Source organism: Embiotoca jacksoni, unplaced genomic scaffold (assembly GCF_022577435.1).
Source record: "Embiotoca jacksoni isolate LCO1_2020_lvr unplaced genomic scaffold, fEmbJac1.0.p SCAF_5, whole genome shotgun sequence".
Lineage (NCBI taxonomy): Eukaryota > Metazoa > Chordata > Actinopteri > Embiotocidae > Embiotoca > Embiotoca jacksoni.
Genome location: NW_027185403.1, coordinates 21,439,551 through 21,583,729, shown reverse-complemented (window position 1 = coordinate 21,583,729; position 144,179 = coordinate 21,439,551). Strand labels below are relative to the sequence as shown.

Here is a 144,179-nt window from a genome sequence, read left to right as displayed (position 1 = left end):
TTTATCATTCAGTGTGTCTTGGTGTGACAGAGGGCTCATCTTCCAGCCACCGGTGTGCCCACAGCTTGTGTTAGAAACACTGATGGAACAGTGTACCAGTAGGTAGAGGAGATCCAATATGTGGTTGAAATTGAATGAATGGTCCTTAAAAGTAATCATGTTGTCATGAGGTGGAGTGTCCAACAGGACCCAAATGCAGGCGCACAGACTCGGGTATCAGTTCAAAATAAAGTCTTTATTCCAACAAACAAGCAAACAAAAGGTGGCACCTACAGTGACTATTTCCTTCCAAGTCGGGAGGGCAACTCAACCGACTGATAGCTCTGCTGCAGGAACAGGAAGGAGCAGGAGGAACGGGAACAGACGGGTATGTGTTCTGATATGTTGTTCTTTTTCATCTCATGTCTTCTGTTGCTGATAAGTGTCTCATCTGGATGTTAATAATAACGTGTGTTGCTTTCTAACAACATTATTTCAAACCCCTTGACAGATGATTTTTTTTTTTATACATTACATTACATTTCATTTAGCTTACACTTTTATCCAAAGCGACTTACAATAAGTTAATTTCAACCATGAGGGTACAAAACCAGAACAACAGGAATCAAGAAAATACAATTTTCTTTAGAGAAAGCCAAACTACAAAGTTCTATCAGTAAGTTCCATTTTAAGTTGCTAAAGTTCTACTATTCAAGGTAAAGTCTGAAGAGGTGTGTTTTTAGTTTGCGGCGGAAGATGTTCAGAGTTTCTGCTGTCCTGATGTCGTTGGGGAGCTCATTCTACCATTTAGGAGCCAGGACAGCAAACAGTCGTGATTTTGTAGAGTGTTTAGTTCAGTGAGGAGCAACAAGCCGATTGGTGGAAGCAGAGCGGAGGGAGCGGATGTAAGGTTGGACCATGTCCTGGATGTAGACCGGACCCGATCTGTTCACAGCAATGTTCAATGTTTTGAAACGGATGCGGGCAGCTACTGGTAACCAGTGAAGGGAGCGGAGGAGGAGGAGGAGGAGGAGGAGGAGGAGGAGGAGTGTAAGTGAATTTAGGAGGTTAAAGACCAATCGAGCTGCAGCATTCTGGATGAGCTGCAGAGGTCGGATGGCATTAACAGGTAGACCTGCCAGGAGGGAGTTACAGTAGTCTAGACGTGAGATGACCAGAACCTGGACCAGAACCTGGACCAGAGCCTGGACCAGAACCTGCACCAGAACCTGGACCAGAACCTGCACCTCCTTCTGAATGAGAAGAGGACGTATTCTCCTGATGTTGTGCAGCATGTATCTACAGGAACGTGTTGTTGCAGTGATGTTGGCAGTAAGAGAGAGTTGACTGTGGAGGTTCTTAGCAGTCAGGGTCGGGATAACAGAGTTGCTGAGGGTCGTAGTCAGGTCGAGGGTGGGAGAGTCTTTCCCCGGAAGGAAGAGCAGTTCGGTCTTGTGGAGGTTGATTTTTAGGTGGTGTGAGGACATCCACTGAGAGACGTCAGTCAGACAGGCAGAGATTCATGCTGCTACCTGTGTTTCAGATCAGGGAAAAGAGAGGATCAGTTGGGTGTCATCAGCAAAACTGTGGTAGGAAAAGACATGCGAGTGAACGACAGATGATTTCAGTCATGTTATATGTGTGTTTGGGTTTTCACACCACAGGGCATGTATTGCATACATTTGTGCTATGCATCAATATGCTTCAATAATGCGTACTTAGATATCGTGTTTTAGTTTCATCAAATACATACATTATTAATCTGTGGACAACTGACCTCCGAGACTCGCAATTCCACACTGTCATGTAACACAGTTGTATATCTAGTAAACAACAACAAGCGGTTGATATCATTTGATTACTTAAATTAGCGACTGTTTACCTTGATGACAGCTTTGCACACTGTTGGCAGTGTCTTACACAGCTTCATGAGGTCTCCATCTGGAAGGGTTTTCAGGTAACAGACGAGCTTCATCACCGGTTAGCACCAACATTACAATGACAACAATTACAGTTAGTCTTTTTCCTTTTTGTACATGTGGCACATACTTTGTCTCCAATGTGACTAAAAAAAGTAGGTGCAGTCAGGCTACATCTGATGAAGGAGAACTCGTTATAACAAACTGTCAATACTCTGTTCCATGTTTCGCATGACACAAGTGGAAGAAGGATTGAGAGTCAGAGATGTCACAGGTTTATCTAGAGTGTCCAAATCCACTTTGTTATAACAATGATCTTGTGCATTGTAAGCAACATGGTTCCCAGAGATGGGACTTTGTGGCCTGATTATTCAAAGGTGGGTTTTGGACATAACATGAAACAAATCAGAGTATCATCCATTCCCTTTAAAAGCCAAATCAGCTTGCTCCTCAGCAGATTGCTATATCAGCAGATTAGCAAAGTAGTAAAACAGCATGTTTCTCAACCTTGACATTTAAGGGATTTTTTTATAATTGTATAATGCTAATATTCTTTAAATAAAAATCACAGTAAAATATCCTGAACTGATTCAAACTCCTCCTACGTTCAAAGTTTGTTTTACACATATGAAGAGAATAATCTGGTGTAAACACGTGTGTATGGCTTTGGAAATCAATTTGATTATATTCAGGATTTTGTCATGTTTGAAAATACTTGTCTAGATATTATGAGTTTCTTTGAAAGGAAGAATTATGACTACATGGATGTACAGTTGCCTGTGTTTTGTAAACTGCAATGTATTATATGGGGGGAATTCTGTCAGCATCAATGTCACCTTCTTGCCATTTGTGGCTGGAAATAAAGGGAGGAAGAGGAGAAGACGATAAAGAAGAAGAAACAGGGATTGGGAGTCCCAGGGTGACTGGGTCTAATTGAAATGAATTCTGACTAAAGCAATGACTTTAATGACATTTTGAATCCAGGACTGGAGTAATGACATGGAGGGACCCCCGAGGGAGAGCGGCACTTTAAAAAGCCAGAGTGAGACGAAAGAGGAGGAGGAGGAGGGGAGGAGGGGGGGAGGGGGGGTTGGAGAGGTTAAGTTTGGAGATAGGGTATCTATTCAGAGAGCGAGGGGAGACAGAGAAAGCCAGAGAGACTCGTTGGAAAAGAAGAGACAGATAGAGACAGAAGAGTTTAATGTTGGCGAGAGAAGCAGACTTTAAAAAGACATCCGGGGAGAGAAGAGTTTTTGCTTCGTCTTCTTTTCATCAGGCTGTCAAGCAGCTTCTCTTTTTCTGCTCATTTCCCAGACTGCCAGATACTGTCGATAGGTCAACCTTATGAAGTCGCTAACTGAAACTCAGTGAAACCAACTGAGGCCTCGTCACCACCAAATATGGTAAAACTCTCTCCTGTGATTAAACATTAACCACCATAATGACATATTTATATGGATAAAATTGAATATTAATTTTCTTTGAAAGGCAGTACATCACATTGTTTCAGGTTGGGTTGTATTTCAAAGAAAAAAGCACTTTAAAATAATTTGAAAAACAGAAATTATGAATATAAAGACGCAAAATGCACCACATGAATAATATGAGGAGGCATATTTCTGTCTCTTTTAGTTTGTTGCCAAGCATGGAGGCTTGAATTGGACCTTAAAAGAGCAAGACAGGACAAAATGGGCAAAACTTAATATACAAAAACAGCTCAAAGTAAGCAACTGACCAATAGATTCAGCACGCAAGTTTATGGATAGATTTTCAAATACTATTAGGCGTATATACCTCGGGGTGCTATCACATGAGGTAGATCAAGTCATTTAAAGTCATATGACAACAACAAATGCACAACAGATCACCACGTGTTGTTTTTAAAATGACTTGTAGATGTCAGAAGAAATTCTTGTATATTTCTTATCGTTGACGAATACATTTCCTGCTTCTACTATCTTCTGCTTCTACTAAATTCTCATAATGACACCTGGAAAACCCAAACCAGTTATTGCAGTGATCACTAACCACTCACCACTGTTGCAACAGGTTGACAGAGACTTGACCCAAATCCAACACGGTTTCACAAAGTTCATGACAGAGCAGTAGTAGCACACATGGGTGAGGAACAGGCCGTTTCCAGAAGACCAGCTATGATAAAAAAAAAAATTAAAAAAAAATCAGTCGAAAATGAACTGGACAAGAGGCTCGGCGGTAAAGGGACAGACTTGGATCAAACACCAGGAGGACATAAGAAGAATAACACCTGGATGAAGAGCACGATGGACAGCAGATGGCAGACTGACAGAAACAAGCAGACTGTATAAAGAGGAGGGTGGGAAGACAGTTCGACACAGGTGGAAACTATCAGGGCAGGAGGTCACTAATCACACACGAGGGCAGGAAGTCAAGACACCTGAAACAAGAGAAGATTGAAAATACAAAATAAAACAGGAAATAAAGTCAAAGAAAACAGGAAATAGGAGTCGGGTGCAGGTTGTGAAAATCACAGTCACGTGCTCGTGGTTCTCGTCTGGTTATCGCACCAGCCGAGAACAGATCCACTGTTTCGAGCACAGAGACAGACTCTGTTGTTTTTGTGGTATTTCAGCTGATTCTTGACAAGCTGACTAAGGAGGTTTCTCAACTTTCAAAATGTTCTGATGAATGCTCCAACAGGATCAAATGCTCGAATTTGACGAGAAAATCAACTCGTGTGTCTTTAATAAGTGCAAAGAGTGCTCCGACGATTATATCATATAAAACCAAACTGGGTAAGATCTCCTGTAAAATGTACGCAGCATATATTTTTGCCTGTTATGAGACCAAACTGTTAGTACCCTATCAGTACCGATGTGAGTTACTGAAATACCGACGTGTTAAAATATTAATGAAAAAAAAACAACAACTTTAAATTAATGACAATTACATATTTATGTCCATATCCTGGTATATTATCATAAATATAAATTATGTTTTAGTTACAATTCACCAGCACGTGAGAAAATAGTTCCCTTGCATGATGAATGGTGGAGATCAATAGAGACTTAATAGGATGCATCCTATTAAGATAGCGGCTCCTAAAACTAACGGATGATTTAAAGTGCTTCAATAATTTGGAAGATCGCCTCAATAGTGAGGAAACACCGTAATAAATGCATTTTACCCTCATCATGATCATGCCATTTCATATTAAAGGTAACATGAGTGTGAAGCCAAAGCGTAAAACCCAGTGTTGTTGTCCAGAATTTATAGCAAATGTATTTAAATTAGGATGGTGTCTGTGTACAATTTAGTGTATTAAACGAGAGTGTTGTATACATGAATCATAATGTGGTCACACATGTAGCTGCAAAATCTCATCTGCACTGAAAGAACAACAAAACTGTTCAGATACTCACAGATACATCATTTCTATGTGCATGATTGCTGAATGTGGTTATGAAATTCAAATGACATCCTTGATCTTGGCCACTTGCCCACACGTTACCAGAGGGGGATTTTAAACAGCATGAAGCATTTTAAAATGGATGTTCCTTTAATTCCTGGTCATCTGAAAGCAGGATGTGAAGCTTCAATTAGTGTTTTGGATTTGGGATGGTGGCATTCATTAAAGTTGTTTTTAATGATTCTGGGTCTCAAGGCAAAAGTCTAAAGTCATCATTGGCGCGTCAACCCACAAAGCATTTCAAACCAAGGCTGAGTTTCCATCATCAGAGAAAACACTTGAGTTTCATTGTTCGTACTGGATGTTAGTGTTAAATGTCACAGATTTTAGAAACTGAACTAGAACATGGATGCCAAAGCCCAAAGTCCACGTTTCAATCTTTTACATTTTCTAAATTGAGTTCAGAAGAAAAATGTCTCCAGTGGAAAGAAAAAACAGACAAACATTTGCAAAATAATCCAACCACAAGCTTTTCAGCTGTGGTGATTTAATTAAATGTTCTATGTTTATTTACTGCCTTGTTATTGATTTATTTTAAATATAATTTTAATGCCTTCTTTTATTTTGTATCTATTCCTAGGCCTGTATAAAGAATGTTTTTTTGTTTTTGTGTGTCTGAATGGTGCTATATAATAAAGGTGCCTTGCATTTATGTTGGTGTTATCTATCCAGGCATGAAAACAGGGCAACAATAAACAAAAAAACTGAAAACAGGGCAACAATGAACAGAGCAACAGAAAACAGGGCAACAATAAACAAAAAAACTGAAAACAGGGCAACAATGAACAGAGCAACAGAAAACAGGGCAACAATAAACAATAAAACTGAAGACAGGGCAACAATGAACAGAGCAACAGAAAACAGGGCAACAATAAACAATAAAACTGAAGACAGGGCAACAATAAACAGAGCAACAGAAAACAGGGCAACAATAAACAGAGCAACAGAAAACAGGGCAACAATAAACAGAGCAACAGAAAACAGGTCAATGCAGAAGTTGGCCCACACAATGTGGTTGCATGTCCTGTTATTGAATCAGTGAGTTTCTCTTTGATAACGAACATCAGTGTTGAAGTGTTGAGTTGTTACCAAAATGCAGTCACGTTATTTTTGTTTCCTTCATTCAGAGCGACACACACACACACACACACACACACAGACACACACACACACACACACACACACACACACACACACACACACACACACACACACACACACTGCCCTTCACCTAGTCAAGTGTCACCATGACATTATTCTAGCCTTCTTCTTAGTTTTGCTGTGATTATACAGGCCGTGACCACAGATTGTTTCTGGATGTGTTAGTGGGGAACCTGAAGGGTTATAATAGGTTGTAACAGGCGACGGGTCCATTTCATAGTTGAGGCAGCGCACAAGCATCCAGTGTGTCCCAGCCTTGCTTATGATGCTCCCTGCTCCACTCACATTACAGTGCAGCACTCGGTTCAAGTGCAACAGGAACTTGTTATTTGCACTAAACATAAATAAAACTATTGTACCTGAATGCCTCAGTAGAGAAAGACATCACAATAAACGGTCTTATTTTATTCTTTGCAAGTTTTTCATACAAATTTTGTTTTGTTAAATTTAAAAAATTTTACACCAAAAGATTTAACTTTATTTAGTTTTCAGTGTTTTATGTCGAACAGCTTTCATTTAACGTGTGCTATCGTGCACAGTGGAAGTGATCATGATCATTTTGACAGCGACGAGAACAGTAATTTACTTCAAATCATCCTCTTTGCCTTTGAAAGAGACGAGATCCAGAGAAAAATCCTCACACAAGATGATGACAAATGCGAGTGGTAAAGTGCGCTGCTGCTGCATTTATCAGTCAGAGCTGCCACTTGTGAATGGTGCTGTTTGATGAGCTGTGTTTCGCTAGACGACCAATCCCTCCCTTCGCTCTTCAGTTGTCTATAACATAAAAAGACTTGTGCATTTTCTCAGATGTGTTTCTGTGTGTTTATTTTACAACTAAATGTGCTCTAACTCTTACAGATGGTTAAAATGACTGGTGTTTCCGGAATAGAGAAATCCACTGAAAGTGACAGGTCACACAAAGGCGACGGCGTGTTTCGATATTAATAGCTCGTCTGCCTTTTATGGGGCAAAGAGAGAAGACAAGGAAGGGCTCCTATTCAAATAGTAATTGCTCACAGTTAATCATTAGTGCCTGCGTGTCATGAGACTGGGCAGATTTTGCTTTGGGGGGAAATTAGAGTGTGATTGTACAACAGCGGTCGCCACAAAAGTCGGGCGTCAAATTAAAGATAAGAAAAAGTAGTGTGGGGATTATATTGCACAGGATTCATTAGATTCTATAGTTTGACACAGAAAACAATACACCAGGGAAGTCCATTTCAAGAGCTTTGGTTAAAGGGGAATATCACTTAATTTCTGAAGTCCCACATCGTTGGCAGCTCCCATTTGTTCCCCCTCACTCTTTAATTGATATCAAATCATTAGCTCCTAACTGGAAATGTCTCATAGCTGTAGATGTTATGTTTCCTTGTTAAGGGGTGTAATAGGGTTGTGCAGAAGTCAGGTGTCAAAGTGAAGATGGAGAACAAGCTGGAGTGCTCTGTGGGGAATGAAACGTATTCAATTACACAGTTTAGCAGAAAATGAAGGAACAGCAGAGGAATGGTTATGTGTGAGTTGGGCGTAATTCTGACTCTGAATTTCTCCATCTTTGTACATTATGTCCATGAACGAGAAAATGGACACTGCAGAAATCAAGTATGTCTTTTATTTGGTTGATAAGCTTTCATCCAGAATATGTCCTTTCAAATTGAAGGTTATAATTTAGTATTGCTAATTTTGATCTAACTTTACAAAAATGTGTCATTTACAGTGACATAACAGGTATGTTATATACGACCCTCCACATTAAAGAAGTGTGGTTTAAATATTAAGATCATGGATAACTTGCAGACAGAATAATGAATATGTCAATGTAATGCCTTTATTGTTGGAGAAGAAGACATCCATCCATGATCTATACCTGCTTTATCCTGAACAGGGTCACGGGGGGCGGGTGGGGGGGGGGGGGGGGATTCAAACCCGGAACCTTTTTGCTGTGAGGCGACCACGCTAACCACTGAACCACCTGAGAAGGAGACAACTAACTGAAATTGAAACCATACACTGCAAAAATGCAAGAAAAATTAAACCAGCACAATTTAACATCTCCCAACCTTTAGTCCAGAGCTGATCCTGTATTTTATAAAATCAACTATATTTATCACCCAACTCTTATAGTGCGGCTTTCTGTTATTTCCTCAAGGCTCAAACAGAGATAACTCTTACAGCATCACTATGATGTCACCATGGTGGTTTTCCCAGTCTTAAGAAAGCTCCTTCAGAGCCTATGACAATTACATAACTGGTCTTCAGTCTGAAAAAGACTCTCTGATAAGTACATTGAACTTTGTGTAAAATCAGCAGAGTGCCCCTTTAAATCTGTGTAAAATGTCACAGTAACTAGACAATAGTATTATTGCTGTCAATTTGTCTCACAGCTAGCCTACTTAAACCTTTTAGGAACAGCCAGCGGATGGCTGATTGGACATCTTGCCCATTAATCAACACCAATCATAGAAAATGACCTGTGGGAAATGTGCTACTTCTTCATTTGGCACACTTAAAGCTTTTGGCAAAGTGCATTTCTTGTTTTGCTGATTGAGCTGCTTAATTGCTCAACAAAATTAATGTATATTAAATGAAAAAAGGACGTGCACATTTCTATAAATCTGGTAAAACATCCATGAAAACTGCCTAAATCAGTCCTGTAGGAAACTCCACTTGACAGCTGTTTATCTGTATGCAGAATATACGCACAGTTTAAATAATATTTTTTTTTTTAACCAGAAGCCCAGAGGAGAAGTATTTTTTTCCATCTAGTTAGGTTGAGTCAGATGTCATCAGTTTCCATGATTCACATTTAAAAGTAAATTTTACGAGAAACCAAATTTTAAAATGGGAGACCTGAGTTGATACAATGCACCATCATTTTGCAAGAAAATACCCGAGGAAGAAAATGATACAAGATGTGAGTTCTTTCTGTCATCCTTTCTCTTTGTAACAAGCTGTGTCATCAGCACAGAGGGCAACGGTATGCATTGAAAAGGGTGAGTATCAGTGTCATTTTATTTCAAGACCTGTAGTCATTTCACCAGACGGCAGGATGATAAGACCTTTGTTCAAAGCTCTTTTTGTGTCTCATCTGATCTGGTCTTTTAGGTACATAGATGTTGACGAGAATGTCACAATAACCTTTGAAAAGCATGAGGGCCATTGTGTTCTAAACATGAACCGACCAGTCAATAAATGTTTATTCTGCCCTCTGACAGTTTGTGTAAATCAGTGTCTGTCATTTCTCTTCTTGCTGATGAGGATACCGTTTGGGACAGGAAAGGAGATGACAGTTTAAAAAAAAACTGTTGAAAGACACTGCCTGAACAGTCTGAAGCAGGACAGACAGGAAGTGATCAAGATGCAGAGCGGCTGGATGAAGCAGTATCAGATTATCAGTGATCAAAAACCTCAGAAGCTGTTCCTGTTGTGCACAAGTGCAGCACAGTGATGCACGTAAAGCAGCATGCATGTATTCCAAGTTACATTTGATCTCCTGGATATATGTTAGTGACCAGTAGTCACTGCAGACTTCATAAAACAGTACACTTCAAATGTTGTGTCAAACTCAGGAAGTCAGCAACAGAGAATCTTGAAATTCTTTTGAAAACTGAAAGGCTAAAAAAAACAAAAAAACATAGAAGTTGAACCGGAGGTCACAACGCACAGAACTAATGAGCTCCAGTAATGTGGCATCTCCTGTGTACTGACTCTGCTATTAGCCTCTTCATGCAGGAGTCACTGTTCTGCTGCAGGTCGATGCTGTTGACTGTACAAGATTAACAGTAATGGCCACAAGTGTTCATTCACAATTTACACAATCATTTCGTAGGAATGTTAAAGTTTGGGATTATTTTTCTATCATCTGAGTTTTAAATGATGTTAATGTATTGTATTCAATGTAAATATTTGTTTAAATTATCCTATATATTAATCTACTTAATCTATTAGATGCTTAGTGTTATATGTTGCTATCATTGTTTTTTATGTTTGTCTCTCGGGCCCTTCCATCAACTTCATTGGCCAAATAGGCAATGATCTTACTAAAGACTGAACTGGGCCGAGCGCCGGCACTTCGATAATTGTAGGCTGCAGGGTTTATCAAAGTATGTCCTGCTGCCTGCTAAACGTGTTGAATGACAGCAGATGAGAAGTGATTGTTAATGAGAAAAGTCAAAGGCCTGCCTGCCTGGCGTGTGCGTTATGTTTTACGTGCTGCGGCCCGGTTGCATGTGTGTGTCAACACCGGCTGTTTGTCACCAGCGTATCAGCTGCGGTGCTGCAGCTGCAGGTCCTCCATCATGTCCATCAGTCTTGAGTTTTTGAGGTCCGAGAAGTGATGAGTTGTGATCAAAAAGCAGTGAGAGAGAGATTGTGTGGGAAAAACATCGCCGCTCACCTACTAAAGTGTCGTCATATAATTACAGCGTACGCTGAGTGTTTCCTGTGATTTTACAGTACAAATGTGATCACAGATCGTTTCCCGGTATATTTTAGCAGGGAACGGCGCAGGCACACTTGAAAAATAGACGTCGAGGCCTATTTTATAAAAGAAGTGTGGCTGCACTAAAAACTGCTGAAATGAAATGATAACATCCATCAACAGGTAACGCACACAGCGTGCAGGCAGTGTGTCCATCAACGGAGCCAGCCGTGTGACACTGTCTTTTACACTCTAGCGGTTCAGGCAATTTAAGCGCGACAGCTTAGACCAGTAATAATTAAAAAGTAAATTACTCACACTTAAAACTCCCAATGCAATGTATTTATTAACATCATCAGTGATGTTTGGAGCATATTGGTGTCGTAAATAAATACATTCCATCTGTAATTCCAGTATGTTGGATACGTGTACTTTGTTCACTTTGACATGAAATGAATACCAGTGTTTGTTTGCCTTTTTTCTTCTATCATTGAAACCACTTCCTTCATTGGGCAGTAAATGTCACAATACCAGGCCAAGACTTTATGTATAACATCCGATACTTTTCCCCAAACCAATTAAACATTATCAGCCTGTGGAGGCCGACTCGTAATCCCATAAATTCTGGGATTACAAGCCAGAAACTAGCGGACAGGTATGTCAGTTTCCTCCTGCGTGAAGTTTGGTTTGGAAACTGACAATACACGGTGCCACAGAGGTTTTAAAGGGGATTCGTGGAGATGATTGGACTGGCCGTGATTAAAGTCTGCTGTGACACACCTTCTAATTATCTATCCCTCTTACTTTACAAATGTGAAAACCTGCATTTGTGCTGCGGCTTGATTCACAAAAATGGTACATACAACCATAACAATATATTCTTTTGGATGTCACTGGAGATTGTGAAATATGGGACCTTTAAGAACCTAAAATGGTTTTATAGACACTGATGCTTCATACAACTGGCGACTGAGCTGGCTGCTGGTTTGTGTCTGTGGAAATACATTTTCAGATCCATGCCCACGGTTCATGAATCTCAGATTGGACATTGATTGTATGTGTATTTACTATATTGTTTCTCAATGTGAATAGTGCTCACCCTTCAAGCACCTGGAAAGTCCCGGTGTCCTTGTTTCAAACAAATGACTGTTGCTGCTGATGGAAACACTTAACCAGCTCTCAGCCCAGCAGGAGGACACAAATTACTGCCTGCTGAATGGAAACAAGTAGATGGCTCTTTGTGTAAGTACAGCTGCTAGCATGTACCATATGCAGGGTACACAATGTACACTCTGCCATACACTGTATGTCTCTCACTATTTCATATAATATCACACATAAGTCCATTTATTTCTCTGTCACACGTCCATACCGTGTGCACATGTTTCGACATACTGGTGTTTTTAGGTAACTGAAGCTCTGAGTGTGTGTGTGTGTTGCAGCACGTTGCATCATTTGTCTTCCTGTCAGTTTGTACAAGGGGCCTGATCTCGATCTCTGCATATTCATGACCGTCACGTCATAAAAAAAGCTCTGTGTGGTGTGTGAGAGAGAGAGAGAGAGAGAGAGAGAGAGAGAGACACAGAGAGAGAGAGAGAGAGAGAGAGAGAGAGAGAGAGAGCTAATGTGTTTGAGAGACTGATGGAGGATACAAAAAAACCACTGTGCTCATGAGAGTGAAAGGGGGTTAGAAGGGCAAGACAAATAATGCAAGAAAGAAAAGTCAAATGTTTTCAGATCTGTAAAATCCTCACTTGAAAATGTAATAGATGCAAATTATTCAGCACTTCAACACATCCTTACACATGCTGATCAATACAGACCTACTGTAAACATAAGCAAAGCATTTTTATTTGTTTACCAAATGCAAAGAAGAGCTACCCTGATGTTACCAGACCCAAATTCTCTACTTAATTAAATGGGTCGGGCCGCGTGCTCGAGGCATGTTTTTCCCAGTTGTTGCCTGCTACATGAGGTAGACAAATTCTGAAAAAAAAAGCCTTTAATCACTCAGCATTGACCACCATGTGTTGGTGCACTGCACCAGGGTGAAACTCCATCACTGCTGCGACTACATAAAAACAAAAACGATTGATTTTAACGTCATCGAGCTAGCCACGGAAACTGGTCGCTGATTGGTTTACCCCTCAGAGTGTCTGTGCAAACAGGGTTTCCAGAATATGATCAGAGTGAGGAAACAAAAGCTGTGAGCAATAGTCTATGAGTCAGACCAGCGATGAGCAGGGTACAACTAAATATCTCCACGAGGACGTAAACAAGTAATCTCAAGTGAATGATCAATGTATTTACTGTCGCAGGCTTTCTGCCTCCTCTGCTTCATTTACTGCACTGTGCCACTAATGAGGTTGATGATAGATCTCAGGTTAATGAGCCATAATGATTGTAAATGAACATAAATTGATACGGGGTCCTCCTCCAGTAACCTCTTCAACTTGTAGGTGTGGTGAGACCAGAAGAAATACAAAGGCTGTGGTACAGATTTGGTACATGGACTTTATGATGATGTCATATATGCCAAATTCGGTTTAATTCAGATTATATGATTTCTTTCATCGAAGATAATGCAAGGTGACGTGGGCTACATGTATTTTCTGGTTAATTTCTGGGTCTTTAATAGTCCTCACAAAGCACATTCAGAACAAAATGCAATATTGAGATGACAGAGTGTGTAGATGGTACAGGAATTAATGACCTTCACCACGGTATAAATGTTAATGACCAAATTAGATAGAAGGCCAATTTATAGTTTTCATGTCCAGTGTTTTAACTTAAAAAAAACATTAAGTACCAGTACTCCCTTTACTCACATGTTGTATTTTGGTGGTGTTTTTGTCTTTCTGTGTTCAGCTGCACTATTTTGTTTTGATATTTCTTTGACATTAATATTTCAATGTGGTTGCTCTTTGTGTTAGTAAAGTGTATTGGGACTGTGTTCCGTTGTGATTTTATAAGGTAAATAACATTTTATTGAAAATGTAATGAATTGATGCCGTGTGTCAGCCAGTATCACCTAATTATTAAGTATTACATTTCCAACGTCTACAGTAAATATGAAATACTGGGAGATATTGCTAATATTCACAACAAAAATGTATGAATCAAAGGAACAAACATTTAAATTATCAGTGACAATAATCGGTCAAAACCTAGTACAGAGCTGGACCTTGTATAAAACCCTACAAAGGTTTTAATTTGAAACAGTAACTTTTAATATCAATTGGATAAAGGAAGTTGCAGCATTCGGCTGAACTATTTGCTCATATGAACACCAGCGTTCACAATACACAGTAAAAATGTAGGATCCATCATTTGACTTATTCAATATGGACAATATGTTTACATACTTACAGAAACGGCACTAGTATGTTCTGGCTAATGTTATCTAAGCAGGCTATTCTGGTGTTAATGTTAGTTTGCGGCTCCTGACCTGTCGGGAAGGTTTGACCCTCAAAGCTCTGTTGTGTCCTTGTCTGACTCTGTTTGTTTTCTAAGCCAGGCAGACATTATTTTAAGGTTAACGTGACAGAGAAAAGCAGGCAGGTGAGAACAGGAACAGGTGAGTGTCACCTAGTGCTTCCTGTAATAGCAGTTCACACAGAGCCATTACGAATCACACACTGATACGGAGAGGGCAGAAACCTGCCAAATTATTGTACACATTGACATGTTTACCACATATTCATGGTAGAAGTAACATCATAGGATCACCAACGTGCTAATACTTTATCATACAGGCACCTTGAATATCCACAGACAATGTCATGGCAACCTGTCCATTAGCAGTTGAGATGTTTCAGTCTGGAACACACCGACTGCCCAATATCACTACTGCCAAACCAAAGATGTCAACTTCACGATGGCACTCGCGGAAAGGATCAAGGACCCATCAGAGTTAAGTATGATTTGGAAATTACTCCAATGGCTGCTGAAATATTTGAGTCTGGACCAAAGTGACAGACTGACTCACATTGAATTAAACAGTCAGAAACGGGCTCCCTAAAATCACAGCATCGTCAACGGTTATGTGAATGCTCAGCGTAAGATACTGTTGTGCAGTGAATAATAAAATAAAGTAATTTCTAATTTTCACCTGTAGCAAGAGTCACTCAGATACAGACTGGCTCCAACAATGCAGTTTCCTGACAAGACTGCAAAATGTGTTAGTCACACGGAGATACAATTATGAGATCTGCTGGAGTTCAGTTGAAGCTTATAGTACACGATTTACCACGATATACAATAACTTATGGGAAATGAAGTCTCACCAGACGGAGCAATGTTATTGCAAGATTCTGCAAAGATCCGTATGATCAGTGAAAAACTTAAAAAATGTGGAGAATCAACCTTCAAAGGATCAACAATCCCACCCACTGCATGCTCTTCCCCCACACCGACTTCTGCATCCGTACTACCACACCGCTGCATAAGGGAGCCTGAATCGTGAGATGTAAAATTGGCCAATAGGAATATGATTTCTGGGGATACTGGACTGTGGGATGTTAATCACAAGGCTGGTGCTTACATGGAAAGTGGGTTTTATATTTAACTGTAATCCTATATTACAGTGTGGAAGCAGGGCTCACAAATCTCTCCCTCCCTCACTCCTTACACTCAAATGTTTCACCTGTTCACTCAGTTTGCTTTGCATATAATTAGCATTGAACTCTACCGGGTCTTTTCTGTGTGATTGAGACCCAGATGGATGCAGGGTTAGCCGGCCTCTCCGCCGAGGGCTTCATTATGAATGAGCACTGATCGTGTGCCTGTCCCTCTTGTGATGATCACTTTTTCTGTTAAGGAGTTAAGAGTTTTGGGGTGATTAGCCAACTGTAAGCTGCCTGCCTGAGATGCTGACCTCACGGCGCTCGGCTCATACTCGCCTTCATACTTCAGTGCAGTAATTGGCCTGTGAATCCTTCAGGATTCAAACAGTGACAGTCAGAGTCTGCCTCGCCCTGAGGGGGACAGCAACATGAAAACAAAAGGCCAACAAGCATGATTTGCAACCCATCAATTTCTGGTGTGTGTGTGCAGGGTTGGGGTGTGCCAGTCAACGCATAAAAACAAAAACAGCAACCCTTAACTGAAAAGCAATTTCTCACTTTTGTGCATTTTTGAATGGAGTAAAAGATCAAGTATCAGGTAATGAAATGAAAACAACAAATCAAAAACAGATTAACATGAGTTCAAATTTCATCTCTGTTGTAAACACTGAAAAGCTGTTGTTTTTATCTATTGTTGTGCCATGACCTTTGTCTTTTTACTCTTATTGTCTCCCATGTGTACTGACCATCAATCAGTTGCTACGGCAACAGTCTTAACGACCTCTCCATCACAGAATTCTCAATGCACATTACGTCCATATTTGACCAATCTCTTAACCCCATGCCTGGAACATTGTGCACCTACATTCACCAGAGTTTATGATGTTATTACACTGAAGTCTGTGTGCACTGAGGGATCAACAAGGGATAATTAGAAGTGTATTTATGGTGGCTGTTACATACCATTAATTTCTGGGGTCGAATAGTGTCCAGATTTAGAGTTGGGGATGACTGGAATAGTGGAATGGAGGTGGTAAATTATGGGGAAAGTTAAGATCAAGCTGTACAATTGTAGACCAGCTGCATGTGATTAACATTTGGCTTCCTGCCACACTTTGTGTGATTTATCTCTGAAGTATACATTCTTTGTTTTACTCTTTTTTTTGATGAGGGGATTTCAATTAGCTAAAGCCCCAACATGTATAATTGTTTTCACATGCTTGTGTTGTGGTTTTAGAAGTGGAATGGTTCATCATTTTGTTCCAGACTGAAATATTTCAGTAAGATTAATCTGGGGATATTGAATGCATCCACAACATTTCAGGACAATCCATCCAGTAGCTTACCTGCTAACTTTATTGTTGCACTGACTTTTCTCTTGCACCATTCTGAGGTTGTATTTTATTTGATTTGGTCTTTTAGAGAGATGTCTTTGTGGTTATTGTGTAATGTCACGACCTTTAATGCTACTCAAAGCACAGTCTCAACAAAAAGAGTCAAATTACATAATGAACATGAGCATGTTACCAAGTACATAACATGACAGAGGCGCTAAAAGCTTTGTGAAATCTCTCTTTCAATAGGATGTGGAAAGATGTAAAAAATAAATTGTCCTCTGAAATAATTTCCTTAACAAAACAGTAGCTTTTTATAAGCTCTTTTCATGCTTCTCTCAGAACGTTAAAGTGTTTCTCAGTGACTGCCAGAAAGAGACACAAAGCCATATTATTCTATGTCAGAGACCGAATATCAGTTACCTCATAATTAGTCAGACATTCAATTCCCGTTCTTTCATTGTAATCATGCTCTTTCAAAATTCCCGTTACTAACCAGAGAGAGTAGGTTCTGACAACAAAGTCTGTGCAGTGTTTCTCTGCTGTGCATTTCAAGTTCACACGGGAGGTAATAACGGTTGTGAATTCCTCATTTTCAAGCGCTTGGCTACACATTTTTCTAAAATGCCTTTCACTGAGAAATGTATTCAAGAAAGAATTACAAAGTCAATACATTTTTCCAGGCGTCATTATGTTGTCATTTGCTAAATTCACTCCTGAGAATAATTACAGAACTAATTCAATATGGGGCCTCAAAGAGAGGTGTGTTTGGGGTTAGGCCAAGTTTGATTGACATGACGATGGCCAAAGAGCCGGAGGCTTCAAAAAAGAAGTTCACAAACCAACGAGTAACTTCCCTTTCAGAAAAACACGAGTTAGCCATGTTTCCCACATGGGACACGTGATCATATGTATGACACATGTGTACCATATGTTGTAACCTATGACGACATGGGGAAATATGTGGAAAACATTCTCACATGGTAATCTACTTGTGGTTTTGGAAGGTTTTTATGCTGTAATGTGTGAAGCCCATTTGTCCCATACAAGAAAATAAAATGTTCACAGTCACAATCACATGTGTCATGTAGTCACAGGTAAAATGAATGCTTTTTTCTGTAAGGGATCCCAGTGGGTTGCCACTTGGTTTGGTGTTAAGTTCTGCCCCCAACTGGCCAATAAATGACAGCAGCTTTAAAGGTAATTTATTTTCAGCAGTCACTTCAAGAATGGTCTTCATTTGCTCTATTTATTATGTACAATACTCTGCACAATATTCCCTTTTGTACGTACCATCAACAAGTATCCCACCAAAGAGACACATCTTTGTTGAAGGTTCTTTCATTCATGCACTGTCCACTAATAGAATCACTCACTAAATGTCAAATATGCAGCTGAAAACGATGCAAATATCTCCTCCTCTAAGTTACGTTTCATTAAAAACTACAGCGCTGTGCTGTTCTGCAGATTTCCTAAGCCCCTTGTAAAGTAAAAATGTATGATTTTTGATTATATTTTTTTCAGTGGCCACCAATGAGCTAATTAATTAGCCCATTAATAGTGTTTTTTTTTTTTTTTTTTTTTTTTTTTTATAGAATGCCTTTCGTTCATAACACAAGCCACATTCGATGGTCAGTCATTTTCAGTGTAAATCCAGAGGACATCTACTTATCACCTCGAGGCTGCTGGTCAGGTTTCAACCCGGTCGACATATTGACACCGGCCCTCAAAAACCTGCATCGATGGAACCTTTGTGTCTTACTTTGTGCAGTGAGTGACAGTGGAGATCATGGCGTTTGCCTGACGGACATTCTGTCTTTCCCGCCGCTGATACTGTGCAGTCGCCATGGGAACTGGCTACATGAATACCATCTGTATAATTAGCTCCCCATATACTGTAGCTTTAAACAGGGAAAGACAGAGATGAATAAGAGAGCAACAGAAAGTCTCTAGAGAGACTAGAAAAAACAGACATGGTGAATCGTCAGTCATTTTTTACCAGCTTTTGCGTTTTGTTCTACATGTAATGAGAACACAAGTTGTGAATGGAGCCAAAAGGTACATATGTACAAGATGAGAGCTGAGAGAGAAGTTCAAACCTCCTTTACACATTTACTTGCATCACTGTAAAATGCAAGTAAATGTTGGATTGTTTGTTTTGGAAAGTTACAGAAATAGTTAAATCCTTTAATCAGCAATTTTCATAAAGTATCTGACACCAGACAAATAAGATTTAATTGAATTGGAAAGTTAACTAGAGAAAAACTCATTTTGTTGTTTGAAACTGACAATAAATCACATGGTTAAAGAAAGGAAGAGTCCTGTGAGGTTCTGTTTATGAATGGACGTCTGCAAGAGCCTGCATGAATAATTTTATTCAGAACAGTCGTCAATCACAATGATACATCACACCCCTGTCATACCATCAAAAACAAATTAAAAGCACCAAACAAACACCGACACGATAAGTACTGAACAAGACAGAAACCATTTTTTTTTTCGGGGGGGGGGGGGGGGGGGGGGGGGTCACTTTAGGTGCACGTTTGAAAACTTGGTTTAAGTTCCATCCACAAACATGAAGGGGACGGGATTTATTTACTGCAACTAACCACCAAAATAGGACAAAAATAGCAGTGAAAAAGTGTCAGCAAAAAAAGCTTCAGAATTTTTCTGCGAATCATCATGTTGTTTTCTCCAGTATCACAATAATCCAACAGAAGTTGTCTGTACATCCATGACTACACTAAAAACACAAATTGCTAACAGTTAATTCAGCGTACTTTGAACGACACCAGTTCGGCTCAGATTGGAGCTTCAGTCAGGCATGCTAGATCGGCACATGTGAGGATAACAGGAACAGGTCTTTAGGTTTTTGGTGAAGTTTCACAACAATCTCATCCAAGAGTTGATATTTAAGCAGAAAAAACCCACAAAGGTCAAACTCGTGGTGGCATGCGATGAAAAGTTGGGGATGTCTTGGCCAACAGTAAGCCAGTTCCTGAGTCTATACCGGCCAACGCTATGCTTGTTTTGAAGTCTGGACCCGAGTCATCTACCACCACTTCTCTTCCAGGGTCGTCCGATGCCAGACCATAACTATCGACCTCTTCCTGGATCTCGACTTGGATGAGGTCCTGCCTTTTCCCGCCGGCCTCCTGCCAAGCCCAGAGTCTTTGCCTTCACCGCTGGCCTTCCGCATGTCATCCTGAGTGTCTACACCTTCGCTGCCTGACTGTCCTGTACAGCCTGTCACCTCCTGAGCTGCCCCTGCCTGTCCATCTTATTCCCAGGCCGTCATCCCCCTCTCACTTCTTTCCACTTTGCTGATCATGCCTCTCAATATTTATACCTCAGCTCACCAGTGGACTGCTACCAGAGTGTCTTTGTTCTTAGTGCCTTAGTTCTCCAGTGTTCAGTGTCAGCGCTCGCTTCCGACATCTTTTCTAACGTGTCTTTACTTTGGATTCGGCATCAGCCTGCTCCCTGGCTTTTGTAACCATGAACTTGCTTTTAGTAAGAAAAGGTCAGTTTTTGCTTTTATATATAACCTGCCTCTTGTCTCGTGCTCCGTACTCGTGATCTGATCTGAACTTTGATAATTCAAGACCAACGATACCAGCCGTTGTGACAGTTGAGGAAGACTCATGAAAACTGGACCATGACCACACAAATCTCTTTTAAATCCAGAATGAGAGAAGACACTGAAGAGATGAGAGAAAACGGACTGGTTTTCCTCCTGTTCTTGGTCCAGAAACTCACCGGGCTTGTGAGATTGTCACGTGGCTTGGGTCTGCAATGACTCTGTTGCTGACATATCTGGCACAGAGAGTGAGGGAGGTGTGACGCTGCAGTGTGAGTTAGTGTGTGTAGGTATTGGCTGTCTGTAATATGAATCCAAATAGAATGAAGAGCCAAATGAAAAGCTTATAAGGGACAATGATGGGCAGAAGGTCGGGGAGTTCAACTTCAACACAAAGAGGGGAGCATTTCTATCAGTATTATGTTGTGGTATTGAAACCATTTCTGAGACCTTGTCATTAGTGTTATCAGCTAGGCTTGCATCCTCCTCTAACCCCCTTCTTCCTGTGGTCTGAGCTGTATCATGTTGTAGGTGAATGCTGCAGTCTGAGTTCTGTCTGCCCTCTACCACGCAGTTCATTCAAACTGTTTATATATTACGGTGTAAAACTAAAGGGACCAAATTGAAAGAGGTTTAAAAAGGACATAGCTAATATCATAAGCTCAGAGCAAACAGGATGAGTAATGTGTACACTTCATCTTACCTCTTGCCTCCAGCTCACTATCCTGTGGTTGTTGAAATTTAGGACACAAACGTCATTCTAATTCAGGAACATCATTTTTGTTGTTTTCTTTAGAAAGCATAATTGAATAACTGTTTAAAAAGTCCAGGCCTATTTTGCATTTGTACTACATTTTATATATATATGTGTGTGTGTGTATAGCAGTCAAGTGTCATTGTGGTCTGTGTTTATTGTTTTTATTGTTACATATTTATACTTTTCTTGTTTTATCTTTATATTTGTTGCACACCATGGGACTGTGAGAAACATTATTTTGTCTCTCTGTATGTCTTGTACATGGTGAAATGACCATAAATGTGCTGCACTGGCAGTCCTGAGGCAGTAAATCTGAATGAGTCCTATCTTCCAGGGTCCTTGTCCATTTCTGCCCCCCAAGTTGTTCAGTCTTTCTGCAAACATTGGGCGCAACTGAGCAGCCAGGTTTCCCATGAAATCATGCCCACATTGGACTATTCCACAGGTCAAAGCTGATTATCATCAGCAACATTCAGTTGCAGAGCAGGAAACAGCATCCCCTTACATGACACAAAGAACAGTACGTCTTTGAAGCTCAGGGTGGTGGATGAGGGATGATGGAGTAGTGAATCAGACGTTCATGCAAAAGATAAGTGAATAAACATAGCTGCCCCACATTTTGGCAAATAACTGAAATTAACATTGATTGTAGTTGCTTCCATTTTGCCGGTGTTTTGCTCATGCTTTCTGCAGATGTTTCATATTAAATGTCTATTATAAAAGGGAGAGATTATGCCCTTTGAGCCAGCTGGAATGTATTCATTTCCTTTTCAAGAGGTGTTCTGTCTCTCACTGACGGCAGCTTTACAATAAACAAGAAACAAAACGAAAAAACGGCAACTGGAACGACCATAACTGATTCAAATGAATTGCTAAATTAGAGTGTCTGTTATGAAGAGAAAGTCAGGCCAAGACAGTGGTGTGTTCACATGATTGATTGAGGGATGACAATATAGATATATGGTATATGCAATGTGTGTTGGAATGGAACAAAAACAGGACTTTTCACCCTGTCAGCGTGCTTAAGTAAGTTAACTTAAGTAAGCTACTAACAAAAACATCATGTATTTAACTAACTTAACCCAAATAATATTTTTTTCCCCCGAACTCTAAATCAGTACACTCAAGAAAAATATAACTGCAATACTTTACATTTTGCTTCCATTTTTCATGAGTTAAAATCAAAGATCAAAAAAATTATTTTATGCACACAAAATTATTATTTGTCAAATTTTGTTCATAAATGTATTAAAATCCGTGTTAGTGAGCATTTCATCTTTGTCAAGATAATTAATCTCCCTAAAAGATGTGGCACATCAAGAAACATACTTTTCATGTCTTGGCAAGGTGTAAACATTTTTTTTTTTTTTTAAATGCTGGTAGCTTAATTGCTAAGCTACCAAGGCAATATGATTTGCATTAAAATTGTATATTTTGACCAACGAGTGCAACGTTTTATTTAGTTTAATAGCCAGAGAATTTGCAGTGGTATTTCTTTTTTTTTTGCTACTCTCCCCCTGAGCTCTAGAATCAACCAATTAGATCATTTCTTCAACCAGACGAGCTGTGCTCGGGGAAATGTTTCCATTAGCAAACTCAATTCTGCCTCCTGCTGCTGCAAAATGCTTCTATGTGCGAGAACTCGTCTCTATCGCCCTTCTTTCCCCTTTGTGATTCACTTTGTACATTTAAAACAGATGAATAGGCGGCTTGTGTGGGGACACACACGGACAGATAGATATACGATAGCTCTCAACAGAGATGACGAGAGGAGGAATAAAGCAGACTGAAGAAATGAGGAAGAGATAAGAAAAGGGGGAAGAGGAATAAGGGACAGTGAGATAGAAAGTGGATGTTTGAGAAGAGGAGAAAAGTAGATGAGAGAAAGACAGAAAGCCTCCAAAGTGTCTCTTAAACTGCATCAAATTGGTCATTAGTGTAATCAGGGGGGAAAGCATTGCAAAAGCTTGCTCCATTAGGGGGAATGGCGACTCTCTCAGCCTCTCTCTCTTTCCCTCCCTCTTTCTGTCACTCCCTCTCATCATTTCTTCTTTGCGCTCTTTCATGTGCTTCTTCTAAGACCCATCCATCTTGTTTGTGCTGTTAGAGCAGAAATAAAGGCCTACACTCCTCTTCTCCCCGTGGAGCTCTCCTCTTCCTCACAGCCATGAGGGTACACGATTTAATAGCTTAGGAACGTAGATGTGTTGCCACGGATACCTTGCAAACATGTTCGCATTGACATGATAGTTCGACCTCTGTAGAAAGAAAGTAGAGACTGATTAGTGTACTGTATTATTGTAATATGTATCCAAATCAATTCAAGATGACAGATATATTGTCTACAATATAAACAATATTTCACCTCATTGGCCAAATGTAAAAAAGAAATGAATAGAAACAAAAAGAAAGAAAGATTGGATATTAAGATGAAAGTACAAATGGTGTTTATCTTAACAATAAACTCCAACAACATGGACGTCCTGTACAAAAAGCACCAGGCTTGTCTCCATCTCTTGGGGAGTCTGAGGTGGTTTGAAGAGTCCCGGCCTCCGGGAGGTGGGAGCACAGACTCAGACAGGAAAATACAAAGAAAGACGAGGTCTGTCCTGAACTGTCCTCTGCAGAGGAGGTGCGTCAGAGGAGGTTCCCAGCACGAGACTCTGGAGGCTTTAAACAGCAACTTACAACATACTGCTGCAACATCTCTCACTAACTCACAACCATTAACTGCTTGCATTATCAGCTTAAACAATCTTGACATTTTGTTTTTTCCATTTGGTGCTAATAGTTTATCATTATTACTACTATAATTACAACCCTGTTTCCACAGAAGTAGGGACACGGTGTAAAATGTAAATACAAACAGAATGCAATAATTTGCGAATCATGTAAAACCATATTTAATTGCAAAAGACAAATATAAAATATTTAAATGGAGAATATTTGTTTTTGTTTTAGGAAAAATATGTGCGTATTTAAATTGTAATGCCAGCAACACATCTCAAAAAAGTTTGAACAGGTGCATGTTTACCACTGTTTTGCATCGCCGCTTCTTTTTACAATATTGTAAACATTTAGAAACTGAGGAGACCAGAGGAACATTATTCTTAGATTGTTGCACTATTTTTTTCCACACAGTCTTTCACAGAGCGATGAACCTCTTCCCACCTTCACTGCTGAGAGTCTCTGCTTCTCTCAAATATTATTTTTATATGCAATCATGTTACTCATCTGGCGCCAACTAACCTAAATAGCTTGAGATGTTTCAACCAGGTGTTTGTTTTATTTTCCAATCTTTTGTCCCAAACTTTTTGAGACATGTTGCAGCATCAAATTGAAAATAAGCATATTTCATTAAACAATACAATCTCTCCCTTTCAACATTTTACATGTATTTGATTTATTTTCAATTAAATGTGGCTTCATGTGATTTGCAAACCATTGCACTCTGTGTTATTGTACATTTTACACAGGGTCCTAACTTTTTGGGAATCAGGGTTGTACTAAAAAAGAAAAACTAAAACAGTCTTAAGAGTAATATCAGAAAAGCAGTTTTGTTGTTGGACTGGAGGGGCGTGTCTGTGTTGAATGGACAGCAGCTGGCGGGCCAAGACCCAGCAGGGCTGGACAGAAATAAGAATGGGATTTAATTAGCTTATTAATTATGGGAAGCCAGTGTGTTGGTGGTGCTACGGAAGAGTAAGAACCACATCAACGTCTAACCGGACCAGTCAATTACAAACGGACATTAGCGGTGTACTTTTTACGAGCTGTCATTAATGTTTGTTTGGTCCCTCGTTCAACAAGCTGAACGCGCAGGACAACATGTGCGTTCATGTTTGTAAATGAGACTTTCATAGGTAGGAAGCTGATCTGTGTTGTTCAGAGTCTGACTGCTATCTGTCTGTATGTGACTGTCCAGACATACATCATTGATCCCACAAGGGGACATTTTTCCATTACAGCAGCATGCAAAGATTCAGGGTAATGCACTTGTGTCGTATTTGGGGAAAACTGTAACAATGAGAAAGAGTCTTATGGTTACAACTTGCAAGAGTTTACGTCTCGTGACAGCTAAAGTTGTTGACTTCCGTTCATCTTGTTCTCACTCATTACTGGAGATTCCCAACTGTCTTCATCAATAAACACCAACACAACTAAATAGAAAGACACAATAACTGGGATGGCTCAATATTCCTTCAAATCACATCAAGCTACTGAGCAAGCATGTTTTTCTTTTTTTAAATTATCTCCAGTGAATAGTTTTTCACACTAAATTAAAGTTGAGTGATGGTTATTTTACTGCACAGCTGGACATGTAAAATACCAGGATTGTTTATAGTGTTATTTATTCATTTCTTTTGGCTGACAAGACGTTTATGTTTTCTTACTTTTGCTTGAACCTCTGTATCTTTTGCGGCAAGTGGGACACATTGGAGCTTTTTGAAAATTAGGATTAGGGTTAGAAAAAAAACATAATAATACAAATATAGCATGTAAAGTTCTCCCTTTTATTTGTTGACGTTTTCTCAAAGGAGAATGGAGTGATTTGCAATTTCATTTTGGTTGCATCCCAAGCTAGCTCCATTGTGAAGTGACAGTTAACATGCTAGTTAGCTCGGTCTGCACTGTATCAATAACTTAAGAGACATATTAGCGCCATTTAATGAGCTGTTAACTCCTGTTTTAAAATCCTTGTCTTTGCAGATTATACTATGACAGATGACAGTTCTATATAAGTGGATTGTGTTACACAGAACTGTCGTTGGTCAATGACACACATTTCCACCTACACACAAAAGAAGCTGCTGCGAAAGATGTGCTATTTTAAATGCTGTGGTCATTGAGCTTGTTCATGAATTCATCTTTAACTTGGAGGTTCATTCCTGACTGAAGATAAATCAAGTTTAAAAGTAACGACTTGGCTACTTTAATTCCACGACTTGGAACTTTCAACTGAATCTCACGGTCTTCACATTCGGCATTGAGACAGGGAAAGGAAGCCTTCGTCATCCCCTGACAACATAACCTCTCCTGTACAAGCCCACCAGTTGTCACATTAACAGAGTAAATAAGAGGCTTAGAAAATATGCAACTCTTCACCTGTGTTGCTCGTTGTGACATTACAGTGAAGAACATTTCTTGCACTCTCAGAAGCTAATGGATGTTCCATAAAAAGTAAAGATTGTAAAACTTGTTTATTAGTGGAGATATTTTGCTCTTAGTTTTGGACTTCTTGCCAAAATCAACTGAAAAAGTAAAACATGTGGAAAACACATCATTTTCATGGGGAGATGTTTAAGTGGGGCATAAAAGGACATTTTCCTCTAAAATGTCATATTTGAAACGGGTCATTATGTCTTTCACGTTTTACTTCTTGTTATGTTCTGACCAAATTGCCAAGATCTCTCTTTTCTATTCAGCCCTGGCCAGTCCTCTTCTTTTCTCCTCCTTATATCTTTCTCCTTACTCCCGTCATTTCCTCTTTTCTTTATTTCGTCTCCTTTAAAGAGCCAAACATCTTTTCAGTGCAGATCAACTTATTAAAAAAGGACTGCACATCTTTTTGCCTCAACTCTTTGCAGAAGTGCCCTTCCTCCTTCTTTCTCTCTGTTCTAAAGCTTGACCATCCCTCTCCTCCTCCTTTCTCGTTCTCCTTTCTCTTTCTCCTTTCTACCCCTGCTCTTCCCTGTAGAGTCAAGCCAAATGGGGCAAATCTTCCCAAAGAGGGTTTTGATGATGAAACAAATAAGGCATCAACCAGCAGAATGCCTTGCAGCTTCAGTGGGGCGTCCTGGGCAAGATTAGCAGCCAAAAGGGCTTTTCTTTGCCTACTTCTCACTCAAAGGCTGTAAAGTGCATCTAACATGGCAACTTGCTAGAGGAGAAGATTTTTTTTTTTTTTTGTCCTTTTGCTTCATGCTCTTAAGACTGAAAGGAGACAGAAGATGGGGATTGGATCAGCCGAGTGTCTTCTAAAGTCCACAGTTCATGAAGTAAGCAGCAAAACAAGCTGATTTTGACTTCCTGAAGACAGAATTTCAGTTCCGTTTGTGAAAAAAATGATAATTCAGTTCTTGTCGAAGCATGTTTTTAAAAGAAAGTTTATATTCATGACAACTTTTGTCACTCTGGGCATTGACGATTATATTTTGGTAGACCTCCATCACAGCTTGCAGCTTTTCTGGATCAACTTTGACATTCCTTGCTTGTCGTAGTCATGCAACGTTGTGGATGTTTTTACTTTCTGCTGTTCCTCCAAATAAAGTGAGAGCTTGTTTGCAGCCTGTCTGAACACCTGACTTTTTATCCCTTAAAATAATGTTCACAGCATTTTCAGATTATTTTTTTTTAAGAATTCATAAAAAAAAAACCTAAATCTCCAAATTCAGTTCATAAGATACATGTTGGAGACTTTTGAAATATATGAAGTCTCTCTGTACCCAACGCCATGTTTGGGTGAGGAGAATAAAAAAAAAAGGGTTAACTGGGGGCAGCAGCAAGAAGTCATAAACACAGTTTTGATATATCATGACATTTCAAGTTCATATGGGGAATTTGTTAGCAAAGGGTTGCTTATTTACACATGCAGTAGATTCTGTACACAGAAAAATACGTATTTGTTTAAAGCTGTGATTTTGGCAATCTTGCAAATGTAAGTCCAAACTTGTGTTTCTCTTCACTTGCTAAATGCTTCATGTTCTGGCTAATTGCTAACTTTGTCAGTACCCATTAATCCAATCTTTCTTTAACCTGAATGACTACGGTATATATATACCATAGTCCTTTTATATATATATATGTGTTGATTTTTTTCACAATGTAAATGACGTTCTAAACTTTGTCACCGAACAAGCTCTCATGTCTTGCAGAATCATCCAATATCAACACCTCTGACTGACCTGTTGAATATAGTTTGGTAATGTTACCGCATTCTTCGATTTACCTGTAGGTATGTATATTGTCATCACATTCTCCACAGCCACAAAACAGAACATACAATGATTTCCATTGGATCTACAACTTAAATAGAACCCCTTAATATTAAATTCACACAACTGGTTCTAGGTATTCCTGTGATACCTATACAATGTGTACTGAATGGGTTTAATAGGCCCTGGAGTCACAACATCAGTTCAGCCAGTAAAAGCCCTTGTAAACATGATGCATTGCGCTGTGGCTGTGTGGGTGACATCAGCAGCTTTCAACAAGAAACTGTGATTTGATTCTAGAAACTGGAGATCAGTACCTCCTGCACACAGAGATGGAATTAGTTTATCCAGAGGCAACTCATACATATTCATGCACAAAAAGTGTATGAAATGTGTAGGATGAAATGTATTTATGTCTGCAGGGACAAAGGGGACTGTTCCAGTAAAAGTTGAATCAGCTTTGTTGGATATAAGTAAAGAAAAAAAGAAAAAAAGAAATTGAGTCATAACTTTGTGTTTTGTCCTTTTTGTCAGGGACATCAGCTTTTGTCTTCTTATCATATGCACACTCTTTAAGATAAATACAAACATTTCAAGCCTACTGAGGGTCAATATTTGATACTCACAATACCTATTTTCAATTGAGTTCTATAAGCCATTTTTTAGTTGCCGCCTCTGCTTTGGATACACACATGATACGTTTTAACATTGTTGGTTTGGAGTTTTTAATGGGCCATATTACATAATACATATGTGTATACACATATATACACATGAAGTTGCAATACTTATCCATTATATATGCAATGCACCATGCAACAGTCTACTTTATGTGGCATGTTGAAAATTTAAAGAGTTGTGGGTTTTCAGTTTGAGAATTACAAACAAGTTGCAGTTTGTTCAAGTTTTAGCTTCAAAACGATTTGCAGCCATGTTTAAAGTGCTGTTGACAAAAGAGTTGTTTCCCAGATGTTTCTGCGGTTTCACTGTTCGAGCTTATCAATCAGAAATAGTGTTGTGTTATCTTCAATGATACTTTTGTAGTTGGCTTCTATTAACCATGAAGGCAAATCTTTTTTATGATAAGTTACAAGTAAAGTTTATTTTTCTTTATCGTCAACAGAAAAATCAACCAGAAAAATAGAAACACATCTGCAATATAATTTGCAGTGCTGTTATAAAAGACAATAATTTTGGAAATCGAGGACATTGTTCAGATCATATGCATTGTCTGTATGCTCATGATGTGAACGTCAACATATATTATGTAGGCCAATGCCTACAACCTGAATTACAGACTTAGGAATGAGCTCAAAACTGTTTTTTTCTCTGAGACAACAAAGGATTTTACGTCACAGGCCGATTAGTGTGCATTACTGCCACTGCAGAGGGTTTTCTGGCATTAGAAAGTCAGAGACTTTAACAGCATGTAACTATACTTGCAATATGTTTTAGAAAACATTAGTTTAGACACAAATGTATATATTTTGATAAAAAAAAATAGACACAGATGTCTATTTTTAGATAAAATAGACATTTACCACATGGAACTTTATGTAAAAGCCAAACCAAATTTTAACTAATGCAGTGTAATACAAAAACTCTGTTACTAATCCTTTCTTTGTTAAAAAAAAATATTTGAGAGTGATGTTGATTCAGCTGTATATTTTGTGAAATTATATATTTTTTCCACTTTCAGATGTTTGGACAATTTTTTTTTATTCAAACCCAAACCAATAATTATTTTTGTTGCACCATTATGGTTTCAACACATTTGCAACAAACCCTGCTTTAATAGTCAAATGTCCATCCAAAGTCAGCGCAAAGATTTCAGACATGAACAGAGTTTCTGGCACATTATCTTGAAGCCAACAGACTTTGGCCTGTCTGAGGCCCATTACCAAGGGGCCTGTAATACATTACCACAGCATCTAATTTCAATGTGGCACATCGTACCACAAGAACATTTCCCAGTCACACAGGACATTTCTGCTGCTAACACAAGCTTGTATGACATAATTGAGCTTCTCTGCATATCAGATGTGTTTAATTTTCTAAAACTAGGTGAGGAACATAAAATGTCTCATGACGATGCATCAGTATGAATTAGAGGCAGTGTCAGTCTAATTCAGAAAATTAAATGAAGTTCTATCATGTAAAGCCATGACAACTGGATATGTCATAAAGCATACAAACACACAATCAGACCACAGTCAACAAATACTGTGATACTGATACGTCACAAGGCTGCAGCCTTTAGCATCTGCTGAGACAGCAAAATTATATTGTTTTGTTGTTGTCTAAAAGTTGTGGCTGCCAGTACGACTAACTTATGTATTAATTTATTGAATAGTTTACTTTTACATTTCAGATATATCATTAAAAACATGAAAATAAATGCATACAAAGGATTAAAAAAAAAAAAAAAAAAAAAAAAAAAAAAAAGCCTTAAGAAAGACTGCGTTTAAAGGTCCTGGGTTTGTACAAGCTGATTTGGGTTGCAACACATTGGCTTTTATTGTGTGTGGCCTGAATGGATCCTTTTCTCAACAGTAGTTAATAATCCTTAACTTATCTCTATTTAGTTTCATATCTGCAGCTTTTCAAAAGCTCCAGTTTGCAGAATAACCCTCCATTCCAATTTCCCTTTGGGGATTAATAAAGTATCTATCTATCTATCTATCTATCTATCTATCTATCTATCTATCTATCTATCTATCTATCTATCTATCTATCTATCTATCTATCTATCTATCTATCTATCTATCTATCTATCTATCTATTCCACACAACAATGTCCCACCTTCACAACTGTTGAAGATGTCAGCATTGATCAGTTTGTTTATATAGTTCAGAACGGGAGCTATGTCAGAAATGTGTTTATCCTTGAGACAGGCTTAATGCAATTTAGGAACCTGCAGTGACTAAAAAAGACATGAAACAAACCTATTTTGGTGCTTAACTGTCATGCTGCGCATGATTTTATAGCTCATTGAATTGCAAATTTAGAGGAAGATTTGTCTACAAATAAACTAAACAATTAAGATTTTATGTCAAACAGAATGAAAAAAAAAAAAAAACGCAATGTAAAATGACAGAGCCTTGCAAACACACTGAACTCACAGGATGACTATTAACATCAGCATGAGCATCAGCAGAGACAAAAAGCCATCAGTAAACTTTGTAGCTCTCTGGAGTCTGAATTAATGTCTTTAAAGCATCAGTAACATTGTGTTAATATATCTCCATTAGACACCACTGCCAGCTCCCAGTGTGTCTGTCTTCTCTGTCTGGGGACAAGAAAGAAAGGACAGAGAAGGTGTCAAAATGGTAGAAAGACAGAAACAAAGAGGGTTAAAATAAGGCAGAGGGAGTGAGACAAACGGAGGACAAGTTAGGTGGGAGGTTGTCTAGACAGATAGATAGAGAGATGGAGGAAGCCACAGGACACCCAGCGGCAGACAGCAGGGAACTAACAGAAAATGGACAAGAAAGGACAAAGAGAGGTAGAAATAGAAAACTGTGGAATGACTGAGGGACAAATAAAGACAAGGACAAGAAGTGGGAGTGACAGAGAAAGAGACAGATAAAGCAACAGCGAGAATTAAAGAGCGACACTGGAGTCAGAGTGAGGCACAATGGAGTGAGGGACTAATTTATTTAACGGGGTTGCTATGGGGAACAGCATCTATGATGAATGTGTGGGTTGATTATGCAACCAACTGACTATAATTCACCCAACTGACACAACATCATGACCAGTGATCCACAGGGAAGACAGACAATACTGGGAAGGAAAGTATACGGTGCCATGTTTACTGTGTTGGCAAAACGGTGACGGCCAAAGAGCAACATATAAAACATACAGTGTGGTTCTGAGGAGGAGCACAGACTGCCGGACTGTAGTGATGTCTGTAGTGATGTCAGTGTTTGGTCACGATGGGATTACTTTCTGTAGAAACAGTTATATGATGTCTTCTGGGGCTGCGGGGGAGCTTTTTCAACTCTGAGAACATAACCCTAATGGTGTCATAACAGGAAGTCTGCATTACATAGTCAACAAAGTTTACCAGGCAGTGATTCACTAATAAAAGACACACTTTCCACAAGCATTACCGGAAGTGTAGGATGCAATTGATGTCAGAACATCAATGGTGATTTACAATCCTATAGTTTGCTTCCTCAGGCCTGAGTCATTATTTGAGTTCGTAAGCTCTGAGACTGCCATGTGTCCTGTGTTCAAAGCTACATTGCTTGATCAATGTGTCACACGTGCTTTTTGTGACCAGTGGTATGTGCACATTTCTGCTTTTCCCAACCAACTTGAGCAGAGAGCACATTTCAAGTCACAATCGGGAAATTGGCAGTGGAGATCATTGAAAGCCTACAGCGATGATGAAATAGCCTGGCCGAGATCTGTTGAGTGCCATTTGCACTTCAAGAGGGATAGAACGTCCCTGTCCAAGACCAAGAGAGGTTTGTTAGGTCCTGAGAAGCCCGGTGGGTTTTCTTTGAAACTCACAGTGTTGTGCTCCGTTAACAAATCTCCTGAAGTCAGACATCACACAGATCTACTGTGACATTGTGAGGTATCTGAAGGAAAACATTCAACCTAAACTGTCGCACTTCGATTCTCTAAGATGACAACACGCCATCTCACCGGGCATTGAAAATGCAGGAGTTTCTTTCCCACAAAACACAATTGTTGCTCTCCATCACCCCTACTTGCTGGATTTGGCGCCCTGTGCTCTCCATTTACGTTAAACTGCAAATGTGCACGTACTAGTGGTGTCAAAACAGTGTGTAACTCATGCTGATGTTGATTAAGCTACGTAAGCTAAACTACTACAGCATGGATCAGGGAGAAGCAATGCCCTCATGGATGTGATAGTGCTGAGCTCTAATCATGCACAACACAACCAGTCTCAGAACTTTTTCAGTGAACCTCGTATTTTAAGGGAGAATAAAATTCAAACAAACTAACGTTTGAGCCTGCCAAAGCCTTACAAGATTTTCACTTTACTTGTTGGTTTGATGTGTCTGGGATGAGAGAAAGTAAACACAGGAGGAAGGTCCTGAAACAGGTCCATTGCTATATAGCGCCAAATCAAAACAAGTTATTTCATCCATCCATCCATATTCTTCTACTTCTCTGGGATCGGGTCGTGGTGGCTGCAGGCTAAACAAGTTGACCCAGACTTCCCTCTCCCCAGCAATGTTTTCCAGCTCATGCTGGGGGATCCCGAGGCGTTCCCAGGCCAGCTAGGAGATATAATCCCTCCAATGTGATCTGAGTCTTCCCTGGGGTTTTCTGCCAGTTGGGCGTGCCCGGAAAACCTCCAGTGGAAGGTGCTGATCAGATGCCCGAACCACCTCAGCTGACTCCTTTCGACACGAAGGAGTAACGGCTCTACTCCAAGTTTCCTCCTGATGTCCGAGCTCCCTATCCCTAAGGCTGAGCCCGGCCACCCTACAGAGGAAACTCATTTCAGCCGCTTGTAGCTGCAAAGTTATTTCAGGGCACTAAATGTATTAAAGTACTTACAACAGAACTTTACAACTTTATACAAAGGAACTCAACAATTCCCACATGAATGACAGCTGGGAGGAAAAAAACAACGGGAGGACAGATCTCCAACAGTGAGAAGAAAAAAAAAAAAATCCCCTTTAACAGGAAGAACAACCTTAGACAGAAGCAGGCTCAAAGGTGGATGGCCAAATGCCTCGACTAGTTGGGATGGAGGAGAGCAGAGAGAAAAAAAGAACAGTATAGTGATCCAACCAATGAAATTACGAATCTACAGCTCTTTTTTGGGGGGTAACCTTACTTGAGTGTGATCTCATCATTTGCCAAAATAAAATGACAGAAATAATTTGCAAGCAACAAATTATTATATTAAGGCAATGAATACCTGTTTGTTATGTGTCAGTATAGCGAATGTTATTTCCATTTTTTTTTTCAGACATAAAGTAGAACAGGGATTTGGCACCCTCTGCTTCCAGGTATGACTCCATCAAGACCTGCATATGTTCCTGAAGCGATGGTCAAGAACAAGAACAGCCTTTGCTGTTGTAGGGTAGTTTTGGTGGTAGACAGCAGATCTCATTGTTACTGGGTGGGTTTGGTGTAAATGAAGAATTGCCGGAATCATTTTTGTTCCATTTATTTCTAAACCTTTCGCTTCAGGTTGATGGAGGTGAAAATACTGTTCCACAGTTTTAAATTGCAGAATCTAATCTGTGATGTAGAGATAAAAAAGTAAGAATAAAGTATTCTGTATCTTGCAGGATATTGAGATAATGAGTGCTATGCACTTTATTATGAATGCTCCAAGCCTGGATTTGTCCCGGATATCACTCCAAAGTAAAATATGTGTATTTGTATTAAACATAACTCATCTATTGACAAAGGGCTATCAAAGCTGATATCCATACGGTAGGTGGCCCTCTCTACAATAGAAGTGTCTCTGGTTTTAACATTGATATTAGCACTTCCTCAACACCTCTGTGCTTGTATAGCTGTTTGGGGTCACTGTTCAAAATGAGGAATAACAATGCAAAGTGATGTAAAGTCACTTCCAGTGATTAAAAAAAAAAAAAAAAAAAAAAAAAAAAAAAGGCCCGATGCCCTGGCAACCAGATGATTCTGGAGGACCAGAATTAATGTTAAAGACTGTGACAGAGACATCTATTAGCAGTTAATGGCATCTCCCTATTCGGGGTAAGGTGTCACGTGCATAAAGCTTTTTTTATGTTGAAATTAACTAATTTATCATTTGAGAAAGGTGACAAATGTTTATTCTGCCTGAATGTTATATAAATTACCACGACTACTATTTACATAGAAAATATCACATCAAAACAAAGCTGTTATCATCAATAACAGCTTTATGGAGCAAAGATACATGAGCATGTTTTTTATATCAACACTCATGCCGTTGTCCTAATATGAGTGTGGTGTCACAGAATGAAACATTTCATATGATAAACATGTTTTGATGTACAGAGAAAAAATAATCCCCAGAATAGTGGTCCCTTTTATCAGAAGCACATAAAGCTTATGTAAAAATGTAATTATGCCGTGGCAGGTTCAGACTCCAGGCAAACAATGCACTCTAAGATGATGAATGCACAGCTCCGTCAGCAATTAATATCTTTTCATTTTGCCAGGTTTTCTTCACCTTTCTGAGCTCCCATTTTTGGGAGCAACAGAAGGTTAGCCTGACACTGTACTAAGCGCAATAGCTAAACACAAGCTATATTTGGGTCACATGTCAGGAAAGTCCATTTTTTTAAAAGCTTTTATCCAAATTTGTAAATAGTCTATGCATCGATTTATTTGCCTGTAGGTAGATTTAACCCTCATGTTGTGAGGAAACAGTGCGAACCACTGTGCTGCTCAATTTTCTTCCACAATGAAATGAGATGCATTGCAGCAAGAGAAAACCAACATTGAAAAATAATTAAAAACATTACAAAAACCAATAGAAGTTTATTCAGCATTACATGTTAATTGGCAATGGCAAATCAACAGCTTGGTTTCAGCCCACACCAGTGCCTCACTGCATTTTGTCAACAGAAGTGAAAATATTCTGTGTTAATTCTGTTCACCTCTTGTGGTGAGGTTCTATGTTTCCAGCAAAGACACTAGAAACTCTGCCACAGTAAACTCCAACAAGTCATCCAACCCATACAACTGTATCGGTTTGTTTTCTCTAACTGCAAATACAACCCACAGGAGTGTTTCCTAAATTAGGTTTAAGCACACAAGCCACTTGGTTATGTTTAGTGAAGGATAATGGTTTGGCTTAAAGTGATGACCTGAAAGTTACTACTATCTTACAGTTCCTTCATGACTGTTCCCTGCCACTGGCAATGTGGATATGTCTCCTCACACTCCGCCTAGGTCGAGTTCACGCTTAAACAAAGTCATGTCATGACGTGTAGGCTACCTACCAGCCGTAAATAGTGGGCTATAGTCTACATCCAGCCTGTTTGATCTTCTCGCTGTTGACTTTCCGTCTTTTGCAGGTTAATTGCTCTGTAGATCTGTGTTTCGGTTCTATATTCCTGCAGGTCTGAGAGGTAGGCACATTCTATGTTGTTTGGCGTTTAATATCCTGCATGCCATTGTATAGTCGAGAGTGCACATTTTTGCCCTCTAAGGCTGTGGTTGTAAAGCTATCCAACCTCTTTTTCTTTCCTATCTGGAGGTTTTTGAGCTTCCTTGTCTTGTGCTGGCTCGCTCAACAGCTACACAACTTTCTTAAACAGTTGATTGTGCTAGTTGATAAATCCAGATGCTTAGAGCAGTGATTAGCCCTACTATCTTCGAGCCGAGATTGGAGAGTTCTGTGTGCAACCCAGAAAAAAAGCTAGCTGTTAATTTATTTACATTTAGAGTAAAACATGAGTAAGACAAACAGCGGGAGGAACCCTAACCCTAACCCTGGGGCCCGCGACCTCACCTCAGCAGCTCTGAGAGCACTGAAGGGAAGTCTCAGAAGCACCCTGCCCATCGCGAGCAACGATACGTGTTGGCAATCCATTCGATGGACGGTCTCCTGTAGCCATCCCTTTTGAGGTTTCATCCTCTCCTGCCTTCTTGGAGGAGCTCTAATGGTGCTGGGCAGATCCAGGGGCATTTCCCCACCATGGCAGGGATGCCAGGACTTTGGCCTTAATGCACAATGCAGGGGAGTTTGACCTGGATCACATGCCTCCTGTTGACCAGTGAATTGCCTCTCACTGGATGAAGCTTTGAAAGGCAACGCACGTTTCCCCAGGCCAAAGTGCAGCATAACTAATCTCATTTCCAGGGCTTATGACACTGCTGCTCAAATGGCACGTATATGATGCGGCACTTCATGGCTTTGGTTTGGTGTCTAGACTTGATGCTAGACCTAGACCCTGGTTGTGACACAACGTCAGAAGTGGCTTGCACAGGTACTTATGTCAGACAATTGTAGGCAGACACTGTGGAAGCTTCCTGTTGTGTCGGGTCAGTTGTTTGGACCAGATGCAGAGAGGGCCCTGACATGCAGGAAGCAGTCCAGCCAGGCTTCAGCAGCCTGGGGTCATGGTGGTAGACGCATTGGACCCCTGGCTCAGCGCTCCAACAACATGTCGCAGAGGACCCACAATACGCACGCCACCTTGGCCCATTGCTGTAACCCTGGCAACACATCCAGGCAGCAGTATGGCGTCAACTCAGAGGGGAACAGCCACCACCTTGCCATCATCTGGGAGTACAGGGGGAATGACCAACAGGGTTTTTTACAGCAGCAGTGGGTAGCCCATTCTCGAGATGCATGATTTTTAAAAACAATGTCCCAAGGTTACGGGGTGCAGTTCCACTGCCAGCCCCTACAACCCTTAGGAGTCAAGGTGACCTCTGTCACTCACCTCCAGAAGGCCCTCTGTTTGTCCCAGCCTCCCTTCTGACCAAAAAAAAAGCCATCACAGTCATAGAAAAATGGGTTTTACTCAATATATTTACTAATAACAAAGAGGGTGGTTCTCTCAGACCTGTTCTGAATCTGATGGGAATGAACAGTTACCTAAAAGTATTTCCATTTCGGATGCTCAGCACAGTCAATGTCCTTCAAACTGTCACTCCATGAGAGTGGTTCACCTACATAGACCTGAAAGACACTCGTTTCAAAATTCAATTCAATTTTATTTATATAGCGCCAAATCACAACACAGGTGGCACTTAACACATTAAAGTCCTTACAGCAAGACTTTACAATATTATACAGAGAAACCCAACAATTCAACAATTCCCACATAAGCTTGGAGGAAAAAAACTCCAACAGAGGGAAGAAAAAAACTCCCTCTTAACAGGAAGAAACCTCCGACAGAACCAGGCTCAGAGGTGGGCGGAGCATCTGTTAACAGAACCAGGATCAGAGGTGGGCGGAGCATCTGTTAACAGAACCAGGAGCAGAGGTGGGTGGAGCATCTGTTAACAGAACCAGGATCAGAGGTGGGCGGAGCATCTGTTAACAGAACCAGGAGCAGAGGTGGGCGGCCATCTGCCTCGACCGGTTGGGGTGAGAGGAGAGCAGAGAGAGAAAAGGACAGCATAGAGATAGAAGAGAAGAACTGTTGGTGGAGACGACGATCGCAGAGCAGAGACATGCAGCTCCATGATGGGACATCTGGAAAAGAAAGAACAGAAACTACGCGAGCGAAGGAACTGAATGGAGACAACAGATAATAAGAAGAAACTATGGGAGAGAAAAAGATGGTGAGGTATGAGTCAGTTAAAGAGTAGGAGGAAAGAAAAGAAGCTCAGCATGTAACGAGGTCCCCCAGCAGCCTCGGCCTATAACAGCATAACTAAGGGTTGGTTCAGGTCTACCTGAGCCAGCCCTAACTATAGGCTTTATCAAGAAGGAACGTTTTGAGTCTAATCTTAAAGCTAGAGAGGGTTTCTGCCCCTCCAACACAAACTGGGAGCTGGTTCCACAGGGGAGGAGCCTGAAAACTGAAGCTCCACCTCCCATTCTACTTCTGGAAACTCTAGGAACCACAAGTAGACCAGCGTACTGAGAGAGAAGTGCTCTGCTAGGATTATATGGTTCTATAAGATCTCTAAGATATGATGGAGCCTGGTCATGTAGGGCTTTGTAAGTCAGCAGGAGAATTTTAAATTATAATATTGATTTAACAGGAAGCCAGTGAAGAGAAGCTAAAACTGGATAAATATTATCTCCTGCAGTATTTTGGATCAGTTGCAGGGTTTTTAATGAATAATTTGGACATCCGAACAGCAAGGAATTACAATAATGTAGCCTAGAAGTAACAAATACATGAATTAGGTTTTTCTGCGTCACGCTGAGGAAGGATTTTCCTGATTTTATTAATATTACGTAGATGAAAGACTTTCTCTACATGAAATGACACAGTTATGAACATCAAAGCATCCATGTTATTGAACATCTTTAACAACCATGTACTAATATCAGTTCTTACCCAAATCAACATGAAGACCCTTAATGCATGTTAACAAGATGCATGTTAACGGTTACTTAATTATTATTACTCTATTAATTAACTGTTATTTAAGAGCATCTTCATACACATGAAATAAAGTATGAATTAAAACCTTAGTTACTGTAACATGAACACCATTAGTAAATGATTACTAAACATTAATTCATTGTTAATTAATACTTATTACTCCCTTAACTAATACTATTTATTGCATCCTTTTTGAAAAGTGTTTGTGGTGCTTTGATTTAACACTTCTTCCACCTGTACTTACTGAGAGCGGTGAAAGTCCTCCGTGATGAACGGGTGAGTGAGGACTTGACTGGGACTGATCCTCTCGGTCACGTCTACTCTCAGCGTGGCCTTCAGGAGCTCGATGCATCGTTCGGCATCTTCAGACACGACGTCTTCTTCCTTCTCCAGACACACCTAGTTTAGGAAGAAATCACCATCGGTCAAGTCACCCTTATGAGTCCTGAGAAAACAGTCATAAATAATAATAATGAAAGTGAGAGGAAGAAACCTGCGTGCTTACCTTTTTCAGATCATCCAGAGTTTGAAAGCGGCTTCTCTCCTCTACATTTGTAAATCCCCAATAATCCACATGGGTCTAAAACAAGATTCAAGTTCCTCTTTATATACATGAATGATCAACTGTTAAATGTTGGGGAGTGGCGTCTCCGTTATTAAAGACACTGGTAAAGATGAAAAGATAGAGGTTTATCGTGCCGTACCTTGAGCCTCCATGTTTTGGACTTAATCCTGTTGAAATAATTCTTTGTGTGCTTCCCTTTGTCCAGAACGTGGTCGGCTGGCTGCCCCAGGAGTTCAATGATCTCTCGTAGCTGCAGATGAAACAAAGCCATGCAACTTTAACCTTTTTGTCTGTCTGATAATGCCAATCAGTCCTGTTGCTGCCAACATACAAAGTTATTTACGCCTCTAAACATCATGTGGAAGACAACAAAGTGGACAAAGAGTCCAACTGGAGTAAATTACTTACTGCAAGATATTCATGGTCATCTTCTTGAAAGAGTAGACAGTCAAGGATCATGGCGGCCATGACACAGCCCAGTGAAAACATATCAATGGCCTCAGAAAAGGGCAGGCCCAGGAGGATTTCTGGAGATCTGATTGTGAAAGAAAACATCACAGAGTGAGGGACATTGCCATATTTTAAGGATTCAAAGTGCATCAGTGTTTCTGTCGACCTTACCTAAAACCAAGTGTTTGCAGAGTCCTGCCCTTGGTAGCTTTAGATGTGGGAATGGCCTCGCCAAAGTTTGTGAGTTTCACTTTGAAGGGCCGTCTTTGATGACGCACCAGCATGATGTTTTCCGTATTTACATTGGTGTGGATCACGTCGATACTCTTCAGCGCCTCTAATGCTGCGGCCATCTGCAAGAACCAGATCGTAAATACAACTCAGAGACTGCAGAGTGGTTTAAAAGTGTTCGTTGCTCGGCTTTCTGTCGGATGGTGCTGTATTCATACCTGCTGGACGATGGTCCTGATGTCACCCAGGAGCAGAGGGCCACCGTTGGGCATCGCCAGGAACTTGTGGAGGACTCCAGCGCCTCGAACACCAGCACTATCCCACAAGTCAAGTTTAAAACACCATAAAACTTGACTATATTATGCTGGTCGAGGTTGTGGCGCTTCAAGACTTTCATCATAGAAATCTGGAGACATGGTAAGTTTGACAGAATTAGGTTTTTACTGATAATTCACATGGTCAGGGTCGGACAGTATTGAAAGAAAGACTGTTACACTGTGCTTAAGACTCACTACAGAAATCTTTACATTTCTAAAGATTTCTAAAGAAATGTAAAGATACATTTCTATATAAACATTATATATATACAAAAATATATGTATATATATATATATACACACATATATATATAATAGTTAAAAAAATATGAATGTTTTATCTAATAGCTAACTAATGAGATTTGCCTTTTTGCACTCGTGTTATTATATATAACTAACTCCATTCTCGCCACTTACTGCCCCTCTGACTAAACAATATCTTTCACACCCTGACATCAAAATGAACAGAGTCCTACCTCTCCTCTGGTGTTGTCGTCCTCCCAGCTGGGGACCTTCAGGTCCTCGTTGCGTTCGGTGATCTTGTTCCAACACTTCATCACCTTTCCAAAGTCTCCTTCATACACAGTCTGCAGCAACTCGTATTCGGGGGGGAGTCCGAGGGGGGTCTCTTCATCGTCGGAGAACGAGAGTGACTTGTATTTGCTGGCGGTCATGTTTGTTTCTGTTTTTGAAAAAGAAAAGAGAAGAACAATGTTAAAATATTGTTCTCTATCCAAATGTGTACACAGCAGTGAGCAGATTCTACACATTAATTAAGTTACACATTTAAAATTGATTAAAAAAATAAAAAAAACTTTTATTATGACAGCAAGCCACCTTTCACCAGCAGTGTCACCCTCAAGGAAGCAACATTCTCACTGAAATGTCAGTTTTAATGAAGCTGTCTTTATCAGAGTCACCAGTATGCTGCACCTCTTTTAAATCTCAAATAGCTGGTGGATACCAACAACCAAAATAGTCCACCTTCCTCAAATCCCCTCAATCAATCCCTTTTTCCCTGCAACTTTGTTTCCCTCAAACCCTCTGGAAAGAAAGAGAATGGAAAAAAAAAAGAAATCAGCATCATGGAAATACAGCTCAAATTCACAAACACACTACTATTGTACGTTATCCTGTCTGGAAACCTTACAGTCCCATTTCTTATTTTCTTTGTACAGAAAATGAAAGGTAACATGCATAAAAAAAATATTCAAGCCAACCCCTCTTGTAAAATACCACCAATGCAGAAATGTCAGAGGGGGAAAATGGTCATTTTTCTCTATTTCTGAGAAGCTGCTATACTGTAGATAAAAGAGGATTTTTTTTTTTTTTTTTTTTCAGAGCACTGGCATTAAACAATGAGTCCCTGTTTTGCTTCCCTCTAGTCAGTTCCTGTGTTGCAGGCTGCCTGTCTGTCTCTATCTACGGACCTATCTATTTCCAACTGCATATCTCACACGAGCAGTACTTTTCTGAAAACTGGCATGAATGCCCAGTCATAGAACCTTTGGCAAACAAAACCGCAGACAACAACAAAACAAAACTTCCATCCAACCCCCTTTTATCAGCTCCCCAGAAAGACTGAAATAAAGACAAGTGAACACTAATAAAAGTACAGTAATACTGTCCTAGACAGCCACCCAACTCAGCAATCCATCCCCCTAAACCTGTACCTGCTAAACACCATAACTAATCCTCCATGCTAGGGACAAAGGTCATGGACAGTAAGAGAATAACCCTGGAGATGGGAAGGAACAGTGTCAATCAAGGACACTTCATTAATATGGGTGCTTTTCTTACGACTACGCTACACTGCTTTCAGTCATGAAACCTATTTTGCAGAGCTAGCTAAATAACTAACTGCAAATTATGATGTCTGCAGTGATACTTCATTTTTGTGATAAGATGGTCACTGTATGAGATTATATGTCTCATAACATGAACAAGATGGATTATTGTCGTGATGCAAGATGCAGCAGTGCAGCGAGGTAGGCACCATGCACAAGCGTAGAATCAGCATTGGTTAATACTTCACAAAATACCAACTTATTTCTCCTGAACACTGGACAGTTTAGCCATGTTTGGATGCCTAGCCCAAATATGTTTTTGTCACATCCAAATTATATCCAGATTGAGTTTTCAAAGTCTGTACAGCAAAAAATCACAGGAAATGGAATTTTTGCAATCTGATTCAAACAACATTTGGAGGTGGTTTGAAATGCAATTCCAATCAGATTTCTACTGATGTGTCTCAGTCCAGACTCTGGTGGCTCAGATCTGACTCATTGGGTCACGCGCAAGACGACACTCAGTGACGTCATTTCAGAGAGACAGAATCTATACTACCACTAGCAGAGCACTATCACAGAAGGGATGCGTATATAGTTACCACAGCAACTCATGCCGATAGGTTGGTGATGTCTGGACACACCAAATCCAATCTGCTCACTCGCAAATAATAGCGCTGACAGCAAATCTGATTGGCCTGCATTCTGAACATGGCCTTTTTTGTGCTTCAATTACCATCATTTATTTGTATTTTCATGACATTGATTTTCAATCTGTTTTTTTTAAGTTCTTAAGTTGCCATAGGCGTGATGAAGTCTATTGTAAAACCCATGAACCCACACCTCATGAGAGTCCAGCACCTTCGACAACTCATACCTGTGAAGTCATATTCATCACTGCTGAAGTCATCACTGCTAAAGTCAGAACTCTTTCAAATCACTGCAACAAAACACAGTTGTACTATGACTTAAAAAGTAAATGCAATGGCAGTGAGAAAGGTGACAATGTAACTATGAAAATGCTATGGTGTGCAGAGTGCTCAGAAGAAAAGACTTTGAATAGTGCATGGTTATGATCAGTCTTCCGGTTTCATGAACTTAGCAGGCTGTTGCTACAGCTCTCCTCTCAGTTACACATTTATAAAGTCTGCACATTACCTGTAAGTTAATGAAAGTGCATTCTAACTAAAGAGGAACACAATCACCATATCCTTTTGTGCTTAAATGGAACCTCTCCAGCCCTGTTCTTGGCATAATTACTACATTATCACCTACTATTGTTGTGCAGATGATGGACAGTTTTATGTGTGTGTCTCCAACCTCAAAAATATTGAAATTAGCCTTAGGTGAGTGTTTCTGGCTGACATCAAGGAGGAATCTTAGCTCGAGTACTTGGCAAAGTGCTAATTCTGACAAAGAGGACTGATTGAATCGAGTTTTAATGATTGGTGACAACTTGCAGAAACAGAGGTATTGGAAATATAACCCAGTTTGTGGAGGTTTAGCAAGCACATGAAGAGAAAAGACAAGTAGACAGAAGGCTGATCAAAAACAAATCATCAGGAAATCCCACAGTGAGATGTTTTCCCCTGCTCTATGAAGACGAGTTGTACCATTTTAACACAAGGTCCTTCCAAAAATACACAACCCCAGACCGATATTATCTGGAGCACCAGTCAGCTTTGCCTTTTAACATCTTAAACCAGAAGATACTTTTGCTTATTTTCGCCCTTTATTTCTTCTCTTATGACATACTAACTCCAGACATACCAGGCCATATGTTGTGATATATTGGCATACACCAGGTCATGGGCCCAGCACTCCCCTTCTGGGACTTGCAACCGACAAGCCTTTATAGATAGGTTGTTGGTTTCATGAAGTATGTAGAAAAACATTAGAACTGACATGGAGCAACAGGACGGAGGACCAGTTTCTCTCTTTCTTGGTCTTGGCATTGAACTTTTTTTTACATTTTTTTTTTATTTCACTTTATTAATCCCCGAGGGGAAATTTCTTCACTACAGCAGGGGGGCTCTCAGGGGGGAGCTGCTGCAACAGGCTGCCACTAGCGCGGCACCAGGTAACCTGACCTGAGGTGCATGTTTTTGGATGATTTCAGGCTGATATGATTCTCACTTTTAGCATTAGAAGTGCATCTAGCAAAACCTTATTTCTCCTGAATAACACTGGACAGTTTGTTGTTAAATAACAATCATTTTTATAATAATGTTTTTTAATTCAGGTTTTTTAGTAAGTTACTATTTGTCGTGTGAAGTCGACTAAAAACAGTTTTCACAACATTTCTCCATGCCAAGAGATTAACAATATTAACTGTGCAGTCAACAAATAATGGAGTAAAATGGCAGTGATGGGATTTTAACCCACGCCTCTTTACAGACTTGAGCCTTAATCCAGTGCCTTAGACCACGAGGCCACACTACCTGTAAAGAAGACACCTGGAATCATTGGGTGATAAAACTAGTTTTACTCTATAACTGAACAAGTAAAAGCATTGAAAGTAAGCAAGGAGACACAGATAAACTGTCAATAAAAGGATGAAAATGTTACATAAGTTATTTGTAACCCAATTATGGCGTGCGTATTGTTGATCCACATTTGTCATATAACTCCAAAGCACGCCATGTGTTATCTTATGGTATTTAACCAAATAAGGTCCTTGCAACATTGTATAGGAACCCAACAATTAAACAACTGTCACATGAGCTAAAGGGGGAAGGACAAATTCCTGTTTAACAGGAAGAAACCTGCGACAGAACCAGGCTCAGACCGGTAGGGGTGAGGGGAGAGAGAAAAGAACAGCATAGACAGACATCAAACAGTGAAGATTGATGTGGCCAGTGACCACAGATCAGAAACATGCAGCTTCGGAGCCACATATATGCAGAAAGTGACAGTGAGAGAGGAGAAAGGTGTATATCTCCAATCTAAAACAAATATTGGATTTAGCCATCCCTTGAATGTTACTGGTTGCTATGAAGGATGTATCTTTGCTATGACAGCTGCTGTTGTGGTCATCGGGTATAAAATATACAGTAAATACAGTAGAGAATAAGAATGTGCACATTAACAGTTATGAAGAGGGGAAAAGGAAAATTAGCATATGTGGCTCGCAAAATCACAGGCACCCAAACAATGAAGGAGTAAGGTTCACTTAAATACAAAAAATTAAATCCAACAGTGTCATGAATCCACACTTAATGGCATAAATGCAAGACCAGAACATTAGTTTAATACTGATTGTGGTCGGAATAAACTTTCCCTTAGATTAAAAAAAAAAAAAAAAAGTGCCAAACACACTCAAAATAAGGGCAGAATTGGCATGAAATATGACAGATTATTGGATTATTTTGCCTGACAGAACAGTTGAAATCAAACTGACAAAATGCCCTCCACACACACAAACATCACAAAACATAAAAAGTGCTAAGAATAAAATAGCATGTGACATATCATTCCTGTGCCCTTTACAAGTTTAATTTTGTACTTCAAATATTTAAAACCATTTTGCTGCAAAGTGTTTGATAGTGGAACAAAAAGTATGCCAGGATATTAATGAAGCAAGCGATGCCAAGCGAATGAGAGCAGCAGTGTCTGATGACATACTGTATGTGTCTGTTTACAGGTCAACAAAGCAAACAGTCGAGGGAGTGATCCCTCAGGATGCACTTTCTGATGAAATAAATATTTGCTTTATGATATGGACAACGAGACGCTTCCATAAAACGCCAAACCGAAATTCAAACCTTATGATAGCTTTAATTAAATTAAATAAGCCGGCCAAACCATCAACACTATTAAATAATGACTGGCCTCTGTGAGTGGGAAAGGTGAAAGCAGCGTGGTGTTGTTGTGCTCATGGAGGTTTACGCTCTCTTTTCTCAGGTCTCTTTTATCCATGAAAACAATGTTCCTCCAAACCACAATACTTTACAATGTGTTTATCTCTCGATAAGATCATGCAATACGTCCTTGTGGCCTAAACATCGACAGCATGTACACTATGTAAAGTCGTGGTTCCAGTGTCAAGAACGGTCCTTGGCAACACACCCGCCATGTCTGTATTCTGCAGGATATGCATTAGGAGACTGGGTTGTAATGAGAAATCTGAAATAAAAATGACCATGATAGCAAATTCTCCATTTCTCCAGCATGGTTAGGAGGTGCAAGACCATTACTCTGATACTGACACAAATGTTGTATCAGCATCAACAATAAAGTCATGTTGGTCCTTTCTCAACAGTGTTTATTTTACAATCACATTTGATTTCAATTTCTCACAACTCACGAGTGCCTATCTCACTTGACATGGCAAGAACTTTCATAACTGGAGCTGAAAGCCTTTACCTCAGTACAACATTTTTTTAATACATAAATTAATACAGTGGACTTTAAATGGTGAATTGTAATTTTGGAGTGTTTCATGTTCAGTTAATTTAATCAATTTTGTTTGCCCCATTTCTAGTGAGAGCTAAGAATGGATATGTCCATTTGGTCCATCCACCCGTCTAACACAAACTACATTATCTTGACATCCATTATCACGAGTCATACTGTTCTCCCTCCATTGTGTTCATAGAATGACCTTCCCGTAATTCAAACTGAAGATTAGCTTTGTAAAAAAGATAAATGATAGCAAATGTATATGGAACTGGTCGTATGTGATTCCTAGAAGGTGATGTGGTGTTTCATCAAGATTTCAGCTTGCACATAAGATAATGCATGATGTAATGCACTGAAAAGTCCCTACAGAAAAGGAAAAACGCTGAGAAAAGTCTTCTAATGTTGTTTCATATATCGTATGTTGTTGCTTCATCTACAGCATATTTACACACCACATCTTGGATCTCAGGATGAAAAGCAGCAACTTTGTTGGGAGCAAATAGGGATCCTAATGTTGTTGTTTTTCTGCTTGTCACAGAGAGAGAGAGGTTTAACACAAATCAGACAAGCACACAGTTGAAATGTTACACTGTGACGTCTTACTATTTGCAGGGCTTGAGGCAAGGCAGTCTTTAACCACTGCAAACAGAAGCAAACATGCTAAGTGACCACCCACGGGTGTTCTCTGGATGCATGTCATGCCTTCCTGTGCATGTGTGCGTTGTCGTGCTTGTGTGTGTGTGTGTGTGTGTGTGTGTGTGTGTGTGTGTGTGTGTGTGTGTGTGTGTGTGTGTGTGAGTGTTTGTGTTTGTGTGGCAGTGAGTGGGTGGGTGGATGGCTGGAGTTGACATAACATGACTTTGCAGTGGAGATTTAATGAGGGAAAAGGCAAAAAGCTGCTGGCGTTCTGTGGTGTGTCACCAATCTGAATGCCTCCCCGGTGTTTCATATAGTGCAGCTGTTGTTCTTTACCCTATAACCAGAGTGAATATATTGACATATATTTATTTTTATACTAAACATATACTCTTTTCTCAGTACTTTTTGACTCACTGAAAGGTGGATTTACATACATTAATATTACGTCATAATAATCCTACTTCCCCGAAATAAACACAACTGCATCCTACAGAGGGAGTCAAGAGCACCAGGTGTATTCATGCTATAGGCAAGCTCAATGTATTTCTACTCAATTCCTTTGTTGTTGGTTATGAGGATTTACCAGATTTGGGGTATTCAGTCCGCACCTGTCCATATTTTGTCACAAAATCTTTTCATAACAACGCCGTTTCAAACCACCGCATGATAGAGCCTCCTAAGTGTAATTTCTGTTACCTCTCTTTCTTATCACTTCAGGTTTCTATTTTTCCTAAAATACACCATGAGGTGCACATTTGTTTGGTGTTGGTTATTTGATTTACACTAAGTAAGAGTACAACCATATAGTCTTCTGAAAACCTCAAAATCACATTGTTGGGTGTCCCAGCTTTTAAACTAATTCATCTGTTTACTCAACTTTATTATCAAATATTGGATGCATATCTATGTAAAGTTTATCGTATTTCCCTACATGTTGAGATTTCCCTGTTGTTTTGCCAGCTAAATCCCTGACTCTCTGTGCATTCCAATACCCATACTACCATCCTGGTACACCAGAAAAAGATTTAGTCTTTCCCAATACATAGTATAATATATAGTATAGTATGTAATACACGGTATTCCAAAAATCCTCCACAATCCTGTGCACAGCCGAAGATACATCACATTGACTTGCACCTTTCTGCTACATAGACAGCCGAGTTTTATAACACAACTGGATTTGCGATGGTGAAATTCCTCCTTCGCACCAATTCTGGCTTGATTGCCCCTTAACAAATTGAAAATATTCATTCTGAACCCTGACATGACAAAACTGAACAGTGACCGAACAGCTGAAATTGAGTCTCCACCTTCAGTGATGAGCGAGGCTTTGGATTAGAGCTGTGTTGCATTCCTAACTTAGTTTAGCAAAGCTTTAGCAGAGCCAGTGGAGAACAACCCAATTAATGGTATGGATAGCATCAATTTACAAGAAACACTATAATACTCATCAATACTGTAAACGAATTGCGTAGGTAGTATTTCCTCTATTGCTTGTCCCAGTTGCTTGCTCCGTACCGTCTCTAGTGCTGACAGCTGTAGTTTTGTTGGTGTGGGTGGGGCTGGACCCTGATGTTGCCTTGTAACTGGTAGAGTGTCTGTGGGTACATCATGGATTTTTCATGTGTATGATGGATGAAATACGACCCCTTTTCTAAAAATGTTGGGACGCTGTGTAAAGTGTAAATAAAAACAGAATGCAATGATTTTGCAAAATAGACCAAAGACAACATGTCATCAAATGTTGAAACGGAGAAATTTTGTAGATTTATGAAAAATATATGGTTATCTTAAATTTGATGCCAGCAACAGGTCTCAAAAAAGTTGGTACAGGGGGAACAAACAACTGGAAAGGTTGTTTAAAGTTAAAGAAAAAAGACCTGGTGGAACATCTCACAACTAAGTAGGCTAACGGGCAACGGGTGAGTAACTTGATCGAGCGGAAAAAAAAAGAAGAGCATTTCAGAGAGGCAGAGTCTCTTTTTTGGAAAACAGGGTTGTAGATTGAATTACCAGATGATCTCTTAAAAAAAATATAAAATTAAAAAAAAAGCTGTATTGAGCTCTGCAGTCTGAAACCCCAAACTGGACTGAGTAGACAAAAATGCATAATTCCCTGGAAAAAAGGGATGGCATATTTGCTGTTTTTAATTTGTTTTTTATTTCCCTTTTAGTTTAACAGCACCTCCCCTACTCTGTAAATGTACCTATACTGCTTGTACTGGCCTATTAGATTTCAGGTCAAAGATCATAGCTACATTAAAGACCTAAGGATTGATCCAGTAATTGCAGGTAATGGGTTGGGTATGATGTAGGGCTTTGTTGCTCTGGGATTAGGACAGGAATTCAGAACTGCACTTGTGAAAGAAAATTGTCAGGATATAAAAAGGTCCTCATCTTTGACATTTTTTTTTGAAAATGCTTTAGGAATATGTATTGCATTTTATGGCATGCAGAATGATTCATTGTAGGGATACTTGGATGTGTGGCTGACACATTATGAAGTGGGAACTATGTACTTGGTGCAGGACTTTCCTGTTGTCAGAGCTTCTTTCACACTGAATTCAATGATTCCAAACAAAATGATGAAGCAGCATCGTTCATTCTTCTACAGATTTGTGTGCATTTTTTGTGTGATTTGTGTTTTTATGTACTTTCAAAAAGTGGTTCCAGTCAAAGGAAACGCCGTGCTGTTTACTCACAGGAGCCGTTTCTTGTTTCCACTAATTTTCATGTCACTTTGTAGACTGTGTTTACCCTCTGAGACAGGTTCCATTTTCATCCCGCAGGGCTCCTTAGAAAGTGAAGGCAAGTCAGCATTAACAACAAACACGGTAGCAGACATGTTAGTAAGGATTGTTTGTACTTCTTAGCAAACAGGCTCACAGAGAATCAGGAAATGGAAGCAAGATGGTGAATGTTTTTCCCCAAAGTTAATACCATGTACAATAAGTTCATACAATTATAGTTCTGCATGTGATGCTGTCCAGTGAATGTATACATCACGCAATAGAATTAATTGCAGACATTTCCCGCCTATACATATCTTGCTGAATACACATACATATTGCATCTTTTAGAACATGGAGTTTTCTCTGGTCAGTGTGCTCCTGCAGACTGGCACTGGTACATTAGAACATTTAAATGGTAAAATGCATGATTCGTACTTCCATTTATTGAACCGTCTGAAGGCTTAGTTTGAGGTTGTTCAATGTACGCGTTGACTTCCAGCAAACACTGGAGGTCAACACATACATTGATTTAGCTTGAACTTTCTTAGCTAATGTGCTGAATTTGAATTCAAATAAGGTTTAATAATTTGAATTTAATGAGGGCAGATAAAATGTTTCATTTTTGTAAAAGCAGTGTTGCCTGCTCCTAAAACCTTTTTTTGGTTTTGAATAGGTATCCATGCATTATTATTGTGCTACAATTTGCTTGCCTGCATTAATGACATTTTCAAATGATCTTGTGATCTAATCAATAACTACTAAGTAGCTCCTCTCATTTCCGAGTCTTCCTGTGTAAAGCAAATATAATATTTAGCCAATAAACATGATCTCCGACACCCACTTGGAGAAGTAATTGCACAATTGATTTATGCGGACGTGATGCCTATGCCGCCAATTTCCATGGAATATTAACATCTTAAAAAAAGTCCAAATTAGTTATACTAGTAGTGTTTTAAAGGAGAATACATTAAAGGCCCAAAAGCCCAACTGCAGAACAACTGTTGCCCCTGAATTCCAAAATGTTTATACGTTTGGCCCCAGAAAGGCAAATTCACACTAACAGCTGTTTTCCATATACACATATCAGCTGAACAATTTGTGATGAATTGATTTAGAATAAATATAATATATGATACATCACAATATACAACAGCATTTCAGAAAAGTACAAGTGCCCTAGGGCAGAGAGGTGGAGGTCCAACATTGAATCTTTGAGGTTGTACCTGTCCAGTGTTGTTTAGGTAAAATGATAACAACATATTCTAGAATGCTCACAATGACAATGCTGATGGGCTGATGTTTGGCTGGCACAATACTGTATCATCTTAGTTTTAAGAGTATTATCGTGCTTTTATTTCTTATTTGGGACCAAACAAAACAACACTGCTGAGATTATTGAGATGGCATTAGATGAGAAGTTTTAAGATGAAAACAGATGTCAAATCAAGTGGTAATCCATGGCGATACAAGTCACTTATCACCACAATTGTCATTAGCCTGGAATTATGAGACCATAATTTGCTGTTTGAATAGATTCGGTCTGGCCCTGCTCCACTGAGGATTGTTTACAGTAAATGCATCTTAATCGCAGTAGACCCTGGGTCCATTTGAAAACTACTGGAGAACCATGGAACCATTTGGAATCGACCACCATATATCGTATGTTGTGTGTTGAAATTCAACCAACATGGGTTTCAAGACGATAATCACAGTGAAGGTGAAGCTGTGACCCATAGTCGGGAGGAACCAGGCTAAGTTTCCATAGCAGCATTAAAGGAAATATCAGGAGATCACTAGAAAGAGTACAAGTCATCCTCCGGGTTCCACACATGTTTGTGCCAGTCTACACAATAGATGATGGGACATTTCACTGGATAAGAGAAACAACTTTGATGTTATTTTGGCATTGAAGGAAAAGTACAGGGGGTTACCAAAGTCACTGGGGTTTATCCTATGGTACCATAAAACTACATTTCATGGCAATCCATCCAGTAGTTCTTTATATATTTCAGTCTGGACCAACGAAGCACACCAACTATCTGACTGACATTGCCATCCCTAGAACCTTACCCTGCATGGTATTAAATGAAAAATAGAAGTTGGTTAGACAGAGACCAAGCCAGCTGCCATTCAGTGTCATTTTGAGGGATGACATCATCCTGTGACAAACACAATGAAAAGACACATTTCTTTCTTTATTTTTTTCATTTTTTTTTTTTTTAAGATATGACGCTTTTTCATGATTGAAAACTATAATTATTCTCAATGAAATAATTATTTGCCACACAGTTAGTATGGATAAAGCAGGCTTAACACATTAGCACCAACACTTGTTCTTCAATCACAGAGGTGTGAATTGTTATGTGCAGGAACAAATCCCAGCATAGAGGTGCTGCTGACTGAGGTCTACCAATACTTTGTAAATCATACTGCCCAGGGATATAACTTATGCCAGAGTAAATATACATGTGTGAATGACTCATAGTCAGGGAATCATGCTGTAAAGTAGAATAAATGTCTTGTGTGGACATTGTTAGGTCAGTTATTGTACTTCTTTATGTTGCTTATGAAAACAGTTTCCGAGAGATTAAATTGCTATCTCTCCGTCACTGTCAGAACATTTGATTGTTTTGTAAGGCCAGATAGCGGGTTTATCTTAAAAAAAAACCATGAAGCTATAATGGGACATTTCCTTGGAGGTGAGTGGATTCTACGGAGGGAAGAAGAATTTAGCTTTGTATAGAAAAGATTTGCCTCTGCCATCATAAATGACAGCTGACATTTCAAGTCTTGTGTAGAACATTGTACTAAAACATACAATTATCTTGTCTGTGACAAGGTCTTTTGAGAACTTGAAAGCCTGTGAATTATAGCATATTGCCAAGATCAGGTCATATGCACTCCATTAGATCACATCAATATATTCAACACTGGTTCCCAGAATCATCATTGCAGAAACCTGACTGGAAAAACACAATGCCGATATTGGACAATTCTGGAAAACTATTACATTCAATTGCAGCGTGGTTGCACATGTGGCATATGGCAAAAATGGTGTATCCCCAAAAAAATCAGATTTCATAAACCATGTGCGTTCCCTTTTCAATCATATCCCACCTGTATCAGAGAAAGGCAATATGGTTTAAGATTGGAGTTGGCTTCTATATTTTACAATTGCAATGGTCTTATGCAATAGTTATGGCTCACAAGCAGAAATTACACTGCTGGTTTGAAAGTTTATGCAAAGTGAATCTATAGGTTGTGTGTGATATGAAGTGAAATTCAATGTGACAATAAGGCATCATTATATAACAACGCTTCAGACATTTTTGTTTGTACTCGGTGTAGCGTGAAGTCAGGCCTTTTTCCGGCCTTGTGACAATTTGCCACTTTCATTGATCAATGTGAACCCGTCTGAGCCGTGATGGGCAGACCGGCACAACATGGGGTGTGTTGTTGAAGATGCACCAGTGCACTGCAGTTTTCATGTCGAAGGTTCGCCTTGCACCACCGGCAGGCGTGGAAACGGTCTAAGTCCGGTTCAGCAGAGCTATTTTTGTGGCTTCAGTAGGCAGAGCGCACATTAACAGACCAATCCAAAATCCCACAGACAGGTTTGGTTGATGTTCTACATATTTATATCACTTTATAAAAACATATACAAAATTAACCTGGCTCTTGTCTATTGATTTAGATTTGAATCAGGCAGTTGGCACATATAATGAAGCAGTAGACAAACTAAGCCATGAATAAAAAAGGTAACAATTTAAAAGCCTTTTCACCTCTGATTTAGTAATCTAGCCAGCTGTACATGGGCCACGGACTGTAACACTGCGTCATTTACACAGTTTAGACCTCATAATTGATAATTGTTTATAACCCAACGACATCAGTAACATCAGGAGCACATTAGTCTTTATCAGTGGTGTTAATTAAATTAAATGAATTGTGTTGTGAGCTTTAAGTGTGTAATTTACTCACGCCTCAACAATGTCCATGCACCTGACTTCACTTTATTGGATGAGTGTTCTTTGTTCACTTAGACATTTTATTAGATGCAGGTTTTTGTCTTATTTTTAAATATTTTGTATTTATTTTCGTCTTAACAATGGACAGTAGTTTTCATAATATCAGGGGAGGAGTTATTTATATTAGTTACTTCTTCCCAAGCCAAATACATATGATCACCCCGCGGCCTGCCGATTCATTGTACCATAAATCCCGTGATAGCAGCCTGAACATCCAGACCAACTATGTCAGTTTCGTCCTGCATAAAGTTTGGTTTGCTTCTTCTTCAGCCATTATGAAACTAACAGCCTACCGAAAGAGTATGAGAGGAGCCATGATTGAAGTCAGCAACACATCTTCTATTTGTCCTACTTCACCACTGTGCCGCGCTGCACCAGAGTTACGCCTGAGCTTCTGTTCATCAAAAATACCAAACACGTTGGCCGCAGCTACTCGTGCCCCCAGACACCTGTGCTTTCACTGCAACGTGCCCAGGCGGACGAAAATAGGGTCCTTCATTTCTACAATCTGGCTTTAATTCAATTTGAGCAGAGAGGGCAGATTTAATTCAGGTAAATTTGGGGGTAACACAAATAAGTCTGAGGGAGCCAAATCGGGCGAGTAGGTTTGGTAGGGAGCAACGATTGCATTAACGTAGGTGACAAAATGTTCATAATGCCACAGTTTCACTCAGTGCACGATGAACGTGGTGGAAATCCCGGTTACGCTCCTGAACTGATGCGTCTTCTTCAGTCTTGGATAGTGATGTTTTGTCCCTCTTTAAGTGTGAATGCCACTCGGAGCAGCTTGACTAACTCATTGCTTCATTGCCGTAGATTCTCTGAGGTAATTCAAAGGTCTCCTTTGCCAATATCTCAAGTTTGACAATATGTTGAAATCACAGAGGCACATGTAGCAAAGTATCTTGGAATACTTACTCATGAAGGTTATTTTCTCCTTCTGCTCTGTGCACAAACTGTGCTGCACTTTGTTGATGTGCAACAGGAACAGTCGTCAGGAATTGTTTGGCCTATAATCATACTTTGCATATAACCCAATAATTGCCCTTCGGCCAGGATACTTTTTTTATAACAGCATTTTTACAGTGCTTACCATTGTACACTGTGCACATTTAGAGCTGTTAGAGCTCAGCTATTGTAATAAAGACACTGTGGTATTGAATACATTTGCTAACACACTGAGCAAAAGAGCTACAGAATGGGAGGTACGCAGGCGTGTTCAGTCAATTTCACTCATAAATTTGAATCCTATTATGCAGGAGCTGCAGAGCTGTTGAACAACCATTGCTCAAAATAGGATTCTGAATATTTCCTCCAAAACTGTGGCTATGATGGAAGTATTCTCCCTTACAAAGGCTATGTGTGCTTCCCTCCTCAAAGGAGATTTAGTAGCCTTTCAGAAAGGCTTCTACCATGACTACTCTATATCTGTTCAAATCCCAAATGACTGCCGGAGAGATTGGAGAGGAGAATGGGCCCTCTGTTCCTTGATGACTACGGTTTCTTAGGTTTCCTAGAAAGCCAGTGCAGGAAAGATTGTGTTGCCTTACTGTTCAGGGTAAATTCACGTGCCAGAACCAATACTCGTGATGTTAGTACAACCATAACCTTAACCGTAACCTTTGACCAACCTCATTTCAAAGACAATCTGTCTCATCTTCCGACGGGGATATTTCTTGCATGTTTACTCCTCAGCAAAGCTTCACTTTCTCATAATTTAAAATTAGATTATGCATTCCTGAATACAGTCCTTTGGGTTTGTGAAGTACCTCAGCATATAAGATAGTTTAGCCTTTCATTGAAGAAAAGTCAAGTTGTATCAGTTTTAATATCTGGTATGTTCTGTCAAAGCAACTTCTGGCGCCTTGAGCTGTAATGGCCTAAGAGCCACTTCTGCCATTTTCAAGTACAGAGTAATGGCCTCGTTCTATTTTCACTGCTGCGTCCAAAAAACTTGATGCACTGCTGAGAACCAAGTGTTGTGAGAGGCAACCACACCATTTTGCATCCAAATAATTCTGCTCACACTGGAGTTCTTCATTTCATGTATGACACACAGACGGCTCTTTGAGAGAGCTGGTTAAGTACTCAGGGAAAGTTGGACTGACTGTCTTTGCTGCTACATAATGAACATACTCGTACCTTTTGGAACTCGATGCATGTTATGCTGCTTGCTTTGATGATGTGTTTGAAGGATTTAAAATACAAGTGTTCCTGATTTGTATTCACCCTTTTATTAATTCTCTCCAAAACTGTCAAGGTACCTCAAAAGTTCATTGTGCTGTTTTTTACGCAATTAATTCATATATTTTTAGACAAGCGTCAGTGTTACTTAAAATATATCTGCCAACTTTGCTTGATAAATGGGTCGATTAGACAAGGTTTTATTTTTCACATTTTCATTTACAAGCTGAATACACTTTTGTTTCCTGATTTGTTTTTTATAGATTTAATTATTTTTGTGCGTCCATCTCTTTGTTGGTAGAGAGGACTTATCTTGCAAAGTCACAATGGCAACAAGGCTCCAGGAGGTCACTGCTGTAATGTTAGAAAGTATTAATATGTCAACAAATAGGCTTTGATCAAACAGACTACTTATTAACAATGGATGGATGGGTGGCTTTCATGATTAAATTTCTCCTTAACAACATTTGGTGAAGGCCCAATGTTTTTATAAAGAAAAGCATTTCAGCATTTCTTTCCCATTGAAGCTTAAACAACAAAGTTTTCTGGCACATATATATTTACCTTTACCACCCACAGGGAAATCAAACATAGGGCTCCATTCCAACATTGCAATTATATTTCTCTGCTTGCAGAGCTAAGAAATAACAGGAGGAATGGTGAGAACGGGGATAATTGTGTGTGTGTGTGTGTGTGTGTGTGTGTGTGTGTGTGTGTGTGTGTGTGTGTGAGGGGGGGGGGGGGGTTACATGACATGACCTATAGGAAATAAGATTGGAAGGGCATATGGGATGAAGGTAAGGATGATGGAGGGGCAACAGGATGGAAGAAGCTTGGAGAGCTTAGTGAGACACTAAGTAATATGAGTTTAACCTGGCCACTGCAGCACACGCAGGAAATGCAGGTTAATTTCCCATTTTCTGCTCCAATAAGAATGTGTTGGACGTGTCAGCGATCGTTATCCCTATACAGCAGAAACTGTACACAACACTGTATATTGTGTTTTCCTGTAGATGCTGCTGCAGATTTATCCCAATCTGAAAGAGAAATTTTGAAATTATGTTGAACCCTTTTATATAGCTGTCAGAAGCATCAAAACTTATTCTGAAATGGAGGACAGTGAGATAGAAAACCCTTTATTACTGTTTTTTTTTTTTTTCATACATTGATTCTTACAGAGGATGTCCTTCACCTCTTCCTGCCTTCCCCAAACATTAATACAACTTCATGAAGCGCTTGAGTTGAGTCCGTATTTCAGATTTTCCATTGATTTAAAACAGCAACTCTCTATTGGATTACATTGCTTTTTAGGTTATGAAGCTACTCTTAAAGGTATAACAAATATGTTTATTGCACTTCCTTCTTTATAAAGTACCAAAAGATTCAATCATTTTTGAATTCATGATATTTATTAATTTGTTATTTGTACAGAAATGCTATATTTAAGAGCAAATATATGAATTAAGTTTGGACTGCACTGCATGTTCTTTTTTTCATCTAACACAACCAATTATTAAAATGTCTTTTAAACAATGAATTATGACTTTCATTTGACCAAACAAACCCTACTGCTACAATCAAATGAATTAACTTGCTTGTATAAGTCTAAATACTGGATTTTATTTTGATATAGCTATCCAGTGTTGGTGCATTTGCTGTGATTCTACCAACAGTTTGTGAGCATGTCTGTCAGGAATTCCCCAAATCTGGGAAATACAGAGCCGCCCATAATGAAGGTTTAAAAAAAATATGAAGTGAATGCAGCATACGTACAATATATGGCTGTATAAACGGAAGCCAGCACAGAAGTAGCATTAGTGCTTTGGCCACATGTTAATTATTTCAATAATGCAGATAAATGCTGCTTTTGAACATTAGCAGTGTGTTCGTCTACATGGATTCTCAGCAAGATAACTGAGGGAACGACTCCAGCCCCGGTTGATTTTGGTGATTGTCAAGTGTGTGGAGGAGGTGGCGACTGGCTGAAACACAGTGTTTAATTTCGATGCTTTAAAATATTTTCATGTGAGGCTTAAAATGAATCCTATTATTACTGTCAAATAGATTATACCATACTCAAGAAAATTGGTACCCTGAATTCCTTGCCTTTGTGTCACTGTTAGTGCTCATTAAGATTCAGAAAACATGTCCAGGACACCTCGCTTCCTGTTTACCATGTTTTGTGCCAAGCAGTTTTGCTGAAATCAAATAAAATGGGATCACAATTTTGGGAGTGATTCTTGTATTAGCTTTTCACTCAAACCATCTGTCTTTGTCGGGAACTCTAAATGCTCCATTTGAGCTGGAAGAATCACATTCATTGCCTTTTTTTATCTGAATTAAAACAATTAGATTTGTTGCCAAATCTGTCTTGTTGGCAAACAATGCCAAATTCACTGAGGCTGTAAAAGCTGCCAGTCTTCTCAGTGATTATCTTGCTTGTTATGATAATCCTGCTCATTATATCAGTTTTAAAATAAGGATGGTATTGAATTATTGACGCATAAATTGTACTTATAACATCTTTGATAACAGCTCCTCATTTCCGGAAGTTTCTCCTTTTTATTTAAAGGCACCCATGGTATAGCAGCACACTTGTTGTCTTTTTTCCCTCCTCATATTGATTTGAGATTGAATCCTGTGTTTGGAAGCTAATTAACCATAACTGAAACAATTACAGTAAGCCTCAAGCAGAAGAGCTATTGAGCTGCCGGTACAGTAACAGGCCGCTGTAAATGTAATCCAATATTTGTTATAAGAATATTAAAGCAATTGCAGGTCACAACGGGCCTAAGTGTTGCCGTTAAGAACCCAAATCCAGGTTTATACATGCAGATATTCAATACACACATATGCACTCATACATAGGCTAAACACACATTAGTCCACACTTTAATTGGAATCTGCTGTAGGAAAAAGCAATGCATGGCTTTCTCTCCCTTTCACTGCACACACACACACACACGCACACACACACACACACACACACACACACACACACCACCACACAAAGCTTAGCACAGCTAGGCTATGAGGCTGCTTGTTGCTACGGTAATAACATAACCAGGTCATGCAGCGCAGCTTTCTGGAGCACGGACAAATATTACTGACGCATAAAGTGTGTATGGATTTGTGTGTGCATGCGTTGGGGGGCTGGTGGAGGGGGCTTATACCCGTCAGTGACTGTTAATGCTTTCTGTTGTCTGCTTCTCCGTTTACCTTCTGATGAAACGTGATTGCCGAGTGTGTGATTTTCTACATTCTCCTTGCTAATCCCAGAGAAAAGGCCAAGCACTGCCTGAGTGGCTTGCTGGCAGTGAAAATGCTGGATTTAATTTACTGAGCTGTCAACGTGTCACTCATAGCAGCGGGATTTCTTGGATTTAACTCAGTGACAGGTCACTAAATCAGTCAGTCACTCACTTAGCCAGGCAGAAAGCGTGAATTTTTGTTTTCAATAATGCTGCTTTTCAGATGCCGCCATGGATTTTCCAAAATGTAAGCTTTTCAACAAGCTGAAAAATAAGCTCTTGTTTTGCCAATTGATTTTTCGCTATGCTTTAAAATTTTAAGTGGGCTTGTAATGAGTCTGAGGATTACAGAACTTACTCAGCACATCGGAGGCTATGTAAACTTTCCATTTAAGTGATAAAATCAGGGTTAGAAGCACTCCACGCACCATCATTAATATATTCATACACTGTGGCTCTGAGCCAAGTGTTAGTGGTACTCCACAGTCAACTGTAAAACACTGCACAGCTTTGTTAATAATCTCAGAGAACTTGGAAAAGTAATTTGAAACAGCATGGCTTTGCAATAATCTTTAAGAAGCACTTGACTCCAGATTGTCAATAGAACAAAACAGTGCAATGCAGCGTGAAAGTAGCCGACAGAGTTGAAGTCCAGACTAAGCTCCAAAAAACAGTCATGCGGTGGGTTCATTCAGTTCCTGCAACTTTTAATTGCTCACCTTTAGTACCTACAATGTCCTTAGGTCTAACCAATACTATTGGTCACGACTCAGTGTCCTCCAAAACTATTGTTGTCACAGAATTAACTTATTTGAGTGTATTCAGAGCTGCAACTTCTATGGTTAAAACATGGTCAAGTTTAGGCATCTAAAACGGCATGGTTTAGATTTGATTCATGGTTTGACTGTTGGCAAACTATCATCGCATACTCAGCCCCGTAACAACACCACATGTCTATGTCTTGATAAATAAATGAACAGTCAGTTTTCGTGGTCAACTTGCTGGATGCTGGAGAAACGGATAGGTATAAAGACTTTAGTGACTTTGACAAGGGTAACATAATAACGGTCAGACAACAGAGCATCTTCATATCAGCAAGACTTGTAGGATGCTTCGAGTCAGCCATGAGGAGTTAGTCTGGTATTACCAGATCCCAGTGTGACCATGCTCCATTGAGGATAGTTTCCAGTCATTGCATTCTAATGGATGCAGACCGTGGGTTAATTTTGAAACCATTGGAGGAACCTTACACCAGTTGGTATTGATAAGCATACACAACATTTTATGCGCTGAAACTCTACCCCTACCACCATTGTTGGGACTAGTTCCATGACAACATGAGCTAACCCTACTGGTCGCCAATTGGTACACCTTTCAGAGTAGCTGAGCAAATATTAATGATATGCTGAGATCAGGGCAATAGGCAAAAGGCAGGCACAGTCAGGCTAGTGTTGAATACCTACTGACCATGAATCAGCGACAGGAATTTAAGGATGTGCTGGAATGAGCCTGATCTGTGGCGTCTCTCCAACTCACAACTTTTAAGACTACAAGACCTCTGAAGGTGCACCGTGGTATCTGGGACCAAGACATTACCAGCAGATTATTTTAGAGTCCAGGCCTCAGCCAGTCTGAGCTGTTTTGGCTGAATACAAAGTACAAACAGCATATTAAGCAGTGGCAGTCACAATGTTTTGGCTCATTATTGTAAAGAGAAGCTGGGAACAGCAAGATTGTCTTGTACTGAACATGACCAAATGTTCATCATAGGATCTTTTATTTATTTGTGTCAGTCACTTAGGAGTGCTCACTGTAACTGCATAGTGACACAACAATTACAACCACTTCCTGAAGAGTGAAGCAAAATAAAAAAAATAATATGAGGCTGACCGCCACACAGCTGTAATCAGAGCCTGTTGTACCACCTACAATCTTTCAAAAGCAAACAAGTAATTTGCAGTTCAAATGACATACAAATGTGATCACACCAATAGACCAATATGCCTATGAATATGTCCATCTGTTTGACTGTATTCACATAATTTCTGGGCACTTTTTTAGTTCTTGGGCAGAAAATTGTTTTTCGACCTGCCAGCTGTACACCTGCGTGGTATTTGTTACAACCTGTAGGCCCTCCCATGCCTGCCAAAAACAACACATCTGTGACAATGTATGAGTTTAAACAGCTAATCACACAAGATAGAGCAGGTGTTGTTGGTGACCTATCACTTTGTGTGAGAGCGCCAACAACAGTCACTCTTCCCTCTTTCTTCATCAGTTTCACAACTTGACTTGTAAGAAGAATATTTCCTCGAGCAGTTGACCTTTCGCTTTCCGTTTCGTACTGTCTCCATAGCTGTGCATGCAGGCGCACAGCTACACATTCACAGGAAAAACTGACAGCCCCATTTACAAATGATATTTTATATCTTATTGATGTTTTTGTTTTACCCTCTGGCTTTTAAGGGATTTTTGTAGTTGGATATGATTTGTAACATTTTAAAACATAAATAGGGATACTGAGTTTGTCTTTTGGAACAATTGCATTTTTAGTAGTGATAAAAAGCAAAAACATATAAAATGAGAGGGTCGAGCATTTGAAGCTTCCCACTGGTGCTTTAATGAAGTACATGCAGAGTTTATGCAAATGAAAGCCGTAAACTTGAGGCAGGAAAATTATTTTGTTAATATCTCCTTTATTTTGTTGTGCAGTTCCATGGATCAGCTGACAGTTTGTAACTAAAGTAACCAGCTGACTCTGCTTTGAGCTGATTGGCTGTTAAAAGAGGTGACGTGCCTTACACTCTGAAACTGTCCACTGGCAACTTGGCAAATTGAGTGGCAGGTGACATCATTGGTTGGCTGGAGACGGGCTAGTTTGTACTGCTGAAATGTTTCACTGCAACATGCTAAAACAGTTTTATTTCTCCCCAAATCTTTGGTCTGAACTTTCCGTTATTTAGTTTGCCATCATCGCTACAAATGGCATAAAGAAACTAATAAAAACAGGTGTATTATTCCACTATGCTTACTGCTTCACTATTTATAGTTGTGCTTACCCTACTGCTACAAGTAAAAATGGCAGCCATGTAAAAGGTCTATACCAGTCAAACCTACTAACTGTCATTAAGGGAAAGGGGTTTATTTCAGAACGGTTGCAATACATTGCATGTTTACTTGGAAAAGTACAAATCACAAGTTTTTAGCAAAATGCCTCGAAAAGCCTTACGAATACCTGCGCGGACCGCAAACCTCAGAAGATCTACCATTTTCTACTCAAGCTGGCTGAAGGTAAAATCCTAGCTGCTGTGCAGTGAACACTCTTTGACAGCATATTGTAGAGAAGACTTCAACATGGATTTTATTCGGCGGCACCTCTTTATTTCTGTCCTTCCTAATCTCCATCCCAAGAGGCCTGTTCCAAAACCAGATAAGACAGGGAGGAGGGGAACAACCTCGGCTTACATTGTATGAGACAGAGGTGGGGCATTAATCCCTGTTTTCACACAAAAGCCACACATATACAAAAAAAAAGCTGTAGACCGAAACTACAGTTAAATTGTGCCACGGCAAGTATGTACTATTGGTAATAGAACAAGTTGGATCTGTGTCATGTCAACACTCCTCTTACAAGCTGCACTGTTGGCTTAGTGACAAGTGTAATCAATATAAAGTGCACTACCACAAAGGCAGACAAAGACACAGATTAATTGTATTGATTTTACACAGTTGCTGAATGACGGTACCCTTACAGCATCCTAAATAAGACAAAAATGAAATGACTGTATTACAATGATAATTGTACGTACAAAATAAAGCATGTGTGTACATTCCATAATTCAATAAAATAAAATGTACATTGGGCTCAGATTATTAAATTCATATCATTTGGGAAATAGGCTATCTGAATATCAAAATACAAATCTATATTCACTTTATTTTTTGAATATACATGTGATGTGAATGGCTCAGGACATTAAAATGTTTGTGATCATACTATATGCTAAGTGGCCCATTGCATGTGGACGCAGGAAAAATGCCAAAAAAAAAGGAATTACATGCCCATCCAAACCCTGCTTTTCACCAAAGTAGTAAAAGTAACCCAATGCTGTTGTGCAATCGTGCATCGCTCAATAAAAAGTATGGATGCCAAACAGGCATTAAAGTGACTGAATACGGTGAGTGATGGTGTGTCTGCTGGTGGCGAGATATCAGAACTGAACCATGTGTTGTGGACTGGCTCGGTATCTGACGGGTCATGAGGCTGCTCCACCCTTCACTTCAAGAAAGGCATGCATGTGCATTCATTTTTATTACTCAGTTGATTAGGTCCACTAATATTAACCTAGTGTTTTGTTTTAGGATACACTTCACTGAATTTGCAATGGTAACACCAGCCTTGCCTCTCACATGCTGCTCAGCTGCAGCTTGATTACGTGTGCGTGTGTCCACACCGGCTGCGTATCAGCTGCGGTGCTGCAGCTGCAGGTCCTACGATTGAATCAATGAGTTTATCTTCGATAATGCCCGTCAGTATGGTATTTTTGAGGTCAGACAAGTGAAGAGTTGTAACCATAAAGCAGGCACGGGATTTTTTTGTTTACCCTCGTTCATAGCGAGACACACAGGCCCTCACACTGAGTGTCAGAGAGCCAAATCTGGAGAGCAGGATTGGAAGGGAGCGTAGATTGTGTTGTTAAGGTTGAAAAACTTGTGCATTTTTACCGCACTGTGAGTGGGCGCATCGTCATGTTGGAGAAGCCAAGTGCCATCACGCTATAGTTCATGTAATTTGCAATTTGCGCTTTCAGTTTCACACTTTTCAGTTTCACACTGACTGAAATGTTTAGGGTTAACTCACCTGCTATACAAGCTTACTTTGTCATCAAGCTGCCTTCACCAGCCATTTTGCCAGAATGTATAAAGGAACTTTGTTGTGTAACTTTCGAATGTGACCAAGCCTTTAGGGAGGCTAATATATGGTGATATGGATGGAGTGATAGGTGAGCGGAGCCAGGCTATGTATGTAGATCTTCCATACCCGACTTGAAAAACAATTTCTTCATGGGTGTTGTTTACACATACAAACAGGAAAGGACATCCCCCAAACTCACCATATTGAACAGTGTATGAAGGGAGCCAAACTACTTAAGAGGACAAAAGACCATCTGCAGTGGGATCAGACTGGATTTATTTAAATTAGAACTATTTTAACATCATTCCTCTTGCACAAAGCAAAACAAAAGAAGGGCGTAGGCTTTGGTCGGATTGCTATGTAAAAAAACAGAAAGAGGTTTGGAAGAGAGACAATATCTCTGTTGAGTGTAAGCGGTATGAGAGGAAGAGGCTGTCATATAGTCTATCTAGGAATTAAGAGACAGTGAAGAAAAGGAGGTGACATGAAGTTTAACAAAGAGAAAGCAGGAGGAGGAATGAGTTGCTCCAGCGAAGATGTTCAGACTACAATGATCTGCCAAAAGCACTTGCTTACTTGCACTTCAAACTAATTTTCCCATTCTCTGCCTTCTACGATCCTCCCCTCATCTGTCGTATCTCTTATTTATCGTTTCTTTCTTTCTGCACCTCCGGCACTTCATATTCCAGCTCTCACCATGAATTCACAACAGAGACACAAGTTAAGCAGCCAGTCACTGCGGGGGCAACATTCATTTTAATCATGGTCCGAGAAAAGCTTTCAACAAGGATAACTTTGTTTCAGGCACTTTTAAAAACTTGGTCATATCATCAATATTAGATCAGTGATATCAGTAGTATAGCAAAGATTTATTCTGGAAAATATTAAAATCATCAGCGAAACAAAATATTTATCATAGTGTCTCTGAGTTTTTTTGGATCAGTAACAGTCTAAAATATTAGCAGGTAGCTCACCACTGCCGTCAAATATCTTTGTCATTCATTAATTATTCAAGTGTTTTTGTGAACAGTTAAGTGATAAATGAGGGAAGGGTTTTGAAACTTTTGAATAGAAGGGCCAGATTTGAACACAGTTTTAAGAAGGAACAAATGCATTCAAATGAGTAAAGCTGTGATCCACATTCTTGGTAATAGTATAATATATATATATACATATATATATATATATATATATATATATATATATATATATATATATATATAAATATATATACATATATATATATATAAACTAAAATCTATAAATGGCAACCCCAGGTAGCCAACAGTCATGCATAATTTATGATACAATCATCATTTTTTTTTGGGAACATTTTTGGATCTCTTAGTAGCTGTTTAGTGTCTCTGTGCAGTTGATTTGTATATTTGTATATTCTTTGTAGTTTTTATTTATTTCCCTTTTGTCTCTTTGTCATCACATTCTGGTATTTTGTCATCATTGTGTGTCTCCCTTAGTGTCTCTTTGATTAATTATTATTATTATTATTATTATTATTATTATTATTATTATTATGTTGTGGTTAGTGGTAAATTCGCACCCACTTTGTAGTCATTGTGTATCTACCTGTTGTTATATGTGTCCTCGCGGTCGTTTTGTTTCTCCTTGGAGTCACTTTATTTTTCTTTGTCGTCACTTTGTTTTTCTTTGTAGTCACTTTGTTTTTCTTTGTAGTCGCTTTTCTTCTGTCTTTGTTTGTCTTTGTTTCTCCGTGTAGTCACTTTATTTCTCTGTCCAATAAGAACTGCTAATGCTAACTTCGTACAGAGGCTCTGGTCCAGAGGCCTCTGGCCAGAATTGGTCCCAAGTACACTGGTCCAATTTACGATACTAACACTGGCCCAAAGCGGCACTGAGTTCTCCTAACTGGATTTGATTCTGAGCCCAGTATTCCCAATTTATACTGCAACACACTATGCAAAACTGGCAGCCATGGTGCCAGAATATACTGAAATTACATACTGTATGTTGATAGTGAACTGCAATCAGTCCAACTCAGCTGGCTACCTCAGAGCCATGTCGTTGCAGATTTATGCTGGAACAGATTTTTCCATTAACATTTTGCAATTCTTACTGTTCCCCAATAGAGGTCAATAAAGGTCATAGATTAATTAATACTAAGTCCTGCCTATCACTGCAGCGTCCTTGGTGCTACAGTCAGTATGCAGCAGCTCTAATCAGACAGACAGCTCACTGGCGCTGTTGCTAGAGGTTAATCTCTGTCTCACTCGGTTTCCTTTCCTCCCTTCCTTTGCCTCTCTGCTCTTCCTCTCCGTTATGACTTTATTTCCCTCCTCACTCCCTAGTTTTACTGCTTACTTCTTTCATACTTCCTTATCCTTTGATTTGGTCGTATGTCCCAAATTCTTCCAATGCCTTGCTCATAACAGCTTCCCTAATTTATGTTTCCGATGACAAGTTTCCCTTTAAATTAATGTGTTGGTCTAAAAATGACAGAATTGATCATTTGTCAAAACACTTGAAACAACCTATGATCTTGACAAGTGACTTTTTGTGTTGATGAGAATAACAACATTTGTCTGTTGGAAAATGTCTTTGTCAGGAGTATTGGGCATATAAAGTGTCTGACACACTGTTAGCATTCTGTCTTGATCATACAAATTTAACAAACTTAGTCGAGTGCACATTTTAATTAAGTGTGTCAGATAAGTTTAATATATTTAATTAACATTCAAGAAACATAGGTATTGCAACAAGGCCAAATAATCCTGATCAGGACACCCCCCCTAATATTGATCATGACCTTAAATTTAAAAGTAAATGTAACCAAACCTTGACCAACCTTTGTCAGTCGAAAACAAGCTTTTGGAAGGCCCTCCATGGGGCATCGGATCAGAAAACACATAGGGATTGATTGGAAGGCAGTAACTAATACTGGCTCGACACTAGAGGATAATTGGGCCAATTTTGGATCCAACAATTGTGGGTCATTCCAGATTCAAAGATGACCTGAACTGATTAGATGCACAAATGATCCTGAAGGGGTAACGGACATAATCTTTCTGTTACCAACCGGATCGGAGTCTCACTGATTTTGAATCCTGTACTGTGAAAAGGAACAGTGAGGAAATATTGAGCAGAAACCCACAATAGCCAATGAGAGTGAGCTGACTGGAAAGTGCCACCTGTCCCACAAGCCCAGAGCACATAATATGAGTATGGAATGGCATTTTAATGGTGGTGGCAGGATGGAGAATGTATAAACATGACATGGATCACAAAATTAACTGTCCTACCTGTGTAGAAATAACAATAATGTTAGCTTATAGCAGTAGACTTTAACATAAACGCTAATTGTTCGGTCCTGCTTCATGGCTGAATCGTCTGGTGTGTGCGTTCTCATGGTTAAATATAAAACATCAGTGAAATATAATTTGTTAAACTCAATTTCAGTTTTAAAATCCTTTAGTGTGCATGAGGCATAATACTTTATTTACACCAATGAACCAAAACATTATGACCCTCCCGTCTAACACGCAAAGACATCGACTCGACAAGACCGCTAACAATTCCTAAAAGACGTTAGTAGCACATCCTGTCAGTCCTGAAAGTTGTGAGTATGAGCAGTAATAAATAATGTTCTTTTAAAGAAATCCTCAAACCCTGTCACCAGTTCATGGTTTGCCGCCCCTCACACCACTATCGGTTGAGATTCGTCGCTCCTGACTTGGCACCCCACAAGTCTTCTAAATGGGAGATGCTAAGACACAGTTGGCTGGTTGTAACAATTTGATTGCTCAGGATGCCATTCCTCAAATGGACACTTGAGGCAGGCTCCAAAAGTTTGTTCCCATAGTTTGTTCCCCATGTTAAAATGGCCACATTTAGAGCAGAAATAAACATGTTAACAACCTGTAGAGATGGAGATAGCTAAAGCCACCTGGAACTGTGTTTCAAAACTGTTTTTCAGGAAACTTATGAGTTAAATCATAGGTGGTTTTCATGCTTAGCTATTTCTTGCACAGCCAACAACTTGATTATGGTAACTAACTGTTAAGGTGGAATGTGTTGATTACTTTTGTCACCCAAAAGCAAGATGAACCAGTTTGTGGCCTCCCTGTGTGGAGTCTGCATGTTCTCTTTATGGTTGCATGGATCTCTCTTGTGGCTGGTGAATGGTAGGTTGAGTAAATTAGGTTAGGTTAGGTTAGGTTAGGTTAGGTTAGGTTAGGTTAGGTTAGGTAGTTACTTTATTAATCCCCGAGGGGAATTTTTTTTCGCTACAGCAGCATACAGGAAGCAATAGATAATAATAGAATAATAGAAAAGCAATAAAATAGCAGTAAAAATATAAAATATGAAATATAAAATGCACAGTATATACAGTACAGTATATATCTATATATATTATATACAAACAACCAAGAAACACAGACAACAGTATTATTTTGCCAGAGGTGAGTTATTGTACAGTCTTATTGCGGTCGGCAGGAATGATCTCCTGTATCAGGAATGATCTCCTGTATCTGTCCTTGTGACAGCGGAGCTGGAGGAATCTTTTGGAGAAAGTCCTCTGCTGTGGAGAGGGTGGACAGGATTATCCAATATAGACAATAGTTTGTTCAGCGTCCTCCTCTCCACCACCTTTTCCAGGCTGTCCAGTTTGTAGCCGATGATGGAGCCGGCCTTCTTAACCAGTTTGTTAAGTCTGTTGGTGTCACCGGCTCCAATGCTGCCCCCCCCCCCCTCTCCCTCCAACAGACTACAGCGAAGTACAATGCACTGGCCACAACAGACTGGTAGAACACCTCCAACATCTTGCTGCACACATTGAAGGATCGGTTTCCTCAAGAAAGAGTCGACTCATCACCTTCTTGTAGACAGCATTGATGTTGGTCTTCCAGTTCAGTCTGTTGTCATGGAGACACCAGGTACTTGTACTCCTCAACCATGTCCACCTCCTCTCCCAGAACTCTCAGCGGTTGTGGAGCCATCGTCTTCCTCCTGAAGTCGACCACCATCTCTCTGGTCTTGGCCACGTTCAGGAGGAGGTGATTTCTACCCGCCCACTCCACAAAGTCCTCCACTACTGCCCTGTACTCATCCTCCTGTCCATCCCTTATACATCCTACCACTGCAGAGTCATCAGAGAACTTCTGCAGATGGCAGGACTCTGAGTTGTACTGGAAGTCAGTTGTGTAGAAGGTGAACAGAAAGGGAGACGGAACAGTTCCCTGAGGAGCTCCAGTACCACTGACCACCGTATCAGACAGCACACTGCCCAGACGGACAAACTGTGGTCTGCCTGTCAGGTAGTCATTGATCCAGGAGACGGTGGATGTGTCCACCCCCACCACCCGCAGCTTCTCACTCAGCAGCAGTGGTTGGATGGTGTTGAATGCACTGGAGAAATCAAAGAAAGTGATTCTCACAGAGTCACCGGTTCCGTCCAGGTGAGACTGAGCTCGTTGCAGCAGGTAGATGATGGCATCGTCCACTCCCACATGAGGCTGGTACACAAATTACAGAGGGTCCAGAGAAGATTTCACCAGCGGCCTGAGGTGGGCCAAGACCAGCCTCTCCAGCACCTTCATCACATGAGATGTGAGGGCAACCGGTCGGTAGTCATTGAGGCCGGATGGAGTCGTGTTCTTAGGGACTGGAACCAGGCAGGACGTCTTCCACAGCACCGGGACCTCCTCCTGCTTCAGGCTCAGGTTGAAGAGGTGTTGTAGGATCTCAGCCAGCTGGACGGCGCAGGTCTTCAGGACCACGGGGCTGATGCCGTCAGGTCTTCAGGACCCCGGGGCTGATGGCGTCAGGTCCTGCAGCCTTGCACTGGTGGAGTCTCTCCAGCTGTCTCCTAACCTGGCCAGTCATCACAGAGAGGGAAGGGGGGGGGAGGTCAAGGTGTTGATGGAGGAAGAGCCCTTTGAGATTGAGGGCTCTATGCAGCTCACCAGTGGGGGCAGAGGGGGGGGGCAGCAGAGGTGTTTGGGAGGTGTAAGGTGTGGAGGAGACAGATGAGGGCGGTGAACTAAACCTGTTGAAGAAACAGTTTAGCTCATTGTTCCTCTCCAGGTTCCCCCTGATTGTTCCTCTCCAGGTTCCCCCTGGTTGTTCCTCTCCAGGTTCCCTCTGATTGTTCCTCTCCAGGTTCCCCCTGGTTGTTCCTCTCCAGGTTCCCCCTGGTTGTCTCTCTATCCCCTTTAACCCAGTAATCTCCTTCATACCGGTCATCACCTCCCTCACGTTGTTCTGCTGGAGTTGTGCCTCCAGGTTCCTCCTGTAGGAGTCCTTGCACTCTCTCATCTTCTCCTTCAGGTGGCGCTGCACTCTCCTGAGCTCGTCCCTGTCCCCAGATCTGAAGGCTGCTTTCTTCTTATTAAGAAGAACTTTCAGGTCACTGGTGATCCACGGCTTGTTGTTGGGGAAGCAGTGTAAATGGGTGACTTTAAAGGTTTCTGTATTAATACAAGGCCTGTGACAGGCTGGTGATCTGCCTACGGTTTATTCTACCTCTTCTCCAATATTGGGGAAGGACAAGCTGGTAGAGATAATGGATGGACATATTGGTATCATTTGCTGCACTCATTTACCGATGTCTATCTGTTCCAATATTTACATACATGTGACTCACTGTCTTTAAAGCTGTATTTATAGGACTGTGAATGATGAGTTCATTGGAAAATATCAATGCCCCCCGGACAGGCCAACCCACAGATAAAGCAGAGAACATCACTAAGTCCTAACGTTGAGTCACACACACTGAGTTGGCTGCTCCTATGGAGATCAGACCAGAGACAAATCACTGTCAAATCACAAAGCACCATCATTTCTTTGTAATTACCTTGAATCTCTTATGTCCATATAAAATTATGATGAAAATGAGCCATCTGCAGCGAATAAAAATCCCATTTCATCCTCTTTTTTTTTTTATCCACCTCCCACTCCCAATTCCTCCGTCGTGTTCCGTAACCATCCATCATGATGATCATGCACTCTTCTCTGTACTCCCTCCAAGTTCAACACACACAATCTATACATCTCTGTTATACATGGATGTCATCTTGCACTACATGAGTCCTACTTCACCCTTCCTTCTGACACTCTCCCTCCGTACTTCTCTACTTCCTGCAGTGAACGTCAATGGAACATCGCTGTCACGATGTGCTGTGATGCATCCACTCACTCGGAAGAACACACACACTCCAGTTTTTTGTGGTGTCGCATGCACACAGACGTCATGTGATTATTCCTGCCATCTCTTTTCTCTCTCTTCCTCCACACTCAGTTCGGTCCTCCTCTTCACCGAGTCTTGTTAGTCAGACAGTGAGGCTTCGGTCGCTCCTCCCAGGGGGGACGGAAGGCCAATTAAATATTTATGGATCAACATCCATTCAAATGTTTGGCAATGGAGAAAGCCTGTGACCGGAAAGCTGACATGACTTGTTTGTGCACAATATGCAGCAGGGGAGGTGGAAGGCTAGTCCTCGGCATGTGTTAGTGCATGTGTTTGTTGTGCACGTGTGTGTGTGTGTGTGTGTGTGTGTGTGTGTGTGTGTGTGTGTGTGTGTGTGTGTGCTTTTTAATAGCTATGTTGGCAGATTATGTTATTGTAATAATATATGTTTAAGTCTGTGAGCATCAACAATCATATTCGTATCATCTTATTGACCAGGCAAGGGAATTGATGCTGCAGCCAGTGTGCAAATAAAAGAAAAATACAAGTCAAAACTTGAGAGCGAAGAAACTTCAGAGTAAAATAAGACAATGCAAAGCAGCAGTAGGTTATGTGCAGCAGTGGCTTATGCATATGATGTCCAAGTCAATGGCAGCGGAGACAGAAATAACACTGGATCTCTTAAACCTTTAAGCAACACCTCTGAAACAAATTCAAGGTCCAGAATTTGTCCATGAAGTGTGGATGACCCATGCAGATAACCCAGCCTGAGTAGTCCCAAGAAATTGCTGAAATTTATTAGCATGCATTTGCATTTGGAGTCTCCGTGACCCTTTCACATCGTTGATGAGAACCATGACCACTTTGCAAAGAGGAAGAAGTGTCGGGTTGACTGCTTAATCCAAGGGTGTACATAAAACAAATTAAAAGACAAACTAAATCATAAAAATGTCATCTGGACAATGTCCTCAACCTAAAACAAACCTATTCTTCTATGATCACATTGAGATGAAAAATCTGAGACCATATGTTTTTATTGTCATGATTATGATTATTATTTGGATCAATGATTTTATATTTAACTCTATAAAAATACATCTTGAATTTAATTGGAATTAGACAGTGTAAAACTTAAATGTTCAAGTGAGTCTGAGCTATTGCTGCTGCAGCACCTGGACTCACTGGAAACTGTCCAAAATGGAGGGTGAGAAGACCTTTATTTTACGCAGTGAAATTAGGTCTGATAACACCAGGTTACTATAAAATGCTCTTTTAAATGTATAAATCACTAGTATACTTCTTTACACTAGTGAAATCTAACTATAATCACATGATCTTGACAAAAGGAAACACAGTAACCAAAGGAGATAAAGAAAAAAGAAAAAAAGAAAACACCAGGCAGGAGAGTAGTCCAGACTTTAACCTGATACTTCAGTTCCTCTTCTTAGCTCAGTGTGTTCTCATAAGCAGGTTGGACACCCACGGTGTGATGATCAGAGGGCCTCTGCAGGAGATGTAGGCCCCCATGATGCAACACAGCAGAGCTGAACCCTTTTATTGTGGAGTAACCAACAGATGACACAGTGATGCTGATTCATACGCAGCTAGTGACCGCTATTAAAAAATACTATCATGACTACCAAAGACAGCCTGCGGCAAAATTCTGACAAATTTAGGACCAAGATGTCACAGTGTCACTGCTGCAATGAGCCATGTTGACAAACCAACCAAACAGACATAGACAAACCAAAACCATGGAGGCAAAAGGAGAGCAAATTTGCGTGACTTTGGCAAAGATGGAAATCTTAAAGAGCTGCACTGTTAAGAAACTCTTCTCTTCTCTCCTATCCTTTTTATTTCCATTTCCATTGGAAGACTACAATCCAGCGCACATTCACTGCACAATTGGACGTCCCTCAAACTGACACAGCAGTCTGACACAGAGCTTTCATAAAAGAACACCTCACAGGATGTGACATGTAAAAACATATGTTGTTGCCCTGGCTAAAGGCAACTTATAGGCATCCAAACCTGCCCTTTTGATCCATCAGTCATCTCACTGAGCAGATCTCAATGGATTGAAGATCCAAAGAGGCTGATATCCAGACTAAATCCACATCCATGGCGAGGCAGATTTGACTGAATGGCACTGAACAGGAAGCTCTACACTCACACAGATGGCTGATATTTACTTGCAACTGTCCAATATTCCTTAGAGATTACATTAGGCAGAACCATCATAGGTAGTGGAATAGAAGGGGAATGCAATTACTGCTGTTGTTTTCTTCCAAGCACACTAATGCTGCCTCATTTTTTACTCCAAAGTATCGCGGCATCCTGATGTCAGCCTCCTGAATGCAGCACATCAATGCTTTTCACACTGTGTCCCACTGAGGCCTGAGAGTGTGCTGGTTTTCATTCCAGCCAAGAACTCCAGCAGCTGGCTGCGCTGATTAACATGACCTCAACAAAAGCGGAGGAACTAAATGGTGAAATGAGCTGCGACAATGTTTGAGGGGAGTCGGAATCTGTAGAAACTCCGGCCTCGGAGTCTCATGGTTTACAAAAGCTCTTGTAATGGCAACCATGAGTTTCACAGTGGCTGCTTCAGGGGAAGAAAACATGCTTTGAATAACATGCAGATTGGTAATCGCAGATTCACTTAGCTTCTTTGCTTTGTTGTGGAAAGAGTTCTGGTCTGGTTACATACAGTACATATGCATAAGTTACTACAGGGCCGATTAGCGGTGAAAAAAATGCTGGAATTGAAAGTTAAAAACTGTCAGTATTGGATGTGACGTAACGTATTATGACAACGCTTTATCTGCGACTGCTGTGGCATTCTTTGGTTCTTTGTCCAACGTGTTTCTCACTGTGGCTCACTTCCCTCTGCTCATTGAGTAAGGAATTGGGACTCTTTCCTCGACCAGTGTGATGGCTGATGAAGTGTCCTGCGGTCTGTGAGGTCCTGTTCGAGGTCATTCGGTCTCCCATCCTGGCCTCCTCAGTCACCTGGGAGACAGACGGTGAGGGCAGATTCTGGCAACCGTCTATAGGAGTGAAAGAAATTACACAACAACATGACAATGTAGATGAAGATGATTTTAATTAGTGGAGAGGTTCTTAAGCCATTTACTTTATTGTGCACCAATTAGTGTGCCTTCTCCAGGTCTAGAGGCTTTATAACATGAGCTAGCACCATGTATAATTGTGAAGCTGGGTATCAAATCTCACTTTTCTGGTCACATAAAAGTTGCCTTTGGTTTGAGTATCAGAAACTGTAAAATACCAAGAGTTAAATACTTCGTCAGATTTTTGTTCTGGAAATACCACAACAACGACTTTGACTATGGAAGTTTGCAAGGTAAACCAGAGCTGATGTGCACCAATTTTAAAATGTAACTGCATGTCAAGGCTACAAGTGCAGCGAAGATAAGATTGGTTAGCATGGGCTGCTGATCGTTTCTTCTACGAGTTTCCGATGTTGGGGGAGTTTGTTGAGAATGAAGACCACATTGAGAAAGTTGAAGGAAGACTCAATAGTATTTTATTTCTTAATGTACAAACTGGCTCGTCACCATGATCACCATGGAGGGGCAGTGACTGAAATAGAATCAGAAATGTCAAGGCAAAATAAGCTGACCGGAATTTAACCAAAGCATCTGTTTAGACCACCATTGCTCTTCATTACAAAGTAAATGAAACAGTATTAACACATTGTGGGGAATGTAATTAGAGTATGATAAAGCCAGATCATGTCCAATACAGGCTTCTAGTCTTGCACTGATGCGATTAAACAAGTCAATCTGACGCCTGACTATAAATGAGAAAGCTTTAGTTTTGAAAACTATTTCCAGTTATTTATTGAGCCTGGATATTATTTTCCAACTTTATAAAACACATCTCTGGTAAAATGGAATTTAAAAAATAAAGTTCACTCAAGTTTTTCCACAGATCCCGATGACTTGTACTCCTTCTCGATTTGTGTTGTAACCAGTTTGGTTACCAGTGAATACCAACCTTGAAGAGAGACAGCTACACTGGTCCAACACATTAATGATGTCTTTTGAAGATTGATTTAGTCAGCAGAAATAGAGGTTTGAAGCATTCATCTCTCAGTCATTTATGAAGTTTCTCGAGCAAGAAATGTGATGAAATCAAATATAATTCCTGAAAACATATCACATTGTCCGTGTAAAGACACATCAACAAACATCATACAGTTACTGTGTACACACTCTTAGACCACATGCAGAATAAGGTTATCTTTGGGGCTGAGGGTCTTGGTTCTGACCCATATTTTTATGGTTATGACCTTAAGTAAACTCTGGTGATGTGACCAGTTATACTCTTATTTAAAGAGAAAACATTTATTTATATTACATTTTAATGACTGTACGAACTAACTTTTTTAAATGTGTCATAATACTGTAATTGTAATGCTTCTGCCTTTACACGATTAAATGAAGTGTTGTTTCAGTCTTGTTATAGTGATGTACAACAGCATGACTGGTGGTTGTCATCGCTGAGGTTGCAGCAGAGGAGAGGTCTTAACTTTCAAGAATTGGAAATGTTAATAAAGGTATAAATATTCATACTGCACACAGTGTTCTGCTAAAGTTGAACATTTTATACTAGACACAGATCCCGTAAAGCACATCTTTTAAATAAGAAGAGGTGTTCAAACCTCTTGGAGATTTTGTTCACGGCGTTCTTATATATTAAGAGTGTGCAGCATGCAGATTCAGCACTATTCCAGTGAAACCTGAAGAACACTAGAAAGGACTTTGAGGTACATATGTTGCATATGTGGAATTAAAGGGTTATGTTATTGAAGCTGCTTTTCAACATGTGCCCTCGTGTTGTGATCTCTACCGCCGTCCCTGCACAATAATCGGGGGAAAAAAACCATGATTTATTGATGGCAGGTAATATCGAAAAGCTGCTCAAGCAAACAGGCCTTTTTTGATGTTACTCAGCAAAATGGATTGTTGGTGTGTAACGGCGTGTGTACTTATGTGTGTGTGTGTGTGTGTGTGTGTGTGTGTGTGTGTGTGTGTGTGTGTGTGTGTGTGTGTGTGTGTACTGTGCCTTTGAGATTTCGGCAGAAACTGATAAATAGGGCAACCCACATGACCCAAAAATACTCACTTCCTCTCTCCAGTTCTGCCTGTTTCCCTTCATTCCTCCCTCCCTGTCTCTATCTATCACAAATGGGAACATTGTATGTGGCCTATCTACAGCCCAACAACCTCCTCTGGGCATTATGGCACACACACACACACACACACACACACACACACACACACACACACACACACACACACACACACACACACACACACACACACACACACACGTCACCCGATGCTGTAGGCATACAGCAGACCGGCAGCAACTTTCAAACTGGCTTAGCGCGGCTTACTACGGCTTAGAAAGGCAGATTGGTTACAGAGAGTGTCCCTGAACCAGACAGGCACTCATCCAGTCCCCAATATGGTCAACATTTCTATCAACAGCTGATAAGTAAGTTATGCAAATGACATTAAATACATGAATACACACTGTCCTTCCTACTTAGGGCTTACACACCCGAGATTTCTAGCACTGCGTTTCCATCCCCCAGACTGACTCAGAGTAAATTTAGGTAGAGTCTCACCACGGGACCCAGACTCATCAAATCACACCCCTGCTCTCCTCTCAAGGGGATCGACGAGTGCGCATCCCATGACCTATTTAGCCCGGCCTCACTGTGGCCCGGCTGGTTTACTAACGCTATCTTCAATGTTTGTCCCGAGCTGGCTGAGCTGATGATGGTCCACGCACATTTCCTACAAAGCCAGATTTGGTTAAAGCTATTAGCAGACTCCCGTATGAGGCTGGGATTCTGTAACCTTTTAAAGCCCACAATCCACAACAATAATGCTCGGATTTTTGGCACACTTGGACACAAAAGAAACACATTAGTCACCCATTTAGGATGCTAAATATGGTTTACGTTGTGATGTACAGTGTTTTAACAATTTAATCACTAAATAAGCAGATTATAGATTCAGTTTTAATGTGAGTATGACTCTGACTGTTTGGCCTTAATCCTGACTTTTACCAAAAATCATATTTTTGGCTCCAGGGCATTAACCATTTCCACTTGGCATGCAGTTAACGTTAGGTGTGGCTTGCAGTTGTGACTATCGTTAGGCTACCAGCCACATGGCAAAGAGGTGCCAGCAGTACCAATGTAGGAAAACAGTATGAGAAGACACAGCAAAGCACCTTTTGAAAAAAAAAAAAAAAAAAAAAAATTGCCCACCAGTGCTGCGTTTTGTTCTCGTTGACTGACCGTCTGTTCCTTCACAGCATCCAGAGGTTTCCCAGATGGGGGTTACCTCGGCTTCAGGCCACACTCTGGCTCAGTTTAGACAGCTCATGGAAATGAGTGACAAGCAGCACCGAGACCAGCTGAGCCTCACACATGCACAGCATTGATAAACAGCGAAAATACAATTCTGTGGCCTCAAACCAACACATTACCTTGAATTTGCAACGACCTCCTTCATCCGATCCGTGTCATAGTGATGCATTAACATGAATACACACACTAATACTTTAGACCTGTTATTGTGCTGCCAAAAGTATCTGAATACTTTGCATACACTCATTGCAATGTTTTATTTGCCTTTATTTCTGTATTCACTTAACTACTGTGTCATATAATTGTTGTCTTCCCTCAGGCTCTATGGATCCATTAAGTTCTGAATGACCAATATTAAAACTGGACTAAATTATACTAAATATATATTTTTTTTTTACTTTGGAACAGCCGTAAAAAAAATTGTCATGCAACTGAAGTAGAATAACTGACATTACAGCTGTGGTATCTCACTTCTAACCCCTCAGAATAAAGCTGTCGTTTATAACAATAATTAAAAAAGGAACTACACCAGTGAATCCTGCAACACACCACATGTTAAAATATAGTCAACAAAAGGCTCAGTACTTTGGTTGTCTCAATTTGCATTCACCCATCACTACACTTCCATGTAGTATGTTACATGTTAGTAAACTTTGGTTGTGTAGTGCATGAATTTCGGCAGGGCAGTGTTGTCTAAATTCAGTCACTTTGCGGTTAGGTTAGGTTAGGTTAGGTTAGGTTAGGTTAGGTTAGGTTAGGTTAGGTAGTTACTTTATTAATCCCAAAGGGGATATGTTTTCGCTTACCAGAAATGACGGGCACTTTCAGTAGTTTGAAAATAGCTCTGTGGTTCCTACCTTCTCATTATGTAGCCAACATGGCGACCGTTACGGGTGAGAAGTGTCCAGCATCTCATACATGTTTTGAGCATTATGAGTACACCATCCGGATACTTATAGTGCACTGCATGTTTTCATACTTGACAGTGTGACTTGTGTAAGAACGTGAGTGCACAAATTGAGACACGGCCTGTGATTTCAACTTCATCAGTTGATCCCACCAAGGTCACAACTCTGGAACACATTTCCCTCACTTTTAGATTTTTGTCGCCCACATTTTCCTAAAGACTCTGAACATTGGTGATTGAGTCAACCCAATAAACACAACTGTCCGAGTAAATAAGTCATAAAGTTAAACCATTGGTCGGCTAAATGCCGTGACTTGTTAATACAGAAGAATTAAAACAAGGGCTTTTATCTTGAAACATTAGTTTTAAGATAAAAGCCCTTGTTTCAATTGAATTGCCCTCACGTTAGCCATAGACAAGATGTTGACCTATTCTTGTTCTCTGACTGCTCTGTCATCACAGTCCAATGAGAAAAGAGAGGAGTTGATATGAAGGTTGATCATTTTCCCTGCATATGGACTGTACGTGGAGGGTTGTTGGCACTACTTGAAACCTTAAGGAAAGACCTGCAGACGCTTTTACGGACAGAAAAAAATGCTTTCACTGACTCTGCATTTTTTTTTTCAGGCAAAATAAGAACAAATTGTGTCTGTATGTTTAGTTACACTTAATATCCTGTGAAAAAAGATGCTTGAAAAGAAAACTGATTAAACATAAGCCTCCTTGAAGCATCTCTGTCAAGGCACCTGAACAGGTTTTAAATCAAGGTCATTGCATTAACAACATTGCACCATACGACTATTATTATATAAAGAGTGATAACCAATTTGATCATATTATCACTTATTCGTATTTGTGGTTTTGAGCGAACTATTTTGACTATAACTGGATAAATTGGTATGAAATGTGGAATAAACATTATAACAAGCAAAAGTTAGCAAACTAACGATGCTAAACTTTGACATTGAACATGTTTATTTTAGCATCGTCATCCCGCTGTAAATTCTTCGTCTTGTTTTGCCTCCGCTCACTGCTCCAGTATTCACTCTTCTAAATACACAGACCAACGGTATAAGCAGGGGATTCAACTCCCTCGTGACCCTCAGGAAATCTATACACTGCAAAGTTGCTTTGAATATAAAGTTCTGCATGGCAGCGTGGGAAGGTGACACAGCAGTGAATCAGGAATCCCTCTAACTCTGCTCCCCTCTGCTCTCCCATGTATCATTTCTCTCATCCTTTTTCCTCTTCTCGCGTCTTTCATTAACTGTTTTTTTACACGTCATAGATTTATTTATTTTCTTTCTCTTTGTCTCTGTCTCACTTCCTCTCTTCCTATTTTACTTTGCTTTCCCATTTCCCTGTCCCTTACGCAGATTGGATATCTTCTCTTCCTCCTCATTGCTTTTGCTTTTGTCTCATTTTGCAAATAGCTCTGTACCCCCACCCGCATCCCCCGACCCCTCTCCACCAACATTTACCCTTCTGTCTCATCCCCTCACTTGTTCTTCATCAAACAAACAGCTACATTATTCAAGCATGTGCATGAGAGAGAGCACCAGGGCCTGTGGGCTAATCCATCTCCTTTATCTACCAGTCAAAGTGCTGCCCTGTCCTTATCTCTGCGCCCTGATTGGGTAGAGCAGCTGTCCATCAAACTGCATCGGGGTCTGGATGATTCTGCATGCAGACGAGCGACCATGCAACACCCTCTCCATCTCAATCACTACAGGCTTTGCAAGCATGCTCTCATGCACACACACACACACACACACACACACACACACACACACACACACACACACACACACACACACACACACACACACACACACACACACAAACACACAAACAAGCAGCATGCACATAACACTCATCCCGGCTTTTTCTGACTAATACATACTCACACACTCTGAAAGGGACTTGGGAAGCTAACAAGCATGTGACATTGAGAAGGGTGAACAACACAACACACACATTCACAGCCACACACACACACACACACACACACACACACACACACACACACACACACACACACACACACACACACACACACACTCCATCTGTATGCATAAATCAATATGCGTTCTATGGCTGCATTTACTAAGGTCAAATGGGGCTTGGGCTGACGGGAAATAAGAGGACAGTGTGTGTATGTGTGCGTGTGTGTGTGTGTGTATCTGTGTGTGTGTGTGTGTGTGTGTGTGTGTGTGTGTGTGTGTGTGTGTGTGTGTGTGTGTCTGTGTGGCATAACGGACAGACTGAGAGAGAATAATGAACGCATCTCTGAAAGGAAAGGTTGGGAGGCCGAGGGAGAGGAGGCGAGAAGAGCATACAAAGGAAGATGAGAAGGAGAGATAAAATGAGTGAGGAGGAGAGATAAAGGGATGAAGAGAAGACGATGGGACGGATAGATGAAGGTAGAGAAGAGGCAGGCGTGGAGGAGGAGGACAGTTAAGTGGAGGCTGCAGCGAGTTGAGGTCAATAAGGGAAACGATGGAGAGATGAGAAGAAGGAGGGGGAAGGACGAGAAAGGGCAAGGAAAGGGCTGTGAACCCATTTGCTGAGCTCAGGTGTTTTGGTGGCACTGTCATGTCTCTGAAACAAAAGACTATTTGATTTCTCAACTGCTTTGAGAGACCGGCCCAGGTCAGAGAGCGTGACTGGCATTTATTTTTTTACTCCTGTGCCGTTTTGTGAAGAGGCAGAGGACGATGTTGTCATGCCACTCATGTTGGACTCGGGTCACGCTTTTTAAGGAAAAGGAAGGTTTTTTTCAACCTTGGTGTTGTTTGGCCATTGCTTATTTTAGGCTAACGCTCAAAAATGTTCCTGAGGTCAGCAAAATCAGCAGACACGATAGGTCAGTTGATCAAAGGCTTTTAACCAAGCAACCTGTGTCGTACAAATCTGTTTACATACATCTCATTTAAATTACCAACAAAAAGTTGTAGGGAAAATAATGTCACCTGGATTCTTGCCAGGAAATACTTGTACTGAAGTCATGTCTTTATCATTTAACTGCCTAATTAAACAAATTTCCTGCAGCATTTTTATTTTTTTAGAAAATGCCTGGCTACAAGTCTACCACCTCTCACACATCTTTTTTATACATACACACACACACACATATATATATATATATATATATATATATTTAAGCAAAACCATGATCTTTCCCAATCCTTTATGTCAGTATCCTTAAACTCTGTCAGATACACAATTTAAAGCTGGTCATTTTTTTTTGCGTTATACAGGTTTGGTGAGACAGAGTACAGAACTTAGTTTACAAGTTATTCAAAGGAATATAATTGAAAATAATATAAAATAAATGCCAGTGGGTGTAAACTTATTAAAATATTGGCACTAAAAAGTACAAACTGAGGTGAGAAGTTTAAATGAAGGTTAAACAAGATGAGGTCAAAACCTAATATATAACTTGACTGTGTAAGAAATAAAGAGCTTTTAATTTGAAACGAGGGCCTTTAATTTGAGATGGATATGGGAAATTCAGCCGACCAATGGTGTAACTTTGTCAGTGAGTGAGTGAGTGATAGACATTCGCAATAATGGAATTCACCTCTTTGTTGCCATGAAGCCAAAAATATTCCAGAGTAAGAAACCTGCAGCACTTTGACCCCGATGACTCTCATTCTGAGATTAGTCTGCCACACCTGCAAGACTGGAAACAATGCTGCCACTGAACATAAACCAGGCATCAATTCCTTTTGCATTTCTGACTCTTAATCATATTGTTATGTCATAAACATTTAACATGTTATTCAAACATTGTAGCCTTGACTACCGCAGGGACAGTATGTCTGAACATTACAGAAAGCACGTCCTTTGTCACTTTCTGTGCTTACTTGTGCAAATATGACGGCCCATGTCACTCAGCAAATTAACTCTTTACTCCAACAATAACTAGAAATCAGCAGCAGGACAGAGAGCAAATAATGTCTTTTATTTATTCATACTCTTTCAGGTTGTTTTTTCTTTTGAATTATGTTCTTTATGTTCACAACTTCACAAAAATAAACGTATTTTTCAGAGCAGGAAGTGGAGAAATGTGCATTGTTTGAGAGCAATTTAATAACGTGTGTTTATACCACCGTAAAATGAACAGGGGAGCACAAAAAACATTTAAATTCTACTGAAAGATGAATGATAACTATTAGAATTGTACAACACCAAGCTCAAATATTCAGATGTTTATGATTGTGGCATCAAAACATTTGACCTAAAGTACAATTTGTCCCAGAAATTCCAGGACAAAAATAATAAAGTGGGTGACCTCTTATGTACCGAACGACATGACTTCAAGGTTGAGAGACTTACTGAAAGAAAAGCCAAAAATGTATCACCTGAAGCCCTTGCTAGATCCACATCTTTTATGACTCCAGGAAGCCACTGTAAAAGAAAAACTCGGTAGGAACAATTTTCTACCTTGAATCAAACAGCATGTAACATTTTGGCCCTCAAACCAACTCAACAGTCTCACTGGGAGAACAAAATTCTTCCTTACAGAAGATGGCCCAATGTGTGAAAATATTCATTGGGCATGATAAGAAAATCCATCACTATCACTGTTTTTAATTTGTATGACACCCCATTTCCAAAAAAAGTTGGGACGCTGTGTAAAGTGTAAATAAAAATAGAATGCAAAGATTTGCAAATTATTTAAACCATTGTTTGAACATATCAAATGTTGAAACAGAGAAATGTTATTGTTTTATGAAAAAATATATTCCCATTTTGAATTTGATACCAGTAACAAGTCTTAAAAAAATTGGGATAAAAGACTGTAAAAGTTGTGTAAAGCTAATAATCTCCACCTGGTGGAACATCTCACAACTAATTAGGTTCATTGGCAACAGTTGAGTCACATGGCTGGGTATAATACGAGCATTTCAAAGAAGCACAGTCTCTCAGCAGTGAAGATGAGGAGGGATTCATCACGATGGGAATAACTTTTTCTGGGAAATAGTGCAACAATCTATGAATAATGTTCCTCAATGTAATGTTAAAGAATTTGGGGATTTCATCAACTACGGTTCATAAAATCCTTAAAAGATTCAGCGAATCTGGAGAAATCTCTGGGACAAGGCTGAGAACCAATATTAGATGGCCGTGATAGTTGGGCCCTCAGGTGGCACTGCATTAAAAACAGACACAATTTTGTCATCAAATTCAAAATATTTTGATGAATATATTTTTCAAAAAACAACAAGAAAAATTCTGTTTAAACATTTATTCATTTATTTTGGCCTATTTTCAATTAAACATGGGTTTACAGGATTTGCAAATCATTGCATTATTTTTGCTAGCTGTGAGCTAGTTAGTTGTAATGGTACATCAGTCAGGGCACATTTTTCTTTGGAAGAACATCCACTGTGTAACTGAAGTATATTGTGTTTCATGTAATTCATGTTGTTGATTCAAAAAGTTAAATGGTTTTGCTACCGGTAAATGTAATTTTAAAACAAGTGCAGGCCTGTAAGAGGAAACATCATCCTAATGCACCATTTATCAACCAAAGTATTCGGCCAGTTTAGATTAATGGTTTTATTTGATTTAAGATTGAACAAAATACATGTGCAGACTGAGAGAATGAGAGAACAACTGCAGTAACAGATAAAAGGTGTTTTTGTAATTTGTTTCAAGTGGAGGTTGTGTTCAGCATACGGATAGCCTCATGTTCAATGCAATGTCAATACTGTAAATATATAAATATATTGTGCAATACTGAGAATTAATGCACATTTTACTGTGGAAAACCTGCAAACTCCACGCATACATTTTCTGACAGGACAGAAAACAATGTTCAGATTCTGAGGAAACCATGTTTGGAGTTCAGCTGAAATGAAAAGGTTTTGGCAGTTCTGATGAAGCTCAGAATCATTCAGGGGGTGGCAGCGGTATTGGAGATAATATCACTATTAAAGTTGGAACCTGTGTGATACATCTTACCTGTCTGATTTGAAGGAAAACACTGAGCATTAATTTCCGTTGCAAGCTGAGTAGCGCTGTTTCTGTATCAGGGAATTTTAATGATTTAATAAAGTTAAATGTGCATGAAATACTTATTGAACAGAAAAAAACAACCTCATTGATTATACTGTGGAGTTGTGAGGGAAGAATCTTAAATTCTACAAAACATATTTCTTATCAAGTAGTAGCTGTGTTGAGAAGCCTCATGCCTGAAGTCAGAGTTGAAACCCTGTACACGAGTGAGCTCAGCTTAGATGTGCTCCGGCCCAATTTAACCCCTGGCCTCCACGGTTGGTAACCCAGGCTCAATGTAGCACGATCCAGACTGTGAAAAAAGACGTGAAACGGTTTACGTGTCTCTGAAGGAGTTTTGTCAGTTTCATGGAAATAAGCCTGGTGATGTCATCAGTTTGGGCTTAGAGACAGAAACCAAAAACCTGTGTTACAAATTTGGCAAAGAGAGTGATGGACCTTTACCAGGCAGGGAGGATGTAATGCAAGAAAATATTTAAGTAGATTTTTGGTAAAGTGAGGCATCAATTGTGTCTGAAAATTCACCAGCCCAGTAGGAGCTGAAGTCACAATATCTCTGCCTCTTCACCAATTTAAACAATTACTTTCAAAATCTGTCGCTGCCAGTTCTCTGTACATTATGAGAGTGCAGGAGTAAATCCCCGGTGTTAATAACAGTTTGGGGGACGCTATTCATGACTGAATGATTTCTTGGACTCGCCACTGGTTGTTTAGTCTGGTAGGAAAATAGCCTTAATTATAATTATTAGGTGTGCTGTTAAGAGCTCCCTGAAAAACATCAAATTTTAACTCAAAGTACTACTCATTGCTGTCTACATGTAGAGCAGATGTCTGAGTATGTATATGTTGAGTAGCAATTTATTTTCACATAAAAGAAGCTTATTCAGTTTGGTGGAGCTCAGCTATGTGAATAAATGTTAGCTACTGATGTAGCTCTCGGACACTTTCTTTTTGTTGAAGAAGTTCTCAGTGGAGAAAAGGTGCGAGACCCCTGAATGCAGCACTGATATAAAAACAGTTTAAAATATAACTGTTTTTCTTCTGCTATTAACTTGCAGCATCAAGTTAAATGGAAACTGCCAATCATTAGTGTACATGCATACATACATCTCAATCAGATCTGTTGTGATTACAAATGGCACATATTTAATTTAAACAGTCTCACAGTATGTGAAGCGCATCATGAGAACCTCTCCAATTCAGCATCAGGGCACCTACACATCAGTGCAGTGAAATCTAAATCTCTTTGGCCCACTTTGAGAGTTATAATTTTAGATGCAGCACTGCAGCGAGGTGCGAAAGCCAAAGGCCTCTTCAAGTGCCAGTGAGAGGCAGATGAAAGAGTTGCATCTAGCAGAATATAAAGATTAGCTTAGACTAGGACTTGCATTATGTAAAATGTGATTTATAGTCAGGGTCTATTCATTAATGACAAAAATGTTCTGTTTTTGCCTCAGGTGAAAATGATGTTAAGAACAGGGGTTTCCTGCAATCATGCTGCATATTTCTGTCATCTTTGACATTCTACATGTTTATATGACTTTGCATGCACATGTGCTATATATATTTTACGGTTTAGTATACACTTTACATGACTTCATGCAATACTGATGTGATTTTAAACAGTCTAAGTCTATATTTAAGAACACCAAAAACTGCTATATTTTATGAGCATTTAAATAAAAATAGAATTTACATAAAATTTAGTTTTTGCGTAGTCATATTTTGAAAATCCAAGTTAGTTTTTTAAGCCTAACTGCAAAGGGACAAACTGCACTGATGAATCCTGGAGCTTCTCCATTGACAGTAAATAATGGAACAACTGCTTGAACACTGACTGCACTCATACTGACTTATTTGCCATATGGGACATTTTATAATTCACAGCTGGAAACCTCTTAAACTGATGATATAACAAGGTGACTCTTTTTTGGAGTGGGTCCACAACTTCTGATTGCTGATGGTCCCGAGTAGTTTTGTTTCAATTGAAGCTTTTGATTTTCCTTTAAAGATAATGATTTGAGGCTACTGTAGCCACCCACCTTTGAAACGTCTTTTAATCTAGTGACTATGACTGTAAGTAGCTATTTTCGTCCTAAGGAAGAGAATAATTGAATAGATTTGAGACCCAGCCATGGACTTGGAACAGCCTTCTCATCAAGTACATTCACACTTGAAATCTGCCGGTGGCGAGTTCACTCTCCTCCTCCCAGCAGGTACGCAGCTTGAGACGTTGCAGCCAAGAAAACATTGAAAATCTGAATTGTGAAGATTTTTTTTGACTAAACTGATTGATTGCAATTCTAAGGGACTGTTACGACAACAAACAGTGAAGCCTACTATTCATTAAACGTCACATTTTACAGAGTTCTGGAAGCAGCTACTATCATGTGAGATAGTTTCCAGTTCTGGTCACTTTAATTGACTTGATCAGTGAGTGGAACTACGGGTCCAAGTCGGTACTCCGCAAGAACAGTTTTATTTTATAACAGCACAAAGCATTAAAAGTACATAACACATATGAACATATGTTTTCAGCACCGGCTAAAGCAAAATAGTTATATGGGAACTGAATACAATTCTGGCATGAATAAAACTAAAGAAGAGAGCGACCGATGGAGACAAGGACAAAACTAATTTTGAGAGTGACAGAGCAAAAACACGTCAACAAGAATGGGGTCGACAGCCGCACTACTGACCGACGCTGTGCCTGAGCTAAATGCTCATGCTGATGTATAATTCTTACCATTTTCATTTTTTGAGTTAAGCCTGCAACTAAGAAGGCTCTGTATACCGCTAGCATCAAACACAAAGTCCAGCTGATACGGTTGCAGATCATAAACCAAATCAGGGGATCAAAAATGTCAGTGCCAGATTTTGCGTCAATCCATCCAATAGCTGGATGACAAGTCAAAGGATCAATTTCATTCAAATGAATCTTGGAAGAATCTTAAATATATACTGTTCATGGCAAATTTTAAGACAATCCATCAGGCAGGGTGTACTTTACTCTAAAATTGGATAGTCAGCTTCATGATGGTCAGCAGGATTCATCCACAGGGAACCATAGAGGTCTGGACCAAAGTCCATTGTACCAAGATATTGGACAGACTGACAGACAAAGTTCAAGCCATACAACCTTTAGTTTCAGCATATTGAAGTCACTCTCTTGCCATTAATTAAACCCCTGATAACTCATCTCTGCACATCAAAGGTGCATATTAGGACATTTTCTTGCAGAAATGATTATACAAATAGCCTCCGCCTGCAGGCCGAGCTGGCGGTTTGAAGATATGAAAAAGTCCCACCCTGGAAGGTGACACATTTGGCTCCTTAGGCTTGTGATGGATGACACTTTGGTTTCCTGGAACTGCAGTGACTGTCTGACAGTCTCCAGCACGACTTCTCAGTGGAAACGCTCAGCCATGGCGTTGACTATTTATTTTGCACAACATATCTTCTAACATATTTTTTTTTTAAACAAAAAAAAAACATGTTACCAGGGTTGAAAACTTGATTTTCAATAGAACGGGTCTTGAGAGTTGTTAATTAATAGAAGCACATTCTTACATGTCTACATGATCTTTATCTTCTCAAAAGAACACTGGATAACCGTGGAGATTATTTTATTTATCCTGTAGTGGTGTACATTCTTGTTTTGCCTTTAATTCTCTGTAATTCTGGCGCTTGAGTATTTTGTGGCACTTAATTGCATGTTCACCAACGTAGCTGAAGTAAAATGAATGTTCTGTATGACTGGGAGACTTAAATTCTGAAATCCATCATTTTTAACTTTGTTGAAAGCTAAACTTTGCAGTAATTACCTCTAAAAATTAAATAAATTGCTTAGTTAGGCTGCTGGCTATTGCTGGCTAACTAGCGAAGCCAAAATTTAACAGTGCAAATATTATATCAATATAATATTACAAAAAATGACTCTGCCTTCTCAAACACGTATTTCCTCTACTGATATGATTCATTATATGAAAATAAAAACAGATTACTTTCATTTTTATCGTAGGTTTAGTCACATACATCACATCATTTGGGCCTTTTGTGATTTGTTTTTTTCTAGTTCCACTTTGGTATCACACACACAAACACATGCACTTGCAGACAAAACACAAATTTGTGGTGGCTCATGTGGATGACTCAGAGTTATGGTTCTACAATGTTCATTCATCCTTATTTTTATGAAAAGACTATGACAAATACATACACACTTATTCACCATAAATACACTCAACACTCCAGGGAAAGGCTCTCAGCCCGTAACAGAAACAACCCAAACATGACTACACAAGCATGCGTGTTCCTGTCTATAGACATCTACACTGCCAAGCAAACACATCCACAGGATTAGCTAATGTCATGCGCTCAATGATTTTGCCAAAACATCTGCATAAAACATGTGTAAAAGGTAATAGGGCAGCAGTGGGATAGATAAAGAGGGGGAATGAATATATGCTTTACTCTATGTGATCTATGCACAAGTGGATTTATGTTCAGGTATAGATCAGAGCCTCGTAATAAACTATGTAGCTAAGTCTGTGCGTTTGTAATTACAGCACATGCTCCTGTGATCAATGTTTGTCTACAGATAAAACTAAATGCAAAAACGCTGTCCTGTATGCACAGGAAAAAAGGAATAATCCAACCATAAGGATGTTAAACTAGTTTTCTGGCAGCAAAGGCAGTGATAGGAAGTAATTAGGAACATTTCTTCTGTATTGTGTTTGCAATGTATATCTTCCATCATGGGGTTCACAATACATTCATGGACTGCACTGATTGCAATGAGCTGTGACTACAAGCCCTCTTCTGCTGACACACTATCACTACTGGCATGTAAGCAAATAGCATCGACACGCTTGGATTACTACGTTGAAATCCTTATTTTGTATGATAGATTTTCTTTTTTTTGTTCAAGCTAGATTGCAGTGCAATATTCAAGATGCTCGGCACAAACTGTTCCCGGTGCACAAAGATGATCAGTTGATGTTTGGCACAAACCTCAACATAATATCTCTTCATGTACTTTCCGTATACTCCATCTACATTTTTAACACATTGAACAAACACACAGCAACATTTCCATTAATTTGTGTTTCTGACCATCCAATAGTCCAATATTCACTCCCTGTTCTCAGAAACATAATGAGTTCAGGAGCCACTAAATACTCCACTGATGCCATCAGCTTGATTCCTGTGCTCCAAAGGGTGTACTTACTTACTAATACTCACTATTTTGAGTGCATAAGTGCGTTAACACCAGCAAGCACAGAAGCATGCAGTGTGCTACAGTTCCCAATGATGCACTCCTACAATCCTGTAGAAAGTCCTGCACTGCACAAGGAAGAGTCCTAACATGTCCGAGCGCTATTAGTTTGTGTACTAAAGGAAGTGTGTCATTTGGAACACAACATATGTGTTCGTTCCATTTAGTGCTGGACACGTCGCACAACGAGGAAAAGCAAACACCGAGCTGGAAGACGCGAATGGATCGGTTGGACTGGGAAATGAACCGGCCAGAGCAGCCATACTCACACACATACTCCATACTCAAGCCAGCAGTCTCAGAGAAGTTAAAGACACCCCAGCATAGCTGCTCACCTCAACCCAGCTGAAGTGGGTGTGAATGTCGGATCGCTGGTTTCAGGAGGTTACCGGATCGGATGCACACTGGCTGCTCCATGCCAACGCCAGGAAGGTGTGAAGGGGCAGCTGGTACTTGACATGATTCAACCATTTAAGAAACATTCCTAATGGAGGATCATGGCCCCTTAAAAACTGCACAATTTGGATAAATTCTGTTTTTTTCATCATGAGCGACCCATTTCAAGTTAAACTGATAACATAAACATATTGACTCGCACTTTAGTATTTTTACACTGCCTTACTACTCTTAATGAATTGAAGAACTTAAAGTCTTTGATTTCCATTGGTATACGGTTAGACAATAAACACAGCCCTCACAAGTGTAGTAATACACTCTTGTGTGTGAATGCAGATACATATCAAATCAGATAGCAGGAAGATAACAGCTTGTAGGATGTGTTGTAATTCCCTGCGTTTGTACAGCAGCATGTTGTAAAGACAATAGATTAAAGATCTTCGTTTTACAGCACGGGAGGATGAGCTACAGCTCCGAGGGAAAGACAGGAAGAGAATACAGAATGAAGGAGAATGAATGATGGAAGGAAAGAGGGAAAAATAAAAGAGAAGGAAATGGGAGCAGTGAAGGACAGAAGTGTGGATAAGGAACACTAATGTGACCTGTCCCTGTAAACTACAGAGAAAAACACTCCATGCACACTGGGGACCCTGTTCACATGTGCACTGCTTTCATGGGGGAGCATCGGCACACACAGGCATACACACACACACACACACACACTCACACACACACACACACACACACACACACTCACACACACACACACACTTGTACACGCACATGCAGACACGTAGATGCAGAAAAGAAAAAAAAAACATGAAACACATACGCACAGAGGAGAGAGAGAGAGAGAGAGAGAGAGAGAGAGAGAGAGAGAGAGAGAGAGAGCATTTGGAAGCTTGTATAATTCTCTCTGTGGGTGTCAATTAAATCTCTCAGCTCTGTCAACAGCACACACACACACACACACACACACACACACACACACACACGCACACACACACACACACACACACACACACACACACACACACACACACACACACACTCACTCGTTTTCTTTCAACAGCTAGTGCTTCGTCAACACCGGCTGGCTTGGCAAGCAAGAGAGAGGGAGAGAAGAGCTGGAGAGAGAGATAAGAGATAGAGAACTGGTAATATGAGAACATGAAAGCACTGGAGGTAAGGACACACTGCAGTCACACACACACACACACACACACACACACACAAATTGGTCTTATTCAGTCTTTTTTCTAGATTGAAATGCTGCATTGATAGTGGAAAACTAACTATAGAGGCTAAATGTAAAGGTATCTGTTCACACATATAAGCACTCACACACACACACTCACACCAGAAAACATTCTATCAAGCAGCAGATAATATATCTAATAACATACCTCACTTATGTTTTACATCCCGGTTAAAAAATACTTATTTGTTGCGTTTTGAAAATATCAGCCTGAACAAACAGCGGTGCCACATTCTGTATAACATTCTGTATAACTACACTTGTCAAAACTAGTTTGACTGTTTCCTGAGACAATGCAAAATGCATCCTGTGACTGAAAAGGCAAACTTATGAAAGCTGCATCATCCCGAAGCTATAGCTGAGTTAATAACACACGTCTGCAGCGCTGCAACCTTCTGAGTGGAGCGATTTGTGGCAGAACGTTCACAGGTTTGCTCCCTGCTGAGGTGTCCTGATAAAGATTTGAAACTAGATTGACTCAGTCAATGCAGAATTCCCTCCTACGTAATCAGTTTAATAGAACTCTGAAGCTGCTAAATGTAATAATTCAACACAAAAAAATCAGTGGCATCAGAAAGGATTTTGGTGGAACTAACGACAGCTATGATCTCACAACTGTCCTCTAAATATGAGAACAAATAAAAAATGGTTTTCATAATGACATATGAGTAATGCAGGCACATTATCATCAAACTCTACAACTTCTGTCAAACCTGCATGTGCACTCATTGCAACATGTAAAAATGTGTTGCAGCCACATGTGGAAACGAATTTTTCTTGGACAATTATTGATTTTTAAAACGTTGACATGTTGTCCATATTAGAAAGGTAGATTATTAATTTCACAAGAAAGCCTCACTTCAACTTTTTTTTTATCCAAGAGTTACAAACAAAAGAGCACCATTTCTTCTACAAGGCCCATCTGCCCCAGTGAAATTATTAAATAGGGTTTTAGGGTTCAAAGTCTTGGACCTGATCTGAGAGGTTCTGGGAGACGTTTGCCTTCAGGTCTTTTTGACAGAAAGGGTTTGGGTTAGGGAAAGAGGAAGAGGAGGGGGGCTTGAATTTTTCTTACAAAAGCTTTCTAGCTGAAAGACTTGAAGGCAAACTTAGCCCGTGTGCGATTCTAAACGGACTTGATGAAAAAACACCTGGACTTCAGATGCAAATAATCATTTACAATGCAGACAAACCCGATACCACAGCAAGAAGGTTCTGGGTTGGAACCTCGGCCAGGTTTGCATGTTCTCCGTGGGTTCTCTCCGGGTGCTCCGGCTTCCTCCCACCGTCCAAACACACACTTGTCTTTCTGTGTTGGTCCTGTGACAGACTGGCGAGCTGTACAGGGTTTACACCTGACATTATCATTCGGCCTGGGTGATCCAATCACAAGTGGCCGGCTTTAAGTATGAGACTGCAGTCCTGGCATTATCATGGATCTCAAGTGACCACTTGTGATCCCCCTCTATATGAAAATGAACACATATATTATGTAAATACACAAGTAAATCAGAACATGGATACATACAGAAAGAAGAGGACTTGAAGCAACAAGCATTTAACAACATGAGACAGCTTTGCTCATTGCAGCATCATTTTAATGCATTACTGTGTCTATTACAAATGTATAATGTATTTCACAGTTCTATATGTCTGAACAGAGTTCTGTGAGTTTGTAATTTATGGCGAGAATCGTCAGGACCCGATCAGTTTGGGTCAGACTCTGCACTGCGGTGGATAAATGAACTGTGAGGGCTTCCACACTTGTCGGGATGATGTATGTCAGGAATTAGATGAGACAAATGAGAAAACAAAATAAAAGAAAAAAAGAAACCCAGAGGAGGCTTTGGTGAAACAGGCATCATGTACAGCTTGTGTTTTATCACTAAACAGCTGCTTTATAGCCACAAGTTTAATTCAAGAGTTCAGCTGATCTCAGCAGAATGGTAGAATCAAGCAGGATTGTTATGGGGGAGAGAAAAATTAATACAAAATAGAAGGGCCAGCAGAGATCTTCAGGTGTAAGAACAGTCTGAGAGGAGGGAACAAAAAATCCAAAACTAACAGACCTGCTGTAATGCGACGGTAACACGTGGACGCACCGGGTCAGATATGAACACAGGACCATGGCACTGAGACCTGCATTCAGTAGTTCTGTTGCTTATTCAGACGGACAGTTAAGTAGGCGGTCCTTCAAAATGGCAAAGGGCGTATTTGCATTGACACTCATCAAAGAACGTGGTCATATGCTTCTCAATGCAACAGCAATGCGTCCTGGGTTTGCGCACACCTGTACTTTTAGCTGACCACTTGTGATCCAATCAGACGGGACAGATGTTAATGCCAGGTGTGCTGGGGGCAGGACACAAAACAAACAGCAGCAAAAGCATGATGCACCACCACATATTTTGATTGGTTTGATCAGCTCAGATACTCATAAGTAGTTATTTACAATACTCATGCTGTTTGACACACACAAAACAGAAAATGATCTTTAAAATGAGGTAAATGCTTTTACAAATGTGTCTGCGTGTCCTCCGTCAGCACAGTAAAAGCTCCATGAAAAAATATCTGAAATCCATCTCATCCTGACAGTATTTTTATACCCACACACTTGTTTTTGCATCACCGAGCATCACAGCAGGTGCTGATTCAGTCTGCACTCTGCAAATGATATAAACACATACAAGTGGATGATGTATGCATAAAATACTTTGATGCATCCCAGCAGCACAGGATAAAATAGGCTGTGCAAGAACGCTGTGTCCAACACTGGCACTATATTTAAAGTGCCTAATTTCTATTACATGTTAGGTTAAAGTCAATCAACTACTTCTGTTGGTTGTTTATCCCATCAGTTCTACCAAAATGTGACTAGAGGACAGCGTCAAAGGATGAATGGTTCCTTCATTTTAATGATGCATATTAATTGAGCACTTGTAGAAGTTTGGTTAGAGGTAAACTACTCATAAACTGCATGATGACTAATTGAATAAAAAATATCACCAGTCCGATTGCCAAGGAGTCGCCGTCCGTGGTGCTGAATGTCTTGTCACATGTTCAGTATGGTAACCAATGGATAAAACACCCAAAGGCTCATTATATGCTTGCTTTTTAACATTACAAAGGCATTGACAAGAAAACCACAATATAAATGGCATTGATTGGATTTATACTTGTGTTCACTTAAAGATGAACAACTTTTTACTTGGAGACAGATCATGACTGACTCACACATCAGAATTTGATTTGTGTTTCAGAACACATTTTAGAATCCATTGGAATCCCTCTTCAATCTAAATAGGTTTCACTTTCACCAGTTTTAAGTATCGCAAGTTAAAAATATCTTTAACAAAATCCCATAAAATCAAACCTTTTCAGCAGATGCTAACCTAATCTGCTGGAAGTGATCTCAGTCATGTTGTCCAATGAAAGCAATGGTCAGCACCGAATGAAAAAGGGAAAGCCTGCTACCTTAATTTGTTTTTTTGTTTTTTATTCCCCCGAGCTGATAAAAGCAAGCTAAAAGGTTTGTCAAGAGATCCATTAAAACAAGTTCTAGCTTTGCAAATCTAAATATTTTTACAGGCAGCAACTTAATACAACACAGAAACAGCTGGGGAACTATTACATAATAGTTTCCATATTGACTTCAGATTTTGCAAAACTCAAACACAAGGGCAACAATTGTGGATGTTACCACACTGTTATTAACTTCATGGCAGAACGAGCAGCAGTGCTGACATCTGTTAGTCTCTTTACAGCAAACACTTTTACAGTGCGAGATTAATGCTCCTCTCTGGGACAAGCAAGCTAAACATCATAGACATGCAAATGTGTGGCTAAAGGCAAGTGTGTAAATGCTCTAAAGAGGCATTTTTAGTCATGGACCAAACTCTAAACATATGATTCCATTATTAGGCCTAACCTAAATTGGTAAATTGCCAATTTACGAATCCAGTTTACATGGAGCACCGTTAGCATTTATTTTGAGTCATGATTCTGACTACATCGCCGAGTCCAATATTCCTCCTCCTTTTAGCTCCATTTTGTTCTCCATTAACTTACATTAACCAATTAATGCTTAACTATGTCCACTAGCTTGTCACTATCATGTTCAGCTGTTTGTAGGTAGCACACATCACGTTTATGAAAATGTATTAGCATGAGGTAAGATTGAGCTCAGAAGCCAAACAATAAGGAAGGAAAGACGCTACGAAACTGAAAGCTGAAGGAAACCGCAGAATCAGGTCTGTATTTTCATCTCTTTGAATTACACATTTCACAATGCACACTGAAATTTGATCAAGATTTATTATACAAAACATTTGTTTAGTCCATTTTTAAGTGATAGCTACTACATAAACACCTAGTACCTAAACACTGCAGCAAACCATTCAAACCTTTAAAAAGGCAAAACCTTTGCTTTAAGTGATTTCTGACAGTGCTGAGGTGTTACCTGTCTATTAATGCTATTTACCGTATCGTCACAAAAGAATATAATTTCCTCGCAGCGTGTCACTTATTAGACGGTATGCGAAAAGCTATGAGAAAAGCAATTGGTAGCTATTTAAAAATTAAAACCCCAACAAACCCCCTGCTAAAGCCAAATCCATATAAACACTGTAAGCGCTAAATCTGTGGTGTCAGGAGTCTTTGAGCTGCCTTCAGCAGAGTCCACATTATTACCAAAGCTGGCCCACTACATGTCCTTGAGGGGCCAATTCATTAGTTAGCTGGAAAGCCCAATCAATCACAATGTATCTGGGAAGACTATGGATCATAATTCAGCTCAGGTACAGTAAAGAGAAAAGACAGGGGGATGGGACGATGGATGGATGGAGAGATAGGCAAACAAGACAGATTGGCAGGCAGGGAGAGAGGGAGAAGGATGATTGCGTCTGTATCCGCAGACAGTTTAAGGCGGTAGTATACCAGGAGTTGCTCGGTGTTGCAGTCATTAGATATTTCCTGTCAAGCAAAAAACCCTGCAGTACATTTTAATTTCAATTTCAGACTTTTCTCTTGAAATAATGACAACACTTGTTTTATTTTTTTTAAAAGAGAGAAGAAGAAGCATGAGCATTATGCAACAAGACATGAAAACACGTCCATGTCCTGCTGCGGGGTCACTTCTTTCTGTGTTCTGAGTCATAATTAGCATAAAAAAGTACATATATTCTATTTAACTTTTAAACATAATTTACATGAATTGCTTTTCAGTGGTATATTCATAGAGGGCTTGGGGTCTGTCATAAGATATAAGCTATAGTGAAAGCACGAGCAAAAGGGAAACTTCTGATGTGTTCCCCTGGGATATTAGCACAGGAAAGCACTCTCTCACACAAACACAAACACAAACACAAACAAAAACACAAACACAAACACACAAACAAGCGTGTAACCTCTAGGGGCAGTCCCAAAGGTCTAAGTATGTATCCTCTACTTGTCTGCAATTGTTCCCTTGCCTTCACTGATCCATCCATAGATCAATGTAATACAATAGAAATAGGTGTTGGTTTGCACGCCAAGGGGAAACAGCGGCACATTAATCACAGCCCTGCGTTCATACACATACAGCTGCTCCCCAGCTAACGCAAAATGGTTTAACAATGATTTTCAAGACTCAACTGTCCAATTATCAGGATTTAAATGACTCTCAAGGCTTTTGAAAGCTTAAATCTGATGATTCAAAATGGCATTTGAGCTTAAGAGATATAAAGTAGCTAAATGCATTTAATTAGCACTTTACCCAAGTATAAATTTGAATTAATAGTTCTCCTCTTAAGCATGTCAATTTTATAAAACTGTTACTTATATTTTCCAATTAGCTGTCATTGCTACTTAACAGTGTAGTTTAGCAGAATGTTTTGTTTGCTAAGTCTTTTTGCTTGTTTCTAAAGTGTTGATAGAGTAGGATGTTTGGACCATAAAACAAACAAACAAGCAAACAGAAAAAAGTAAAAGTATTTCCGCATTATACCTGTTGTATTCCTATGATAGTTTGGGGATCTGTATAGCATAACCAACTGAGTAGAGTGGTGCAAATCAAATTTGAGAAGAAAGAAACACAATTGATACTTTAGAAACATTCACTTTCGTACTTAATAGTCATCGTAAAATGGAAAAATTTGAATTGTTCTTAAATATGCCCATTTAGTGAGATTCAACTTTTTAACTCACTTTATTTTCCAAAACGCTGTCATTGCTACTTTAAATAGTAAGAAAAGTATTTAGCAGAATATGTGATATTAGCTAAGTCATCTCAGCTATTGGCTAAACATGCCAGCAATGCAGTATTTACAACACCAAAAACAACAGAACAACAATGCTTTCATATTTCACAAACAGAAAAAGTATGGATGAATGGAAAATGTAACTATGTTAAAACATTGCAGTATTTAACATTAAAAATGATTAAAACAAATATTTCTTAAAATTTAAGCCTAATCACCAAACATGCATTGTCATTTCTCAAACCCACATTATTATAAACTATTATTAAATTGTATAACCCCATTTCCCAAAAAGTTGGGATGCTGTGTCCAATTTCAATAAAAACAGAATGCAATGATTTGCAAATCAAATGAACCAACTTTAATTGCAAAGAAACCAAAGACAGCATATCAAATTTTGAATCAGAGAAATGTTATTGTTTTATGAAAATATGTGCTCTTTTTTAATTTGTTGCTATCAACATGTCTCAAAAAAGTTGGGAGAGGAGTAACAAAAGACTGGAAAAGTTGTTCAAAAGCTAAACAAAAACACCTGGTGGAACAGCTCACAACTAATTGGGTTCATTGGCAACAGATCAGTAACATGATTGAGTATAAAAATATAATTTCAGTGAGTCAGAGTCTCTCAGCAGTGAATATGGGGAGAGGTTCACCACTCTGTGAAAGACTGTTTGAGAAAGTAGTGCAACAATCTAAGAATAATGTTCCTCAATGTAATGTTAAATAATTTGGGGATTTCATCATTTACGGTTCATAATATCATTAAAAGATTCAGAGAATCTGGAGAAATCGCTGAACATAATGGACGAGGCTGAAAACCAATGTTGGATGGTGGTGATCTTCGGGCCCTCAGGCAGCACAGCATAAAAAACAGACATGAATCTGTAGTGGAAAACATAGTCTGGGCTAAGAAGAAGTTCTAAAAAAACCCATCGTCTGTGAACACAGTTCATCGCTGCGTCCACAAATGCAGGTTAAAACTCTCCAAAGAAGAAACCAGATAGAAACATGATCCAGAAACACCGCCGCCTTCTCTGGACCGAGATCATTGAAGATGGACTGAGGTGAAGTGGAAAACTGTCCCGAGGTCTGATCAAAATTTGAGATTCTTTGTGGAAATCATGGACTTGGCATCCTGCGGGCTAAATAGGAGAGGGAACATCCAGCTTGTTATCAGCACTCAGTTAAAAAGCCAGCATCTGTGATGGTACAAGGATGCATTAGTGCACATGGCATGGGTAGCTTGCACATCTGGAAGGAAGCATTACTAAAGAACCAATGCAGGTTCTTTAGTAGAAGAGTCTGGATGCTAAACTGGCCTGCCTGCACCCCGAACTGTTGAGCAGCCACAATTAAATCTTAATAATAGGACAACCTTTCACTTCCTAAACTCCAGAAACTGATATCAGTTCCAAAACATTTACAGACTGTTGTAAAATGAAGAAGTGGTAAACATGACCCTGTCCCAACTTTTTTGAGACATGTTGCTGGCATCAAATTCAAAATATACCTATATATTTTTTTTTTTATAAAACAATAACATTTCTCAGTTTCTGCATTTGATATGTTGTCTTTTGTCGATCTGCAATAAAATATTGGTTTATGTGATTTTCAAATTATCACGTTCTGTTTGTATTTACATTTTACACAGCGTCCCGACTATATTGGCATTGGGATTGTAATATAGTTACTTTTAATTGTTTTTTTTGTTTTTTTTTAGCTCTGATCAGTGTATAGGCAACTGGATAGGGGGATGACAACAACAACAGTAGCAAAAAAAAAAATACTGTCTGTATTTTAGAAAAAAAACAGACTCAAAATGGATGAGAATAGAGCTGAGTCTCACTTTTAAATAGTAATTATTTTCCCCTGTGGTGAAACAGCTTCATGAACTCATTAGCAGACAATTTGGCATCTGTCTGTGACGTTTAATTGACAGTGACTGTCCAATGTCACAGTTTGATCTGGTATTTTGAGTCGATTGTATATTAACTGCACACAACAGAGCAGCATGCTGTGGAAATTAGATGCTCTTTACAATGAATACTTTTGATTCAGTTTCACCTCCATTCAGAGTTTAAATTCAAGACATTCCTATCTCAGAGAAGGTTGGCTTTAAGTTGAGTTCACCTCACATCATTGAAACAAAAAGGTTCACAGACTTGTAATTCCAAGATGTGAGGAATTACTGACAGCAACGTTATCTCACTTCATAAAAAAGACCGACAGACATCTCAACAAACTGTTGACAGAAGGGCAGCAAATGCACCACCACAACAAAAATCCAACATCAACACTCATACAATCCATTCAGGTAATTTTGCGCCAACTAAACTGCTACAAATACGCATTCATGAGAACCAGGCACCAACAAAACCCAAGTAATTACACCACTGGACTAAAAGTGGACAGCAGCGTTTGCCATTGATTTAACAAAGAAGGGAATAAATACACCGTATGAAACAATGAAAACACTGATGAAAATGATATCAAAAGCTTCCTTCATAATCTGAATGGAAGTATAAGCCTCAGACACATGAAATAATAGTACTATCAGTGAACAGAGTTTTACTTTAGTTCACTCTATTATTTTGAAAGAGTGGATGTCACTTTTTTCAAATGTGAACGTCTCATTTTGTTAAGGAACTCATTATCCTTTTAAGACCAAGCTGGTGCTAAAAAAGTTGTATTCAAAGGACTGAATTTGAATGAAAAATTAAATTAATTTAATGGTGTGGAGGCCAAATAGGCCCTGTAGGGGCTGTGAAATTCTACGAGAGTGCTGTCCTTTAATACGTGCCTGCATTAAATTAAAGGCAGGGAAAGGGGGGAAATGGAAGATTTGAACACATCACACTTGGCTGCTGCTTTGTGAAAGTGTGTTGAGCCTGTGCGGAACGTTTGCACAAAGTTGCTTAAGTTTCATGACCACAGGGGCTAGTGAAACACACGCAAAGCCTTCTGTATAACGACAGGAAGCCACGCATGACACAATCCTCATCCAGCTTTTGTTTTAACAAGCTGACCCTGAGGCTGTGACGGCTTCAACCGACAGGTGACAGGAGACTTTCTGTGATCGCCTTCTATGAATGTCACTAAATGGTGTGAAAATGGCAGCCAAGCAGCAACAACAGAGCAGCACTGGTGGATTTGTCTACGTTTAATGAGGCAGCTGTTGGGAAGGCGAGGCATTGTTTTGCTCTCATTGGGGATGCACCGAGTAATTTGCAGTAACCAGGGAGATGCCATCCCTTTTCATCCCTTCTCAAATGGCCGCCTGACCGTGGCGGATGCCCAAAATGCCCCGGTACCATTCCTGAGCACATTGTTGGCATTCAGCAGACATGAGGCACCGCTGCTACAAATGTGCCCTCACAGTCTAATAAGGTGTCAAAGAGAAAATAGAAATGTAATTAAAGCAAATACCGCATTAATACAAACTAGAATCATGAGTAAAAGCTTTTGTAATGGAATGTACCTAATTATGTGGGATTTTAGCATTCAAGCCTGATGGGGCAATGAATATTTGAACTGTTCTTTTAACTTCTTTAATTCTGGTGAACAAACCATTGGGGCCTTTATTACTGATGCAGCGCAAAAGAGAATACACTTTATTTTGAAGAACCATACCAGTGATTTTGCATGTTCTGGTCAATTGACTTCAAATGACTATTATTTCCAATAAGATTATTATTATTACTATTTTGCAAACAATTTATCTGTTTTTTTTTCAGAAAATGCTTTTCTACCAATACATACAATTGCTGGCTTTATATGAAAATCTATCAGCCAACTCTTGAAGCTTGCACATGTGCAATCCATCAAGTCTGCACTCATATTTTTGACACAGTTACATAAATGTATGAAGGTAATCTTGTGCGAACTAATGCAAAACCGTCTGCATTAATTAACATTCCACTTTCATTGCACGTTGGGGGAATCAGCAAAAACAGATTCAGAAAAAAAAACCAATAACAACTAAAATCATCAAAATTAAACCAGCCCAAGACAAAATACACTGACATTTACTTCCAGATATAAATACAAGACACTGCATTTCCCATAATGCAACTTTATAACAAAATTTTGTTCGACCCTTCTTGCCTGGTAATTATTGACGTCTTACAAACTCCGAGTTCATAAGTGAGGTCTAAACCCCAGTCCAAGATGAAACTTATTACATCATTATGACATCATCAGGGTTATTTTTTCAGACTTTTTAAAACATAAGTAAATATAATGTTCTTTTTTTAAAGCTTGATTAACACTTGTTGTGACATGTAATATGTTTGTCATGCAAAACCGCTCCTTCAAACTGCACAATGATACAATAATAATGTAACATGACCTGTATTTTTTTGTATAAAAATGCAGACTTGATGTTTATGGTGACAAATTAAAATCCACTCTCAACATTCTGCTCTTTGATTTTTCAACATTACAGAAATAACTGGCAACCAATAACTGCCTGGAAATGTAAACAAATACAACGGAAAAATCAAAATATGCACAGCACACATTGTGAATGACAAGCCAAGTATGAGTACTATATACGTGATTTATAGTTTTCAAACCCACTGGTGTGATCCTTCAAATTAAGCTCAAGATAAAAAAAAAAAAAAGAAAAAAAAAAGAAAAACAACAATAATAAGTAAGAGCTTAATTTTGGGGAAATTAAATGAAAGATACATTTAATAGTAAAATATTGAAAGCATCAAACAAAAATGTGAATTGTGTATGTGCAAGATGGTCATACATTTTAGAAAATGTTGTTTTTCTAACTTTCAAGGTACTCAAGGTAAAAATGAAAGACAAATAAACATTGTTAGGGTTAGACTATTGAGTGGTCACCATCAGTCAACAAGTGTAAATGAAAACAAAAAAATACATATTTTACCAATCGCAACGTTCAAAACTTAACATTGTTGGTGTCTGACTTCCTTTCTTCTGGATAGAATTGCCCATGAAAAGAGAACTGACTGCAACACTGTGGAGACAAATGGAGCACACTTGGAACAAATAAGATAAGGGAGGGCAGACATTTGCTTTACAAAGCACACATTTACACTGCAGGAAAGAGGCTTCCACAGTGGCTGTTATTATAATGAAGTGAATCTGTTATTTCTGGTCATTTTAAATTTGAAAACAAAATGGAAAAGGGAGGACAAATGAGAGACCAAACAGTGAGGAAGAAAGCTGAGGGGAATATCCAAGAAAGGAAGAAGTGGAAGAAATTCCAGACTACAAAACAACATTATTATGACAACAAAGTGGAAAGAGCTATAAAGACAGAAATTAAACCCCCCAGAGAAATGAAATAACATACTGAATTCACAGATAACAATTGCACCCAACTACAAGCAGTCTAGTTTTCACGTATATTAATCCTTTGTAACATTGTCTTTCCGTGGTGAGACAGAAATGAAACTCAGATCTCAACGGCTTAGAATTTATTTTTTTCCTGCAACTTTCAGGCTGCATTCAAGTGCCGCTGAGACAGTTTGAAGTGGACTGTTAAAAAGCAGTTCATCTGCATTTTGCTGAACAATAAATAAGCTGCAATTTTTCACTCAGTTTGAAACAGAATTGAACATAAAAATGTGTCCTTCATGCAAAGAATAAGCGTTGAAATAAAGTGTTGATTACTTTCCGCTTTGGCTCTTTGTTTTAGGCTGTACTGTAACATAGTGGCTCCCAACCTTTCTTAGTTAGACACACTCTTTGGTTGGCAGGTGAACCACTTCATTTTGAAATAACCCAATAAGGTTAGGGTTTTGTAGCATTTTTGTTGTTGTTGTTGTTGCTTTCTTATCTGAGTAATCATCTTGAGAATGTTCAGATGTAATGTGTAAACCATGAACCACTGCTGCATTGAGAATTTTACAGTACAGAACAAGTTGTAGATTTTGAGGAATACGTTCTCAAAACCAATCACAAAAAAATGTAGATTATTTTTAAACATCATTTCAAATTGTTTATTGTTTAATCTTTTTTTTTTTGTTTAATGATTTGACTACACATGTCCCTTTAGTTTTGATCTGTTTGTTGCTTTTTTGTTAGTATACCTTGACTTAATGCTAGAATTTATAAATTATTCCTGGACATAAAAAGCATCATCATAATGAAAAGCAGGTTATGGTGTCCGTGATGTGTATTTTTTCTTTAAAATCACAAAACAATGGTTGACAATCAGGCAGAACTACAAATATAATCTGAATTGTGTCATTTCAGTGATCCTGCAGTCCAGTCACACCATTTCACACTCTCTGCTGTGTTCTTAGCTCACAGCGCCCCTTGTGGTCAACACTTGACAATCCTTTCCCAGCAGGGCTTTACCAACTGTTTCCCCCTTAAATCCCTCCTCTCAAATCGCCATGCATTTCACCAAGCAACTCCTTCAGATAAGAATGTACTCTGAGGCACAGCAGAGATGATTTTTACAGTTTACAGTTTACAGTTTCAGCACAGAATTGCATAACTGTCTCTACAGCAGGTGGGATGATAACAGCCGTGATGAGAGGAAGACAGAAAGAAGAAAAACAACCAAGAAGCTTTTGTGCACGTTTCATTGTACTAATGTCTAGTGAGTTAACTTACAGTAAAAATAATTAATTTCTCTGTTTTCTAGTGATGGCACTGTAGCCCCTCAAGGACCCCCAGAGCTTCCAGGAACAGAACCCTGCTCATGAGCCAAGTCACTGCAGTAAAATGTTGGACAGAAACAACACTTATCCAGCCAATTTGAATCTAGTTGTTTGAAGTATCTAAATTACATTTCTGCTCCGTTACAGAGCAGTACGGTAGACATGACAAAAAAGGAAGGGAAGATGGCAAAGAGAGTTTGGAGGGGGTGGACATATCAGATTCAAACCCGCTCCCCCCCCCCCTCACACACACCCTCCCCCACCACCACCACCACCACCTCCCTCCCCATATCCCTTTTTTAGTTCATAACTGCCTTGGGTATTAATAATTAATGAGGACAATTCTCTGGCGTCTGGATGAGTCATACTTTCTGCTACTTGGTTTCCCAAAAGCCCAAAAGGTTGGATTAACGGAGAAACAGTAAATCTGAATTTTTAACCCTAAAATGGAACACACATGAATGTTTGATAGGTGACTAAAAACAGATGGCACTCTGATAACCGCTGACAATAAGGTTGGCATAAAAAGACGGAAAAAAAAAAAGCTGAAAAGAAAAGGAAAATAATGATGTTTGGAAATGGATAAAAGAATCTGAAATGATTACCATGAATAAATGCAATATTTGGTCATATCTTTTTCAGAGCATTACATGACATAAACCACAAAAACAGCACATATGCATCTTGAAATGATGTTTTCAAGCTTAAGATGTTTAGTTTGGCATGAAAAGTTGCTTAAACTGAGACTTGGCTGAAGGCACGTCCACACCGAAGACACCATTTTTAACTCTGTGAGAAGAAGCGTAAATGGTTTCATAAGCAACAGTTTCCAAGCTCCCTCAGCCAGTTTCCTCAAACTAAACAGACTAAGCAATCGTATATTATGCTTGAAGGGCAGCCAGTTTTTGTACATGAACAAAACTAGTACAACATTCTGTCACTTGAGCTGTAGTCTGTCTAACACTGAGCTGTCAGACAATCTTGTACTGTGAAAAACTCAAAGCGGGGAAATGAGGGATTTGGCAGTTTCAAAGTAAAGCAGCCTAGAAGAAGCCAAGAGGATGGTAACTAAAAGAAATAGGGGGGGACACAGTGCAAATAGGTGCCGATTTTAATACCTTGATTTCAACATGATTATACAAGAGAAAATTAACCAATATACAGGAGATTTATGACCAATAGAAAATTGTATTTATTATACTTTCCAAGATACATTCTATTCATTTGTAATGTCAATACACACTCATAATTTTAACTTAACAATACTTTTTAAATAAGGACCGGATAGAGTTAAGTTGATAAAGGAATTTTGAAATAGAACCTGTCTTGACAATATAACCTCAAACTAAATAAATTAAATAAAATTATCTGAAGCCATCATGACTGAGCATTTTTACTAATATTGCACATGGAGTTTTACGATATGACTCTGTCCTGATCTAACAATTTAGAGCCTCAATTGGTAGCTTTCCCTTGTCCTCTGAGATGTCTCCTTTCCCAATCCCAACAATTCCAGAAGCATATCAAGTTTAATGCACATTTATTTTGGTTGCATAATGTTAATAAGAAACCTTTTACAAGATACTGTGGGAGATATAAGAATAAGGAAACGGCTTGAAACTTCACAGACTCTCTCAGGCCTCGGCTCGTCGTGCGACACAATAAAAAGGAAACATCACAGATCACATTTCACAACCCTTCGTCCGGCGGGTCGAGTTCCTCAGTAAACTGAGAGACACAAAAACCCTTGAATCGACTCAACAGTCACTTCTGGTGGCCTGAATTAGCTCTGATGCGTCGTTCTGTCAAGTCCTTTTCACTCTTTGTGTATTATTATTTTTTAAATAATACCAATAACTCTTTAAATAATCCTGCATAGAAAAATAAATTAACTATGTTGTTAAATCTTTTTTTGTTTTTTTTACTACGAATTGAGAGCTGACAAGGGGAGGTGGATCACCGATTGAATCATATTTGCGGTTTGTTTGACAATTGTGGCTTGTAGTCTCTTGATGATGATGCTCCGTCGTACAGTATGAGTGTGTTCTTGTGTAGATGTTTGTCTTTCCTTGTAATTTACAAACCAGTCCCACAGATACAAATAATGTAAGACTTACAAAATAAATTCCAGGTTACGCTTACATGGCAAGCAGCTTTGTAATTTTTTATCCTTTTTTTTTTTTTTCTTTTTTCATTTTTCATTTTTCAGAAACAATGTCCTCTGACAGTGTATGTGCCGTTAGATTTCACCCAAAACATACAGTTACTGTAAGTAGCAATTTTGAAGAGAAACACAACTCCATTCAGAAGACACTATATTTAACATGGCTCTTTACACAAAGAAAACAAGTCATGAAATCATTCCCCAAAAGAGTTTCGCAGTGCCTCCAATTCCCATGAATGGAAAACAGGAGCCGTTTAGCCTCCCGGCAAAGAGCAGGTGTCCTGCTACTGGTGTGTAATCCAGACAAGATGGCAGAGAGTCTGCAGCCGACTCCAGAGAGCATCCCCAAGAACAAACAGACATCCCCACAAATGATACAAAAATCAAATGAAAGCAAAGTAGCATCCATTGAGTCACTGATTCTGTTAATCTCATCCGAGAATACCGATTTTGGATACTTCCCAGAACAAAGGAACAACCAACACTCACTCCTTTTTTCTTTTTTCTCTTTTTTTTTTTTTAAACGGGCTGAAGATGGCGAGGTATATTCTCAAGCACTGTTTTCAAGACCCTTTGATTTGGTTGGAAAAACAAAAGGAAGAGAAAAAGAACAACAAGAACGACAAAAAAATAAGAAGATAAGTACCCATTTCAATAGCAGCAAAAATACTACGACTGTCTGGTTGCTTTTTAGGGTGTCCTGTGGTGTGTTTGCGGGACTCATACGTGTAGTGGCATGGATAATCCAAAAGGTCTTTCCTTGTGAAATACATCCACGCTGATTCTAGCAATAGCTTTGTAGTGTGGAGCCATTTTGTCCATCTCTGCATTGGTCATTAAGGATTTCCAGAAGGCACTTTTTGCTGCATGTGTGTATTGTGTGTGTGTGTGTGGCTGCAGAGAGAGAGAGAGAGAGAGAGATGAAGACAGAGGGCGAGAGAACTGGGAGTTGAATGATGTATGTGTGCGTGTGTGTGTGTGTGTGTGTGTGTGTGTGTGTGTGTGTGTGTGTGTGCGCGCGTGCGTGCGTGCGTGCGTGCGTGTGTGTGTGTGTGTGTGTGCGCGCGCGTGCGCGTGCGTGTGTGTGTGTGCGTGTGTGTGTGTGTGTGTGCGGCTATAGAGGGGGATAAAGAATCAGAGAAAGGCAGATGTGTTTGGCTGTCTGTCTGTCTGCCTGTCTGTGTGTCTGACTTCCTTGTGTATCATGTGTGTAATTGATGCACAAAATCAAACACAACAATCCCTACATTTTACTCAGTGCAGTCTGCTCCTCGAGCACCTGCAGGTAATCAGGCGTTCCCTGGAGCTTGGCTTTCAACTCGTAATACTCACTTTTCCTCTGCTCCACCACGATCTTACTGTGGTTCCCGCCTATCAGCGACGACTTCTTCATCTTTTTGTCCAAGGTTTTCTCTGGGTAGCGAATTTCATACCCGCCCATCCCTATACTGTTGAAATCTCTTCCTCTGTCCAGGAAGTTGTGGATGAACATGCTGGGCTCTCGGTTGGGGAGAAACTCCTCAAGTTCATCGATGGTACTGAGGCGTTTGTTGCGCTCCAGGGTGGAAAGTGAGTCTTTATCCTTGTCGGCGCTGTTCCGGAGGATGATCTTCTGCCTTTGCGAGTCTGCAAACTTGAAGCCAGCGTCCATGTCTGAGGAGCGTCCCATCCCGCAGGTGTGGCTCTTGCCAATGTGCTCGATGGTCTGGGGGATGAATGTCTCGCCTCCCAAGTCGTCTCCAGGGATGGAGCCTTTTTTGCCAGATTTGTGGCTGTGGCGGCGAAGCTGCAACGACATGGAGCCACACTCCTGGTTCCCGAGCCCCTCCTGCCTTCCCACGGGTTTTTTATTCCGCCTCAGGACAAAGACTAAAAGGCAGAAGGCCACAAACACAGTAAGGATCAGCACTACGAGGATGCTAAGGATCATAATTGAAAGAGGCACAGGTCCGCCCGGTGGTGCTTTGCCGACTCCGGCAGGTGACACTGAGGTCAAAATGGGGGTGGCGCTCGTCTGAACAAATGGCGGCCTCGCGAGCCTCGGACACAGGATCTCATTTTTTAAGAGGCGCAGCTCAATGTTGGAGAACTGCACAGGGGAGGCACATTTCACCTCTTTGGCAGCCACTCCATCACTTAGCTTCTGTAGCCAGAGTTTGAGGGCGACCAGATCGCAGGAACACTCCCACGGGTTCCCTTCCAGGTCTATCTGGGTCAATGACCGCAGCTGGTCCAAGACACCGCTCACAGGCAGGGTCATAAAGTGGTTGTTTTTCAGATTTAGTCTAGCTAAAGAGACACCCGCAAAAACGTAGGCGGGGAGACTCCGCAGAACGTTGTTGTTGAGATACAGGAGTTGGAGGTTCGGCATGGAGTCAAACGTGCCCGCTAAGATTTCCTTTATGGCATTGTATTCCAAATACAGGTACTGCAGGTTTGAGAGGCCCAAAAACATTTCTGGGTGTAACTGTTCAAGTTGGTTTCCATTCAAATACAGTCTCCTCAGATTAGTGAGGTTAGCAAACACACCTTTCTGCACTGTGACAATTTGATTGCTGCCAAGATGAAGTAAATCTAAACCCTCAAACCCTTGGAAATCAATCGGGCTGATGTCGCGGATGTAATTCCCACTCAGGTGAAGTTTCTTGGCGTTTGGGGGTTTGGGAATGAGATCGGCTAGATTTTTAATATTCCTCTCTTGACAACTGACACTAATGCCGAAGTCAGAAGGGTGGGCTTTACAGCTGCACGGCTGTGGACACAACAACGGAGGGGTCCTTGTCTGGAAGGAAACAATCTGGCTATTTCTTCCAAAAGGGGGTAAACCAGCCACAATACCATTACCGTAAATTTTAGATGAGTCAGTGGTTTTTGGCGCTTTCGTGGCAAGAGGAGCCACAGTGGTTGGGGACATTTTGGAGGGAAACTGCCCATTATCAGGCAGTGCGGGCGGCATCCTGACATCGAAATCACTTCCTGTTCCCATGGGACAAAGCTCCTGTTTGTTAGTTTCTTTCAGGAGCCTCCCGTACAAGTCACTCGGTGTTTCACATATGGCCTCGCCGATAAAAATATTATAGGGCATGTTTTCAAGCCATGCCTTGAGAGGTGCTAAATCACAGGTACAATTCCAGGGGTTGTCATCCAACTGCAGCTCTACAATGCGCCCGATGTGCTCCAGAACCCCCAAATATGGAAGCTTCTGGATCCTGTTCCCCCTTATATCCAGGTGCGTGAGCGAGGCAAAGCGAAATATGTTGTCAGGAAGTGCCTGTATGAGGTTATCATTCAGGATCAACACTTTTAGCTTGTGAAGTTTGTTAAATGCTCCCTTTTCGATGTATTTAATCAAGTTGTAGTCAGCCTGGAGGTATTCCAAGTTTTCTATCCCTTGAAAAGTGTCTGCTCGTAGCACCTTTAACTCGTTATTGTTCAGATGCAGCTGTTTCAATGCGCTCATCCCCATGAATGCACCACCTTCGATGTTCTGCAATTTATTGTTCCCCAGCTGCAGTGACACTGCGTGGGTGAAGTTGAGGAACGAGTTTGGGTAGAGTATGATTAAGAAGTTGTTCTGGAAGTTCATGTGGTACAGAGACGAGGCCGGGGGGATGAGCTGCGTGGGTCGATAGACGGTGATCTTCTCGCAATTGACGTACAGCACGTTTTCCACCGACATGCAGGAGCAGGCGCTGCAGGTCTCGGCCATTAAGTCCGAGGCGGACGGGTCTACCATCGGGGGTCCGTCCGACATGGAGGGGGAGGAGAGGGAGGAGGAGAGGGAGCCGGAGATGGAAGAAGAAAAGGCTGCCAGCAGGAGTACGAGCAGCATCTCGCCGGTTAGAAATCCTCCCCCAGAAAACCATTTAGTAACCTTTGGAGAGAAAAAAAGAGAGAGGTGCATGCACAGTCACACACACAGACACACATGTACATACGAGACCAGAGAAGCATGTGTGCACACAAACACACAGAAAGCAAACCATCAAAATGCATATTGTAGATTGATTATACTGTAATTGCAATATTTCATCAATTTTGGCATGCTTTTTAATAAAAGACACGAGATATATTATTCTGATATTTTACTGTATAAACAGCGTACTACAATATCTACCGTAGTGATGCACATTTCCAATTATTGCACTTTTTCATTGGAATCATTTGAGTGAGAGGCTTTGGCATTGACACTGCTTCTCCCTCATCCCTGGACGACACAAATGTTTAATGCAGATTATTCGGTCCTGCAGGAAAAGTACCACATTTTCTCGAAATTAACCAAACTCATGAACTGCTGCCCATCTATGCATCTTATTCTGACATCCAAAGCATGAAGCATTGTCTTGAAAATATTGAAGAACCGCAGACGTACCCCCCCCCCTCCCCTAGCAGATTCAACAAAATCAAAGTCAAACTGCAGTTGTGTTTTTCATGGGGATCTCAGCTGAAGCCGACAACAGTGCCACTGAGCTGCACATTCAGGTTATTTAGCAAAGCAACTGTGGGAGAAAAAGGAAGAGGAAGAATTGGGTCTATGCCCATTGCTGACATATTGAGAGGTTTTAAGCAGCACCCATATATCACCCGGAGAACCATTTTTCTACCTTTGACACCAAATAGAGGAAGATATTAAAATGTTGGTAGACTAATGGATTTTTTTTTTTTTTAAATCAGGTCATTTAAAATGAACATAGGTGGAATTTAAATAAAGTAGACTTACCCAAAGCTGAGGTGATAATGAATGCGGCTCCCTCTGGAGACACGGGGCAGCATTGGTGAGACATGGATGGAGACGTGCGCAAACAGTCCTCCCAGCTGAAGTAGAATGCAGGCAGTTATAGGGCGCAACAAGGTTTCTTCAGCGCCTATATCCCCATGCAGGCTCCTGTAGATCAACACGAGCCAAGCAAACTGGAAGTGGGGGTGCGGTGGAGATGGAGAAACAGAGGAAGGAGGAGGAGGAGGGGGGGGGGGTCCGATTTCACCCGATGCGTCTCTTACTGACGGGCTCCTCTTGCTTGGAAAAATCACCCCTCTGGTCGTTCGGTCCCCAAGGTGGCTGTCCTACCTCCATGAGAGAGCATTCATTTGGGCGCAGTAGAGATCGAGAGAGAGACTGGGAGAAAGAGGCAGAGATAGGGAAGGACGGGGAGATAGAGGGAGAAAGGGAGAGGCACACAGCTTTCAGAGATCTTGACGGCGCGTCCGGCGACTCCAAGGCGTGAAAAAAGGCGCAAGGCGGACGGTGATGCGGTGAAATGAGTCCGTCATTCTTGGAGTTTTTTATTTGATGGGAAACTGGATGAGGAAGAAGAGCAAAGGAGTGTAAAAGAGAAAATGGGGGAGAGAGTGTGGCCAGCGCTGTGCGCCTGGCTTCAGCTCGGCTCAGCAACCCCCAACGATCCAATAAATAAATACTGGTTTGTTTCGAGCGAAGTTGCGCACCGGGATAATGCTTCAGAGGGCAAAAGCTGCCAAAACGCTCCCATCAGGATATCACTTCACTGTTTCCCATCCAGGCATCATAAATCCAGTCCTTGTGCAAAACAGTTCTTTTCTCTTCAGTTTGTTTGCAGGCAGAGGAGATTATTTCAGTCTCATCAAACGGGAGGGAATTTAAGAAAGGACGGATGTAAAATGAAGGGCTGTGGCGATATTGAAGCTCCTTTCCCGGATTAAAAGAAAAAAAAAAAAAAAGAAAAAGCGGCGAGAAACAAGAGAGACTAGTCAGGACAACAGAAACCGGTGCGTAAAAATGAATAATGCAGTTATTCAGCCTTTAGTCCGCTGTGGTGCAAGTGAGGAGCTGGAAAGTCCGCGTTTTCTCTCGCTTCCATCCAGAGAAAATGCCATCGAAATAAACTTGATGAGTGAATGTGAGGATTTTTAAAACGTCCCCCTAAAAGAAAACAAATATCCAGGCCGAAGTAACGGAGGGGAGTCAAACAGGAGGAAACCAAGCTTGTGTTCCCCCCTCCTGTAAAGACAGAACAGTATCCGTGTCAGGCGCATAAGTATGCTGGCTCTTTCTGCAGCCGCATTCACTGAGCTTCCTACACGACTAAAAGAGGAGAATGCAGAGATGTCGAGAGAGAGAAGGGGGAGGGAGGGAGGGAGGTGAGAGAGAGAGAGAGAGGAGGAGGAGTGGTGGTGGGGGGGGGGGTCTCTCGCGTTGGAAAAAAAAATAAACTTCAGACCTTGAAACAGATCCATTATGTGGGGCGCACACCTATACGTCTGCATGTCTTCCTTCTGTATTATGACCTCTGAAATATTATTTTTACTATAATTTTAATTTGAACACAAGAAGGCTCTCACCTGTTTTATTCCTACTCCTGTGTAACCTCCACGGGGATCAAGATCAAAGCTGATGAAAACCGAGGAGGGGAGTGTGTGTGTGTGTGTGTGTGTGTGTGTGTGTGTGTGTGTGGGTGGACTTGGTGGTGGGGGTGATTTAAAAAAAAAAAAAAGCTTTACCTGCCAAATCGTTGCATTGGGTTTGACTTGGTCGACGCGGCCCGATCGAGCGCGTCTCCGTGGTCCGATTGGAGGGAGAGAGAGAGAGAGAGAGAGAGGGAGAGAGAGAGAGAGACACAGAGAGAGAGAGAGAGAGAGAGAGAGAGAGAGAGAATCTGTGTGTGCTTAAAATCGGGAACGGGAGCGCGCCTGTGAGCGGCATTTTAAATAGAGGAGAGAAAGGGAGAGAGAGGAAAGAAGAAGGAGAGGGAGTTATTATTCAAGAGTGCTGCAGTTAGACGAGCTGCAAAAGGAAAAACCGAAGAAGGAGGTGGGGGATCAGTCAATCAGAGGCTTGTGCGGCTCACGCGGTTCAACTCATTTTGTGTGTGTTTGCAGGAGAGAAGGGAGTGGAGCGGAGCGAAGCGGAGAGATGGATGGAGCGGAGGAGAGGAGGAGCAGTGGAGGAGGAGGAGAGGACCGCCTTAAGGTACAGCAACACCACTACTTCTAATAATCGCATCTCTCCAACTGTAGCCTGTAAAATATCTCCTTTGAATAATCGTCAAGATATATATGTAAATATTATCTATCTATCTATGAACCCTCTGAATGCGAGATGAGTCCCGGGCTGAGTGTAGTGGCAGCATGGCGCAGTGCCCGCGCTCTTGTCCATACAGCTGACACCCTTGGGAGAAAAGGGAGTCGGACCTGAAACCTGACAGTGTTCGGCCTCACCGGAAGCCTCACCTCTGGTTTCCTCTTGCAACAGGTGGCGGAGCCAAGTGACGCACAAATAAAACCAGGGTTGGAGAAAGGCAAGACGGGAAGTATGGATTTCATCCGCCCAGCCCCGCAGTGTGGCTGGATTTGTTTAAATATGGTGATGATGATGATGGTTATGATGCAACAGCGAGGGTGAATCATATATTGTTAGAATATATGATAGGAATGTTGCTTAAATAGAAATATATATATTTTTGGGGATTATGCTCCACATAATTTCAAAATAAAATGTACAATTATTGCTTATTGTCATAGTTTAGTTGTTAATTGAGGACTTTTGTGCCTAAAATCTAGACGTTTAAGTGTCTTTGCTCATCAGCACTGTAACATTCAGCACTGTATGATTTACAACTTTATGTAATAATGCCTGACTATGAATTGTATAATTCTCAACACCAAATACCAACAAATAGGTTATCAACTCTTGAGTCAACACCCAAAACAAAATGTTTAAGTTCCTACTTTGAATACAGTCATTGTAATTTGTAACAAGATCTTATTATGCAGTAAACCAAAGAACAAATTGGATGTACAGGTAATAGCAGTTTTCAGGACATTTTTTCAATGACGTTTGGTGCATCGCAGGTGTGTATTGTTAATATTTCCAAATTATGCTTTTCTGCGCTTGTTGGTATCCATTTCAGAGATAACATTTGACAATACTTAAGATCCACTTACTGCCTTATTCTGCAGCTTTCAACCAATTGTTTTGTCAAATGGCAACGTCTGAGGTGAAAACGAGCGTCGCTGCCTAACGGCCTACGACGAGCCTTCAAAAACGTGTCAGTGCATAATCATAACATGGAAGAAATAGTTGTAAATATGTGTTGATAAACGTCACATCACGTGCTAATAAAGACTGGTTTTAGAACAGAGAATGTACATATTCAGCAGTTCACTGTCTTGCATCATGTGTTTTGATGTGATTTATTTATCTGTAAAGGTAAATACTTTGGTAACTTTTACAGTAAAAAAAATATATATATTTGTGTCCTGGAAGGAGCATAATTGAATGAAATACTTTGTCTTAAACTGAAACCACATTCATTCAATGTTTGAGAAATATATTAAGTTGGACAATAAGCCGTTGTACAAATGAGTATACACACGAAGGGTTTTTGACATGTCTGAAAAGTGAATTGCATTTGTGCTGCTCTGACAGTCCTTTGATACAATCCCCTCCACTCCACAAAGCCAGCCGGTAATTAGGGACATTTTATGGTCTCAATTATTTCCCCCTCTCCAGTTACTGGTTCACATCAATGTCTCCAAACTGGGGTGTGGTTGAGTTCCTATAAACCACCTCCAAAGCAGCCTACGTGTGAACAGCAAACCGAGCGCTCCTCCTCGGTGTGTGTGTGTGCAGATTAATACACGGGACTGCAAATGTGTGCTGATATTTGACAGTCTTGGACATGTTCCTACACTGGCTGTGAGTGGCCTGAGGGAAGCAGGCCTATACAAGAGAATGAGCCAGACAGTTGGCAAAGCCCCTGCTTCCGTCTCAGCTGTCGTTGGTAGTCTGGCCATGTGGCCGAGACGCTGCTTCCTGTGTCCAAACGCTGGAAAAACCTTGAATCTCGTGTGCTCTAATCCCATTTCTTGGATTACCATAAAGCATTTTATGATGTCTTTTAAAGGGATCTGTGTGCCGCCCCACTCTTTTGCTCTTGTTTTGTCCCTCACAGCTCTGTGACTGCTGGGAATGTCTCCTCCGCTGCGGAATTTAGTGTTTGATGTGTCGCCCTCATCTGGACTAAAAAGTAACTGCACCCCATTCATAAAACAGGCAGGTAATGCTGCTCAGGTGAGGCTTGTTTTCTCCTCATTCTGATAATGTTCCATGGACGTTCTCGCTCTCTGACCACCGGCTTTGGCCTGTTTGTATCACAGTTACCAGTTATCCTGCAGCTGTTTGCCAGCAGCAGCACTGATGCAAAACTGTTAGCAAAATACCATTTTCACACTCCTTTTTTTTCATATTAGCCCCATGAAAGGGGAGATTTTCTCTCCTTTGTCTTTCCTTTCACCGATATTTTAATAGTGGCAAAAGTGGGAGTTTCATAATAATACAAGCAGTGTTTCTAAATCTGATTTACTCCCAAGGTAGACAATCTGGACTGTAAATTGTAAGGATTAAATGTAAAACTTGTACAGTAATGAAGTGAAATGCAGTAATGGAAAAGCGCGGGGCACACTGGGAAGAAGGTCGCCTCGACAATCTGTCACGCTGCTCTAAATCTAGTCTCAAGACAAGACACGTCATCAGCAGAAAGAGAGGCCTGCAGTCTTTCACTCTGGGACCCCGTCTGCAGTTTATGAATGTCTAATGTAAGCAGTAAAAAAAGGGCAGATCATAAAGCAGTGTTAAGATCACCAGGTTTTTACTGCTCAGACCTTTAATCTAACATAGGCAGCAGCGGTGCAGCGAGAGCAAAGATATGTGATGTTCGTCCGGAGTGGAAGCACAGGTGAGAATAGTCTCTGACTACTGACTCGTACTGATGGAGAAATATCCAGATCTCTCTCTCACTTAAGTAACAGCAGTAAAAGCAAGAAATACTCTGTTACCAGCAAAAGTGACCATATTTGGATGAGCTGGGGAGGAGCCAGCGGTGGATCTGACCGATCTGATTGGAAATCCCGCCGATACTAAACCCCGGCCATCGAGAGCTGTAACCTGACTGCACCATAGGCCTGTCAATCAAACAGACACACCCCCAAAAAACTATTCTTTTAAGGATTATTTTCTAATGAATGAGGGATTATTTTCAGATGGACCTCCAGAAAACTAATAAGAAGGAGTGACTTTAGCTAACAACGCTGAAATTACTCACTGACTCAGAGAAGTTGAACGGGAGTCTGTGGAGCCGGAGGCTTTTGGGAGCCGACCTCTAACATCCCTTTTTATATACAGCCAACGATCTGTCCTCAGTTATTTGTATTCATTACATATCTGGTGTACCACTTTAAGTAGTAAATGTACTTAACTACTAACCCCTTCTGGCAATAAGATGGTGATCATATACTGAAAATAGAATGTCCAGTCCTGTTGTTCTACATATTCAGAAATTAATCACAAACATGTTTTTTACATTGTTTATTTTAGGTTTCCTACAACAGTAGTTTCTGTAGCTTTTTTTTTTTTTATTCTTTTTTTTTAGAAAGTATGCTTCAACAAGAGCAAATAATGTCACACTTCATCCTTGTCCTTGTTGTTTAGTTTTGTCATATCAGTTTCTTCCTGTCCCTTTTAGTCTGGAGTTGTTTAGTTTTGTCAACCTGTCTTTTCCTTGTCCTCTGTCTGTCTCGCCTTTTCCCTTTGGTACCTCTGTGCGTGAATCTTCTTGCCTGTCTTTTGGACTATGGACTGTCTTTTGACTGAGCGTCTTCTGATTATTATTTTCTGCACCTTCTTCATTAAAGATTTTTGTTTCTGATGTTTGTGTTTCTGGTTATGCATTTGAGTCCCAAATTCTGACAAACAAGTCAAATAATGTATTTGTTGAAGTATATGTGTTGTATTTTTAGCTGTGGTTTAATACGTTTAGGGCTCTGCTGCAGTAATTTTCTGTAACTTCAGAGGTTATTACTGCAGTTGCTATTTTCATATAAAAAGGTTAAATAACATACAGTTCAATATCAATTCCAAAGAACTTCAGATTATTATCGGATGAGTTTCCAGCAGCAAGATGGCGTACTTGGTGGAGCCGAGGCTAAATAAACTACAGAGTGTGTTCATGGTAGTGAAGGAACATGTCAAATGGAGTGATAGTGTGGGTCAATGATGTGTTTTGAGCAGTTTTTGGAGACTTCCCAAGCAGTCTGTGACCAATCTGCTGTGAATCCAGTCTTAAATGTGTGAAAAGCAGAAGACATGTTTCAGGTTTATCTGAACACGCTTGTAGTAATCATGCTATGTTTCCTGACACTACAACCAACTCAGTGCTGCTGGTTCTCTACCAGATCGGCGAGACGCAATATAAATCAGTCCCTATTTGGAAAGCTGGAGAGACGAGCAGCAGAGTTTTGAGTCATGAGAATGGAGGAGCCCTTCTAAACACAATCGTTGTCGAGGTCAACATGAATCAGGAAAACATTCGAACTGACGCCTCAGTGCTTCTTTCTCATAGATTGGCATGCACAGCATGCTGTGGCCACTATTTGATATCAGGCTGAACAGGTCACCATCCTGAGCTGACCTACATGCACACCAGACATCAACACATCACATTCTAACCTGCTGCAAAAGTCAAAGTAAACAGGCCTCCATTCATGGTGTATAATGTAGATATACTATAACATGTAAAGTAAAGTAGGCTTAGTGTTTTTGAAAATTGTAAAACGTTGTCAGTTAATTCATTGAAAAATGATCCATTTTGACCTGCTTCATCCTGAATAGGGTCTCGAGGATGCTGGAGCCTGCAGTATGTTAGCTGACTGTGGGCGAAGGCATGGTACACCCTGGCCCGGTCCCCATCCCATCACATACTGTAAATCATAAGGATGGCCATTAGGTCAAAAAAAAAAAAAGTGTTCTAACTGAAGAATTAACAAGTCCTCAAACCCATAAGATCATATGGTGTGTATGTATATATATATATATATATATATATATATATATATAGTTTTTCACATCACAGAAAAAGTGAGAAAATATTTTTATAGTTATAGTTATATATATATATATATATATAGTGTAGAGTGTAATTGTGGGTCATAATAAGCTGCTTGCACAGAAGACTATGGGGTCATTTTTGGAGGACATTTTCAGAATTACTGGTGATTTCTTATTTTACTTTTAATCCAAATTTTCTGAAAGGATTCCAAACAATTTCATAATATTTTCTGTTACATAGCTGTAAATTATAAAAGGACATTTCCAAGAAAGGTGTAATATTTGGGAAATTAAGACATCATTATTTGCAGTTATTTTGCGGTCCATGGATATCATGTAAAAATAGTTCATATATCAAAGCCAATAAAAAACATGCATAGAACCCCCTTGTAGCTCTGCTATGTAGTATCATGTTTAATAAGCTTTGAAGCGGCAGCAGGGGGAGAGGTGCCTGGATTTTTAACACATCAACAAGAAAGCCCAGATCTGATGTAACATCCCTCCTCTGAACACTTCCATCACAACTGTCCTCCATTTTTGCTGACTGCCAGTCTCGAGGTCAGGACCCTCGCAGATGAATCGGAGAGGCTGTGAGGTGATTAATGGAATACGAAGGGAGAACAAGTCATTTCCCTTTATTTTACAGGCATTACTTTCCAAAGAAAGAAACTGGAATGGAGGTCTGATTTTGGGCAAAATTACAATTAAAATGATTGTAATTTGTATTTGGACTATAAATAATAGGCTTCCAAATGATTCTAAATAAACAATATGCGAAAGGAAAATCATCAGTGATGGAAAAAGTACTCCGATTTTCTAATAAAGCAAAAGTACCACAAGAGAATGTAAAAATACTTGAAGTAAAAGTCCCCTATTCAAAGTCTTACTCAAAAGTATAGCAGTTGTCAGTGTAACTAACTCAGCAGGGAGAAGATACGGTGGTTCTGTTAAGCCTCGGGGGGGCTCACTACTAATCATACAACAATGATCATCTTTATCTTATAATCAAACATTTCTGTCTTGATGGGAGTGGTCTCCTCCAGGGTGACATCGTCCCCATCCATAGCACACCAGAGGTCACTGAATGGTTTGATGAGCATGAAAATGATTTAAATGACCCGCTGTGGCCTTCACAGTCAACACATCTCAACCCAGCTGAACATCTAGGGTTTGGATGTATCAGACAGCGATCTCCACCACCATCACAGAAACATCAAGTGAGAGAATATCTTTTCAAAGAATGGTGTTTTATCTCTTCAATACAGATTCATTTACAGTCAAAATATTAAGTTCTTTCGTGTGATAAAAGTATTTAAATTAAATTAACTTTAAAAGAAAAATCACTCTTTAGTGAAGGTGTGAACAACTCAGACATCTGATGGCTGGTTCAATATATATCGATGCATTGGGTTTCATAAAATTGTTATACGCGAAGTCTTAATGTGAGATAAGGAAGTACAGCTGCAAGATAAGTGTAGTGGAGTAAAAATATATAAAGTGGCATTCAACAGCAGTACTCAAGTAAAACTGAATTACTTGTACTGGAATGCAAAGATAGCATCACCCATGGAGCCTCAATATACACATTAATGGAAAATACACCAGATTGGATTATTAGTTTTTAATGTATTATTCTTTATGTATACTTAAGTAAATGTACATTTTTTTCCAAAACAGACACAGCTAATTGAAAATGCAAAACTCTGTTTCTTTTTTTCTTTCTTCCTCTCTCATATTTATTAAAAACTAAATTAAAAATTTAGATGAAAATACTGAGATATATTTGGCAACGTTTGGGTGGTCTCTTGTTTTAATTAGGGTACTACTTAGCACTTATCCTCCACAGACTACGTAACCCAAACTCTAAAAATAAGATGACCATATCAACAATATTCTAACATGCTATAATCACTCTAAAATATTTTGACTCTCAGTTTGGGCGAGCCAAATAAAGTGTGACAGGAAGGATGGGTGAAAGAAAGCAGTCAGACTTAGTGCATGTCATCAGCACTGCGGGACAGCTTTAACACTGATAGTGACACCCTGTTCTGAGCAGAGTGTGCAGCCCATTACTCTCTCAACCAGCAATGAAAGGAAAATAAATGCTTTGACGCCGGCTAGTTGTACATGAATCTGCAGTGTTTGATAGCTCATTAATTATTTAGCAGCATTCATCGTGGCATGAGGTACTCCCCTATTTATTACAAACAGCTGAGGTGTATAGAGCGTTTGGAAATATGCAAATGCACTCACAGAGACAGTCACAGTGAGTATTTTGTGTACTGGAGTGGCAGAGATGAGCAGCTGGAACTGTACTCCATTTAAATCCACACATCCAGCAACAACAACAACAACAACAACCAAAAAGATCCTCTCTTTGTTCATGCATCCAGACGTCTGTGGTGTCATTTCAGGATGCTGTACTCACCATGTGAGCCTGTCAAGGTTCAGTCCAGAGCTCATATCCGCCGTCCACCGAGACACACGAGATATAGACAGAGGTTAATTGGGCTCAGATGCACCTCGGTGTCCCGACGGGCTCGGCCTGCCGCTCAGCTAACAGTCAGTCCAAGCCCCAGTTTCCACATGAAGACACAGCGGCTTTGTTCACATGTGCACTGTGGTCTGATACTGGGTCACAGTCTGGTTCAGACCTGTTTTAAGTAAAGCCTGTGAATATGTGAACCTAAATCACAGTTTTGTTGACATTGTCAGCATATATATATATATGTTCTGGGGTCTGATATTTACACCTACCTCCTGCATTTGGATGATTATCTAAAAATAGTTAATACCTGGTTACACAATGGGCATGCAAAGTACTTGTTTCTGGTCTGAAACAGTTCCAGTCATCCGTTTGACCTCTGTTCTGGATTACTGTATCAGGTACAAGATGTGATGAGAGGTGATGTTTAAGCTTTACAGTGCTTTACTGTCATAAAGGTCGGGCTTGCTGTTTCCTCCTTTCTCCAGTCTTTATGCTAAGCTAGGCTAACTGACTATAGCTTCATATGTTGTTTACAGACATTAGACTGGTGTCATTGTTCTTATCTAACTCCCAGCATGAATGCAAATTAACTGATTTCCCACAATTTGGAATGGTTCCCTCGACTGTCTGGGTAAAAACTGCAAGAACTCCTGAGTAAAACTGGCTTTTAACAAACTGTTAAGATGGATGACTGTTTAAACACAAATTCCTTCTTTTTTTTTAAGGCATTCAACAAGTGTGATAACACTGAGGAAGTGTCCATTGTTTTGGTGCAACTACAGCACCACATGGGAAGTCTGCTTTCTCGGTTTGGCTACTTGGAAATGCTTGTTATAAATACATGATCTGTTATGACTTTCAAACCCCTTTGTGGACGTTCATGGTTCCTGCTCTCATCTGGATTCAGCTTGTGATGATAAAATAAACAACTTGCTAAAGTTTCATGACTTTCTCTTCAATAAGTTGTATGCATGCACTGGCCAGTGAACACAACTCTGTGCAACTGATTTGGCTAGACAAATAGAAGTTGCAGAAAAAAGATGAAAACTAAAAGTAATCATGGGAACATTATGTATTCAAAAGAACGGAAATGTTTATAATCATGACAAACACTGTGAAAGCATATTTGCATTGTGGTGCATTTAAACAGGGTTTAAGACCCCAGCAGGCATTGGCACGATGACTTGATCGCTTTTCTAAATAATTACAATGCACAGGCTCATTCAGCCCTTACAAATCCTACGTTAGACTTTCATGTTTGAACAAATGCAATATGATATTAACATTTATCCATATCATGTGAGTTGTTATTGTGAAATGTCCAAAAAAGCACGTAAATCTGTCAGGGACTTTAGCATGTTAAATGGGTCTCGTGTTGGAATTGTAATAAATGCTAAATGAAGATGGTATTAGTGGCTGTATTTTATCGTCTAAGTTGATGTCATTTTTTTTTTTTTTATCTTGAAGTCCACTTTCTTACTTATTCAAGAGATTCCGAGAGCTTGAGTTCTCCTGAGTTATTAGTTGCTTGCAGGTGTTTGAACGTCCAAAGATTCACGTTTAGCTTGACAGTTGATTCTTGAACGGAAATACTTTCACATCGCATCACATAGTCTTCATCAGCAGATTTAATTTGTTCAGTTGGAATGAAAATAAGTCAACACCTTTCAGCTTTTATCCACTTGTGTGTACATGCATGCATCTAAAGTGTGTTTACATGTGAAACTAGTTGGTAGTTGCCCCCCTTTTATTTGATTTACTACACCCTGTAATTTGGTACACTTGTGGATAAGAGGAGTGGAAAATGTTTTGTCATAAAAAAATGTATATATACATATAGATAGATATATATATATGGCTTGAGTAATTTCACTGTACAACCCACAACACAAAAGATGCCCAATGTCCTACATATAAATAATCCGTTTTACAGGTGTCTTCCTCAGTTTGAGCCATTAACCATGTTTCTGTGATGTTTACATGAGCAGTTATTATGCATTAAATAAAGCAAATGTAAAACTGTGTGGAAGACAGCCATATGTATCCAATATCTAGAATGAACTGTCAAACAATATATTCATTTTTCAGGAAAAACAATATATTTTAACAGGCATTACATTAACTACTGTTTCATATAAAGTGATGTATGTAACACGAGTTAAAATGATGAGGTCAAATACACAGTATATACTCAGGTAACAGGGAATATTTAACTCACTGCTTAAGACCGTAGATTTTCAGAGTCACAGCTCAACACCGCAGCTATCCATTATATCAACACACAGGTTGAGTGACAGTGTTAGACACCTGAGTTGAGTTCAAACACTGTTTTGTCTTCTTCCTCTCTCCGTCTTCCCAACATCTTTTTGTCTCTCCCCTCCTTCTCTTTCTGCCTCTCTCCCTCTCCCTGCCCCAGAGTCTTTTGATATGCTAAGCAGAGCCCTATTTATAAATCATTGTGAGAGAAAACATAGTAGGTTAGGGGACAAATAACAAATGCCCCCATGTCTGCTGAGGGAGAAGAGAGGGATAAAAAGAAAGAGGAGAGCATTTGAGTGAGGGGTGAGGCGGATTGTCTGCTCAGTGGCTCCCTGCGAGCCATGTCACCCAGGTTGAATAGATATACATATCATTATCTTTCCCCGGTACACAGTGATAATGATATAAGACAGAGTAGGGGGGGTAAGGGAAAAGACAGGAGCCATTGTGCAGGGAAGCTGTGAGCCAATAAGTGTGGCTTGTGAGCCGACGGCCAATTCTCAGATTCTGTAGTGTACACAGGCAAGTCAGGCCATTGTTGCTGCAGCATATGGTGGTCAGGATATTCAATTCCTTCAATCTCATAGTTTTAACATTTTCATTTTTGTATTTGATGATTGTTGACAAGTTTCTCAAGATTTTGAATGAATCGACCAAAATACAGTTTTAAAATGTTTTTCGTATGTTGTTCCCTATCCAGAGACAACCCACTGTGATGACACCCGTTGGTTTGTAAACTGTCCTTTGAAGCCTTGAGTGTGACATTTTGGCCGTCGCCATTTTGTTTCTTTGGAGTCGAAGGTGACCATATTTGGTCAAGAGGGCGGTACTGGGTAGATGTTGATCTGAGTGAGAACCCGAGGATGCCCGCCCGCCCACATCAACAACCTGACTGCAAGTCAAACAACCAAATGTCAACCACAACATTTTTTTCCCCCCTTAACCCAACCATGGGGTTTCTAAAGGGAAAACCTGATACCAACGCAGCATACTGTCGTGGACTAACGGGTGTATTGCACTATTTGTCATGATACTGAAGTTAATCTTTACAGGGAACCAATTACTCCGCCAGACTATCACTCACAACGTTCTAGTCTGGACACACCGTTCGCACCAACCACTCTGAAGGGCTGAACGATCAGTGACCAGCGTCGGCAGTTAAGTGCGATAACATTGAAACCAATGTCTAAATGCAGTTGCAGCAGTTTTAGAATACCGATTTGTTAAAGATGCTGCAATAGTTTCCAAATCAACGGGAGTTGATGCAACAACTGAAAACGATACCACGTGGAGCGTATCGGTCTGACAACACAGAGCTAATTTAATATTGTTTTACAGCATTACAACAACGTTGAGTCACTTCTGCCTTTGATTCAGAGAAATGAAAGATCATTATTCTCCTGGCCAAAGAAGGTCAACGTGACACTGACACAGTATTCTGTAGTGGACTGACGGCTGTTTACTTTGGTGTGATGCCCGTTTAAAAAGGAATACAGTACAGCTTGGTATTTGTGATCAGTCTCAGTCTCATAAACTGTGGTTACCAAGTAGTCATGTGACTTTGGTAAAACAGCGACTCAAGATTTGATCCTTCCAATAGGGGAGCTTGATCAGAATATGTTCATATGGATTATCTTTGAGAACAGTCAGGAACATGTTATGATCAATAGATGTTGCACAGCGCGTGTCTGCAATTAGTTTCAGTCCTGCGCCAGTTGAGTAGCATATTTTGTTTGACCCATTGTTTTCCAGAGAGGCAAGAATATATGTTTTGGCAGGGCATATTTGATCAGAATTAAAGCAGCGCATGTTATTTCTCAGATGTATTTTCTGTGTCACACTATGAGAGCAGAGAGCAGGCAAAGTTATTTGTTGACTGGGATTTGCATAATCTGAATCTTTACAGTAAATTTGTGAGAAAAGTATATTTTTTTTCAATCCTCCTTCAGCAGCATTTGGAAAAGATAGACAGAATAGTCTTTTTTATTTTGTGTGTGCGCAAGAAATCAGACAAGCAAACAAGAGTGACTCAGTTGCCATTAGTCAGTGCACTTGGTGTGTAATGTAGCAGTGTAGCAGTATAGTCTGCAGAAAGTACAATTTCATTAATACAAATCAATTTCGCTGCAGTAAAAGCAGTCGAGTATCGTGGTTGTTAGCTCTGTTGCCCTCGAGGATACAGCAAAGTGATGTGGAATGACCACAGCAAGGAGAACAGACAGACACCGGGCCAATGTGGGGAAGCTCAATAATCACGAGAGAAAAAAAAAAGGTCAGTTTATTTTCTATTACATTGATTTTGAAAGCCAGGTAATCTAAGAAGAAGACGGTGAATGTGACTGGGATTCACTACTACATACTTGTAACAAAGATTTGACCGCTGAAAATATGCTCAGCTGAAATGTATTTATTTGAGGTTAGCATGCTACTGCAGTGTACAGACTTTGAATACATTCACATTAAATTGTATATTCCTTTCAGATCACTTGTTTTAACCTTTTAGATTCCTTTGTTTTTCAAAGCAGGCTCGTACAGCTGTTAAAAGGACCCGTTTGGGGAGGCTGCTAACCTACTAGCCTACAGTGTTTTCTGCTCTTTATTTTCCATTTCAGGGACAGCGGATGTTTTGGCAGGACCACACAGCCTGCAGCTAGAAACTAAATTAGACTTTTCTGGTTAAAACCCATCAACTGTTTCTGCAAAATCATTTAGGGATTCAGTTTAATCTTCCAGCAGCCCACTTGTTGGGTCCCAGCCCAGCAAGAGTCTGATAAGCACTGCTTTCCAAAAAATCTTGTGTTTTAAGACCTTAAAAAAGATGTTCTTTTTGACAGGGAGCTCAACAGAGTCACCTTATTTTGTACATGCGCACATGTTCTCCTTTTTTATTAGTATTATTCCAATAAGACCTTCATGATTTCTGTCTTTCATTTTGTGTTAGCTTTATTTGCGTACTTTAATAAATTCTAAATTGCAGTGAGACTGAGACCACATAACTTTTAAAAGACAAAATAACACTTTCTTCCTCTTACAAGTTTAAAGTTGAATTCATAATCAATTAAACACATCATTTATCTATTCAGTGAACTTAGAACGTTTGTATGGCATGACCAGTGGCCCACGATGTTTGTTAATGTTTATCTAAGATGTATCTTCTCGTGCAACAGACAAAGTCACTCAGTTTTCAGACTTATTTACTTTTCTGTACTATTCCCACATTATTGCTGTTTTCCAAATGGCGTATTTACAAACTAACTCACTATTTTGAGTGTATAGATGAGTTCACACTGACAAGTATGGAAACACACAGTGCACTAAAGTAAAGTACCTGGATGATACACTCAAAACAGTCTAAACATTGAGTGTGAAACACACATTTCACAATCGAGTTTTCAAATGAATGTTTTTGAGTTAGCTGCAGTTGTTGCAGAGAACCACACAAAGAGCTGTATTTTTCATTGATGCGTTTAATGTGTGCATGAAACAGCGGACTAGAAAACACATTAATAATCAAAGACAGCCGATATACTGTATATATACTGTATATAAATATATATATATATGTATATATATGCCACAGTTATTTCTAGTTATTTGAAACAACACTATCCTGTTGAAATGCAAGTAGTACACATATGTAACAGCAGTATTTGTTAGTGTAGTCATATCAAGTATGAAGTATGTCATTTCGACAAAAAAACAAAACATGTTTTACTTTTTGCTTTCGAACCTGTAAATGTCACTTTTGGTCGGAGTGCTGTTGAGAATTAAAAATTAAAAAATTAAAAAAAAAACTGCAAAAGAAGAAAAAAATAAAAGTTTACCATCAAACTAAACACTGTTAAAGCATTTCAATACAAATGCAAAAATGAACACAAACAGACCCAAAAGTGCAGCAGCAAGTCTGAAGGCAGTAAAATTCAGAAGTAACATTCAAAGGCTAATAAGTGAGGAGGCTAACGGGCAATGAGTGTACTGCCTGACCTGAAGCTCTGCAAGCCTTTGACATTGGGCCTACAGTTTAAAACGTACAGGAAGTGATGCAGGCAGCAAATATTTTCTAGAGCTGATATCAGCATCAGTTGAGTCCAAACATGGGTTTGTACAGATTTGCAGCACAGAACAGTCTGAGCAGCGATGCTTACAGCTGTGGTAAGACACGAGGGAAAAAAAACCTTATCAGTCAGTCACCACCCGGAATGCTTTAAGCTCAACACTGTCACACACTTCTCAAGAGAGATTTTATACAATTCAAGGTTGTACATACTTCCATTTATACAGCTGTCAGTTCATTGGGTAACATGTAAAAGCTGTGGGGGTGAGTGAAGGTGAATGCTATTGTCGATTGAATGGAGATGGTACATTCAGTAAGAGTCGATTGGTTGGTATGAAACCATAAAAAAATATCCATTAAAAGTATTTGTTTCTTCACTTTTGGCCAGCACCAACTAAAAGCCTAAAGATCAAATTAAATCCAAGCAGGTTTACACAACACAGTGTTAAGCCATCAAGGCTAAGCATCTGGGTCTCAATCATCATCAAAAACTGAAATCTATTCCCAGTGAACCTTTTTATTAATGCAACAAAAACTTTGAAATCTCATTTTAAAAAGCAAATGCATAAATAATAGTGCTGCTTTCATACTGACAAATGAAATGTCTTTCAGGGTTTCATTCACTTTATCTCTTCCTATATTTCTGCACATCTTAAAATAAATACACATATTTTAGCAGAGGCATCCTTAGAGCAGTTGGAGTTCTTCCAACCTTTTCAGTAACGACACCATGTATCTGACCCACAGGCCATCTCATCTATTCATCTGAGGCTGAGGACACACCATAAGATTATCAGACCATTTCATATCGTGACATTTGGGAGGGAAATCCTGATCTGAAGCTTGGCTGGGGTCGACGGTTTGAAAAGATTATCCGGTGCCGACGTGTGACAGGATTACAGATTTGGTCTGAACAGACTCATGTGAGCTGCAAAAATGATATAAAACCTGAAACCCTCTGAGTCCTGAACACGTTCAGAAACACAACAGCAAATCAGTTCCCAGTTCACTGAGCTGAATCTGGAGTTTTAGGTTCTCATTGTTAGGGCTGAGGTTAAAGCCCCTGTAAGGAAAGTTTACGATGGTGTTTGTCTAAATTCCTTGTAACAGTACATTTAAAATGTAATTGACATAGAAATTCAAAACATGTTTTTCATGTATTAACCATCACATAAAAACCCTTCGATCAACAAATTGAAATGGTCCCGTCTATATTAAGACCGTAAACTAAAGCCTTTTTAAAAATTTCCACCTGAAAAAAACAACTCAGTAACAGCTCCACAACCGGAAGGCCAAGATGAACAACCTTGGGCTCTTTGAATAAGACTCAACTGGGAACATTTTGAAATACAATGAGTCTACTTGTATTTATCATAGAGTGAAAATTTTAAAAGTGAAACAAAATATATACTTTTTCCCTGTCAAATACAAACAGTAAATGCAAAAGGAAAGCCTGTTTTAGAAATCTCTCAGCAGAAAAGAAGCACAAGAAATCTACATTCAGTGTACTTTTATTAGTACTTCTATAAGTAATTCAAACATTTTTCTAGCTGCTGTAACACCAGCTAACCACGCTCGCTTTTGTAAAATTCATCCTAGTTTGGACTTAATTTCTGTTTTGCAGTCTACAGTTTAGTCTGGGTTTTGTGTTTCTTACTCTTTTTTTAACTTTTCATCTCTCACCCCTGTGTCTTGGTCTACTTCACTTCCTGTCCTTGTGTGATTGTTTACCCTGCTCTGATTAGTTTCACCTGCCCCTCGTTGCCCTCCTCTCCCGAGTGTATTTTGTACGTGTGCTCTTCTTCCTTCTTTGTGAGTTTGGTTCAGTTGCCTGTTCATTCCTGTGTTTTTGAAACACAGCCACTTATTTTTCTTTGGATAGTTCCTTGTAGCTTTTTTGTCTTAGATTATTCACTGTTTTACTTAGTTTCAGTGTCTCAGTTTTGGATTTTGCCTCGTTAGTTCTTTTTGCATCGAGCCCCAGCGGACTGAGTTTTGTTTTTGAATTTCCTACCTACTGTTGTTTGTGCCTTTTGTTTTCATGAAAATCTCCTCTTACCGTGTCGTGCATTTGTCCTCTGGAACGGAATCATTTCATAGCTCAGATTTCTCAATGAGAGGAGACTGATTAGCAGGCAATAAGGGGATAAGGCTTACATCTGTAAATTATTTACCTGGTCTATGAGCCAAAAAAGTTTACTGGTTTCTGTGTTTTGTTTGCAGTTGAACGTTTTACAGTAGTCTCTTCTATAGTGGTGGTCTCTGGGGAACATGCCTTTTTCTTTTTCTTTTGTTTTTGTTCATTACAATACCGAGGGTACCCATTGGAAAAATGTGGCGGTGCCGCATCCAACTCTCCTGATATATCCAAAAATCCCCTTAATTGTCAAAGATGCAATGTAAATACAAATATTACAGAAGGTAGATTAATTTAACTGTAAAATAAAGTAATACAAATGTCGTTGTTAATGATACTTCTTAGTCATAAATCATAGTCTCAGAACGAGAGCTTTTACCTTTGGGTGATCACGTAAAGGGTTAAGTTTGGCTTTGGTTCCTTGTTTTGCTTAATTCTAACATTTCCCAGTTATTGTATGTACATGTGTATATATATATATATATATATATAAATATTATAACAGATTTTTTTCTGAATTTCATTCATTTTTCACCCACTTAATCATATTACAGTTAAAGTATTAGTTTGCTGCTTGGTAAATGTTTCCACTTGGGCAAAGTCTCGTACTTGAAGTATCAGCTCAGTTTGAAAGCTGTTTAATGTCCCTCGCTCTGTCTCATAATTTGGAATACAATATGGTTAATTATAGCAGTGAAAGTAAAATTGCCCTAAATGTCTCACTTAAGTACATTTACCTCTCCATCTCTTGCTCTCCCTCACATATTGCCATCCAACAATGTCCCAGATATGTAAATTAAGTATTTATAACGCACATTTCAAAGTCAAGTATATCTGTCACATGTTAATCACCCTGTCAGCCCCCCCCCCCCACCCCCTTCTGTCAGGCCCTTATCCAGCCCTATTGTATTAAAATCAAATCTACATTACCACTAAAAATCCCAGTGCTATAACTGTCTCATTTAAGTGTACTCTTCCTAATCATGCCTCTCCTCTCTCTCTATCCTCTCCTTTTAACAGTTCATATTACGCCTGAATCAAATTTATATCACTTCCGAATATCTTACTTAACTGCATCTGCCACCTTCTTAATCAGCCCCTTACACTTCTCCCTTAATCTAAACAGCCACAGAGTTTCTACATCAGTTGGAATAATGACAGTGTCGGTTTTATTTGTAAGACTTAGCACATCACATCAAATATTAACAACATGCCCGCTGGAGAGGAGCGCGAGTCATGTTGTAGTTGGGACTTGACAGCGTGAGTGAGGGAATAGACTTGGAAGGGCTGGTGTTTTGTTTGAAGGGGGGCTTGTAATCAGCGTCTGGGTTCATTAGGGTGAGATGAGCTGGTAATGAATCACCGCTCACAAAGAGTTGTAGGGTTGGGTGGAGCTGTTTAGCATTTCCATTGCATCATCACACCTATATTCAAATTCGGGATTTAGAGTAGCTCTGATTAAATAAAGAATAAAAGTTAAAGGATGTAGACTACAGAGAAGACTGGGGAAATATGTCGGCGAGTTGCAGGAGGTTTAAAAAACGTTGATGTTAAAAGTATTACCGTAAGTTTACAGTCATGCCCGCGGCTCTATGAGGCTGTACTGAGAAACAGCATATCTATGTACATATGTATGTAAAGGACAAGTGCTTTTATTTGTTGAAAGTGTAGAAAATACCCGACTGATATGCAGTGTTTGGATGTTTCAATTAAATACTAATATAATATTATTTTATTTATTGGCACCGTTCACTGCACTTAAGGACACTTCACAATAAATCAGTAATAAAGCATAAAATAAACCACAAAACATATTGTAATAGATGTGACTTGTATGAAACGCTATTTGAAGTACAGGCTGTTAATTTGAAAATGCAGTCACCCAGAATTCTGAAAACCAATGGTGTACATTTATCGCTCGCTCAATGGCACACATTCAGGGTTTGTAGAGCTGCAGCAATGAGCTGTTGGTATAATAAAGATTAAGATCCTGTTGGTGCAGTTAAAGTAACTAAGATAATTCAAAAAGGTGAGTTTTAAGAGCTGTTTTGAATTCTCTAACAGAGTCCCGTATGTGGATGTGAGGAGGAAGAGAGCTCCAGATCTGGGAGGAGCACAGGAGAAGGTCTTGGCACCCAATGTGCTGAGGTGACTATGACACATTTAAAGATGTCTGTGAGATAGGCAAGGGGAAGATTATAAAGGTTCTAATTGCTAATAATAAGATTTTAAAGTGTATCCGTTGTGACACAAGAAGCCAGTGTAATTGAATCAGCAGGGGTGAGACACATCGTGGACTTTGAAGGTGTGATGATCCGTACTGGGGAGTTCTAGATGAGCTGAAGTTGGTGATTTAAGCCTGAACACATCGCCTGCCTGGCGTGTGTGTTGCTTCTGAAGCGCGTCTTAGCTGCGGCTTGCTTGCGTGTGTGTCCACACCTGCTGCATGTCACCAGGTCCGACCACTGAATCACTGAGTTGCTCTTTGATAATGGCCATCGGTGTAGTATTTTTGAAGTGCGGCACGTGATGAGTTGTAACAATTTGCGAGGAATGCCAGCAGGAACTGCTTTACTGTATTCAATGTGTGATGTGACCAAAGCATTAATGCTGGTCTTACTGTTGGCCAAGAACAAAGCCTTAAAAAAGACAGATTTAATCAGTTTTACTCATGAGCTGAAACACTTTGCCCAACTGTAAATAACTTTTAAGTTGCCCAGAAATAAATTAATGCTTGAAAAATTACAAAAGTGATTAACTGGTTATCAAAATAATTATTTTTCCACTAGACCGTTTTCATGGCAGTCATTTTGACTTGACATTGAGTGCCCTATTAAGCTATGACAGTGAACCAACTTGCACAAAAGCAAAACCGAGCCCTCACTGGCCCAAGTCCACATCCCCAAAACCCAGCATGATATGGCAACCATTATGAGGTCAGATCCACTCCCCTTTGGTGAGCCACTGCCAGATCACACTCGAGTGTGCCAACACTTAGCCCTAATTGGCCCGATTCAGCTGGCTACCCGGGATATCACAGGCTGCCACAAAAATATCCAGTAGGTACCACAGACAACCATATATGGCCCCAAAGGAAGCCATGTTTTTAATTTAGAGTTCATGAAACCTGCCTTAATGCTTTCTTCAACGACAGCAAGTGATGTCTTTGAAACTCTTAGTGGAAAAATGTTTGAACATCCTCAGAGAGATGGAAATATAAAATGCATACACATATGGACAGACATCCAACCAGCCACACATCCATGAAGAAAATAAGCCATGTCTGCTTTAATCACAGAGACTCACCTACTCTTCACATCACACATGAACAATCACAGGCTTGAACACATCATATCCACACACACACACACACACACACACACACACACACACACACACACACACCAGATCTTGTCTTCAAATATTTATGCAACACATGCACGGCCATACGGACAAACACATAGTGTCTCTTTACTCTTGACTCTCACAAGCCTGTTCCAGACTAATTTGCATCGATGTTTCTGAAAGGTCGTTAGTTTGGTGTTGAAGGTGTTGATTTGTTCATTTTTTACACGTTTCTCTAATTTTCACCAACTCTAACCCCGGCATGCACCTGTACCACGTCAATTAAAATGGAAATCCCTGGAGGCATGGTAGGCCACAGTCATTTGAAGTGGACGGGAGGGAGAGAGATCTGGAGCGCCATCCGGGGCCAGACAGATGAAAAAAGTGAGAGGTAAGGTTTAACTGAGCAAGTAAGTTAAGGTTGCATTGCTTATTTTGGTCTGGAATGTTTGGAAAGTCCCTCTGAACAAAATTTAAATTTTAATGATGTTTTTGACCAGGAAGGTATTGGGACTGTGACAGCCCCTGCCTTAGCCAGGCCTGCTGTGTGTGTGTGTGTTTCCTCGCAGGTACCTGGCGGGCGGGGTTAATCAATACAGCTGGGAGCACCAGGACAATCTACTCGGAGTACACAGTATGCGGACCTGACTTGTCCTAGTTCACTTTCTCTCAGCCGTCCATCTGATCCACCTCATCGCTCCACACAGCTCACTCCTGGAGCACCATGAGCTTATTTTGGGTTATTTTGTTGACATAGGTTTGCACCAAAACAACACATTCAACTCACCATACAAACACCCATCTGATCAGACTGACAAATATATCACACCATGAAGTATGTGTTCATTTTGTTATTTCTTCAGTCCGACCGTGTGTTTCTCCTTTTTTTGTCGTGGCTTGCAAGCCGGGACGGTAACGCAACATTTTAAAAGAAAACCTATTACTTATTAGTTGAGAAATATTTAAGTGCAGACACACACACACCGAGTACAGAGTCAATGTATACTTAGCCAAGCATACCATAAAGACTGCAAGCAGGTGGAAACAGCTCAATTGGGTCCATCCAAATATATCTACTAATACAATTAAACTAACACAACTCATCATATTTGTTTAAAATAAATGCATAATTGAAAGCTTGAATTATAAAAGTCATGTCAGTGTGATGGTGATAAATACAAAGAGCAAGTTAAAGTTTGTTTTATTTCAACCATAAAACTTGCTGCGTGCATGAGTGCAGTAAAAGATCTGATTTTGTTTAAATGATGTAATAATTAACCAAAACAAACAAGATGGAAGCTAGAAATGAGACAGATTTAGAGATTTTGGTAGAAAATTCCTCTTTTCACTTTGTACTGAGTGACTGCTTCCAGGCTTTATGATACATTCTCTGGACTTCAGTTCTTTACTGAATACAAAGATAAAACATTTATATTCTGTCAGTGTTATTCACTGTCAGAAAATGTAGTTATATATTTTGTTATAAGGGGTTCTAATCTAATATGATATTTCAAGGTGAAATCTCAACTGTCACCAATGACCAGTCCCACAGCCTCTGCTGGATTTGAGAATGCCAGGTATTATGTACAAAAAGGCTTTTCACTTAGTGAGTAATGAATGGTGAGTAAGGTGAGATAAAATAAAGGGAAACATTTTTTAGTTTGTGTCACTCAAATAGGAAAATATCTAAAGTGGGGAGTTGAATGGTCCTGAGGGTGGAGAACCAACAGTGATGGACTTTGTGTTGGAGTCAAACTACCAGTTCTGTTGGGATAGAGCAGATAGAGATCCCATATCTCACAGACAATAAGCAGGAAACAAATTATGAAAATCTAAATGGCTCCACTGGGAATCAAGTGGGATTGGGTGTTGATGTTTTTGCAGGTATGAGGGGTTTGTTGAAATTCATAGCAATACATTAAAGGGGGCTTTAGGAATCATGTCAGATTTGTTAGGTTACCGGAGAAATCCAACCTGGGAAGCCAATTGTACCTCTGGGAATCAATTGAAGCTTCAGTGGGTTTTCTGAAAGGAGCTTCTAGATAAACTGGTTTTGGGTTTTCACTATTAACATGTAAAATGCTAATGGCAGCCTTACAATAAATCCAATGGGGCAGAATGTCTAAGAAATCCAAGATGGAGATGCAATTTTTAAATAGCCTCGTACACACAGTACCATATATTACGGGGGGGTTACAATAATACTTTAATAAGTACCTGGAGTGGTTGATCAAATGTTTGGTGCCTTTTTTTTTCTCTAGTTTGGTTCATTTTGCCAGGTGAAAATGGTGTATAGTTAAAAATGAAATGGCAAAATTCTACACCAAATTGTGACTGTAGTTGTTACTCTTGGCAATTACACACCAGTTCTGTAGGACAATTAGATTGAAGGCAAACGCACCCCCGAAACGGCAGGAGTTTTAGATCTGGGAATCCTCCATGTATCAAAACCTGAAGGTTGAGACTGTGAACTCAAGTGGCTGAAATGAGTTCCTTCCCTAGTGTGGCTGGGCTTACCCTGAGAGATTGGATAGAAAGAACTCAGACCGAAGGGAGTTATTACTTAGAATTGAAAGGAACCAGTTGAAGCATCTGATCAGGATGCCTCCTGGGCACTTTATTTTGGAGGTTTTTCATTCTTGCCCAACTGGAGGGGGCCACGTGGCAGTAGACCCAGGGCACACTGGAGACATTGTATATCTCATCCGGCCTTGGAATGTTTTTGGATCCCACAATATCAGGACTAGCTTGGTGCCACTGCACCCAGACTCCAGGATGTCACCCACTCCCTACTTGTGTTCCCTCTCCCCTGCAGGTGCTTCTGCTCCATGCTGAGTGACGTGCCATGCCTACTTAGTTTATTTAAGAGAGGTTGAAGGAGAAGGAACTGTCTTTTGGACAAAGCATCCTTGGACACATCGCTCAATTGTTTAATGCTTAGGGGAAGAATCTCTGGGTCCTATACCTAATTTTGTGGCTGGCCCATTTTTTCCCCATCTATCTTTTTGTTCTTTTTTGCCAGCCTCCAGCCTCTTGCAGCTGTTGCTAGGTTTTGGTTTTCTAAATTAACTTACGTTGGACCTTGTTATTCATCAGGCATAGTTAAGTTACGACAGCAATCCTTTGTTGCACACGGCTAAGAGTTGCCTTTAAAAAATGATGAAATGCTTTAAGGATAAAAAAATGGTTTTCCTCATATTATAATAATGAATCAATAATTTGCTGTTGGAATAATGAGTACATTTCATAAACAATGAGTCAGCCTTTATTTAGCTAATTTCGTTGATCTGTTGTGCGGTCCAGAGTTAGTGCCGAGGAATATTATGAATGCATTCAAGCATTTAGGAGATCAAGTCGGCATTTTGTCTTAGAAGCAATTTCCTGAGTTCTTAATGACAACATTGCTTTTATTAACCCCGTGAATGTGTGTATGTACACGTGTACAGTATACATTTTCTAATAAAAGACACACACACACACACCATGCTAATGCTACATGAATGAAAGGTCGGCACTGCGCTTTAATAACTTTGACATGCTGACATGTTGTGTTCAGCCTTGGTGAAAATAGAGGGATTAGAACACACATACAGATACACAGACTGAACCTATGCATGCTCTTGAATGCTTAAAGCTCTTTAAGCACACATTCTTAACCATTTCCAGACACACACACTTACATTCTATACATGCAAAGGATATACAGACACTCATTGTATCTGCACCACTGTGCAGTCTGGGGAAGAAAAAAAAATAACCATTCAAACATTACTTTCAATAATGGAGAGACTGCGGCGACAATGCATCACGTTTGTAGAACATGTCTATAATGTGTTGGCTGTTTCACAACTCTCACAATTTAATTATTTGCTATATTAAAAAATGATGCTTCAGAAAACCGCTGACAGTGATTGAGAGGCAGAGAGAAAGCGACGCTCACGATTCCCCCACTCTCCTATCGCTCTTCCTCCTCCAATGTATCTCAGTCACTGAAATGTCGAATCAAGCATCGGCGTTAAATACTGAAGTGCCTGTGAGTTTCTTTCTGTCGTCGACGGCTCCCTGAAGTGTGACTTATCATTCTGCCATCAGAAGACATCGAGAGTTACGGATACTTGTTGGAAATGATGAGAGATGTGAGAAAGAAACCCATCATAAGGGCTAGTGCTTATGATACAATGTTTTTCCCCCTCACGATTATATCTTTATAGGTTGTACAAAAAAGAGTGGATATCAAGATATGTCAAAGATATGACATACAAAACCAATAGACCAAGTATTGTAGTTTGGTACATAGATATTGGAGGACCAAACATGGGCGTGAAGGGGCATAACTCAAGTTTTTAAAAATAAATGTTTGACGGGGTGGATCAGACTCTCAGGGTTCAAATACATTAAGGGCCACATGTTCACATTGACAGCAGTAACTTAATGTTTCACTGCATAAAGGTTCGCTCACAACAGCATTCAAGATTACACAGGGAAATGCAGGATTGCATGGAGTTAGAATTGTACTAATATTATTGATGCTTTGGTGCCTCAATTTTGCTCATTCTCCAACTTCGTGGCGGTGTCATACCACAACCCATCAATACCACTATTTGCCATTGTTAGCATTACACTAAGTTCTACCAATGAGCAAACAGTTGCATCCTTTAAACTGTCATATCTGATTTTGAAGCCACGAACAGCCACCTTCATTTTTCAACAGTGTTTTTCTACTCTCCATTGTAATATTTCACTGTCACCATGATCACAACTGTTCAAAGGAAATCAAAATATCAACCTTGTTCCTTTCTCCCAAATCTCCCTCTGTTCTATTTGATGTATTCAGCAGGGTCCCACCATTGAGTAGGAAGATTCACAACTGTGCTGTCAATTTATTTTTTTCTCTTCTCAGTCCCTTCAGTAAAACTCTTCCCTCTACTGTCTCTCACTCCTCTTTCTTGATCCCCAGTGCGTTGTCAATAGGTCCCAGTCTTGAGTGGGTGTCTCCACATCCTGTCACTTAACTAGAACACCACTTACTTTTCTCCTGTGACACCTGTGTCTTGCCTTTATTTTCCCCCTCCAATACTCGACTGTGTAATCTTTTTTAAGTTCCTTCTACTCTCCAGGACTCCTGCTGTGACTGAGTGCTGTCACACCTCGGAGCTTCTGCACTATCTTGTAGATTTTCATCTGTCAAGTTACTATTTTGCCTCCAAATGAGGTAAATGAGGTAACACAACAGTGATTTGGCCTGTGACCCACTGATGAAAGCCCTTGCATTTGCAATATTATAAACTATGGATGGATGGATAAACTGATGTTGTACTGCTGGTGATTTTTCACAGACAACCAGCTCGTTCAGAGACACATTAACCACCACATGGTGGGGGTTGTTCCGCTAGGGACGAACGCAACTATCACGCCCTTCAGCGCCAACTGACTGACGCCACACAGGCGAAATGGAGCTATTTGAGATTGTAACTCAAAGCAAGCTCTGCCAAACTATAGACAATAATATTTACTGGTATGGCAAACCTTCTACCGAAGGTCATTCAGAGATGTTCGCTCTGGTGGTCGTGGATCTCTATCCTTTGAGCTGGTGGTGACCATGCATCCCTGTCATTTGAGGTCTGAGTGGAGCCATTGTGTTGACTTTGGTTTTGGCCTTTTTTCCCCCTTTAATTCTGTCTTTCTTTTTTTTGACGCTGAGCTTCTACTTGTGTTATTCTGAAGCTTTTTGTGCAAACAGTTCTGTGGCAGATAGTCCAGTTTTGGACTTTTGTAAAAGAGATCCCCCCAGTAAACATGAACTACGCTCCCAGACGTTCTCTCCAAACGTGCACTCACTAATAAACAGTAATAGTGCATTCTCATTTTCCAAATTCATTTGAGGCATATGGTAAATTGTAATGGGTATCATTTTCTTGAGTGTGCTAATCCTAATGGCACCATCCTAGATATGGTTGGTTTGTTTTAAATATGGATGCATCCCATCCCTTGTTTATGCATTCACAGCCACCACACCTGCATCAGTTGTTACATTCTGCTAGAGGAAATACATTGCTTAGCACGCAAACAGGGGTTCATCTGTCTGGGGGTGATGTTCAGGAAGGGCCTAAAGGCGGATGTTTATGTTTAGTTTCACATTAAGGAGTTGGATGTGGCTCCTCTGAGCATCCGTTCCAAATGCAGTCTCCAAAAATACACAATTCTTGCCACTAGCTGCCACACTCTCCCAGATCTTTGGAACTATGCAGTAAGATTGTCTAAACTACTCAATATTACTTAACTTTTATTATATATATTGTAGCCTTTTATTTAATTATAAGTCTTTGAGATGTACTAGCTGGTTTAGAAATGTGATTTGAGTGACTTTGAGCTTTGACTAAATGAGAAAATGGAAATGACATGGCAATGACAAATACAGTATAACATCACAGAATATTAATATAAAAGAGGAAATATAATACACAAAATGAAGAGGCACTCTACTTTGAATATGTAGTCTATAACGGACAACCGTAGCGATCATGAGCACAAATATGTTCTCACAGACATGGACATTTAGTATCTTGAAATTCTCAGGCAAGTTCAGGAGGAAATCTGCTGCAGACTCCCTTATTTCCCCAAACAGAACATGAGGGCACATGTCTTAGAATGTATTGGTAATGATTTTCAAGCTCACTGAGGCTTCATTAGAACATCTGTGCACTGCCAACAAAAAGAGGACATGTTTAAAGATGATTCACTTTTACTATTATCGGTGCATAGCAGGAGAAACAAACATTAAAAGCCAAATCCAGATATCTATTGCTCCACATGAAAAGACTGGGTTTGGTGCCATTCCTTGAGCAAATGTTGGGGCTTTTTCTCAGTTTTGGTATTGTAATTTCCAAATGCAATATTTTAAAAATGGGAACTCTAACTGCATTTTGTGGGTAATGCAGCATCATAGCCTGAAAATAAACAATGATGGTGACAGGCAAAAGACCGGACTCAAGGTTTTCAAAAGAAAATATTACAAACCAATGGGTGACATCCCAGTGGATTGGCACTTGATAGGCGCCAGGTGGTTAATGAGGAACGACAATGCACCCACAACAAGGACAGTCTTTGGTTCCGCTTCAGTGGATCGACTGCTAGATTGGTGGTGTACTATTTTAAGACTTGTATCTCTTTCTCTCTCAAACTGATTCAATCACCTTCCTCCTGTTAAAGTTGGTACACACAGTCTAGTGGAAAGAGGGAAACACGATCACAGTACATTAGCATGGTAAGCTAATCGTCAGTAGTGACAGAAGTAAATTACAAATGTACCTACAACTCTAATTTGGGGCTCTGGGTCTCATATTCGATTGTTATGCTTCAGCTGACGTGTTTTTAAGATGCAGGTATGTGCTGGGTTAGAGGCTCACTTTTTGGTTTATGCAGAATTCCAGTTTATACTCAGAGCTGAATAGAAGACTGATGTGTCTGTGCAGCATATTTAGTTGTTTTAGTTCTGTTCACTTCAGAATTGACTTAAATTGAATTAACCATACCCATAAGACCTGAATTTCGGCAGTCTATGTCCAGGAGTGTTAGGAAATCAAAGCCTTTGCAGTGGTCACATGGTTAAACCCGTGTCAGGTAAGGATATGTCTCTTGCAATAGCTGCATCAAACATCCCAATACATTTGCAATTGCATCAATCAAGTGAGTTCATTATCAAAGGGTGCTGTCCAAGTCCTTCTCTACATTGCTTTGATCAACCTCTGAGTTAAACATTATTGTTTCGGTTCAGCCGTCAGTGTCTGCAGCTGCGTCACCACACACATCCATAAGTATTATTGTATGTTGGTATCGTTTGCAACCTCATTCTTCAAACAGGTCTTCTGGTGGTTTGGAGTCAAGCAAGTTATCAGCAAAAGGTGAAAATATACAGAGAGTTTTCATTTGAGTCTATAAAAAATGACGAGACACATAACGTTTCAAAAATGTTACATGAAATATGACTACAGACTCTATTTCCACTGCTCTCTGTCGCTTCCTTCCGGCATCCCTTATTTTTCCAGGAGCTCCCAGAGCAAGTGGTCTTGTAGCCGATAATTAAAGAATTTTGAGTGTTGTGCATCTTATTAGCTGATCATCACCTGCTGTGAGCACGTTGACTCATCAGTAACAGTTGATCGCTCAGACTCCCTCCATTCCAACTCCTAAATCTCACGGCTGCTTCCTCTCTTCATCAACCCCAGCCTTCTCCTGCTACTTACAGCTACACACACTACACACGCTTGCTGTATGCCATCTTTTTTGGGAATTATGTCTGGTTCACTGTTTTGTTTTTCACTCGGCTGAATGAAATATGTCTAGAGTGCTGGAGGCATTTTAGCGCGCTCCCAACAGAGCTTCCATAATGCTGTAAGGATTAATTTAGGAAGCATCATCCAACACAGCCAAATAAAGCTGGATAACAATTTGTAGCAACAAATGGTCCCAACTTCTTTAGTAGGTTTATGACTGAAATGAGAGACAGACTTGAAAGAAACAAAGCGGATGCATGCAGGGAGGGAGAAAATACCGAAAAACAAACGCAGAAATATGAGTCTTTTTCTGTCATCCATCTCTCCCTTCCTTCCTTGCTGAATGTCCCAGCATTCCTCACCATCAGACGGGTTCTACATGACATATGGCCGTCCATAATTCAAGATGATTTGAGCACATGTTTCTGGGATTTACGGTGGCTGAGATGCAGTTTTTACGCTCATAAATCCAATTTGAAAACCCCTGATTCCTCCAGAATTACTCTTGGGCTTAACTTTTTTGGATGTAGACTCATGTTAAGAAATCCTATATGACTTACTTACAGCAAGTCAAACTTTTTTAAAAGAAAGCCTTGGGAATGATTGCCTTTGCAAAAGCAACAGTTCAACCATAGAAACTACAGACTTGGATATTTTTCTCGAGAATGGACAGGAGATACATCAAAAACAAGCTGCAGTTTAGCTGCTAGAGCAGCAGACTTCGATGATGACATCAAAAATGTAACTCATACAGTTGTATGTGTCAATAATTCAAATTTTTGATTCATGCATGAGGGATTTTATTCTCTTAAAAAAGGTTCACACCAGTATTTCCCAAGTTGTTTACTCTTGATTCCATCTCGTCAGTAGTGGTAATATTAACAGGGTCCCATTACGGGACCTTTGTTTATGAGTTAAAAGCACAAGTACTGATTTTTTGTATTTTTTTGTATTAGAAAAGCTGGGTTTTAATTTAGTTTTGTTGTGTTAATTGTGTTGCTGGACCAATGGTTCAACTGCCCCTTCAAAAGTACCTGTGAATAATGAAGAATGTAATAATGGGTAGTTGATGGTGGTTTCTGAGAGCAAAGAAAAGGCGACGGGACATAACAATCTCTGTCCTGTTTGTGTTCAGGTTCACAATGCTTCAAACAAAAACATTACCTTTGTTGTTCCATTACCTGCAAAGGCTAAAATACCAGTTTGTACCTGTTCTGAATGAGAAACGTCTGTTTTCATAGCCTCCTCTTGGGTTCATCATGCGACCTCTCCAATTCTTCTCCAAGACTTGTGTCTTTTGCTTGTCTGGTGCAATTAATTATACAAATACAAAGAGGAGAATAAGGTAAACTCCTGGATTCTCTACTGAAAGACATGCAGGTGTTGCACACAGTTGTACACACAAAAAGTTCACAAAACTCACAAAAGAAGGCTTCAGAGACAAGATCAAATCAATTAAATTAAGTTTATTTTGGAGCTCACCAAGTTAAAATATCTGCTGTGAAAAAAGGACTGTGCCAATGAAAAGAAGATTTTAGGTGCTGTTACACATTCTGCCAAGCCATTCATTTGAGTATATAGAGATCCATGCGCGAAACCATTAAAATACATAATTTGTTTGCCGGGAGAGATGCGTATACGAACTTTCATGAATTTTTGAGTATGTGAAAGCTGCCAAAAAGCCAATTTATTAAGAAGAATAAGGAACGGGAATAATTCCTTGAATAACAACAGGGCTTTCGCACCAGCAGTGCTCGGGCCCTAACATGCAGTGATATGTGGGCCCTTGCATGCTGAGCGTCGGGAGCCAGCGGTCGGGGCTGGACGCGGCCGTGGAGTTCACCACAACCGGTTGCATGTGAACATTTTCGTGAGGTTTGGAGCACCCTTGGACCTTAAACATCAACTTCCTGTGTCGTGGTGAAACATAACTTTGCTGCATCGCCCTGGCAACGCCCTTTCAATAAAAAGCACGGGCTTCTAAATATATCATCATCAATGTCTGAAGGCTATTCTGACCCGATTTGATGTTGATGTGATCAACCAGCTCGACAAAGCACCTGAAAGTATGAAATATGTCATTATGAAGAGCCCATACGAACGGCCCCCTCTTGTGGTATTCACGACGTCAGAACTCTAAATTTTCTACAAGGCTCGAGCTCACGAGTTGTGACGTGTCACAACCAACATACCTGGTTGATCATGTAATCCCAAAGCACCAACTTACAAAAGGTAGGACATTATGCAAAGACAAAACAAACAAAAAAATGGAAGAAAAGAAACTATAATAGATGTGAGAAGAAACAAAAAACAAAGTAAGGTAAGAGAAGAAAATGCGATGGGAAAAAAAAAATCATACCTGTCAGAAATCCAATAAAATAAAAGGACGGATCAGCAAAGATGAAAACTACAGAGGAAATGATGGGGAGATGAACATGGCAAAGAAAGAAGAGCACGATGGGAAATAGAGTACTTGAGATGGGATTGGGTTGGAGGTTCAATGCCAAGGATTGGGATTTGCGAACTACACTGCTTCACAACCTCAACATCGTTACTGGGTCTTCATTGGAAACCAAATCAGCAGCAGGCAGAATTGGACACACAGACCAGTGGCTATGAAGAGAAATCCAATCACATCAGAAATCATTCGAGC

General features: G+C 39.9%; 2 protein-coding genes and 1 long non-coding RNA gene across 6 annotated transcripts; 1 reads left to right on the top strand and 2 right to left on the bottom strand.

Annotated features, from left to right (window-relative positions):
* Window positions 1-37,815: 37,815 nt before the first annotated feature.
* On the bottom strand, window positions 37,816-70,917 carry LOC138210997 (homeodomain-interacting protein kinase 2-like). The gene is made up of 9 exons (XM_069170481.1): window positions 70,839-70,917; window positions 41,166-41,371; window positions 40,617-40,778; window positions 40,313-40,494; window positions 40,100-40,226; window positions 39,831-39,941; window positions 39,632-39,706; window positions 39,371-39,525; window positions 37,816-38,261 (listed from the first exon to the last, which is right to left on the bottom strand). Exons 1-9 carry the CDS (start codon window positions 70,915-70,917, stop codon window positions 38,081-38,083), a joined length of 1,278 nt encoding a protein of 425 aa, XP_069026582.1. The 3' UTR covers window positions 37,816-38,080.
* A 3,536-nt stretch (window positions 70,918-74,453) lies between these two features.
* On the bottom strand, window positions 74,454-113,159 carry slitrk4 (SLIT and NTRK-like family, member 4). Of its 4 annotated transcripts, none has more exons than XM_069170803.1 (3): window positions 111,831-113,159; window positions 108,443-110,984; window positions 74,454-74,838 (listed from the first exon to the last, which is right to left on the bottom strand). In XM_069170803.1, exons 2-3 carry the CDS (start codon window positions 110,940-110,942, stop codon window positions 74,609-74,611), a joined length of 2,730 nt encoding a protein of 909 aa, XP_069026904.1. In that variant the 5' UTR covers window positions 110,943-110,984; window positions 111,831-113,159; the 3' UTR covers window positions 74,454-74,608. The 4 variants fall into 4 exon arrangements, with proteins under 4 accessions (XP_069026904.1, XP_069026905.1, XP_069026907.1 ...); XM_069170804.1 differs by lacking the exon at window positions 74,454-74,838 and adding an exon at window positions 106,040-108,004; XM_069170806.1 differs by lacking the exon at window positions 74,454-74,838 and adding an exon at window positions 106,040-107,681.
* Window positions 113,160-113,716: 557 nt separating this feature from the next.
* Window positions 113,717-117,792, top strand: LOC138211614 (uncharacterized). The gene is made up of 3 exons (XR_011179343.1): window positions 113,717-113,897; window positions 113,966-114,056; window positions 114,339-117,792. It is a non-coding gene; the product is annotated as an uncharacterized lncRNA (long non-coding RNA).
* Window positions 117,793-144,179: the final 26,387 nt, after the last annotated feature.

Coding starts and splice junctions, on each gene's coding strand:
- LOC138210997 (XM_069170481.1), bottom strand. CDS start 70,917: ATGAGAGAGTGCAAGGACTCCTACAGGAGGAACCTGGAGGCACAACTC. Junction 41,372..70,838: donor CGTGAGGGAGGTGATGACCG/GTATGAAGGAGA, acceptor TTTCAAAAACAG/AAACAAACATGACCGCCAGC. Junction 39,942..40,099: donor ATGACCATGAATATCTTGCA/GTAAGTAATTTA, acceptor TTTCATCTGCAG/CTACGAGAGATCATTGAACT.
- slitrk4 (XM_069170803.1), bottom strand. CDS start 110,942: ATGCTGCTCGTACTCCTGCTGGCAGCCTTTTCTTCTTCCATCTCCGGC. Junction 74,839..108,442: donor CGTGGTGGAGCAGAGGAAAA/GTGAGTATTACG, acceptor TCACTCCTATAG/ACGGTTGCCAGAATCTGCCC.